At 50.1% G+C, this 135770-nt stretch overlaps 10 protein-coding genes across 20 annotated transcripts; 5 read left to right on the top strand and 5 right to left on the bottom strand.

Annotated features, from left to right (window-relative positions):
* Positions 1-7027: 7027 nt before the first annotated feature.
* On the bottom strand, positions 7028-17986 carry FUS (FUS RNA binding protein). Of its 2 annotated transcripts, none has more exons than XM_029947690.1 (15): positions 17900-17986; positions 16128-16152; positions 15884-16035; positions 14844-14988; positions 14454-14641; positions 14049-14253; positions 12410-12444; positions 10904-10936; positions 10022-10125; positions 9492-9621; positions 8462-8563; positions 8203-8326; positions 7770-7870; positions 7501-7648; positions 7028-7230 (listed from the first exon to the last, which is right to left on the bottom strand). In XM_029947690.1, the coding sequence occupies exons 1-15, from the start codon at positions 17910-17912 to the stop codon at positions 7191-7193; spliced, it is 1545 nt and encodes a 514-aa protein (XP_029803550.1). In that variant the 5' UTR covers positions 17913-17986; the 3' UTR covers positions 7028-7190. The 2 variants fall into 2 exon arrangements, with proteins under 2 accessions (XP_029803550.1, XP_029803551.1); XM_029947691.1 differs by having other exon boundaries at positions 14844-14985.
* A 24028-nt stretch (positions 17987-42014) lies between these two features.
* On the top strand, positions 42015-50916 carry PRSS36 (serine protease 36). Of its 3 annotated transcripts, none has more exons than XM_029947833.1 (15): positions 42015-42066; positions 42361-42396; positions 42615-42650; positions 42874-43036; positions 43387-43667; positions 45181-45347; positions 47210-47459; positions 47567-47696; positions 48033-48289; positions 48372-48520; positions 48912-49149; positions 49259-49400; positions 49668-49933; positions 50011-50132; positions 50397-50916. In XM_029947833.1, the coding sequence occupies exons 1-15, from the start codon at positions 42030-42032 to the stop codon at positions 50673-50675; spliced, it is 2553 nt and encodes an 850-aa protein (XP_029803693.1). In that variant the 5' UTR covers positions 42015-42029; the 3' UTR covers positions 50676-50916. The 3 variants fall into 3 exon arrangements, with proteins under 3 accessions (XP_029803693.1, XP_029803692.1, XP_029803694.1); XM_029947832.1 differs by having other exon boundaries at positions 48372-48535; XM_029947834.1 differs by lacking the exon at positions 50011-50132 and having other exon boundaries at positions 48372-48535; positions 49668-49746.
* Positions 50917-53129: 2213 nt separating this feature from the next.
* Positions 53130-57173, top strand: PRSS8 (serine protease 8). The gene is made up of 5 exons (XM_029947662.1): positions 53130-53458; positions 55176-55338; positions 55611-55882; positions 55969-56135; positions 56259-57173. The coding sequence occupies exons 1-5, from the start codon at positions 53374-53376 to the stop codon at positions 56565-56567; spliced, it is 996 nt and encodes a 331-aa protein (XP_029803522.1). The 5' UTR covers positions 53130-53373; the 3' UTR covers positions 56568-57173.
* Positions 57174-57245: 72 nt separating this feature from the next.
* KAT8 (lysine acetyltransferase 8) lies at positions 57246-68565 on the bottom strand. The gene is made up of 11 exons (XM_029947661.1): positions 68326-68565; positions 66664-66738; positions 66410-66585; positions 61970-62023; positions 61705-61869; positions 60791-60880; positions 58414-58554; positions 58220-58313; positions 57974-58124; positions 57678-57832; positions 57246-57417 (listed from the first exon to the last, which is right to left on the bottom strand). Exons 1-11 carry the CDS (start codon positions 68534-68536, stop codon positions 57353-57355), a joined length of 1377 nt encoding a protein of 458 aa, XP_029803521.1. The 5' UTR covers positions 68537-68565; the 3' UTR covers positions 57246-57352.
* Positions 68566-71146: 2581 nt separating this feature from the next.
* BCKDK (branched chain keto acid dehydrogenase kinase) lies at positions 71147-75396 on the bottom strand. 2 transcript variants are annotated; one of them, XM_029947435.1, is made up of 12 exons: positions 75270-75396; positions 74343-74703; positions 74189-74257; positions 73987-74097; positions 73622-73669; positions 73422-73541; positions 73241-73339; positions 72971-73044; positions 72523-72651; positions 72342-72431; positions 71714-71872; positions 71147-71603 (listed from the first exon to the last, which is right to left on the bottom strand). In XM_029947435.1, the coding sequence occupies exons 2-12, from the start codon at positions 74535-74537 to the stop codon at positions 71459-71461; spliced, it is 1239 nt and encodes a 412-aa protein (XP_029803295.1). In that variant the 5' UTR covers positions 74538-74703; positions 75270-75396; the 3' UTR covers positions 71147-71458. The 2 variants fall into 2 exon arrangements, with proteins under 2 accessions (XP_029803295.1, XP_029803296.1); XM_029947436.1 differs by lacking the exon at positions 73622-73669.
* Positions 75397-83651: 8255 nt separating this feature from the next.
* VKORC1 (vitamin K epoxide reductase complex subunit 1) lies at positions 83652-85808 on the top strand. Of its 2 annotated transcripts, XM_029947973.1 has the most exons (3): positions 83703-84001; positions 84759-84868; positions 85346-85808. In XM_029947973.1, the coding sequence occupies exons 1-3, from the start codon at positions 83829-83831 to the stop codon at positions 85552-85554; spliced, it is 492 nt and encodes a 163-aa protein (XP_029803833.1). In that variant the 5' UTR covers positions 83703-83828; the 3' UTR covers positions 85555-85808. The 2 variants fall into 2 exon arrangements, with proteins under 2 accessions (XP_029803834.1, XP_029803833.1); XM_029947974.1 differs by lacking the exon at positions 84759-84868 and having other exon boundaries at positions 83652-84001; positions 85346-85451.
* A 2450-nt stretch (positions 85809-88258) lies between these two features.
* Positions 88259-93639, top strand: PRSS53 (serine protease 53). Of its 5 annotated transcripts, XM_029948968.1 has the most exons (11): positions 88259-88653; positions 89560-89580; positions 89678-89840; positions 90177-90442; positions 90584-90738; positions 90897-91116; positions 91878-92028; positions 92114-92358; positions 92440-92585; positions 92812-93028; positions 93289-93408. In XM_029948968.1, exons 1-11 carry the CDS (start codon positions 88596-88598, stop codon positions 93306-93308), a joined length of 1662 nt encoding a protein of 553 aa, XP_029804828.1. In that variant the 5' UTR covers positions 88259-88595; the 3' UTR covers positions 93309-93408. The 5 variants fall into 5 exon arrangements, with proteins under 5 accessions (XP_029804828.1, XP_029804826.1, XP_029804825.1 ...); XM_029948966.1 differs by having other exon boundaries at positions 90177-90738; XM_029948965.1 differs by lacking the exon at positions 92812-93028 and having other exon boundaries at positions 90177-90738; positions 93289-93639.
* Positions 93640-94046: 407 nt separating this feature from the next.
* On the bottom strand, positions 94047-102413 carry ZNF646 (zinc finger protein 646). Its single transcript, XM_029948963.1, has 3 exons — positions 102116-102413; positions 95503-100937; positions 94047-94215 (listed from the first exon to the last, which is right to left on the bottom strand). Exons 2-3 carry the CDS (start codon positions 100853-100855, stop codon positions 94094-94096), a joined length of 5475 nt encoding a protein of 1824 aa, XP_029804823.1. The 5' UTR covers positions 100856-100937; positions 102116-102413; the 3' UTR covers positions 94047-94093.
* A 667-nt stretch (positions 102414-103080) lies between these two features.
* Positions 103081-113221, top strand: ZNF668 (zinc finger protein 668). Of its 2 annotated transcripts, none has more exons than XM_029948970.1 (3): positions 103081-103168; positions 109305-109980; positions 110447-113221. In XM_029948970.1, the coding sequence occupies exons 2-3, from the start codon at positions 109331-109333 to the stop codon at positions 111654-111656; spliced, it is 1860 nt and encodes a 619-aa protein (XP_029804830.1). In that variant the 5' UTR covers positions 103081-103168; positions 109305-109330; the 3' UTR covers positions 111657-113221. The 2 variants fall into 2 exon arrangements, with proteins under 2 accessions (XP_029804830.1, XP_029804829.1); XM_029948969.1 differs by lacking the exon at positions 103081-103168 and adding an exon at positions 104347-105063.
* A 12954-nt stretch (positions 113222-126175) lies between these two features.
* STX4 (syntaxin 4) lies at positions 126176-131701 on the bottom strand. The gene is made up of 11 exons (XM_029948971.1): positions 131397-131701; positions 131108-131209; positions 130896-130995; positions 130698-130772; positions 130118-130188; positions 128503-128611; positions 128354-128430; positions 127978-128115; positions 126726-126836; positions 126533-126631; positions 126176-126437 (listed from the first exon to the last, which is right to left on the bottom strand). The coding sequence occupies exons 1-10, from the start codon at positions 131424-131426 to the stop codon at positions 126551-126553; spliced, it is 894 nt and encodes a 297-aa protein (XP_029804831.1). The 5' UTR covers positions 131427-131701; the 3' UTR covers positions 126176-126437; positions 126533-126550.
* Between the last annotated feature and the right edge of the window lie 4069 nt (positions 131702-135770).

The following is a 135770-nucleotide window of genomic DNA, read 5'->3' as shown; positions in this document are numbered from 1 at the left end:
ACATCCAAGGGCCGCCTTTTTCTTTTTTTTTTAAATGGCCGCCTTTTTCAAGCTCACTGCTGCCACCTGGCTTATGCCTAAAATCTCACCTGCAACAGGCTCCATTTCTAGTCTATCTTCAAAGGGGCTGAAATGATTAAAATTGATCATGGAGATGATGGTCTCACTTCTAACACTAGGACACCTAACTCTTCCAGCGTGGCCCTCAAAGACTCCATTCAACCTCAATCTTCCTTTCACATCCCATAATCTCAACATTTGCTCATACTCCAATCCCTAGAACATGCTGGTCCCTTAACTCTGGATACCTTGAAACCTCTATCTGTCGTAGTGTGCCCACAGGCAGGACTGTTCCAGTGGCACTTCCCACTGTCACGTGGTAAAACAAACCATGTTGGTTTGTTTGTTCTTACATAGGATTCTTGCATCAGACTGACCCCCATAAAAGACAGCTTGTCAGCCTCCGTACAAGTGCCCTGCATACAGGGAGTAATAAACAGTAGCTTTACAGGGTTTTTCCTAAAACTACACTTGAGCCTAATAACTCTCAGTGGGAGCATAGCTAACACTTTCTTTCTTGTACAACAGAGATCCTTAAAGAGAACAATTACAAAAACCAGCACAGTAGTGCTTAGGTGGTTCAGTTAAGTGACCAACTTTTGGTTTTGGCTTAGGTCATGATCACAGGGTTTTTTGAGTTTGAGCCCTATGTGGGGTTCTGTGTGGACCTGGAGCCTGCTTGGGATTCTCTCCTCTCCCCTCCCCCACACTTGCTCTCTCAAAAAAAAAAATTATATATATATATATATATATATATAAAGCATTAACAGTATAGGCATGAGGCAAAAATAAATGGTTCTAAGCAACTGCTTCTTAAGTTAAAATTTCCTTGGGGCTTTTTTTTCCCCTTGGGGTGCGCCAAGGAGGGATAACTGAATCCTGCCTGAAGTCTCTTTTTTAAAAATGCCTTTACTATTTATTTGAGGGGGTGAGGAGCAGAGAGGGAGAATCCCAAGCAGGTTCCGTGCTCAGTGTAGAGCCCAACTCAGAGCTTGAACTTACAAACCACGAGGTCATGAACCAGCCAAAATCAAGAGTTGGGCACCTAACCAACCAAGCCACCCAGGCACCCCCATTACCTGAAGTCTTTAAGCACAGTAAAATACAGTAAAGACAAGTTCAGAGGCAAAGGACATAAAGTCAAACCCCTGTTCCACTTCATATGTTATGAGACTTAAGGCATCTGTGCCTCTGCATCCCCATCTATAAAGTGGAGCTAACAGGAACTGAACAGCAACTGGCCCATAGCTAGTACAGATTAGCGTCCACGACTATCTCCACAACTATCTCCACTAGAATGTTTTTGTCCCTTGAGCGCCTGGGTGGCTCGATCAGTTAAGCATCTGACTTCAGGCCAGGTCATGCCCCAATCTTGCAGTTTGTGGGTTGGAGCCTTGTGTCGGGTTCTGTGCTCACAGCTTGGAGCCTGGAGCCTGCTTCATATTCTGTCTCCCCCTCTTTCTTTGCCCCTCCCCAGCTTGCTCTCCGTCCCTCTCAAAAAATAAATTAAAACTCCTTTTAATTTTAATACAAATTATATTAATATTGACACACTTACAGATCTGAATATACCCGTACCCAGTACCATGCTGGATAGTCTATCCCTAGAAGAATTTTTTTCCTTTAATAACAAAAACAAAAGCTAGTGGTCACTGGATCTGTGCTAAATATGGGGCACCCGGGTGGCCCAGTTGGGTAAGCATCCGACTTCGGCTCAGGTCATAACCTCACAGCCCACATCGCAGGAGCTCAAGCCCCACTCGGGGCTGCATGCTCCCTCCTTCTGCTCCTTGTGATTGTCCCTGCTCCTCGCTCACTCATGCTCTCAAAAATAAATAGCTAAAGTCTAAAATTTTTCAAAATAAAATTGAAATTGAAATAACTATGAAATTCTGTAAGCAGAATCCAACCTTCCATGAATGACATTTAGCTTAGCTCCTAGCTAGCCCCACTTATGTAGAAAGTTTTACACACAAAGTCAAGTTCCTCTTCACAGGGGGAAGGTGCAGTGAACAAGCACAAAAGGAATCTCTTTTAAGTTTTTATAGGGTATGGATCTAAGTGCACTTGAACAAGCAACATCAACATTCACCGAGAGCTCACACCCCACTTGCATCTACACAGTGAGTCAGAATCCACATGTTAACCAAATTCCCAAATGATTCAATGGGTTCAACTTAAGACATATTGCTGTAGAGGAAATGGCTCCGCCATCTCAGCCTGAAGTTTGCAAAGGCTTCCCGCTGAATGTGCTTTTTCACTCAGGGAGACAGTAAACAGGGTTCACCAGTTTTCTCTCAAACTCTGGGGGGAAAAAATAGTCCCAAAAGCCCGATCAGTCTAGATCTAAGGCAGGTCCTCACTCCACACAGAGGCTGCAGAACACTGATGAAGCTACAGGGACTGGGCACAATTGTGCAACGCTGCCCCCCTGAGGTGTGTGCAGAACGCTACCTGGAATGCTCCGCTCCTGCTCCCTCCGTGTTTGTTCTTTCCAGACCCGGCCCACTCACCCTCCTGGGGGAGTTCTCGACTCAGCCATCTGATCTGGTTCCCACTGCAGCACAGGAAACCCCAAATCCTACACCCGACAGTCCCAGGTCCTCTCCTGTCTGCACTCCTCACGCTAGTGGCTCAATGGTTCTGTTAACTATTGGGCACTACGGACCCAAGGTTTAGGACTAAAGCCACTGTCCAAAGAGCCAGGAGACCATCAGCAGGGTGCACAATTTCCGGACTCAAACTCCTGCTCATGAGATACTTTCCTCACCTATTCATGCCTCAATACCAGGAAACTTTGGAAAGAACAGCATATCCAAAGCATTTCGTACTAACACCATGGGATTAAGGGCCCACTACAAGCCAAGCCATAAAGTCAAATGTGCTGTCAAGATCCGTTTGACATTACTTCTTCAGCTCTCATGTGCCAGTACCATGAAGATTGTTATTTCATGGAAAGGTAAAGCAGACAATTTTAATAAACTTAATCATTCTTCTAAAAGTATTTCAAAAGAAAAGAGGTGCCTCAGTGGCTCAGTTGGTTAAGTGTCCAACTTCGGCTGGGTCATGTTCTCACTTTGTGGGTTCCAGCCCTGCATCAGGGTCTGTGTGGACAGCTTGCAGCCTGGAGCCTACTTTGGATTCTGTCTCCCTCTCTTTCTGCCCCTCCCCCTGCCTCCCAAAAATGGATAAACATTAAAATATTTTTTTAATATTTCAAAAAAACTAAAGATGAGAGAGGGGCACCTGGCTGACTCAGTTAAGCATCTGACTTGATTTCGGCTGAGGTCGATCGAGCCCTGCCATCAGGCTCTGCACTGACACCAGATTCTCTCCCCCTCTCTCAAATATTAAAAAAAATTTTTTTTTAATAATAAAGATGAAGGGAAAGAGGCTTAAGTGCCGAGGGCTCAAAAGTAGGAAACAGAATCGGAGTTCTGGAAAATGTGGGCAGGAATGGTTACAGATGGGACCCCACAGCCTCTCTTGCAGACAAGTGTGGAAGTGAGATCTGGTGATAAAACCCACGGTGGGTCATCAAGGGACAACAGAATGGAGCGGAGTGGGAAGACACATGCATAAAGAGGTGCCGTCTCACAGGGCTGCACCCTAGACCTTAATTCCTGGTCAGTCTACCCGATACCAAAGGTACTCAAACCGGGCAGATGCAGCACATAAGCGCAAAAACACCGGAGAACACAAACAAAGAACTCAAAGGAGGCAGCAAACCCAGATCGGCAGCACACCTTTCTCCACCTACCCTTCTTCCTAGTTAGCCTGCCCCAATCTCGATCCAAAAACTGCCAAACACCTAGCGCTTCCAGACGGCAGACTGTTTTCCACACTTCAGTGTGTGTTCTTCAAGAGAAAAATAGAGAACTAGTCTAAAATCCTCACCAATCAGAGAAACATGACTAGCTATTGCTGGCCACGCAATTACAAGGAAATACAGGAAAGAACAGAGGGTCCAATTCCAAAACCCCATGGGCCTGTTTCTCACCAATGTGCCTGCAATCAGAACAAGCTGCCAGGGGGCACCCAGGTGGCTCAGTCAGTTTAGCATCAGACCCTTGATTTCAGCTCAGGTCATGATCTCAGGGTTCATGGGTTTGAGCCCCATGGGACACTACTGAGCCTGCTTGGAGTCCTCTCTCCTCTCTGCCCTCGCCCCAACTCCCACACACTACCTCTCAAAATAAGCGTACGTTAAAAAAAAAAAAAATACAAGCTGCTCAAAACCAATATTCCCTCTGCTAGTTCCATCTTCATCCACTGCCCTGGAAAAGCCTCCAAACGGGATCTCCCCCAGTACTCAGACATCTAAGACACCTGGGACCCTATTTCCTTTAAGAGCAATGGCAATCGGGGGCACCTGGGTGAATCAGTCAGTTAAGTGTCCAGACTTCGGCTCAGTTCATGACCTCACAGTTCGTGGGTTCGAGCCCCGCATCAGGCTCTGTGCTGACAGCTAGCCCAGAGCCTGTAGTCTGCTTCGGATTCTGTATCTCCCTCTCCCTCTGATCTTCCCCTGCTCACACTGTCTCTCTCTCTCTCTCAAAAACAAAAAACATTAAAAAAAAATTTTTTTTAAAGCAATGCCAATCACTTCACCTTTTAATGGATGGAAGACTGGGACTCCTGGGTGGCTCTGTAGGTTTAGCTTCCCACTTCCACTCAGGTCATGATCTCTCAGCTCATAAGCTCCAGCCCCGCATCAGACCCTGTCTCCCTATCTATGCCCCTCCCCCAACCTCTCTCACAAAAGTAAATTAAACATTAAAAAAAATTTTTTTATGTTGGGGCACCTAGGTGTTTCTCAAAAATAAACAAAAAATTTTAAAAAGAAAGTTTTTTTTGACAGAGCATGAACAGGGGAGGGGCAGAGAGACAAGGAGACATAGAATCCAAAGCAGGCTCTAGGGTCTGAGCTGTCAGCACAGAGCCAGATGCGGGGCTTGAACTCATGAACTGTGAGATCATGCATGACCTGAGTTCAAGTTGGACAGTTAGCTTAATCAACTGAGCCACCCATATGCCCATGAAGCATTTTTTAAAAATAATAATAAAAATAAAGGAGGTAAGATTGTAATACTAGCAGACCCAGTTAATAATCAAGTTCACGAAAGCTCCAATCTCCTTGACCCCTTGTAGCAGGGATCAAGGAACCATAACTGAACCCGAACACCAGAACCCTAGTAGCTGAAGTAGAAACAAACTTCTTACAAACATGGATCAGGTTTTGGTTTTTTTTTTTTTTTTTTTTTTTAAGAATCAGGCTATTCAAACCAGTCACTTAAGCAAACAGATCAAAAAACAGCAGATCCAATAGTTAAAGGCAGCCCGATAACGCGAGAACTACCCACATCCTTGGCTCTCAACAAAGGCTTTTCACATGTACCAAGTTCAACAGACAAGCCAAACGATTGCCTCGGAGAACTTCAGCCAATCTCCACCTTCTCTTGGTTACTGAACACCCTCACTCAGTAGGGAGAGTAAAGAAATTTATTTTGACATGGCCACCACTTCCCTGTCTCACCACCAGAAATTTGGGGAAGCAACCTTCTCTAGAGAACACCTTCAGCATACTTGACAACTTTCAAGAGTCCAAACTAAGAGTCCCTGCAACTCCACAAGCTACGCTTCTGACAGCAACAGACCTTTTTCTACTGGCTGTAAAACTCCCATTTGAGAGCTTACAAAAAAAAAAAAAAAAAAATGGAGAAGCGCCGGGATGGCTCAGGCAGTTAAATGTCCCACTTTGATTCACATTCATGATCTTGCATTCTGTGAGTTCAAGCCCTGCACTGGGCTCTGTACTGACACCTCAGAGCCTGTGTCTCGTTCTCTCTGCCCTGACCCCTCTCACACTCTCTCAAAAATAAACATTAAAAAAATTTGGGGGAGAAAAAGGAGAACAGGGTTTGGGGGTGGGGGATGTCAGGAAACGCATACAGTAAAGTTGAGAACTGTCTTAAGTTTCGACTCACTGGCCCTACCTTGATCCCTATCCCCAACACCTTCCCTTGAAAAGGGAGGGCTTTCCACCAGCAGTGATTAAGGCTCAAGCCTAAAATCTCAGAATACCCATGACCTCAACCCTGAATGTGGTCAGGATAGGAAAGGGACACCAGGTCTCCTATCTACCCAAGCTCCACCTTCAGGAAAACTGGGCCACTCACCCTGAAAATACAAGACGCTACCTCTACCTTCCTTTCCCAGCTAACCTTCCCTCTTACCGTCAACTCATTCCCTTTCCTCTTCCCTCAAATTCAGCATCCTCCTAAGACCTAAGCAAACAGAAGCTTTGTGACAGCTTATCCCCTTGAGAATAAGGATTTCAGAATGAAAATCGTTAAGAAATGAAGTTCTAAGAATTAGGCCTCAATCTTGGCTCTACCATTTTGTTTCTGAGAGCCACATAACCCCATGCACTTCATCTGCCTGTAAAGCGACCTAAGGCCACAAAACCTCTGCCCTAAGCAGGCACACACACACTCCTTCCTACAAAAGACCCAATTTGGCTGGCTATGTGCTCTTCATCATGGTTGCTTTGAATACTGCCCCCAAAACCAATCTAATGTGTTTGAGCACCACCTTAGAAAAATGTCAGCAGAGCCAAGAGTCCTTAAAAAGGGTTAAAACCGATACAACAGTAAACCAAGACCAGCACGTAAATAAATGGGGTAAAAGGTGGTAAGAGAAACTCTCACATAGTGGGACAGACTTGGGGCCACAGTCACGACATTACAAGTTTCACTTACCCCATTCATACATCCAATTTTTGTCATGACAGAAAAGTTTTAATCTCTACTTTCAAGGATTCCACTTAACTTTTTCTCCCCTGGACTAAGTATCACACTTTATTCCAGTTCCTGCTACGCAGGATGAGCTGAAAGAGAAAAAACTCCCCACATTCTTCACCCAGGTATCAATCCTCCAGTAGACTGATGAGGAGGAAGGAAAAAAATTTAACTAAAACGATGGTTTTTAATGGGAACCAGAGTTATGGTTACAATTACATAGTCCGACACAAAAAAACCCGTGGGTGATCAGGAGTTGGAAGGTTACAAAATAATGAGGGTAACACTGGGTACAAGAAGAAAAGCTGTTGCAGAGCCTCCGAAGCCACGCTAATACGGCCTCTCCCTGCGATCCTGTCTGTGCTCACCCCTGCAAGAAAAAGTATCCATCAGGTCTGAATTCCCAACCTCTCCACCCATCCACCCCCCAAAGTCCAATCTGCCCCTGCCACCTAACACCAAGAAAGGTCTCCTCTCCATGAGTGTAAGTGTGGGGCTATAGGTTAGTTTCCCAAGAGAGTTCTGCTTCCCTTCCATACGCCACACTATGGTTATAATCTCAGCTTTCCAATCTAACCCTCAAAATGAAACCTATCATATGACCTCCCCTCAATTGCTTATTTCAATTTAAGAGTCTTACCTGGAGTCCATCTTGCCAGGGCCAAAGCCACCTCTGTCCCCACCACCCCGGCCCCCTCGGAAGCCCCCACGGTCCCCGCCTCGGCCTCGGTAGCCGCCCCGATCATAGCCTCCTCTGCCACCGCGACGATCATCTCCATAGTTACCCCCTAGGACAAAAGAAATAGGATAGATCATACACCCCCAAATCCCCACCTTCCCTCCAACCTCCCTACTTAAAATTAAGGGCTTTGTGATCCCGACTCATTCCCAGTTCTATCCCCTTCTTACCCATATGAGAGCCTCCTGGTCCCCCTCCTGGGCCATCTGGTTTAGGGGCCTTACACTGGTTGCATTCATTCCTCCAAGAAAAGTTCATGTTCTCACATATACTGCGAAAAAGACAATCAGTTTGGAAAAGCGAGAATAAACAAGACCCAAGAAATAGGGAAAGATTCTAGTGACCTTAGAGATTCAGTGAGGAAACAGAGGACTCAGAAAAGCAAATAGTCTTCTCTGGAGCAGAACCACGTACAAAAACTACAGACTACTAAAAACCCAGTGTAAAGTGATCCTTCCTACTACAACAACCTTAATTAGGTAAGCTGTCGGCGAGATCTGTGCCCATCAGTGTAGCCTTGACATTTGTCTAGAAAATATTCAACTATGCTGTAGTATCAAAGAACGCACATTTAAGAGAACTAAGAAAAAAAGTTTCACTCACGGATTAGGACACTTCCAGTCACCAGCTCGCTGCTGTCCACCGCCGCCACCACCTCCACTGGGGAATCCTCCCCGGCCACCTCCACCACTACCACCACCTCCATAGCCTCCACGGCCCATGGGTCCTAGTGTAGATACAAGTATTGAGTCTGCTCGCCTTCCAAGCTGGGTTAACCTAACCTTTTCCTATGCAAGCCCTTACCATCCTCTCCACTCTACTCATCTCCTCTTTATACCACCAGCAAGAAGGAGCTCCTCACCTCCTCGCCCTCGGCCTCCACGACCATTGCCACCACCCCGATTGAAGTCTGCTCGCCGAGTAGCAAATGATACTTTGATGGGATTCCCAGAGAATTCTTTACCTAAAGAAATAAAGATATAAAAAGAGACTTTTTATTAAGACCTGTGGATCCAAAAGCAAGCTTGGTACAAGAGAAAACTCTACACCTTCTTAAAAAAAACTTATCATCAGATGAGATATAAGCCAAAGACTACAGTTTACCCTTGAACATTGGTCAGAGCTGCACAGATTCACACAGGATTTTTTAAAAAAATACAGTACAGTACACTGAATGTATTTTCTCTTTATATCTGTCCTAGTAACATACAATGTAATAGGTGTTTATTGACTTCTCAGTAAGGCTTCCAGTCAACAGGAGGCAACTGATAATTAAGTTTTGGGGGAAGTAGTTATATGCAGATTTGTAATTGCACAGGAGTCAGCAGTCCTAAGTCCCCACAATGTTCCAAGAGTCAGCTGTATGTATACCAAAGAGGCAGGTAAAAAGCCTTGAAGATGTGGGGCACCTGGGTGGCTCAGTTGGTTGAGCATCCAACTTCAGCTCAGGTCATGATCTCAGTTGGTGAGTTCGAGTCCCACACTGTGCTCCTTGCTATCAGCACAGAACCAGCTTCAGATCTTCCGTCCCCCTCTCTCTAGCCCTCCCCCTGGCTCATTCTCTCAAAAACAAATACACATTAAAAAAAAAAAAGCATTGAAGATGTAAAAGGAAACGTTAAAATGGGGGCGCCTGGGTAGCTCAGTTAGTTAAGCGTCTGACTTCGGCTCAGGTTATGATCTCACAGTCCGTGGGCTCGAACCCCATGTCGGGTTCTGTGCTGACAGCTCAGAGCCTGGAGCCTGCTTCAGATTCTGTATCTCCCTCTCTCTCTGCCCCTCCCCTGCTCTCGGTCTCTCACAATAAAGACATTAAAAAAAATTTTTTTTAACTTTAAAATGTAACCTATTTCCCAAGGCTAGGTGCCCTTTGCCACCTATGCCACACATACCATCAAACCAGTCAATAGCTGCTTTAGCAGAAGGTGGATCATCAAATGATACCGTGGCCTCTCCCTTCAGCTTGCCCGTTTCTCTGTCTGTGTACAGATTAATCATGGGCTGTCCTGTTTTCTTATTTGTCTGAAAAAAGCAACATGAATTAACATCTTACAAGGTTGCACTCCCTACCTTTCACCATTCTTCAAGAATGTGAGCTTCATCACAACCTTATTCCAGCTCCTCTCTTCCTGATTACTTTCCTATCTCAGAATATAACTTGAATTAAAGTCACGGACTACAATTATCTCTCACTTCAATACTGCAAGATTTATAAACTACAAATTCAAATGTTTAGTAGGACAATCCCCCTCTTTTTTCTATTGTTTTTCTGTGAAGATGTGCTCTTTCAGAAAATGGCAACAGCTAATGTTCTTTCCTTAAAAAATTAAGCTGGCAACCATTGAGAGTTTTATTTTTACTAATGTGTGAAATCCAAAACTTGTAACACCGACAGGATACAAAGCACTAAGCTCCACAGTACCTTAATAATACCAATCTGCTTGAAGTAATCAGCCACAGACTCAATTGTAACATTTTCGCCCAAGCCTTGCACGAAGATGGTGTTGTTGTCTGAATTATCCTGTTCTGCTTGAACAAAAAAAGAAATGTGAATATAGAGAAAACTAGCAAAGGTTAAAAAAAAAGTGACAGTGACCCTTAACTCCACTTTAATACTGGTTATTAAGCTTCCAAAGAAAATAAATCCTAAAGAAACCAATCTAAGCTCAAATGACAGAAGTCCACCTCGCTTCCAGTATTTGAGTGCCTGTATGCTAGCCATTTCACAAATTCAGTTTTACAACAATCCTTTGTAACATGTTAGTAGCCATTAAAGAAACCAGAGCTCAGGACTTTACTGCCCGAGATGACACGATGAGTATACAGCGTTTGTCCGTCTTCAAGGTAAGAAACCTTTATACTACAAACCAACACGCAACCAAGAGACTAAATCCATCCCTTTAGAAGTCTTTTCACATCGCTCCTCAGCCTTTTCGCTAAGATCAAGTGTAGAAGTCTTTTCACTTACTAATTTAGTCATGATCCACATTGTTAAAAACCACTGCTTTAAATCAGCAGTACCAGAGTATTATCTTCACACAGATGGATCAACAACTCCTCAAACTTGTTAGAAATGCGATTATCAGGCTCCTCCTTGACCTACTAAATTGCTGGAGAATTAAACCACTCATGAAGGTATTTCTGATATATGCTCATTTATTTACAGATCACTAACTGTAACTACACCTAAATTCTCTTCCCTTCATCTCTACCCGACTTTTCAGATTCCTTTAAGTGACAAAGAACAGCCAAGAAAAGTTCTGATACCACATTAGCCACTCTTTCATGCCAACTGTGGACTCACCAGAGTCATGACGTGATCCTTGGTCCCGAGGGCCTTAAGTGACATGAAAAAAAAAAAAAAAAACAAGGAAAGAGAGGCTGTTAGTCAACAGGGAGAGACAGACAAGGAAAAAAATTAACACCAATCCAAACTCTTGCAAAATTATCAAGTTAAGTGCTCACAGCCTCATCCAAACCCTGTCCTGGGTTGCCTACCCAGACAAAACCCTAGACAGGGCTGGGGAAGACACAGGCCCCTTAAGATCTGTATGCAACTTGAGTCCCCACAGGGACAACTCCACACTTCAGAAAATTCTGCCTCCTCCAGCTCAGGCTGGGAAATGTCCTCAGCACAGACTGGGGGGGGCCAGGAATGAGACCCCTTGCAGTTAACAAAACCAACTCATAGCTTGGCCCTGTTCTCTCACGCCAGAGAGAAATGGGCTCACCACCAGCAATGTGATATGCATTCATCCAGTTTCTCCAAACACCAAAGACACTTCTCCCTTGTGGAACAAGGTTTAATTTCATCTTTAGAACCATTCTTAAAACCATGTTGTTTCCCCAACCACATGAAGATAAAAAACGTACATAAGAGCTATTGTATTTTTAAAGCATGTCCCAGGGAACAGACCAGAAATCTTATTTCCATAATGCAGCCTCTTATTTTTTCCCAGAGACCATCTTTGACCACAGTTTATCTGAATTCACCATATATAAATATTGTACCCACACTCAATGACACCTAAATCATGAACCCAAGCCTTTGGCTTTAAATGTTGAGCAAATCAAGAAACCTTTTGTTAGTTAACCAAACCAGAAAAGTTCCAGCTTACTGGGAGACTTCTCAAATTTGCCATTTTTCCATGAATTCAGTTTGTGCTGTTTAAGACCTGGTTATTTCCCGTGAGCCACACATGCTCCCAACCTTTCTTGTAGTAGTCCACACCTTCCTTCCCAGAGCTAGTTTCTATTTGCCCATCTGAATTGAGTTTAAGTACGTATATGTAGAAATGCATTGACACCATTCAGTATTTAATATATATGTGTATATATATATATATATACCAACTTCACCATCCTCAGGGTAGGGCAATATTTCACAATCCCCCTTCCAGAATTAAAACATTTGGAGGCTGTTTGTTACACACACACAAGCCTTGGACACACTGATCAAAAGGATCCGAAAGCCAAGTTGGCACCACGTGTTCCAGCACACTCTCCAGTTTCACAGAACGGTGGGCACTAAGTGCCAGGTGTGGCAACAATCCTGTCAGAGGCCTACTAAACACCTCTCATTAACCTGGGTCAAACCAATTTGGTGCCAGATCACTCCTGAGTCTTCCCCTGCCTGCCTCCAGGTTAGCACCCATCTGGCAGCAGGGGACATTCTATCCCACCCCTTTCTGGAGGTGGTTCTGGACACTTCAATACCTTTGACACTTAAAACACGTTAAGACATCTGCAAATGAACAATCAGACAAAGCATTGCTGGGAGTTGGGAATTTTGGAAACTCTGTTCACTTACCACCAAATTTATTGAAGCCACCACGGTCACTTCCGCTGGAGAAGACAAGTTAGAAGAAAGGACATGAAGCTTCCAACGGCTACAAAAGGGCGTTTTTTTGATTTTGTTTAACATTCCCCAAACGTGAGTAGGTGTTTTGGGAAAAAGATACAAGTGGCTACTAAAATACATTCCCCTTCCTGACCACCCCTTGTCTGACCTTTGAGCATGTCACACACTCGTGTGCAATTTCTCAGACACAGTTTTTAAGGATTTTGCTTTAAAAGGTTATAAATCTATTTCCTCTGGGGGAAAAAATGACCCATTTTCCTTGGTCGTTCTTCCGATGTAGCAGATGCTTTTTTCCTCTTGTCGCGAGTGGTTGAAAACCCAGTAGTTCGTTTAAAAACCCAACCCCCCAATTCACCCAGAAGACATTTCACACCAGGCTGGGGTAGCCCTGAACACATTTTTGTGGTTTTTGCTTTGAAAGCAGCAAGCAGACCCAACCCCATTCCATAAAAAGTCAAAACCAAAGGCAATTTCCCCTTAAAGCAAGACAAACTTAGCTAAGCCCTATCCTAACTACTGAGCTGTTTTGATCTCCCCCCACCCCCAGGGTCACCCCTTCTACACTGCGAGAAGAGCGGAGTATTTTGCAATGTCACCTTTCATACCTGTGGCACATAAAATGCAGAGCAAGTTAACAGTCACATAACAGTTGTTTTTCTTTTTAAAGTTTTGCATTTAACACACGCACACAACAGAGGTTTCCTTATTTTTGTTAAGGTTTTTGAGATTGCCCCCACCCACCTCTGAATACTTACCATAGGCAAACTCTCATTCAAAAAAACCTACTTTTCCAAAAAAGGAGTTAACACACTGACATCCCTCCCCTTTTCAAAGGGAGACAGAGGAAGGTCCTTCAAACATATTTACCAACAGATTTGACCAATGCTTTAACATCAAATCTAAGGTTTTATACTTCAACTACAGCGGGTGGGGAAGAAAGAGAAGGTCCAGCTGGACAAGGAGGAGGAGGAGGGGGACAGTGGAGCAAATAGATGGGATACCACTGTCAAGCGTGTTTTGTCCAAAAGGTCTGCACACTTCAGACAGCCCCATAAACCAAGTCACACACAAAATCATTACTGCCAGTCAAATTACTGCAATCAAGCTCATGGATTCAAATCACTACAAAATACGGGAAGAGTAGCCAATTCCTGGAAGCTGAAGTCATCAGGTTAAGCATGAACAACTCCTTTAGAGGACACATGGGAATACACGTAACGAGTTTCCCTACTACCAGGAGTGGGATGATGGGTTTCCCTTGCAGACAAAGAAGACTTTACTTCCATGCTTCTTGCCCAGGATATCAATGACTCCAATCCATATACACCCACATATTTTTTTCTTTTTCTTTGGAAATAAAATGTCAGTACTCAAATCTCTATTCAGAGGTGTGGGTGAGAGTTCAGGCTCCCAAATTCTCACCAAAAAAATGGGGATATACAAAGAAACCATCAATGCCCCCAACCCAAGCCCTCACAAATCCCTAGAATAAAACTTAACCATGCACTAAGGAACTGGGCTTCAAGGGCTATTCATGCAACCCTCCACACTCCCCAGATGTTCCTCCCTGGCTCACAAGAACACCTACCCCATGCCGCCTCTGCCTCCACGGCCACCTCCGCGACCTCTGGGTTCATAGCCGCCACTGCTGCGGTTGTAACCACCGCCACCGCCCCGGCCGCGGCCCCCACGGTCCTGCTGGCCTCCCCCGTAGCCACCGCCGCCACTCTGGTCCTGACTGCCATAACCGCCACCACCTCCACTCATGGAGGACTGATCTTGGCCATAGTTACCTGTCAGAAGAGAAAGAGTTCTTTAAAGGAAAAACTGAAGTAGCATAAAAAGCACTGCCAACATGTAGAAGACCACAGAAATAAAGACAGCTAAAGAACAGGAAAACAAAATATTAAGAACCTTTTAGGATAAGGGGCCAAACAGCAGAATATAAGTCTCTACAGAAAACAGGCATGAGACAAAGCTAAATACACCTCACCTCCACCACCCCCTCCACCACCTCCACTGCTACTGTTGTACTGGTTCTGCTGTCCATAGCCTTGAGGGGGATTATAGGAGCTTTGCTGCTGTCCGTAGCCTTGCTGCTGTCCGCCATAGCCAGACTGCTGGCCATAGCCCCCGCTTTGGGGCTGCCCATAGCCGCTGCTCTGAGAACTACCACCGTAACTGAGGAGAAAGAAAAGAAAAAAACAGAATCATAATGCCAGCACGTCCAAAACTTCATTTTTAGCACATTCCATTCTCTGTACCCACCCCCATTACAAAGACTCCTCCCTCCTGACATTACTCCTGGTCGATTCCAGAAGTAATGAATTCTTATCAATTCACACCTAACCATTTTCCAGGCCTCCTCCCTCAAACACCTTACCTTCCAGAAGTGCTGCTAGGAGCTGGCTGCTGGCCATAGCCAGGATAAGAGGACTGTTGCCCATAAGATGACTGAGAACCCTGGCTACCGCCATAGCCACCAGTTGAGCCGTATCCCTGGGGAGCTGACTGAGTGCCATAGCCTGCTACAAGGAAAAGAACGGAAGTCAGAAATTCCATGAGAAAAAAGGCAAGCAACAGGTTGAAAACCTGTACTGCTTAATGCTACCCATACTTGAAAAGCAGCCTCTTAGAAGGTGCTTGCAAATCTTTTTGTGTGTGTGTGCTTTTTTATTTATTTTTGAGAGACAGAGAGAGACAGCATGAGCAGGGAAGGGCCAGAGAGAGAGGGAGATACAGAATCTAAAGCAGGCTCCAGGCTCTGAGCTAGCCGTCAGCACAGAGACCAACGCGGGGCTCGAACCCACGAATCGTGAGATCATGACCTGAGCCGAAGCCAGACACTTAAACCGACTGAGCCACCCAGGCGCCCCTTTGCAAATCTTTTAAATCTTGGAGAAGATGCCCTTCCCCTTCTACCTTAAGACTTAGACTCTAACTTCTACCACCTTCAGAGTTCCAACCTCATCCCACCTATCCCAAAGCCAGTTTCCAGGATCACTACTAATCACAACCCACAACATCGCTATTCATTAACAGCATTACCATTTCCTCCCTATATGAAAAGTCTAAAACTTACTCCCTTTAAGAAATACCCGCCCCCACATTTCATTGTTGTATTGAGGGAAAATAGGGGAAAGTAGACTATGAACAGAAGAGTAAGTCAAACAAAAGAAACCAGAATTACAAACCAATAAGTATTTGTCTGAAAAGATTCAGATTCTGAATGAATAAAGATCCAGGCTCCAAGAAAAAAAGAAAAGAAAAAAGATTCGGATTCCAAAAATGTTTTAAGGGTTACTGACAAGTTAAGGGAAAAGAAACATAGAACAATTTCAACATTAGAGCACTGCTTAAATTTAAGAAAAGCAACATTCAGAAAGCAGGAAGAGGCGGGGTAACCCACTCAAAGAGACTCACTGTTCTGGGTCTGTCCGTAAGAACCACCATAGCTGCTCTGGCCATAGCCTGAAGTGTCTGACTGGCCGTAACCACTGTAACTCTGCTGTCCATAGGGCTGACTGCTCTGCTGGGAATAGCCCTGCCCAGGCTGGGTGGGGTAGGCCCCATAGCTGGAGAAAAAGGAAAACACTGCCATCAGGAAAAGATACCTTAGCCACACCTCCCCTCTACAGACTCCTGGAAGCCCTGAAATGACACTTACCTTTGGGTTGCTTGTTGGGAATAGTCTGGAAAAAAAAAAAAAAGTATATAATTACATTCCCTCAGCCATCCCTGAGTAGAAAAGAATTCAATCTCTTAATTTTTTTTTAATGTTTTTTTATTTACTTTTGAGAGAGAGACAGCCTAAGCAGGAGAGGGTCAGAGAGAGGAGACAGAATCTGAAGACAGGCTCCAGGCTCTGAGCTATCTGTCAACAGAGCCAGATGCGGGGCTCGAATCCATAAACCGTGAGATCATGACCTGAGCGGAAGTCAGATGCTGGACCGACTGAGCCACCCAGGTGCCCCAGAATTCAATCTCTTAACTCAAGCCCTAAGGCCTCCAGATAGTATCAACTATGTTGCAAGAAAGGCAGAAATTCCCTCCTGAAACACTAGCTGAGAGGAAGAAAAAGGTGGCAGGTCATAATCACGTTTACTGACAATAAAGAAAAAAAAAGCAAATTTTTAGACACCACTAAGTCTTGACTGTTGGAATAGCTTGATGGAAAACTACCATTTTCTGCAAATTCAACTGATGCCAGGAACCGCACAAACAACACATGTTGTTTTTTCATACCCACTCTAAGGCGAAGGGATCACCAGTAGTCAAGCTAAAATCACAGATCTACCTAAGTGGGACAGGTTTTGCTGCAAGCGGGAGACCGCAGTGATCAGGATGCGCCGCCCCACTCGACTAGGGCCAAGTTTCACCCTTTGCCCAATCTCGGAGAATGGCAAAGTGGGCTTTTGGTGGAAAAACAGGTAATCGAGAGAACGCTTTGACCCCAAACGGCAGAGATCAAAGAGTTCTCCTTGGGAGCCCAATCAACTGGTACTCGAGTCCCCACTCCCCTGGCTCCGATTGTTTTCTCTTGCTTTCCTCAGCGCTGTGAGGAGACTCGAAAACCAAACGCAGCGACAGCGCTTTAAAATCGCCACGTTGATCGAACGCGCACCAGCCAGATCAACTCGTCTCCCCAGTACAGGAAACGAGGCGCTTCCCCCGCAGGAATAGGGCAAAGGACCTGGAGAGGGTGTGGCCTCGAGCCGCCGTCCCTTTCGGTTCCCACCACAAATAGCGGAAATTTAGGCGGGAAAACCCTCGGGCCCGGTCCCAAGTCCATTACAAGACCCCCCAAGCCCTCCCCCAAACCGTTAAGCGGGCGCTTTGCCCCGATCCCCAGCCTCCGCCCCCGGCCGCGTGGCAACCGAGGCGGGAACCAGGCGGTCCCGCCCCTTCCCAAGGGACCTCGGGGGCGAGGCCCACACCGGACGCGCGCCGCGGAGGCTCCAGCGGAGGGTATCGCGACAAAAAGCAGGGCTAACACGAGGCGGGAGGGGGTTCGCGCCGCAAAAATGGGGGGAGGGGCCAGCAGAGCGCGTGCGCGCACAGAGTGCCCGGATGCAGCACTGCGACAAAGCGGGCCCGAGCTCGAGGCTGGGAATGAGAGGGAAAAAAAACCTTCGAGAACCAAGCATTTCCATCCGTGTCTCACGTTTCAATTTGCCAAGAAACGTCACTCTCGAATCTCACCTCAAGTAAATGGCCTACGAAGAGAAGATCCCCTACCCCGCGCAAGGCGCCAGAGGAGCGAAACAAAATGGCGACATCGGCCTCCCCCTTCCTTCCCTCTCGCTGCTTCCCGCCACAGTGGGGCGAGAAGACCCTACACGCGATCGCCGCCCGGGTCCCACCGAAAAATAAAAGCCCAACTGGAAGGGAACGAAGCCCCAGGCTGGCGCGCCACCGCCGCCTCGCGCCCTTACATACCGTTTGAGGCCATGTCCGCGCACGCGCGCACAGGCCGACAAGCAACAAGATTCCAACACCGCAGAGCACCGCCGCCTCGAGGACTGAACAGCCCCGCCTCCTGCGTCGAGGTTTATGTACGCCTCCTGCCTACGTACCGCGGTGGAATGTACCAAATGCTGAAAAGAAAGGGGGGAGTATGGCTGGACTCCTACCACTTTTCAGGGAATATAGAGAACTCGAACAGGAAGAGGAGAAATATATTAACTAAGAAATTCGCAAACAACATACATAATCCTATTTTTTCTGGCAAAGCACTTCGAATCGCCCTGCGGGACTAGCCCAGGATCCACCTCCACCCCTATAAAGGTATAATGATACGGTCTGATTACCCTCTGGGGGCGGGGCACGCGGCCCAGGGCGTCTGCGGACGCAACTGTAGTCAAAGCCGGGAGCCGTGGGGCGGGAATCGAAATGCTTTTGGCTGACCAGTTTCACTGGGCCCCACTTTCACTCAGGATGGCAAGCTCTTGCGCTTCATTGCCCATCCACTGCACCAGGAGCTTGGTAACTGCGGCGCTAACCTTCCTCTCTGGCTCAAACGTTCCTCCCCCACTACACAAACCGACCCTCTCTTTCTGTGTCTCGATTTCCACTCCATCGTCTTTCGGGGTCTCATTTCCTTAGTACTTGGCAGGATTTGTGGATTGTGACGGCTGACCTGAAAGAAGGCATAGAGTTGTCTGAATCTGGTCCAGCACTGGTACCCCACCAAACCCTCAGGGTTTTGCCCTTAACTAGCGGTAGTGCCAGAAAGCCCAGGCCCTCTGGACCTCAGAGAGCATTGAAATTAGATTCCAGTCTCCCAGCTGATATGGAGCTTTTTATTTTGAAGACCTAGCAAGGAACCAATGTGCATATCCAGTAATAACTGATATTTACATAGAGCTTAAGTGGTTTAAAAATGTACAATCACGGGTGCCTGGCTCAATTGGTGGAGCCTGTGACTCTTGATCTCGGGGTTGTGAGTTTCAGCCCCATGTTGGTGTGCAGATTAAGAATAAAATCTTAGGGGGGGAAAAAGTAAAATCAATTGCTTTTCCATCACAATCTTATGAAGAAAGTAAAGGTGTCTCCATTTTATAGATCAGAAAGGAGACTAAGACTAAGTGCAATCCAGATTATAGAGTAGCCTACCTGATTCGAGTAAAGGTCTGGGTAGCCACAAAATACTGCTTTCGTTGGTTAAATGAACACTTTGCTGTGCTCTGAAGCCTGTTCAGTCCCTGTGAGAACAAGGACAAAAAGTGAAATTGGAATTAACTTAACTTGCAACTTGAATTTTAAGCAGCCTTGCCTAGAGAGCCAATTTTAAAGTATTAAAACGACAGGGCCACCAGGTGGCTCAGTCTGTTAAGCATCCAACTCTTGATTTCAGCTCAAGTCGTGATCTCATGGTGGGATTCAGCCGGTGTGGGACTCTGAGCTGACCAGGAGGAGCCTGCTTGAGATTCTCTCTCCTTCTGCACTCCAACCCCCTCCTCCCCATGCTCTATAAATAAATAAAAAGATAGAGGGGCACCAGGTGGCTCAGTTAGTTAAGCAACTCAGGATTTTGGCTCAGGTCATGAGCTTACAGTTTGTGAGTTTGAGCCCTGGGTGCTTGGGATTCTCTCTCTCCCCTGCTCTCTCCCCCACTTCCCTTCTCTCTCTGGCATGCGCATGCTCCGTCACACGTGCGCACACTCTTTCTCTCTCTCAAATATATAAATAAACTGTTAAAAAAGAAGAAGAAAAAAGTAAAACACTTTAAAAATATGGGTAGAGACCAGGAATGCTGCTAAATACCCCTACAATATGCAGAATAGTCCTGCCACAAGGCCCAAGATGCCAATAGTGCTGAAACTGAGAAACCTTGCCTTATAATAAAGTTGACCAGGTTCCCTATGGATAGGTACTTAGATGACTTACCATATTTTGATATACAGACCATGCTGCAATGACAGTGGTATAAATTGGGAGTTCTTTGTTGCAGATGATCTAATCTACTTTGAGCCGAAAAAGATTGTGATAGGCGGTTACCACATTTCTGATAGAGTCAAAGTCAAGCCTGGATGCTTCCCAGCCAGTAACACATACCAGTCCAAAGGTCCAATGACACCACACAGACCTTTTCTAGTAGAAATAAATTCCAGTGCTGTCGCCTCATGCTATTGACGTAAATTATACTAAGGATGTTGTAACCTCCATAAGAGGTACTTATGAAGGACCCAAGGCTTGAGCTACTGTGCTGGCCAGAATATCTGAACTTCCCACAAATGGTTGCTGTCTCCAATCTTGAGTGATGCATCTGCTGGAAAAAATTGGACTGGAGATGAATAAGAGGCAGGCACGGAACTTGAGAGGGTCATGGCTGGACATACACATCCAGGAGCTGAAGGCATAATGTGGATAAGATTGTCTGGACCTAGTTTTTAACCTAGAGTCCCCACCAGGGGTCTGAAAATAGCATCCAGTTAATCACAAATGTGGACAGGAAAATATTACTTTTTTTTTTTAACTAACCTCCAATTGGCATTTAAGCTTTTTTTTTTTCAATACCGTGTCTATAGATAACAAATCATAGCAGCTCAACAGATTGGGCCATCCAGGTGCCCCCACAAAGATGTTTTTAAGAAATATGTTGATCAGAGGGCGCTTGGATGGCTCAGTTGGTTGGGCATCCGACTTTAGTTCAAAGCATGATCTCACAGCTCATGGGTTCAAGACCCACGTTGGGCTTTATGCAGATAGCGCGAAGCCTGCTTTGGATTCTCTGTCTCCCTCTCTCTGCCCCTTCCCTGCTCATGCTCTCTCTCTCTCTCAAAATAAGTAAACGTTAAAAATTAAATAAATACACAAATAAATTGACTGGAGTTCTGTAGTTCAGGGACCGGATCTTCATCTTCCTCCCTCAAGTCTGCCACATGCTCAGTGCATATTATGCAGTGCTTGAAGCATGTTTGCTGAAGCATATAGTTAAGATCAGCAACTATGACCAGGTGGCCTGGCTTTCTGGCTTTGCTACCTGCTGTATAGCCCTGGGCATGGCTTTGGACCTAACTTTTCCTATTCATCTGCAAAATGTAATCCTCACACCAACTTTTTATTGTGAAGAATAAGATAAATAAAATTATCATCATTAAATACTAGTTTTATTACTAAATTGCTTCATGTTTTGCACAGTAATGTATAATGTGCCCAGAACAGTGCCTGAAACACAGTAGATGCTTAGTAAATAGTTGTAAAATGAATGAATGAATGAATGAATGAATGATGGATTTCTCTTACTCCAGAGTCACACTGACCTTCCAATGCAGTGGATGACAGAGTGTTCAACCAACAAGGCCTAAATTAGGAGGAGTTTGTGGGCAGGCCTAGGGCATAGCCCTCAATTTTTCTCTAGGAAAAAGCATCAGACCTACAAAGGAACTTCTGGAACCCAGGTCAAAGGTAATTTGAGAAGGAAAATCTGCATGGCATGTGTACCAGGAAAAACTTCATTTGTCTTTATTTTTAATTTTTTAATTAAAAAAAATTTAATGTTTATTTTTGAGAAAGAAAGAGAGACAGAGTGGGAGCATGGGAGGGGCAGAGGGAGAGGGAGATACAGAATCTGAAGCAGGCTCCAGGTTCTGAGCTGTTAGCACAAACCCCAATGCGGGTGTTGGGACTCGAACCCATGAACCATGAGATCATGACCTGAGCCGAAGTTGGACGCTTAACCAACTGAGCCACCCAGGCACCTCTATTTTTTAAATTTATTTAATGTTTATTTATTTTTGAGACAGAGAGAGAGAGATACAGCATGAACGGGGGAGAGGCAGAGAGAGAGGGAGACGCAGAATCTCACAATCTGAAACAGGCTCCGGGCTCTGTCAGCACAGAGCCTGACATGGGGCTCGAACTCACAAACCATGGGATCGTTTTTTTTTTTTTTTTTTTGAGAGACGGAGAGAGACAGTGCGAGCAGGGGAGGGTCAGAGAGAGAGGGAGACACAGAATCCGAAGCAGGCTCCAGGCTCTGAGCTAGCTGTCAGCACAGAGCCCAACGCAGGGCTCAAACCCACCAACCGTGAGATCATGACCTCAACCGACTAAGCCACCCAGGCACCCCCAAACCACAAGATCATGACCTGAGCCAGAAGTCAGATGCTTACCTGACTGAGCCGCCCAGGCGCCCCATTTCTTTATTTTCTCGTGTAAGAAGTGTTTGAAGGAAACTCACTTTTTCCTGGATCCTCTTTGATATTTTAATTTCTTACTATGAATGTATATTGACCAATTCAAAAAAATTGAAAAAAAAAGAAAGAAATTGACTCTTACAGAGCAGCACAGCAAAGATGATAAAAAGATTTTACAGGGTGTGACCATTGGAGTGAGAGAAGTGATTAGTTTTGCAGTGAGTAGAATATAACGGGTCATCCTTCCCTGAGGGGATGACATTTCAGGTAGGAGCTCACCAGCCTAAAACCAGCAAGAACAGAGGAAGGAGGGAGGAGACAACCTGACTGAGTTCTTGCCCTAGCCTTGCATTTTGGCTGCAACATCCACAAGCTTGTCTACAACATCCACAAGGAAGGATGAAGATGCCCCTCAGGAGTGTTCACTGAGCCTGAGGAACAGTGTGGAAGGGTGGCCTTAGGGCTGTAGGCCAGACCTGGGCCACGCCCAGTCTGCAGTGCTAAGTAGAGAAAGGCATCCCTTCCTTGAGGCCAATGCAACAAATGCAGGGCTGAAGGATTGGGAAACAGAGCAGGAGCTGAATTTCTTTCCTTTTTTTTTTTTTTTAATTAAAAATTTTTTTCCTTCTTGTTTTGTAATTAATTTCTATTCCCAACATGGGGCTCAAACTCATAACACTGATGTCAAGAGTTGCACGCTCTATTGACTGAGCCATCCAGCACCCCAGCCAGGAGCTGAATTTCACTCTGTCCAAATTAGCTTTTCTGTAGGACAAAATCCATACCGTCCTAAGCAGAGGCCTTAAGGCATAGAAAAATAAATAAATAAATAAAAACCCTGCTACTTCATAGCACTCAAAATAGAAGAAAGTGACACTGCCCTAGTGAATAGCAAATGATTATTTCCATTTGCAAATCACCTGTAACTTGGCCGGGAACATAATAGGCATGAATAAATGTCCTTTTCTCTCTCACCCTCCTTCAAGATGTATGGCTTCAAGAAAGGAACAGCTATTTTATTATTTCCTAGGGCAGGACAGGAAGTGCCCCTATGGGGTCCACTCAGGTCTTAAGTCTCTAGAAGAGGTTGTCATGGTAAACAGACCTGGGAAAGTAAACACGAGGCAGATAATTGAACTGCACTAAGAGAAGAGCTGCTGGCACCTGCTGGAAAAGGGCCACACAGGTGTGTGAACACAAAGGGCAAGGCCTCCCAGGAGGCAGGGCAAGGAAACTGAACAGGCACAGGATGAGGAGCCTGGGGACAGTGGGAAATTGTCCCACCTCTGTGTCACAGTCACTTCCAAAAGGGGTAGATGTCCCAAGGGAACAAATTCTGGTGGCCGGCCCGTAAAAGGCTCTGGTGGCATTCCTACATCATTGCCTCTCCTGAGGGTCCAGAGCCCAAGGGTCTTCAGCTCTAAAGACAAAGGAAAAGGGAGAAGGGCCAAGAAAGGGTAGCAGCTGGCGCTGCCTGACAAATATGCAAAAGAATCTGACAAAACTTGTTTATGCTTGACTTGTTCCTGCAAGGAAGATTTAAACCCTTACATGCCAAAAATATGTACGTATTTCAGATTCATTTGCATAGTTTGACAGGAAGGTGTAAGTAAGAGTTCTGACTTTCTGTGGGGCAACTAAAAGAAAATTGACACACATGAAACTTATTTTGTTTCTTTAAATGGATGTCTCAAGGAAATTATCTAGAGCCGTATGATATACTTATGTACTTTAAATATTCTAGGAGTAACATTTTAAGAAGTAAAATGAGGAGTACCTGAGTGGCTCAGTCAGTTAAGCCTTCGATTTCAACTCAGGTCATGATCCCACGGTTCATGATTTGAGCCCCACATCGGGCTCTGTGCTGACAGCTCAGAGCCTGGAGCCTGCTTCGGATTCTGTCCCTCTCTCTGCCCCTCCCTGACTCGTTCTCTCTCTCTCTCTCTCTCTCTCTCTGTCAAAAATAAATAAAAATAAACAAAAATAAAAAGCAAAACGAATTACAAAGATAGTTTACATTATTATTTTCCTCTACTAAATCTTTGAAATCCGGTGGGCCACAAAGATGAGCCTGAAAAGTCTGCACACACCAAGAAGGCACAGACAGACACACGCACATACCTAGAAGGACCTCCCTGGTCATTTCCATGACTGCTTTTCGTGTTCCCAACTAAACAGTTGTTTTTCTGTTGTTATTTCTTTGTTGTTGAATTTTTGTACTAGGGGTGCCTGGGTGGCTCAGTCAGTTAAGTGTTCAACACTTGCTTTGGCTCAGGTCATGATCTCACGGTTCAAGAGTTCAAGCCCTGCATCAGATTCTGTTGCTGACAGTGCACAACCTGCTTGGGGTTGGGATTCTTTCCCACTCTCTGCTCCTCCCCTGCTCGTGTGCTCGCTCTCTCACTCTCTCTCTCTCAAAATAAATGAATAAACTTTTTAAAAAAGTAATTAGTTAATTTAAAAAAGAAGGAGTCCAGGGCACCTAGGTGACTCAGTTGGTTGAGCACCCAACTCTTGATTTTCGCTCAGATCATGTTCCCAGGGTTGGGGGATTGACCCCGTGTAGAACTCTGTGCTGAGCATAGAGCCTGCTTAGAATTCTCTTATTCCCTCCTTCTGCTCCTCTCCTTTGCTCACGCTCTCCCTGTCTCTCTCAAATTAAAAAAAAAAAATGAGGGTTGTCTCTGGGTGGCTAAATTGAGCGTCTGACTCTTGATTTTTGCTCAGGTCATGATCTCATAGATTCTGGAGACTGAGCCCTGCATTGCCCTCTGCACTGACAGCATGGAACCTGCTTGAGATTCTCTCTCTCCCTCTTTCTCTGCTTCTCTCTCTCTCTCTCTCTCTCTCTCTCTCTCTCAAAGAAATAAACTTTAAGAAAAGAAAAAAAGTTGAAAAGCATAGCATAATAAAACTGGAAGATTTGCTTCTCATTTCGGGCATTTTCTTACCTGATGATCCTTACTGAAATAAGACAATTTTATGAGTTCATTTGGCCTTAGTAATTTCTAGCGAAGATGTGTTTCTACTCTGTGATAGAAGAAGAAAGACATCATCCCAAAAGCCTAACCACCACTGAGTGTAAAATTGGAGATGCACGCATGGTTTGTTTTCATCTCCAGGGAAAAATAATATAGTCCTGGTGATTGTTATTTAATACTTTTCTATGACAATAGGCAAAACCCTCTGGACCAGTACCAAAATTTTGTAGAAATTTGCTGATAATCATATCAAAATGTATCTAAATGTAGGGTAATTATGGATTTGTAATTTACCAAGGTTTTCATATTTTAGAACTTCCTTTTGCTGGTCTAAGATAACAAGTAGTATTTACATTGAAATGGTTCAAGTAGAGTTACACAGGTGGCTCAGTGGGTTAAGCATCTGACTTCAGCTCAGGTCATGATTTCATGGTTCGTGAGTTCAAGCCCCACTTTGGGCTCTCTGCTGCTAGTGCAGAGCCCACTTTGCATTCTCTGTCTCCCTCTTTCTGTGTCCCTCCCCTGCTAGCTCTCTCTGAAAAACAAATAAACATGGAAGGAAGGGAGGAAGGAAGGAAGAAAAGGTTCAAGTAAACTCCCTGGTGAGAGTCTTCTTGCTAAAATTTTGAATTTGTTTCTAGAACTCTTATTCAGTGGTGTTACCTAAGGATTGTAATAAGCATTTGAATACACACAAGTACCACACAGTCATTGGAATTTATCAGGAAAACCTCAGGAAGATCTAGAATACCTATACCCAATGTGGGGCTCAAATTCATGACCCCAAGATTGAGAGTCACATGCTCTACCAACTGAGCCAGCCAAGAGCCCCAAAGATATCTTTGTTTCAGCTTTGGGCTAAGCTATTTAATATTACCAAAAGCAAATAGATGTGCAGGACCTGCTTTCCCTAGTAATTCTCAATAATTCAGACCTTTACTTTACCCTCTAAAATGTCTGAATAATAAAACATTTAATCTTTAATCTCTGTACCCTGGAAACACTGTCTCTTCCAAAAAGAGTCCAGAGGGCAAATGGGCACAGACCGAAAGACCAAACATGTTTTGATGTTGAAAAGTGGGTGAAACCTGGAGAATCTTTACACAGAGATGGTAAAATAAAACACAAGGATGTAAGCTTTTCTCTCTTAACGTTGGGAAAGGAACAACAAGGAAACTTCCTGTAACATGGAGAGCCTATGATTTTAAAAATTGGAGAATATAGGGGCACCTGGGTGGCTCAGTCAGTTAAGCCTCTGACTGTGGCTCAGGTCAGATCTCACGTTCGTGGGTTCAAGCCCCGCATCAGGCTCTGTGCTGACAGCTAGCTCAGAGCCTGGAGCTTGTTTCCGGTTCTGTGTCTCCTTCTCTCTCTGCCCCTCCCCCTCTCATGCTCTGTCTCTCTCTGTATCAAAAATAAATAAAACATTTTAAAAAATGTAAAAATCGGAGAATATAAAAATAGGTTCCAACAGTGTAGATTCCAGTTGGCATGCTGGGGACCTTATGGCTGTAAGTGTTAGATGTGCCAGCTGGGAGCACCGCTGGGACCCATGCCACCGAAGATGTTCCAGAATGTGCTAATTCCAGGGACCGTTGCACTGCTTCAACAGAAACACTGGCCATCCACTCTGTATGTAAACTATATAATACTTCAGAAGCTCAAAGTGTGATGGGCAATTTTGCTCCCCTATGGATAAAGTACAAAGGTCTGGATAGCACCGTAATTTAAACATATCCTTTTGCGTGACAATACATGTCATTAAAGAAATATTTGGGAAATGTACATGTGCATGGAAGGAAAGTAGGGAAAGGAAGGGGCACCTGGATGGCTCAGTCTGTTGACCATCTGACTCTTTTTTTTTTTAATTTTTTTAATGTTTATTTTTGAGAGAGAGAGAGACAGACTGTGAGTGATGGAAGGGCAAAGAGAGGGAGAGACAGAATCTAGAGCAGGCTCCAGGCTCTGAGCTGTCAGCACAGAGCCCAACATGGGGCTCGAACTCACAAACCATGAGGTCATGACCTGAGCCAAAGTTGAATGCTCAACCGACTGAGCCACCCAGGCGCCTCAGCCATCTGACTCTTGACTTCAGCTCAGGTTTTGTGAGACTGTGTCTGGTTCTGTGGTGACAGTGTGGAGGCTGCCTGCGATTCTCTAAATCTCTTTCTACCCCTCCCCCACTCATGACACGTGCCAGTGCTTATATGCACACTCTCTCTCTCTCTCTCTCTCTCTCTCTCTCGAAAATAAACATTTTTCAAGAAGGAAAAGGAAGGAAAAAGAAAGGAAATCCAAAAAGCTTTTCTTTCTTTTTCTTAATCTTTTAATGTTTATTTACTTTTAAGAGTGACAGAGAAAGACAGAATGCAAGTGGAAGAAGGACAGAGAGAGATAGAGGCACAGAATCGGAAGCAGGCTTCAGGCTCTGAGCTGTCAGCACAGAGCTCAATTCGGGGCTTGAACCCACGAACCATGGGATCATGACCTAGCTGAAGTTGGACGCTCAACCAACTGAGCCACCCGGGCACCCTAGAAATTGATACATTTTAAATTATCATTGCATGTTATGTAGTCTCTGGAAAACTCCAGAAAGTGAAAAAGGCAAATGACCTCTTAGTATTATTATGAAACTAGTTTTGGTCTTACAGACCCTCTAAAAGGATTTAGGAACCCACAAAGGTCCCAGACCTCACTTTGAGAACTGCTGAGCTAGATTATTATGCTATAGTAATAACAACCCCAGAACAACCCCAGAATCTCAGTAGTTTCACACACATAAGTTTACTTTTTGCTTATGCGCATGTCCCCTGAGCACTCTGCTCTTTATCATCCTCATTTGGGGACCAAAGTGGAACACTGCTGATTATTGGAACAATGGTGAAAAAGCTAGCACCAAAAGGCCTCAGAATTAAAGCTTTGGCCTGGTAGTTATACATTCATTTCTATTCACAGCTCATTGGCCAGAAGTAGTTACGTGTCTCTCCTTAACTACAAGGAGGGTTTGGAAGTACAATCCCGCCATGTGAAAATGATCCATTCTCCCTGAAAATATTTTTCTTTTTTTTTAAAAAAATTCTTTAACATTTATTTACTTTTGAGAGAGAGAGACACAGAGGTGAGCAAGGGGAGGGTCAGAGAGAGGGGGAGACACAGAATCAGAAGCAGGCTCTAGGCTCAAATCCACAAACTATGAGATCATGACCTGAGCCAAAGTCGGCCGCTTACCTGATTGAGCCACCCAGGCACCCCAATATTTTTCTTTTCAATAAGGAAAGAAAGTCTTTCTCAGAAGACCCAACAGACTTTCCTTGAGTCAGAATTTAACCAATTGCTGGTAAAGAGAAGCAGTGTTAATTAACCCAAACAGGCTCGGAACCATTATCACGCACTCCTGGGCAGAGGGTGGGGGACCTACATCCATGAACGTATTGCTGCCCACCCAATGGCAGAATAAAATTGGAGTCTGGTTGGCAAGAAAGGAGAGGAATGGCGATCGCTGTCTTCCCCCTTCTTTTTTGTTTTGGTCTGGCCTCACGCTGGCAAACACAAATAGTATATTGAGATAGGTAGGAAACATACCGAGGTACCGAAGGTCGCTCTTTTTTTTAAGAGACTTTTTCGAGAGAGAGAGTGAGAGTGGGGCACCTGGGTGGCTCAGTCGGTTAAGCATCCAACTTCGGCTCAGGTCATGAGCTCACAGTTCATGGGTTCCAGCCCTGCGTCAGGCTCTGTGCTGACGGCTCAGAGCCCGGAGCCTGCTTCGGATTCTGTATTTCCTTCGCTCTCTTTCCCTCTCCCACTCATGTTCTCTCTCTCTCTCTCTCTCTCTCTCTCTCTCTCTCTCTCTCTCTCCCACTCTCTCAAAAATAAATAAACATTGAGAGAGAGAGAGAGAGAGAGAGAGTACATGAACCAGTGGGGGAGGGGCAGAGAGAGAGAGAGAGAGAGAATCTTAATCTTAAGCAGGCTCCACAGTCAGTGTGGAGCCTGACTTGAGGCTTGATGTTATGACTGGAAGATCATGACCTGAGCCGAAATCAAGAGTCAGATACTCAACCAGCTGAGCCACCCAGGCACCCCTCTTTTTTTTTTTTTTTAAGTAAACTCTATTCTCCATGTGAGGCTTGAACTCATAACCCAAGATAGAGTCGCAAGCTCTACCCACTGATCCAGGCCAGGCATCACTACTACCAGAGGTGTATCTCTTAAAAGGAAAGATTTTCATTTAGAGCAACACTCGTCTAAGAGATAACAAATCTGAATATTGTAGCTCATCACAACTGGTTCTAACCAGCTGAAGCAAATAAACAGGTGTGGACTTTGAGTGACTCCTGGATGCCAGACCCTTATGGGAACAAACCTAAGACTCCTTCCTAACCAATGACAATGGGGCTTGTTTTAACCAATTGGGTCAGACCTCTGGATTCATTCCATTCTATCCAAAGTTTTCATTGTTTAAAAATTTTTTTAACATTTTACTTTATTTTTTGAGAGAGAGAGAGAGAAACAGAACTTGAGCAGGGGAGGGACAGAGATTGACACAGACTCTGAAGCAGCTCCAAGCTCTGAGCTGTCAGCACAGAGCCTGACGCAGGGCTCAAACCCACAAACTTGAGATCAAGACCTGAGCTGAAGTCAGATACTCAACCAACTGAGCCAGCCAGGCGCCCCTTGATTTTTAACACTTAATTAGCATATTACCATTAAAACCCCTTCCTGTTACTCAAAACTCCTGACCTCCCGGTCTCAGCAAAATTCCCAGTGAATTTCTTGTTCTGTCAAGCACATTCAGATTTTTTCTTTTTCAAGCTTTGGAGATCTTTGTTTTATTTATTGATAATCTTCTTTTAGGTGTTTTTTTTTTTTTTGAGAGGAGGAGGGACAGAGAGAGAAGGAGAGAATCCCAAGAAGGCTCCATGCTATCAGCTCAGAGCCTAACACATGAGATCTAGACCTGAGCTGAAATCAATAATGGGACATCGGGGGCACCTGCGTGGCTCAGTCGGTTAAGCATCCGACTTCGGCTCAGGCCATGATCTCATGGTTCATGGGTTCGAGCCCCACACCAGGCTCTGTGCTGACAGCTCAGAGCCTGGAGCCTGTCTTCACATTCTTTGTCTCCCTCTCTCTCTGGCCCTCCCCTGCTGACTCTTTCTTTCTCTCTCTCTCACTCAAAAATAAATAAAAACATTAAAAAAAAAGAATGGGAAATCCACTTAACTGACTGAGCCCCCCAGGCACCCCTATTCAGTGATAATGACCAAGATCTTGGTCACAAGTATTCAACCCTACCTTTATAGCACAAAAGCAGCCATAGACAATAGGTAAATGAATGGGAGTAGCTGTACTCCAATAAAACTTTACTTACAAAAACAAGTCGATGGCTAGATGTGGCTGGAGGACCTGTTTGCCAACTCCTGCACTAGAATAAATGCACTAAACTATGGCCTATTATAAAAATCAGTCTGAAAGCAGAGTAAAAAATCAAGTTGGAGGGGCACCTGGGTAGCTCAGTCAATTAAGTGTTGGGCTACTGGTATCGGCTCAAGTCTGTGACAACACAGAGCCTGCTTCAGAGTCTCTCTCTATCTCTCTCAAAATAAGAAAAAAAAGTCTCTCTCTTCCTCTCCCTCTGCCCCTCCCCTGTAGCCCATGCCCTCTGTCTAAAGAAAAAAATTTAATTAGTTAATTAAATAAATTCTAGGGGCGCCTAGGTGGCTCAGTCGGTTAAGCCTCTGACTTCAGCGCAGGTCGTGATCTCATGGTCATGGGTTCAAGCCCCGCGTTGGGCTCTGTGCTGACAGCTCAGAACCTGGAACCTGCTTCCGATTCTGTGCCTCCATCTCTCTCTGCCCCTCCCCTCTCATGCTCTGAATCTCTCTGTCTCAAAAATAAATAAAACTGAATAAATAAATAAATAATTTCTTTAAAAAAAATGTAACATTGGAGAATCCTGGCAGTAGCCAAGGAATAAATAAAGTAGCTCCACTTAATTTTTTTTTAAGTTTATTTATTTATTTTGAGAGAGAGAAAGAGAAAGAGAAACAGAGAGAGACAGCACATGCCAGTTCGGAAGAGGCAGAGAAAGAGAGGGAGAAAGACAATTCCAACCAGGCTCTGCACTGTCAGCACAGAACCTGATGAGGGGCTTGAACTCATGAACCTTGAGATCATGGCCTGAGCTAAGGTCAGACACTTAACTGACTGAGCCACCCAGGAGCCCCAAGGGCAAAGAGTTGTAAAATTTGATTTAATAGCTGCCAAGGTCCCCCTCCTGTGGACCATGGGGTAGACAGGAGCAATGGTTATTGTAAGCTGGACAAATAGTCTAGAACAGACTGGCCGTCCAATACGACTTTCTGCAATAAAGAAATTCCACATCTTTGCTCTCCAGTGTGGTAACCTTTTGAATATTTGAAGGGTGGTTAGTGTAACTAAGCAAATGAAATTTAATTTACATTTAAGCAATTTTAATTTTTTTTAATGTTTTTTATTTATTTTTGAGAGACAGAGAGAGACAGCAAGTGCAGGGGAAGGTCAGAGAGAGAGGGAGACACAGAATGTGAAGACAGGCTCCAGGCTCTGAGCTGTCAGCACAGAGCCTGACATGAGGCTCGACCACAAACTGTGAGATCATGACCTGAGCTGAAGTCCGACACTTAACTGACTGAGCCACCCAGGAACCCCGCAATTTTAATTTTCATTTCTGGGGTGGAAGGAGAGAGAGAAAGAGAGATGGAAGGCGAGGGAGAGAGAATCTCCAGCAGGCCCCACACACACCCAGCACAGAGCTGAACTTGAGGCTCCATCCCGCAACCATGAGATCATGACCCAAGCTGAAGTCAAGAGTCCGATGATCAACTGATTGAGCCACCCAGGCACCCCTTTTAATTTTAATTTTAGTGGTCACATGTGGCTAGTGACCTCTGTAGTGGAAGTACAGGTGCAGAAGTCCAGCACATGCAGCTCTAGCCCCTTGGGAGCTGTTGGAATTCAGTAAGAAACCCACAATAGTCTGAATGGAGGGGTGCCCTGAGTCGGGGGCTCCGAGATTACAGCACGGAACCTGCTGGGGATTCCTCTCTTCCTCTCTCTCTGCCGCTCTACCATTAGTGCACACATTTTTTTTCTCTCTCTCCTAAAATAAATACACTTAAAAAAGAGTCTGAATGGGCTCTGTTTACTACAGTTTTCTTCTTCATACACTCATTTTATGTATGTATGTATGCATGTATGTATGTAAGCTCTTTGCACAATATGGGGCTCAAACTCACAACCCTGACATGAAGAGTCCCTCGCTCTACCGACTGAGCCAGCCAGGCACCCCCTCATATACTCATGTTATGTTTTTTTGATGTTTATTTATTTATTTTGAGAGAGAGAGAGCTACAGAGAGAGAGCAGGGGAGGGGCAGAGAGAGGAGAGAGAGAATCCTAAGCAGGCTCCAGAGCTGGACTTGGGGCTCTATTCCATGAACCGCGAGATCATGACCTGAGCTGAAATCAAGACTTAGACACTCAACTGACTGAACCACCCAGGCACCCCTAATATACTCATTTTAGATGTTTAGAATTCAGAACAGGCCTCCAAGTCAGGCCTCCTGTTACTCTAGCCACTTCTCAAAAATCTTGCCCTCAGGTCACCTGGGTGGCTCAGTCAGTTAAGTGTCTGACTCTTGATTTCAGGTGCCACCTTGGGCTCTGCACTGACGGCTGAGCCTGCTGGGGCGTCTTTCTCTCTCTGTCCCTCCCCTGCTCGCCTCAAAATAAATAAGTAAACTTAAAAGAAAAAAATCTTATAGTGCCTGGGTTCCTCAGTGGGTTAAGTGTCCGACTTCGGCTCAGCTCCCTATCTCATGATTCGTGAGTTGAAGCCCCAGGTCAGACTCTCTGCTGTCCGCACACAGCCCACTTCAGATCCTCCGACTCCCTCCCTCTCTGCCCTTCCCCAGCTCTTGTACATGTGTGCATTCTCTCTCTCTGTCTCTCTCTTTTTCAAAAATAAATAAACACTTTAAAAAAATCTTGCCCTCACCTCCATCCTCTCCTGGCCTCCCCTCTTCACCCCCAGGAACTACACTGGCTTAGCCAGACTCATCCATTTTACACAGAACCCCACAACGGCTCTCCTCCAACACAGACTTTTCCCAGAAACGAAGCAGGTCATTTCCTGTTTCTCAGGAACCACCCTCCAAATGGCATACAATGCATCTCACTAATGGGAGGTACTCTTGAAGTAGGGCTGCTCATTTGATTTTTTTTTGTTTTTTTTTTTAATGTTTTTTATTTATCTTTGAGAGACACAGAGAGAGAGAGAGCACGAACAGGGGAGGGTCAGAGAGAGAGGGAGACACAGAATCGGAAGCAGGCTCCAGGCTCTGAGCTAGCTGTCAGTACAGAGCCCAAAGCGGGGCTCGAACCCACGAACCCTGAGATCATGACCTGAGTGGACTTGGAAGCTGGACACTTAACGGACTGAGCCACCCAGGCGCCCCAGGGCTGCTCATTTGAAACCAAAGTGCTGAGTCCTGGGACAGTGTCTGGCTCCAGTAGGCCTCACTTGCTCCAGGGCTACATTGGGATAAAGGTTAGAAGTTGAGTCAAGTGGTGGCCTGGTAACAGCTTGGTCCCTGGAGCCCAGGGGATGGAGGCAGGGGGTGCCGGGATCTGGCAGAGAGAAATGGAAGGAGGAGCGGTTACTCTTCTTGTCGCAAGGGGGAGCACCAGGAGGCACGACTCGATCCTACCAGTTGACTAGGCTTCCTCATACAGAGTGGAACCGGGGGTATAGCTCAGTGGTAGAGCACTTGACTGCAGAGTGGAGCCAGTGTGTCCTCAGCTTTCATCAGTAATTTCCCAGTGGAGCCCAGGTAGCTCAGTTAATCAACTAACTCTATAAAAAAATTTTTAATGTTTTTTTTTAATTTATTTTTTGAGAGACAGAGAGAAACAGCGTGAGCAGGGGAGGGTCAGAGAGAGAGGGAGATACAGAATCCGAAGCAGGCTCCAGGCTCTGAGCTAGCTGTTAGCTGTCAGCACAGAGCCCGATGCAGGGCTCGAACCCACGAACCATGAGATCATGCACCTGAGCCAAAGCCAGACGCTCAACCGACTGAGCCACCCAGGCTCCCCAATCAACTAACTCTTGATTTCAGCTCAGGTCATAATCTCACAGTTAATGAGATCACACCTCTCATCAAGCTTGGGATTTTCTATCTCTCTTTCTCTGCCCCTCCCTGGCTCGCTTGCTCGCTCTCTCTCTCTCTCGCTCTCTCTCTCTCTCTCTCTCTCTCTCTCTCTCTGTGTCTCTCTCTCTCTCAAAATAAATAAATATTAAAAAAATGATAGTTTCTCAAATATCCCCATTCAGAGGATCACTCCATCAAGTAACATGGTCTGTGCATTTTTTTAAAGCATATTTATTTATTTTAGAGAGAGAGAGAAAGCACAAGTGGGGAAGGGGAAGAGAGAAGGAGAGAGAGAGAGAATCCTAAGCAGGCTCTGCACTGCCAGCTCAGAGCCCCATGCAGGTCTCGAACTCCCAAACTGTGAGATCATGACCTGAGCCAAAATCAAAGAGTCAGACACTTAATCAACTGAGCCTCCCATCCGAGTCCAGGTGCCCCTGGACTGTGCATTTTATTTTTTTTAATTTTTTAAAATGTTTTATTTATTTTTGATACAGAGAGAGACAGAGCATGAGAGGAGGAGGGGCAGAGAGAGAGGGAGACACAGAACCAGAAGCAGGCTCCAGGCTCTGAGCTAGCTGTCAGCACAGAGCCTGACTCAAGGCTCGAACCCACAAACGTGAGATCTGACCTGAGCCGAAGTTGGAGGCTTAACCGACTGAGCCACCCAGGTGCTCCTGGACTGTGCATTTTAGACTCTCCATCAGGTTATTTGGGAGCTCATTCCAGAAAGTCTCATTCCTCCAAGCAGAGGAGACAACACAGTAACTTAACAAGACAATATTATGGCCAAGGTAACAGGGTAGCCAGAGTTAGCAAATAAAAATATAGAACACCCAATTAAATCTAAATTTCAGACAAACACAAATGATGTTTTAGTATGAGCATATCCCGAATATTGTATGGGACATAGTTAAACCCAAAAAAATTATTCATCGAGAATGGGTCAAGATGTGGTATATACACACAATGGAGTACTACATGACAATGAGAAAGAATGAAATCTGGCTATTTGTAGCAAAGTGGATGGACCTCGAGGGTGTCATGCTAAGCGAAATAAGTCAGGCAGAGAAGGACAGATACCATACGTTTGCATTCACAGGTCTAACAGGAGAAACCTAACAGAGGACCATAGGGAGAGGAAGGGGGAAAGAGAGTTGGGGAGAAAGAGGGACACAAATCATGAGAGACTACTGAATACTGAAAACGAACCAAGGGCTGAAGGGGGAGGGGGGAGGGGGCGATGGTCATGGAGGGGGGCACTTGTGGGGAAAAGCACTGGGTGTTATATGGAAACCAATTTGACAATAAACTATTATAAAGATTTTAAAAAATTGTTCATCGATTATCTGAGATTTAACGGAACATCCTCTATTTGATCTAGCAACCTTGCAAGGCATTACATCTGCTTTAACAGTTTTCCAAACTGAAATATTTACAGTCCTGCTCTGTAGAGGTACTCATTCTGGGGTGCACTAGAGAAGACACCCCAGATTCTTTTCTGAGGAGACAGAGAGTCTTGCCTGCAAGATATTCACAGAGCAGCTCTGACCGGAAGCGGGGTAACTTCGAATTTGGCACATCCTCTTATTGCAGGGGGATGTGGTGCTGCTGCCCCCAGCGTCGGGGAGGTGTATGTGGCCGTGAAGCGGTCACCTGCTCCCCCCATTCAGCACTTTGCAAAAGCTGAGAGAAACAACATTTTTCTTCCAGTTTTATTGAGAAATAATTGACATACAAGTGAAATAATATTTTTATTAAATTAATGTTTATTTTTGAGAAAGAGAGAGAGAGCCAGCAACTGGGGGAGAGGCAGAGAGAGAGGGAGACCCTGAATCCGAAGCAGGCTTCAAGCTCTGAGCTGATAGCAGAGAGCCCAGCAGGGACCTTGAACTCATAAACTGCGAGGTCATGACCTGAGCTGAGTCAGACGCTGAACCCAACTAGGCCACCCAGGCGTATTGCAAAATAGTGTTTTTAAAGGATTATCTGAAGAATGTCTTTTTTTCTAGGTCAGTGATAATCAACCTTTTTAGTGAGAAGCCCAGTTCAGAAAATAAATAACCTGTTACCAAATTTAAAAAAAAAAAAGAGAGAGAGATTATCATTTTTATCCGGAATGTAATAGCAACAACTTTGCTTGAGCACGCTTTTATTGTTTCTCCAATTGCTAAAGGGTTTCATTATTTTGGTTAAACTTTCAGAAACTACATAACGTACTCCATGGTGTATCTGATGTAACGCTCCACCTTTTACCAAAGTCCGCGGTCTAGGAAAGCATTTTTGGATTTCGTTCAGTTCATTTATCCTTAACTAACCCTGAAATCCACTTACCTGTAAAATGTGTTTTGTCTCGTTTCCTTCTGGTATGCTGACCATACAGTAAAGTGATAAAGTGTCCTAATCTTAAAGGTTCAGCTTAGTGAAATTTTGCATTTGTGTACCGTGTGTAGCTACTACTCAGATCAAGATAGAGAAGTTTCCTGCGGTCCAGCAAGTTCCTCTGTGTTCCTTCCTGGTCAATAATTCCACCAGAGGTAACCATTGTTCTGACTTCCATCAATAGCAATTAGTTGTTGTGGGTTTTTTTCATGTTTATTTATTTTTTGAGAGAGAGAGAGCATGCACAAGTTGGGGGGGGGGGCAGAGAGCAAGGGTAACAGAAGTTCTGAAGCAGGCTCTGTGCTGACAGCAGAGAGCCCAGTTCAGGGACCAAACCCATGAACCATGAGATCAGCATGGAGCCTGATATGGGACTTGAACTCATGACCCTGGGATCATGACCTGAGCTAAAATCAAGAGTCTGCACGTTCAATTGGCTAAGCTACCCAGGCACCACCTTAGTGCTTCTTGATTAAGGATTCTTTAAAATAAGAATTTTCCGGGACGCCTGGGTGGCTCAGTCGGTTAAGCGTCCGGCTTTGGCTCAGCTCTTGATCTCACAGTTCGTGGATTCGAGCCCCATGTTGGGCTCTGTGTTGACAGTTCAGAGCCTGGAGCCTGCTTCAGAATCTGTATTTCCCTCTCTCTCTGCCTCCCCCCTGCTCGCGCTGTCTCTCTCTGTCTCTCAAAAAAAATATATATATATATATATATATAAATGTTTAAAAAAATAAAATATTAAAATAAATAAATAAATAAAATAATTTTCCCATCGCAAATAAATAAGACTCAAAGGCTTATCATTCCAGTCATTTTCAAGCACAGGATTCTCTATTTTTTATTTTTTGGTTAACTGTGTTAACTTTTAATCATAAAACTCAATACAGCTTCCCACATATGAACCTTAGCTATTCCATAAACTACTCTTCAGCTCTTCACAATGCCTAAATTGAATCAATATGTATTCACAGCCAGCATGGCCAAGAAACGCCAGCGCAGGGGTGCCTAGGTGGCTCAGTCAGTTAATAGTCCAAATCTTGGGGTGCCTGGGGGGCTTAGTCTGTTAAGCCTTGGACTCCACCTCAGGTAATGATCTCATGGTTTGTGGGTTCGAGCCCTGTATCCGGCTCTGTGCTGACAGCTCAGAGCCTGGAGCCTGCTTCAGATTCTGTGTCTCCCTCTCTCTCTGATACTCTCTGCTTGCGCACTGTCTCTCAAAAACGAATAAATGTAAAAAAAAATTTTAAAGAGAGTATGGACCTTTGGATAGAGAGAATAATCTCTGGATTCTCCAGGTGGGCCCATTAATCATGAATCCTTAGATTCAGAACCTTTCCCAGTTTGGTCAGAGAGAAAAATGTGAAGACAGAAGGGACAGAGAGCTGTAACCTTGCTGGCTCTGAGTATGGAGGAAGGGAGCCAGGAGCCAACAAGTGACAGCGGCCTCTAGAAGCTGAAAAGGCAAGGGAACGGATTCTTCCTTAGTGCCTCCGGGAGGGACTCAGCCCTTTGATACCCAGGGTGATGTTAGCGCAGCAAGACCCATGTCAGACTTCTTTTAAGTTTATTTCTTTATTTTGAGAGAGAGAGAGCACATGGGGGAGAATCAGAAAAAAAGGGAGAGAGAGAATCCCAAGCAGGCTCCACATTGTCAGTGCAGAGCCTGACATGGGGTTTGATCTCATAACTCTGATATTACGACCCTGAGATCATGACCTGAGCCGAAATCAAGAGTTGGATGCTAAATCTACTGAGCCACCCAGGAGCCCTGGCCCACGTCAGATGTTTAGTCCTCAGAATTAGAAGATAACAAGTTTCGGGGTGCCTGGGTGGCTCAGTCGGTTAAGCGTCTGACTCTTGGTTTCTGCTCTGGTCATGATCTCATGGTTTCATGAGTTCAAGTCCCATGTCAGGCTCTGCACTGTCAGTGTGAAGTCTGCTTGGGATTCTCTCTCACCCTTTCTCTCTGCCCCTCCCCCATTGGCACTGTCTCTCTCTCAAAATAAATAAATAAAAACTTTAAAAAAAAAATGGGGCCCCTGGGTGGCTCAGTCGGTTAAGCATCCAACTTCGGCTCAGGTCATGATCTCATAGTCCGTGGGTTCGAGCCCCACATCGGGCTCTGTGCTGACAGCTCAGAGCCTGGAGCCTGCTTCAGATTCTGTCTCCCTCTCTCTCTGCCCCTCCACCTCTCATGCTCTGTTTCTGTCTCAATAATAAATAAACATAAAAAATGTTTTCAATAAAAATTTAAAAAATAAGGTAACAAGTTTGTGTAGTTTTAAGCCACTAAGTGTATGGTAATTTGTTACATCAACCAGAGAAAACAAACACATTAGCTGATCTGTAATTTCCCCTTCCACTAATCAGACCAGCAGAGAACTCTGTGCCTACATGCTGCGTCTCTTACCTGGAGGCAACCATCATATAATTATTTTATTGACTTGTGGTTTGATTATGGTGTTATTGGCTGACATTAAGCAGCACTATAAAAATCAACCTTATGAAACTCTTTGTTGGTTTTGCCATAACGGTGTAGCTGAGGAAGATTTCACTACACCAAAGTTTCCTCTCCATTAGAACCTGCAGAAAACTATTTTCCGTCCTAGTACTTGGAAGAGAGACTCGTGGTCTTTGTTGTCTGTTGGGAAGCTTAGAGCAGGGGCGCCTGGGTGGCTCCGTTGGTTAAGAGTCTGGCTTTGGCTCAGGTCGTGATCTAACGGTTTGTGGGTTTGAGCCCCGCGTCAGGCTCTGTGCTGACAGCTCAAAACCTGGAGCCTGCTTTGGATTCTGTGTCTCCCTCTCTCTCTGCCTCTCTCTCTCTCAAACATAAATACCATTTAAAAATAAAAAAAAAAAAAAGAAGAAGAAGAAGAAGCTTAGCGCAGTGATTCTCAAGCAAGCTCACCCTGGGCTGGAAGAACTACCAGAATCACCTGGGCAGTTTTTGCAAACTGTAGTTGCACCCCCCAGAAATTTCAATCTGTCTCCTTAGAGGAAAGTGTTCCCCCTTCCTCCCACAAGATCCATCGCTTTGCCGAGCCACCGCGCTATCTGATGAGAGACAAAACCCTCTAAAGGCCTGATACATAAGTGAAGTCATTTTAGATTTCTAAGTCGGATAACTGCGTAAACTTTGTTTAAACCAAAACCCAGGGTAAAAAGGTGACCCTTGGCTAGCTCAGTCCATGGAGCATGTGACACTTAATGTCAGGGTTGTGAGTTCGAGTCCCATGTTGCGTGTAGAGATTACTTAAAAAACAAAATCTTTAAACAACAAAACAAAGGGTGCCTGGGGGCCAGTCAGTTAAGCATCCAACTTCGGCTCGGGTCGTGATCTCAAGGTTTGTGAGTTTGAGACCCGTGTTGGGCTCCATGCTGACAGCTCAGAGTCTAGAGCCTCCTTTGAATTCCTTGTCTCCCCCTCTCACTGCCCCTCCCTCTCCTACTCAAGATCTGTCTCTGTCTCTCAAAAATAAATTAACATTTTTAAAAAATTAAAAAATAAAACAAAAGCCTGATTTATTGCCCACCCAGCAAACATTGTACACTTGCTTTGTAAATGAGTAGCCTAAAAGAAAGCCATTGTATGCTTAAGATATGGTCAATGCACCTACACCCTGAATTCCTTGACATTAAAACTTGTGATTCCTGCCTATATGTTAATCTATACTCTCTTGACTTTTATAAGAGGTAAAAAAGCATATAATCCTTGGGGTGCCTTAGTGGCTCAGTCAGTTAAGCGTCCAACTCTTGATTTTGGCTCAGGTCATGATCTCTCAGTTCATGGGACTGAGCCCCACATCGGGCTCTGGGCTGACAGCGTGGAGCCTGCTTGGGATTCTCTCTCCCTCTCTGCTTCTCCCTTGCTTGTGCGCTCGCTCTCTCTCTCTCTCTCTCTCTCTCTCTCTCAAAAATAAATAAATAAGCATTAAGAAAAAGTGTATAGCCCTCTAAGAACTATTTCTCCTCTGGAGCACCTTCTTTTTTGTGAAGACTGTTTCCCAAGCAACTGTCCTAACTTGAGCTCAAACAAAACTCCCTTACTTTGAGGGATTCTGAAAGGTTTGTTCATTTTGCGTTGACCTATCTAAGGGAGCAAGTCCTATTTCTCAGGTCTGTTGATTGGAGAAAGGGATAAGAATTATTGTCTTAGGGACACCTGACTGGCTCAGTCGATAGCGCCTGCCTCTCTTGATCTCACAGTCACGAGTTTGAGCCCCACATTGGATGTAGTTTACTTTGAGAGAGAGAGAGAATTATTGTGTTAGAACAGCAGTTCTCAAATATGATCTGGGAAGTCCTGGAGGGGTTCCCAAGACTCTTTCAAGGGGTGGCCAAGGGTAAAACTATTTTCATGATGTCAAATGTACAATACAAGTTTCCAAAGACTACTTGACAAGTGATATTGCCAAAGAATGGATGCAAAAGCAGATATGAGAATCCATCTGTAGCCTATTAATCCAGACACTAGTGAGGTTTGCAAAAATGTCACTCTTTTCACTTTTAAAATGATATCACTCTTTTCACTATTTTTATTGGATTAAAAAAATTTAAGTTTATTTATCTATCTTGAGAAAGAGAGAGAGAGCTGGTGTGCAGGGGAGGGGCAAAGAGAGAGAAAATCCCAAGCAGGCTCTGTGCTGTCAGTGCAGAGTCCTCATGAACCATGACATGGTGACCTGAGCTGAAATGACCTTGAGAGCACTCTAACACAGAAAAGGGTGGAGTCTTTTTGGCTTTGCTAGCCTGCCCAGCCTCCTCCCAGAATCCTTAGCCCTGCAAACCGACGGAATCTGTGATCCTTTTGTTGGGATGGGATTGAATTCCCTAGGGCTCCCTTCCCAGACCTGGCCAGCAACTCCAGTAACCAGAGCTGTGTGAGAAGAAAAGGCCAAGCCACTGGGGTAAGCCGCACCCCGAATAGAGGTGAGGTCTCCGGTGAGTCACGCCACTGAGGGGCCACCTGCTCTGTCCCAAGAGCCCAGGCTCACCTACAGTCTGCCTAACCAAGGACCCAGAACATCAGCCTCACAGCACCTAGCTGTCCTCATCTTCGACCTTTGCCCACAGGGTTCTCCGCTCCGCCACCCACCACCCAACAGTGTCCTGGAGCTAGGACATCTACCTCCCACCCCCACCCAGGGCCTCCAGAGATATGAGATGCTCACAGGGCTCTGGGTGTGGCCTCTAGGCTCCCTACTTCCCCCTTCCAGCCCCAGATCCTCTCAGATTGCCAGAGATGGGCTCCAGCCAGGGAGGGTGGGGCTGCTCCTGGGACCATTAGGAGTCACAGGCTGCCTGGGCAGTGACAGAGCTGTGGCTGGGAGCAGACTGTCACCCATCTCCGTGCCTCCAGCTGACTCAAATGTGCCATGTCCCAGCACCTGCTCCTTCCGTTTGTGATCCTCGGTAACTTCAGGGCACAAGAGATGGCTGCAACGGGCCTGGGCCCTAGTATCTGGAAAGCTGGAAAGCAGAATTCCTGGGTTCTGCGTGGTGGTAGGATGTCAGAGGAGGAAACGGAGGAAGACATCAGGAGGAATGAGGGAGTGAGGTGTCAGAAGGGACCGAAGGGAGAGGACTAGCCCAGCAGAGGGGAAAGGGGCCTGGGAGATGGAGTAGCTCTAGAGCTTGGGGGAGTAGAGGCAGGGAGGGTTCGTTAAATTATAGGTCTCCAGCCTCTTCCTGCTACCCTCTTTCTAGCCATCAGCCCCCTTCCAGAAGCTTTCCAGGACTCAGGTAAGGCAGCTGCACTGGGGTGGGGGCGGGGAATCATGTGGGAGACAGAAAAGATGGGATGGGTAGCATGGGTGTTCTCGAAGGGGTTGCTGGAAGAGCAGAGAACTGGGGAAGGGGAAGGGAGGGGGTAGGCGAAGGAGACTAGGAAGATGGGAGCTGGGCAGTGTCAGGGACTGGAAATCACCAGCACCTTCCTCTCTTTACCCTCCAACTCCCAGCTCTCGGTCCTACCCAAGAAGAACCTGAAGATCTAGGTAAGGAAGAGTGGGGGGTTCCTAGATCTTAAAGAAGGTTAACCCTGGCCAGGCATTGAGGAAGGTGGAAGTCACCAGAACATCAGAAGTGCCTGAGTCCTCTTTGTTCTTTGTTCAGAGGGGCGAACTGAAGCCGGGTGGGAGACAAGGCTTTGTCTTGAGTTACCTGGGCCTCCTGCCCCGGGACCAGGCAGGCTATGAGTTCCGTGGTACCCCATTGCAGACTGCGGTCGCCCTGAGCCCTCCACCCGAATCGTGGGGGGCTCCGACGCGCAGCCAGGCAGCTGGCCGTGGCAGGTGAGCCTGCATCAGAGGAGGGGCCACATCTGCGGGGGCTCCCTCATCGCCCCTTCCTGGGTGCTGTCCGCTGCTCACTGCTTCGTGACGTGAGTATTCACCCGGGTGCAACCCCTCTTCAAAAGCCAAGTCAGCCTCGCAGCTTGACCCCGAGTCCTCACCGCCAACTTGGAACCGAGCGGCGCCTCTTCCTGAATATGGTTGACGCCGCCTGCAGACTCGCCCCACCACTCCACCGAATATCCGAGTCTGAGTCCCGTCTTTCCAAAGGTCCTCAATCAACCATGCCCAAATCGCGTCCACTCCTCCCCTTTTTGGGAATCTATCTCAACCCGGATCGCCCTAGCCCCAAATCTGGATCCCTCGCTCTGAGCCCCCACCCCCACGAGAGTCTGCCTCGGGGTCAACCTAACTCCCTTCTGCCTGGGTCTCCGCACAGGAATGGGACCTTGGAGGCCGCCGCCGAGTGGTCGGTACTGCTGGGCGTGCACTCCCAGGAAGGGCCCCCGGACGGCGCGCACGTCCGCGCGGTGGCCGCCATCCTCGTGCCGGACAACTACAGCAGCGTGGAACTGGGCTCAGACCTGGCCCTCCTGCGCCTGGCCTCGCCCGCCCGGCTGGGCCCCGCCGTGCGGCCGGTCTGCCTGCCGCGCGCCTCGCACCGCTTCGCCCAAGGCACGGCCTGCTGGGCCACTGGCTGGGGGGACATCCAGGAAGCGGGTGAGTGAGGGGAGGGGGTCCCGGGAAGAAGGTCCACCGGAGAGGTGGAGCCTACTGAGCGGTCCTGGGGAAGGGCGTCCGGGCGAGTCCTAAAAGCTGGGGCCCCGGGTTCATGGCCCCTTGGGGCGGGGCCGGTGGGGGCCTGGAGCGCGGATTCCTGCCAAGCCGCGGGTAAATGCTGTATGTCCATCGATCCTCTTCCCCAAGGGCTCGCAAACTAAGATTACCGACGCATCCAACCCGATTTCTTCCTCACTTTTCCTTGCCTTTTTTTTTTTCTTTTCTTTTCTGGCTATAGGATCTGAATTCCCATCCTAGCTCTGCTATTTTAGACAAACTCCTTCATCCAATCCGTTTCCTCCGCTGAAAATGGAAGGGAAAATATTGCCCAGATCGTGGGGTTGTTGGGTTAATAACAATGCATGTAGGGGCGCCTGGGTGGCTGAGTCAGTTGAGCGTTCGATATCAGCTCAGGTCATGATCTCAAGGTTCGTGGGTTCAAGCCCCACTCCGGCTCTGTACTGACAGGTCAGCCTGGAGCCTGCTTCGGATTCTGTGTTTCCCTTTCTTCTCTGCCCCTCCCCAACTCATGCTCTGTTCCTCTCTCTCTCTCTCTCTCTCTTTCAAAAATAAATAAACACCAAAAAAGCTTTTTAAAAAAGAGAGAGAATCTATGTAAAGTTTATAGCACGATGCCCAACAGCAGTAATTAATGCCCTTTGGACATTTTTGCCCTAGGTAATGGCGTGCTAAGCCACCGCACCTGGCATATCTAAGCATTCAGCAAACACCAGCCTCTGCCCTCCTTTCCCCTGTCCCTCTTCCTCGCATCCTCCCCTCCCCTCACTCATTTCTCTACTTACCCACCTCCTATCTTCTCCTTACTTGCCCTCATTCATTCCGTTCATCTTTCAGTCATTCAACAGATTATTTCTTGAGCACCTTCCTGTGCCAGGCACCAGTGAGGAGCCTGGGCCAATCATCCAGGCCCAAAGCTGTACCTCCCGAACTAGGGCAGTTGCAGTGAAAATCCCGAGAAGTCACACATGAGAGGTTTTCAGGACTTGGGAACTGATTGGGGAGAGGAAGCTGGGAGGGGGTCACAGCTGACACCTAGCTTCCGTGCTTGGCAACTTGGGGCAGGACCACACCTTAGTCGACATGCACCTTGTTGAAAAGGGTGCCCTCTCAAGATTGGCCCATGTCAGGGCTCGGATCTTAGTGATTTCAGCCCCTACAGGCATTTTTTATGGTCCGGGCACCTTTCCCACTGCACAACCACCCGTGGAAACTCTTGCTAGGTACTTGATGGGGCCATGGCCAAGATGAGAACATAGGAAGAACAGAGAGGAGCAGGAGGTGACAATGACTGGTTTTGAGGGTAGGAGGCTGGGGTGCCATGAGGAACCTAGCTAGAGATGTCCAGGAGGCAGCTGTAGGGCACTAAGCCGAGCTGGGGAACAGGGACTTCCTTATCTGCCTCACAGCATTTGCTCTCTGGTTCTGCCTGCAGACCCCCTGCCTCTCCCTTGGGCGCTACAAGAGGTGGAGCTAAGGCTGCTGGGAGAGGCCGCCTGTCAGTGTCTCTACAGCCGGCCGGGCCCGTTCAACCTCACTTTCCAGCTCTTGCCAGGGATGCTGTGTGCTGGCTACCCGGAGGGCCGCAGGGACACTTGCCAGGTGAGGAGAGCCCCTGCATCTGCCTCGCAGGGCCAGCAGAGCCCTACCAATAGGAAGCATGAGGAATAGACAAATCTCATCCCTCTCACTGTCTCTGAATCTCATCTGCAAAAAGAGGGCAAGACTGCCAATGCATAGATTGATGAGAAGGTTATAAATGGACAGAACCTGGGGCTCAACAAGAGAGCACTGTTACTAATGGCAGTACAGTGGCAGAGGTTACATGTCAGACTCTAGAGTGAGTCAGGCTAGGGGAGCCCGGGTGGCTCAGTCGGTTGAGCGCCTGACTTCGGCTTGGGTCGTGATCTCACGGTTCATGGGTTCGAGCCACATGTCAGGCTCTGTGCTGACCGCTAGTTCAGAGCCTGGAGCCTGCTTTGGATTCTGTGTCTCCCTCTCTTTACCCCTCCCCTGCCCATGCTCTGTCTCTCTCTCAAGAATAAATGAACATTAAACATTAAAAAAATGAATTAATTCTTCACAGATGAGAATTTTCCAGGTATCTTGCTGAAAAGCAAAATTTAGCATATTTTAACTGTTTCCCCCAGAAACTTTCCTCCAATGGCACACATTTTTTGAGGGCATTCAAGCATGCATGGTGATAATGGGGATTCAAGCCAAATAGCCTTCAGTGTCCCTCCCAAGTATGAAGTTCCAGGACCTCGGGACATAATGCCCTGCCTTCTTTTTTTATTACTATTAATTAATTAATTATTTTTTTACATTTATTTATTTTTGAGAGACAGAAAGAGACACAGCATGAGCAGGGAAGGGGCAGAGAGAGAAAGAGACACAGAATCTGAAGCAGGCTCCAGGCTCTGAGCTGTCAGCACAGAGCCCAATGCAGGGCTTGAACCCACAAACCATAAGACTGTGACCTGAGTTGAAGTCAGACACTCAACCGACTAAGCCATTCAGGCGCCCCATCCCCTGCCTTCTTGAACAAAATTGCAAACAATTCAGATTCCTCTATACCAAGCACTGTCCATTGGAACTTCCTACAATGATGAGAATGTTCTACACCTGTGATGGCCAGTATGGTAGTCACTAGCCACATTGGCTATTGAACATTTGAGATCTGGCTAGTGTAACTGGAACATTGAATATGTAACATTATTTTGTTTATTTTTTAATAAATGTTATGTTTATTATTCATACAGAGAGAAACAGAGCATGAGTAGGGGAGGGGCAAAGAGAGAGGGAGACACAGAATCCAAAGCAGGCTCCAGGCTCTGAGCTGTCAGCACAGAGCCCGACACAGGGCTCAAACCCACAAACCGTGAGAGCATGACCTGAGCTGAAGTCCGACACTTAACTGACTGAGCCACCCAGGACCCCCTTGTTTTATTGTTGTTGTTGTTGTTGTTGTTGTTGTTTAATTTTTAAAAGTTTATTTGGAGAGACAGAGAGAGTGAGCAGAGGAGGGGCAGAGAGAGAGAGGGAGACAGAGCTGGCCACACTGCCAGCAGGGAGCCAGATGCAGGGCTCAAACTCATGAACCATGAGATCATGACCTGAGGCAAAACCAAGAGTGGGACACTTAACCGACTGAGCCAACCAGGCACCTCTATTTGAGCCATTTATTGAACAAGAATCAGTCGGCTCTGAATGAAACCTGCAGGTCTCTCTACCAAGGCCTTTAATACATTAGCTTGGTGCCCTTGGCTTTGGCTGCTCATCAGCCTTTCTGCCTTAGAAAGCTTTCTTCTGTTTAGAGTTGCAGGGAATGCGGAGGATGAGCTACAGCCAGGGCAGGTTTCCAGAGGGTGGTTCTATGTTTGGCAACAAGAAGAGGTTTAGAATCTAGTATAAGCCGGTTGGTCCGTGGGCTGATCCCCTGACACTGAGTTATCTATCGTCAGGGAGACTCTGGGGGGCCCCTGGTCTGTGAGGAAGGTGGCCGATGGTTCCAGGCAGGAATCACGAGCTTTGGGTTTGGCTGTGGACGAAGGAACCGCCCTGGAGTCTTCACTGCTGTGGCTCCGTATGAGGCATGGATACGGGAACAGGTGATGGGCTCAGAACCTGGGCCTGTCTTTCCCACCCAGTCCCGAGAGCCCCAGGCAAGTGTCTGGGAGCCCACGGATGAGAACTGCACCATTGCCCTGCCAGGTGAGGGAGAAGGACCCCTAGGTGCCACCTGGACATGGGAGATTTTAGTTGGGGTGGAAACCGCGGGAGCCTGGGAGGTCCCCTGACCCAGGTCTCTCACCCCTCAGAGTGCGGGAAGGCACCAAGGCCAGGGGCCTGGCCCTGGGAGGCCCAGGTGATGGTGCCAGGATCCAGACCCTGCCATGGGGCGCTGGTGTCTGAAAGCTGGGTCTTGGCACCTGCCAGCTGCTTTCTGGAGTGAGTGAAAACCTAGTCCCATATTCTTGTCCCTCCTTCCCCATCTGCCTGAGACATATCAACCTGTCCCCAGCCCTTCCCCTGGGTCGGGTAGGAATAGGGGTGGAGGGGCATATAGGTTGGAGTGCAGGGTTTCATGAGCAGGTGTAGGACCCAGCTTGCAAAGCTAGGGGTCCTAGTCTACTGGGGGTGAGTACCGGGTAGTAGAAGTTCTATCCAAGATGCCGGGGTCTGAGCGCACAGTTCTCTTGGAAATCGAGTCCAAGCCAGACGTGTGCGGTTTTTGGCCGAGTGTGCAGGATCTGGACCACGTCCCCAGTTTCCCCCATCCCGCAGCCCCATCAACTCAGACCTCCTGCCCCGAGACCTAGCCAACTGGCGCGTGCTCCTGCCCTCGCGTCCGCACGCAGAGCTGGTGGCACGCTTCGTGCCGCACGAGAATGCCTCATGGGATGACACCTCGGATCTGGTGCTGCTGCAGCTGCAAACGCCGGTGAACCTGAGCACGGCCCCGCGGCCAGTGTGCCTACCTCACCCAGAACACTATTTCCTGCCCAGGAGCCGCTGCCACCTGGCTCGCTGGGGCCACGGGGGTGAGCAGGGGCCCCGCGCAGGGCTGGGAGGAGCCGGGCGGGACTCTCCTGCAGCGCAGTCTCCCTTTTTTTTCCCTTCCAGAACCTGCGCCTGGACCCAGCACCCTGCTTGAGGCGGAGCTGTTGGGCAGCTGGTGGTGTCACTGCCTGTACGGCCGCCAGGGGGCGTCGGTGCCGCCGCCAGGAGATCCTCCGCAGGCGCTCTGCCCCGCCTACCTGGAGGAGGAGGAGGCGGGCCGCTGCTGGGTGCGCGACGGGGGTGGAGCCCGCAGGTCTGAAGCGGGGTGGTCGCCGGGGCAGGGTCTGAAGGAAGCTGGGAATGAGGGTGAGAGCTCTGCCGGCAGGGACGGGATTAAGGCGGGGCCTCTCGCTGGGGGTGGGGCTCAGCCCTGGAAGACTTTGGGGAGGGGCCTGAGACGGGCCCCGGGCGATGTCTGACCTTTCTGCTACTCCTAGATTTAAAGAAAATCTTAAAGTGAGGGCTGATTTACACAGATAACTATTGGAGCCTGGCTCGGAGGAGGTGGGACTTGTTTTGTCTGAGTACGTGAGAGAGTGGAGGACAGGAAGCCCCCAGGACCTTTGATAGCTGCTCACCCAATTGCACGTGCTCTTGCTGCAGAACTACTCTCATTGGAGCCTTCTGTGCCAGGAGGAGGGGACCTGGTTCCTGGCTGGAATCAGCGACTTCTCCAGCGGCTGCCTACGTCCCAGAGCCTTCTACCCCCTGCAGACCCATGGCCCATGGATCAGCCATGTGACTCGGGGAGCCTACCTGGAAGACCAGCTGACTTGGGACTGGGGCCCTGAGGGGGAGGAGACTGAGACACAGACTTGTCCCCCCTCCACAGAACATGGTGGTGAGGGCTTAGAGGGCTTTGGGGCTCCTGCGTGTGCTAAGATCCATGGCAGAGTCTGCAGGGGTCAGCTGTGGAGCCCCCTCTTAGGTGGTGACCTCCTCTCCCGTAGCCTGTGGCCTGCGGCCAGAGCCAGCCTTGGCAGGTGTCCTGTGGCCCTGGCTGGCAGAGGTGCATGTGGCTGGAAATCAAGTCTGCACTGGGATCCTAGTGGCCCCAGGCTGGGTCGTGGCAGCCACTCACTGTATCCTCAGGTGGGTCTCCCCCATCTCTTGAGCAAGAGGGAAAATTGGAGAGATGGGCAAAAGGACTTTTAAAATAGTGGGATAGTCTCCCTTTAGGGCTCTTACAGTACAGGGAACCGCTACAAGTGTTCTGAGATAGAAGAGAGATTTGGAAAGAGGAATAATGAAGGAGCTAGTGGAATGACTTTGGGATTCGTTCTGCCCTGTCCCCTGCACTGGGCAGGACTTTACAGCAATTGGGGGAACAGAAGGTCACACTGGGCTTTGTTCCAACAGGCTGGGCTCTACAACAGTGCCTTTTATTGAAGTGTACCTGGGCCGGGCAGGGGCTAGCCCCCTCCCACAGGGCCACCAGGTATCCCGGTTGGTCATCAGCATCCGCCTGCCCCGACATCTGGGACTTCGGCCACCCCTGGCCCTCCTGGAGCTGAGCTCCCGGGTGGAACCTTCACCATCAACCTTGCCCATCTGCCTTCATCCAGGGGGTATCCCCCTGGGGGCCAGCTGTTGGGTGCTGGGCTGGAAGGACCCCCGGGACCGAGGTGAGAGCCCAGGGTTCTGGGGTTGAGAGGTGACTGAAGACCAGAATCCCTGCGACATCCCTCTCTCCTTTCTCTAGTCCCTGTGGCTGCACCTGTCTCCATCTTGACCCCACGACTCTGTCAGTGTCTCTATCAAGGCATTCTGCCTCCTGGGACTCTCTGTGTTCTGTATTCGGAGGGTCAGGAGGACAGATGTGAGGTAAAGGGGTCTGGGCGTCCTGGTCCAGGGAAGGGGGAGGCAGTGCTAGGCAGCTGGACCCTAGAGAGGGAGCAGGGTTGGAATTCTTGAGTACTGGGCCCCAAATGGGAAGAACCATGCTTCCTAGCTGAACCTCAGAGACCAGGGGCCAGAATGCCTAGGGATGTAGACAAGCAGTGCTTTGTGGTTGGACTCTAAGGAGCAGGTGCGGGGAATAAGAAGGAAGGGTAAGAAACCCTTTTGGGCTTGGCCCTGACACTGCAGGTGACCTCAGCACCTCCGCTCCTGTGCCAGACTGAGGGAGGTTCCTGGGTCCTCATGGGCATGGCTGTTCGAGGGAGCCGGGAGCTATTTGCTGCCATTGGCCCTGAAGAGGCCTGGATCTCCCAGACAGTGGGGGAGGCCCATTTCCTGCCTGCCAATGGCTACCCCTATTGGCCCCCTGAAGGCAGTGACCTCTGTTCCCCTGACATGGCCAGAGCCTCAGGCTCCCCTCAGGTTGCTCTGTTCTTGCTGCTACTGATCCCCCTGATCCAGGGCTGAGGAGGGCCTAGGTCCCTGGGCCACCTCTCCTCCTCCTCCTCCACCCCCTCAGCCCTCCACTTCCCGCCCAGTGAGGCTGGAATGTGGCCTAACCGGCTTTGTTCCCTTCACGGAACCTCCAGATCGCCCCACCCACCTGGACTGCAGCGGCTTCTGATCATTGGGCCTCTGTGCCTGGCTATTTTGGGCACCGGAATCCTTGGGGGCAGTGGGAAGCGGACAATAAAGGCGTAAACACAGACACGTGGCCTTATGGCATTGCTGGGGGCTGGCTGAGGGGCTGGGGGAAGCCCAAGGGACAGGGCCCATCCCTCCTGGGCCTCTGTGAGTCAGGCTTTGGGCTCCCAGGAAATGTGTCCCTGATAACGTGGCAGCTGTCCCTCATTCCTGCCCCAGGGCGGGGGAGGTTTGGTGGCAGCTGGGTGTGTGTCACCTCCTCCATGGAATCAGCAGCCCTAGCACCTGCTAGACACTTCAGCCCTAGCTCAGACCCCATTTCCCTTCTCTCTCTGCCCCCCCCACCCCCCAGAGCAGGGACTGAGGGTGAGCACTAGAGGAAGAGTCCAGGAGGTCTGGGAGTACAGAGAGTCTGTCTGCCTTATCCTGTATCCACAGACAGCTGCCCTTCATATATACACCCTGATGAATGCCCCAGGGTGTACACCTCCAGTGTCCCTAGTACACACACAGGACACTTATGTGTGACCCTTGAAGAGTCCCGCACTTTTTTTTTTTTTTTTAGTCCTGCACTTTCATATCCAGTGCCCCCAGAGTTTGGGCACCATCACGTGTGTACATCCCTCTACCTCACCCACCGTTGACTAGTGCACGTCCCTGCATGAATTCAACCACATACCCTGCTCACTACTAAGTCATGGGGTCTGGGGTCTGATAGATAAACCCATGTTGTAGGGAAGGCGTATGGACACCCCTGGCTGAGCATCAGGAACAGGTCATGGAAGAGGTTGATGTTTGAGTACAGAAAGAGGGCAAATGGAGACCTGGGGAAGGGGAACTCCTCAGAGCGGAAGCCAGTCCCTCCTGATAAAGGTGGCTGAGGGGTCACCTCTGGGACTGGAGTCACCATCCCTAGGTAGAGCCGGCAGAGGGGAGGGGAGGGGCAGTAGGGAGTTCCTGGGAGATTGAGGAGAGAGGCAGAGGTTCTTAAAGGGACAGGCTTATCATTAGCTGCCAGATCCCAAAGAGAATATTCCCCTGAATCTGCACAAGGACATACATCCCCACCCATGTTCCAGGCCCAGTCAGTCACCCATATGCCATCCCCCATAAACATTTAATACACCCAGCCTCTCCCCAAACCCACCGCAGCATCCAATAGTGCTCCCTCTTCCCCGGCTTCACCCCTTCTGAGTTAGCGGGTTAGCCTCTAGCCCCTCACCCACTCCAGGAGTTCCTTGCCCTCCACCCCTTCTGAGTTAGCGGGTTAGCCTCTAGCCCCTCACCCACTCCAGGAGTTCCTTGCCCTCCCGGAGGGGCCCTGAAGTTTTGGCTGGCGGGTCCCCAGTCTTATGGAAATTGGGTGGGGAAATGAGGCGCTGTTTTTCTGAGGCTTGAAGCCAACACACATGCCCAACTGTCCACAGACTTATACACTGATTTAGGATGAACCTGACCCCAACCTCGTCACGTGGGCTTTCTTCCCCTGGACCTGTGCCACCTGCACCCTCCACCCGAGAACACTTTCCCCAGATCACCCCCCTCCCCTATTGGCCTTAACACTCTTCCATAGCCCTTCTGGCCTCAGTTCTAACAGCACCTTCTTGAGGAGCCCTTCTTTACGCCAGCCTACGTCAAGCTCCTGCGAGCACGCCCCCAGAGTCCCCATTCTTTATCAGAGTGCCTAGCTTGAAATTATTCTATAATTGCTATGTGATTATTTGATTCAAAGCTGTCACCCTTACTTCGCTGTGAGCTCAGCGAAGGCAGAGATGGTGTCTGTGTTGTCTTCTGTGCCTGGAACATAGCAGGCACTCAGGAAATATTTGTGAGATGCTTGGCACTGCCAGTCACACTCACCACACCTCACCACACACAGATGATGCTGCAGGCTCTATGGAAGGTCCTGAAACGGCAGGCCCAGGGCAGACCCAGGTGTCCTGAGCTCAGATACCAAGCCGAAGGGGGAAGAAAGGAGGAGCACAGTGGCCCCAGGACAACAAAGACTGGGCCAGGCCCTAGGGGACATAACTGGTCCGTGAGACGTGAAAGACCTGGGGCAAATGGCAGTTGGATCACACTCTAGGGAGTCCAGCTGTCAGGGGTTTCCAGTCCCTCCTAGCACGCGCCCCCCCCCCCCACACACACAAGGCCTGGGGGTCTGGGAGGATTTAGGACTGTGTTGGCAAGAAAAGCCGCTGGAGCTAAGGGAGGAGGGCGGGGCTAGGGGAGGGGCAGGCAGGTAGGTGCCTTTCTCCACGGTCCACCACCCTGGAAGGTCTCAACGTAGCCAGACCGATTGGGAGACGAGTTCTCACTGGCGGCTGCCTAAACCCCAGCGTCTCTCTTTGTGCCTTATTCTTGCCTTCGAAGCTAGCCTCGGATATCTCTTCCTCCTTCCCAGCGAGCATTCTAGGATCCCTTCCCTCTGGGCCCGATACCTGGATCTTGCCTCCGAAACCAGCCCCAGGTCCCTCCCCTTGGGCGCCTGGTGTCTCCCGAGGGGCCCTGGTCCTGGGCCATGGCCCACAGGGTGGGCCTGGGGCTTGGGCAGCTGGAGGCTGTGGCCATTCTGCTTTTACTTGGATTATTCCCATCCGGGCTTGGTGAGTATGTGCGGGTCAGAGAGTGCGGGGCTCAGGGAAGGGGTGGTGCACACAACTGAGGCCATAATCTTCTGGGCACATCCCTTATCCTGGGCTCAAGAACCCCCAAAGCATCTGTCTCCCTAGCTCTTGGCCTCTGCCTCTCCCTTCAGCTTTGGCCTCCTGGGAATCAAGGGGGTGGAGAGGACCTTCCTCTGGAGAAGCGGTAGGTGCTAAGGGGCCTGGGAACTCTGGTCTTTCCTGTTTACCCTTTCCTCTTTCTCCCTCCAGGAGCTGACGGGGAGGAAGGTGAGGCTTGCATGGGGGAGGGGAAAGGAAGGGAACAGGGATTCAGATTCCAATGGAGTGTCGTGAGTGCCTGGCCCTCTCTCTGTAGGGCCAGCTCACCCACTCTTATTACTGTATGTAAATCCCCCCATTAGTTCTGTGAGCTGGGGATTAGGACCCTCAGTCTATGGAGAAAGAAACCGAGATCGAGAGGGAAGTGACTTAGTCAAGGGCTCACAGCCAATAAGAGGTGTAGCTGGGATTTTACACCCAGGTCTGACTCCAGAGGTGGGTCCTCTGAGGAAGATAAACCAGAGGTTTCCTTTCTTCTAAGGCACACCACTCGACTCTGAGTCTGGTTCTTGGCCCCCACTTCACCAGATCCTACTGGCTATGTATCCTTGGCCAGTCCCTTCACCACAAAAAAATGGAAGTTGATTTTATGTTTGGCTCCTGGGGCCCAGTGAGGAATCACGGAGACAGAGGAAGTGAAAGCCCTCTCCCAGCCTGGCATTGCTTGAACAGTCACTAAATAGTAGCTATTGTCATTGTTAGGGAGAGGAGGAGCTTGGCTGGGCAGTTTTCTCTGCTCCGGGGAAGGTGACTCTGTGAAGGGCGGTCGGGTCCTGCTCCAGATGGTAGCCCCAGTGGGGGTGAGGCTGTTCTAGAAACCAGATGTTCAGTGTGGGAGTCCTGTTTTTGTTCAACACACATCCACCACTCTGTGTGTCCAGCCCTGTTCTGGGCACTGGGGACAAGGAGATCTGCTCCAGTCCCTGTTACTAGGGAATGCCCAGACTGGTGCAGTTGAAACAGTCACAGGCCATCACGACTGTGTGATGGCACAGTGTTGGGGGGAGTACGGGGCCCCTGGGAGCTCCCAGTGTTGTCTAACTCAGCCAGCAGGCTCGGGGCAGGTTAAGGAGTCCCTGACATTTGAATGGTCTCCATAGGCAAATGGGTTTGGTGAGCAGAGAAGGGGTGAAGAAAGGTATTCTAGGCAGAGTGACCTGGATAAGCAAAGGTCTAGAGGCAAACAAGTGTGCAGCCCAATGTGCGTGACAGGAATTGTCCGGAGGGAGGGTGGCTGGAGTAAACGGTAGTGCCCTGGGAGGTCTAGAATGTATCTTAAAAGCAGTGTGGAGCCAGGGGAGGATCCCAGCTGAGGTATGACCAGATCAGGTTTGTGGTTTATGAAGAACTTCTGCCTTGTAAGGAGTGGGCTGAGATAAAGGAAGGTGGACGAAGCCCAGGTTAGGTGAGGACGGTAAGGGGCCAGAACTAACCACGCCCGGGGAGCAGTGCAGTGAGAACAAGGGGTGGCTGGCTCCTGTGAACCCACTTCCCAAGCTCCAGCCAGACAGTCTGGGCTATACGGGGAACAGCAGGGCTGAGGACTTCGTGTGGGGCCCCAGAAGGCCCTGACGCCCTCCCCTTCCTCCCTGGACAGCCTTCTGCGGCGTGGCCTCCCAGGCACGCATCACAGGTGGCAGCAGAGCAGCCGCTGGCCAGTGGCCCTGGCAGGTCAGCATCACCTACGATGGCACCCACGCGTGTGGTGGTTCTCTCGTGTCTGAGCAGTGGGTGCTCTCGGCTGCTCACTGCTTCCCAAGGTACTGGCTGGGGGGCGGGCAGGGTAGGGAAGTCAAAAGTGGATCCGTCTGGGCCAGAGGCTGGGGCTTTGGGGTTGGGTCTAGGGGTATCAATCAAGTCTGAAAGGATCAGTCCGGAGTGAAGGCCAGAGGTCACAGGCCACAGGATAAAACATGCAGTTTGGGATCATGTGCAGTTTGGGCTCACGACCTGGGGTGGGATCTAACAAGGCAACAGGGACGGGAGCCAGGAGGGGTCTCCTGGGTCCCAGCCTTGGCCCCTCTGCCTGCAGGGAGCACGCCAAGGAAGACTATGAGGTAAAGCTCGGGGCCCACCAGCTGGACTCCTACACGCCTGAAGCTGAGGTCCGCACCGTGGCACAGGTCATTTCCCACTCCAGCTACCACGAGGAGGGCTCCCAGGGGGACATTGCACTCCTCCGTCTCAATAGGCCTGTGACCTTCTCCCGCTACATCCGGCCCATCTGCCTCCCTGCAGCCAATGCCTCCTTCCCCAATGGCCTCCAATGCACTGTCACTGGATGGGGCCATGTAGCGCCCTCAGGTGAGGTGGGCGCTGATGCCTAGAGGCATGGAGGGGTGGCCGACTCAGGGCAGGAGGCCCCAGCTAAGCATCTTTTGCTCCTACAGTGAGCCTCCTGGCCCCCCGGCCACTTCAGCAACTTGAGGTGCCGCTGATCAGCCGAGAGACATGTAACTGTCTATACAATATCGACGCCAAGCCCGAGGAGCCCCACTTCATCCAGCAGGACATGCTGTGTGCCGGCTACGTGCAGGGGGGCAAGGACGCCTGCCAGGTAAATGCAGGGGGTCCAGCGAGACAAGTGCATCTCGGGAGATGTGGGCCAGATGGGGCTGACAGGGACGACTGGAGGCCTGGGGCCTAGTCCTGACAGTTACTGTATGGCTTTTCTCTCTAGGGTGACTCTGGAGGCCCACTCTCCTGCCTTGTGGGGGGCCTCTGGTACCTGGCAGGCATTGTGAGCTGGGGCGATGCCTGTGGGGCCCCCAACAGGCCTGGCGTGTACACTCTGACCTCCAGTTATGCCTCCTGGATCCATTATCATGTGACAGAACTCCAGCCTCGTGTGGTGCCCCAAATCCAGGAGTCTCAGCCCGACAGCCATCTTTGTGTCAACCATCAGGCCTTCAACACTGCCCCAACCCAGGGCTTCTTGGGGCTCCTCCTTCTGCTGCCACTAGGCCTGACCCTGGGCCTCCTCTGCTGAGCTGGTCATTCTGGGAACTGAGCCCACTTCCAGGACTTCACACTGCCCCCAAGGACAGATGGACCCGGCCCTCCTTCTTCCCAGAACCCTGTGGGCGTCCAGGGCACCACCCTGACCTTTGAGCCCATTCTTCTGGGTTTGTTCTTTGGGACTACGGTCCACAGTCAGGAGTTTCACTACCTGTGGTATTGGCTAGAACCTCTAGCCACCTCCACCAACTGTCCACAACCCTACGGACTGGGCTCCTGTGGAGCCCCTAAGGACCCTCAGTGATGAAAATGAGCCCAGGCTCCCCACCCTGTTTCTAGAAAACTGGGTACCTGCCCAGCTAATTGCTGCTAAAGAACTGGCTCCAGCACCCCACCAGTTCTGCCTGATGAGCCCCCTTGCTTCAACTTCTTCCTGTATTCTGAGCTGGAGCTGCCTCTGGGCAGCATGTTTTGAAGAACTGAAAAGGCCCCAATCTTGCCCCATCAGCTGCCATGCCCTCCTCGAACCTCGACTCCTAGACTCCGGAGGACTGAGCCCCCACCGGAACTGGGCTTGGGCTTGGATCTGGGGTGAGGGGTAGAAAGAACAAGAAGGAGTAAAATGTTTTGAGCACAACTGGCTCTGTGTGTGGCGTGCAACAAAGAACATCAGCTCTTAGCCTCCCCTCCCACCTCCAAAGTCCAGAACCACTGGCAGAACTTACTTTATTTAAAAGAATGACGAAAACAGGTCTGTACATATTTACAGGCTGGGGGACAAGGAGGCAAAAGTCCAGCAGCGGGGGCACAGGCCACTCACTTCTTGGAGAGTTTGACTTGCTTGTGCTTGGGGGGGGCCCACTTGAGACAGACAGAGTCCACTGTGGGGAGAGAGAGACATGAGCGGTGAGGCTGGGCCTCTGGGCCCAGGCCAGGTGTCACCTCTAGGTGAGAACAAGGGCAGGCTGAGCCCTGGGAAGGGGGCAGGGAAGCCTGGGAATGAGTAGCCTGCCCCAGGCCTCAGTCCTGGGAGCTGGTCAGACTAGTTTGGGATCATGTGACAGCAAAAGGTAGGCTTGGCTCCCAGCAGACCTCAACACCTGCCCCTTCCCGCACATAACCTGGGCAGCCCCCCATCTACCTGTTATGGGTGGTTTCTTGTACTGAGCACTTTTGAGGTGTTCTTCTACCAGCTTGGGTGTGACACAGATCACATGCTGGCCCTTCCAGTACTTGACCATATTGAGGGACTGCAGGGTGCTGATGATGTCATTCTGGGTGATGCTGGTCATCTGACTGCAGAAAGGGATTGGAGTTGATGCAGGGGAGAGTTCCCTTGTGGGGTCTGACTGGGACAGCAAGGGGACAAGGAGATAGACAAGATCGTGGCCAACCTGAGAAGAACCCTCCCCTCTTTAAGGGTTCCAGGGCCCTCACCTAAGGTCCTTGATGGACAGTGTGCCCCGGAAGTCTCGCAGGATCTCCAGCAGGACCCAAGACCAGTAGCTGCGGTAGCTGAGCTTGCCCAGGTCAGACAGCGGCTTCTCGGGGGAGCCTACTGTGCTCTCTAGCTTGGAGAGCTCATAACCTGGAAGTGGTGGAAAGAAGGATTCTGAGGACCCAGCCCTGCTCTGGCACCCCCACCACAGTTGCCCCTTCCTGGACAGGCCAGGAACCACTCACTGAAAGCAATGAGGAATTTTCCATAGCCACGGCGCTGGTAGGGGGGCAGAGTCAGGATGCAGGCCACGTTGTTCCCATCTGGAGACTCCTTCTCCTACAGGGGTGTGTGGTCAGGACCCCTGGGGAGGCTCAGCCTGCCCCTCTCCGGTTCATCGCCCCCACCCTCCCTCAACCTGGGCTTCCCAACCCAGCACCTTAGAGAAGTAGCCAACGATGTGGGCCCCCTGCCTGTCCACTTCAGTCAAGATGTAAAAGACGAAGGGCTCCACGTCGAAGTACAGCGTCTTGTGGTCCAGGAAGAGCTTGGCCAGCAGACACAGGTTCTGACAGTAAATCTGAGGGGCGGGGGGGGGGGGGGCGGAAGCTGGCTCAGGGAGCAGGTACAACCCCCCCCACCTAGCTCCACTGAGGCTGGGGCTGTGGCTGCCACTCTGCTCTGCACATGCCAGGCATCAGAGAGCAGCCGGAGCCAGGCCAGTGAGAAGTGGGCTCCTCACAGAACAGTAGTATTTAGAATTGGAGGCAGTCTTACCATCATTTTTTGATGGACAGGGAAACTGAAAACCAGAGAGCTGGATTAATCTGTTACCACTTCTTTTTTTGTTTTTCCCTTTTTTCCAAAGATTTTACTTTTAAGTAATCTCTACAGCCAATGTGGGGCTCAAACTCACGACCCTGAGATCAAGAGTGGCATGCTCCACCAACAGCCAGCCAGGTGCCCTGCTCAGTTACCACTTTTCTTTTGAAAAATAGGCTCCATGCCCAGCTTTGGAGGGCAAATCGGGGCTTGAACTCATAACCCTGAGATCAGAGCTGAAAACTTATCCAACTGAGCCACCCAGGCACCCCTCAATTACCACATCTCAGTGCTAAATAGGAGTTCAATCTCCAGGGACATTAATTCTTATGTTTTAGACTGGGAAACTGAGGCTCAGAGGAGATATGGCTGGCATGAGGTTCCCCGGCTGGTGAGTGCTATGGCAGGATTCAAACGGGGCTGAGTTCTGTCCTGTTCATAGCAAGCGCCAGGCTTCATGCTTAGCCTCGTGCTTGGTAAATGTTTGCTGATGGATAAGCTTTGAGCCTGACTCCAAAGCCTGAGCTGTCTGGCCACTTGGCCGCACTCCTCTGCTGGGCTCAGCAGCCTCCTTGCGGCAGGCCCAGACGCCCACCCACTCAGGCTAGAGACCAACATCAGGAGGGACAATGAGACCGCGAGGCCGGCTTCATGGCACAGATCAAGAGGTCCGCTGGCTTAGGACACCTTTGATATCCACTCTTACTTGATCCAACAATTGTGACGTCCACCATTGCTAGTGCACTCTACTTAGGAAGACACTGAGGCTCTGGGAGGGGGCGGTGTTAGCTTGAAGCTTCAGAGGGTAGAGCTAGAAAGAACACCCCACCTCCTGCCGGAGCCCTTTCTGCTACTTCCCCTATTTATTCATGCAAAGCAGGGGACTCGGGCCAGGCTAAGGGCTAATACTCCCCAAACTATTTATTACAAGGCTGACTGAGCCCAAGAGGTCACCAGTAATAACGAAGGCCCATGTTTACTAAGCACCCACTTGATGCCAGGCACGGTGTTAAGTACTTGACGTAGCTGTCTCATTTGTTCCACCAACAACCCCATTAGGTAAACATTATCATGACTCTTATCTTATAGATGAGGAAACAGGAACAAACAACGTTAGTTAAGTAACTAGTCCAAGGTCAGCTACTGAGTGACAGGACAATTTGAAGCAGGAGCCGCTCAGAAGCCTGCCCTCTTTTCCTCACACTCTACGGCCCTTCCATGGGAAACAGGGACACTCGGCGAGGCCTTCCCGGACGGACCAGGCAAAGGGCAGATTCTCAACGGCAGCAAAGCAGGCCCTAAAGGCCCCAGCCTCCCCCACTGAAGTCTTTCTGCCAGCACCAAGGAACTCAACTGTCAGAGCCAGATGCTCTCAGGCAAAAAGTCAAGCCAAAGCAGTCCCCTCCCAGGAAAGAAACCCTTCCTTCAGGCAGAAAGAGAAAGCGCTTCTAAAAGCAGCCTCCCATGGGGCGCCTGAGTGGCTCAGTTGGTTAAGTGTCTGGCTTTGGCTCAGGTCACGATCTCACGGTTCGTAGGTTTGAGCCCCAAATTGGGCTCTGCTGAGAGCTAGCTCAGAGCCTGGAGCCTGCTTCAGATTCTGTATCTCCCTCTCTCTCTGCCCCTCCCCTGCTCGCTCTGTCTCTCTCTGTCTCTCAAAAATAAATAAAAAAACATAATAAATAAATAAATAAATAAATAAAAAGCAGCCTCCCGCATGGAAATCTCTATGCTGGGTGTCAAAACTGCTCAAAACTAAGCTCCTCATCAGGAGAAAAGTCTTCAGAAACCCAGTCCCTAAGAGTGACACCACCCGGCCATGTGTCTACGGTGCCCCAACCCTAGGCCAAGTGCCAGGCTAAGTGCGATCCCACAGGCCTTTTCCTGGTGGGGGCTTGTTCCAAGACTGGCTTCTACCCTTTTGGTGACACTGAGGATTCTCCAGAGGTGCCAGTGCTCCCCGCACCGCCCCACACCACCTTGGCCATCGAACTCACCTTGTGGTCTTTGCCGTCTACCTCGTACACAGAGATGTTGCTCTTGCGATAGATCTCCTTCCCTGGGGGCTGCCGCCACTGGCACTGGCCCTGGGGGTGGGGATGGGGAGACAAAAGCTTGGGACCCTGAGGTTCTCTGGTAGGTACACCCATCCCCGCTATGTGGCTCCCGCCAGGTCTCTGACTCTGTTTCCCCATCTATAGACCCTGGGCTCCGTCCTGCATCACCCATATCCAGTAATCCTCCCAACTACCTGAGGAGACAGAGCCTATTCTACAGATGAAGGGACAGAGGCACAGAGAGGCTAAATAACTGGCTTGAATAGAATACACTAGGTGGTTTCAAGTTCAGATCAGCCTGGCTTTGGAGGATCCTACTGGGCTCTCATCCATGAGCACGGCGGTTCCTAAACCGTGTGCATCTACCTCAGGTTACGCCCTCTGAGAGGTACCCTAGCGTTTCCTGCACTAGTGATGCGAGCCCCCAGCAACACCCCCGCACACACCAGCCCCCCCCCCCGCAGTGCCCCCACCCCCATGCTCCCCATCTGTCCACACCTTATAGTCCCATTGCTCAAGGGCTATGCTCGCTTCCTCTTTTGCACTGAGGAACCTGGCACTGTGCTGGCCTTGATCAACATGTGGTGCTTGGGTTGACCTGAGGAAGTGGTCAGGGCAGGTATTACTGTCCCCAGTCCACAGAAGAGGAAACTGAGGTCTGGGAAAAGGCAGCAAGTTGGCCAAGGTCGCTCGAGCAAAGGTGAAGCCAGGCCTAGAACCCAAGTCTCTCTCTGACCCGCGGGCAGCTCCTCCTTGTACTCGACTCCTCCGGACCTGTCTCCCTTCCCTATCGCTCAGCCTGGGCAGCCCTCACCTCCACGCCTGCCTCTCACGGGCCAGCGGGCCCGGCTCACCAAGTGGAAGCGGTAGCTCTTCTCGAACTTCATGTACTTAAGGCAGTACTCGCAGAGCCACAGCTTGGGCTGCTTCCCGTAGTCCTCGGGGAACGGAGAGAAGTACCAGGCATCGATCTCGTAGTTCCCGATGTGGATCTTGTCCACATACTTCACCTTGGTGATCTGTGGGTAACGTGGGAGTGGAGGGCAGTGGACGGCTCAGGCAGAGCGAGAAAAGCTGGGAGAAGGGGTGCCCGCAGGCAGGAGCCCTGCCCCCGCTTACCGCCTCATGCTCCTTCTCCAGGGCTGCTGTCGTGGGGTCCATCTCTGCATAGGTCTGGGCAAGGACAGAGCAGCGGATACAAGTGAACAGAAGAGGAGGTCAAGCTGTCCCTCCCCTGAACCAGAACCCAGTGCTTCCCCTCCCATCCTCCAGACCTCCTCCTCGGAATGACAGTAACCGCATGAACAGCTAACTTGTTTTATCTGGTTTTGAAGGCAGCGGGGCCAAGCTTCTCTCTTACTTTCCCGCCCACCCACACATCCCTGGTGCCCGGGTTGGACCTTTTGCCAGATGAACAGGGCTAGGCTCAGGCCTGGTTCCAGTCTCCTTGGGCTAAGAGCTTCGGCTATACAACAGGATCAATCAGCTCTGCCAAAACTGTCCTGAGGCAGATGAATAATGGATCTTCTCTTCTGTGCAAACAGGAGGAACTGGTGCTAGACCCCCTGGCGTGACTGGACCTCTTTCCTGAGCACCAGGTCCAGGGAGCTGCCTGCCCTGCGGGTCACTCCCATAGGTACGTCAGACTCTAGGTGTCTAGAAAGGAACTCAACCTGTGCTCCCTGCAAACCTCCTGGGGTCCCCATCTCACTGGGGACATCACCCTCAGTCCAACTGCCCAAGACCGTAGCAGGTCTGCTTTTATTTTTTAAGGGCTTTAATTTACTTTAGAGAGAAAGAGACAATCAGGGGAGGAGCAGAGAGAGAGAGAGAGAGAGAGAGAGAGAGAAAGAATCCCAAGCAGGTGCCATACTGCCAGCTCAGAGTCTGACATGGGGCTCGAACCCACAAGCCGTGAGATCATGACCTGAGCTGAAATCAAGAGTCGGATGCGTAACCAACTGAGCCACCCAGGTGCCCCTGGTCTGCTCATAAGACTCCTTCTCTCAGGAGGCTGGCATTCAATTTATGGCCGAGTCCTGTGAATTCTACCCCCTTGACATTTGTGGAATTGATCCCTCTCTGGAGTTCTCCTGTCCGACTCCCAATACCCATTGCCACCATCTCGGTTCTGGACAATCCCCTAAGTCTCTGCAGATTCCCAGCCTCCAGTCCCAGCCCCTTCAAATTTACACTATCAATACTTCTCTTTTTGAGGCCTCCGTGCCTTTGCACATGCAGTTCCCTCTCCTCTTGCCACCAAAAACTGCTTACTCAACCTCAAACAGAGCATAAACCCGGGGAGTGTGAGATGAGGCAGTTCATGAGCCTTCATGGGTAATTGTTCTTACTGTCCTCTTTCCTGTCTCTCAAGGCCTCGCACCCTTCCTGCCCCCTCCAGGAGACTGGACTGGACTCTTCTGACAGAATACACCCTCTCCTTCTCAAGTTGGGAATACAGTGGCTAACAACAATACCCTCTATCTGCCCCCCAATTGGCATCCCCTATGTTCCAAGGCCTTAGAACGCAGGGATTAAAGTCTTGCTACACTCACAACACATCCAACCCTTAAGCCAGACTGTAGAAGCAAGGCAAAATGATGAAGGGCGGGATCCAAGCAGGCCCATGACCTACACGAGGAGACAGCAACCTTGCCCTGTAGTTGAGACGGGAGAAAGGAGCCAGCATTTATCCGGCCCCCGTCCACAAAGCACTTTGCCTGTGTGGCCTCACTGAACCTTTTCAGCCACCCTGAGACAGAGCATTCTTATTTCTATTTTACAGAGACGTAAACAGGCAGGGAGAGGTGAGGTCATTTGCCCTTGGGGACTAGCTAGCTGCCATTAATTCCAAGTGCCAAGCACTCCACAGGCATTATTTCATTTAGTTCTCACAAAGAAGCAGGGACAAGAGTGCTCATTACCCATGCTACCTAGAAAGGAAACTGAGGCACAGAGAGGAGAGATTTCAGAACTGGTACTCAGCACTTGTCAGGTGCAGGCCCCCGGTTTGTCCAACCCTGAGCCTGACCCCTGCAAAGATGAAGGAAGAAAGATTTTCCTCAGATGCCTCTTTTAAAGCCCACTTCCAAACTCTCACAAAACACAATCCTCTTCTGCAAACACGTTAAAGAACTACAGAACACTACTTTTTTTAATGCTGCAATTTATTTAGAATCAAGCTTTAATTAGGCTGTGAAGAACCTGGCGGATTAACTCACCTTATCCGTCCTTTGATTTTATCACCACTGGCCCGCTGTCATCCACCCTGCTAACTACCAGCTTTGGGGTACATCTGTGAGACTTAATTTGCTAATGCCACCTGGTCGAGGAACTAAGAGATACTCAGACCTATGCTGTTTAACAGAGGGGCCGCTGGCCACAAGAGGCTATTTAAACTCATTGTTTAAATTTTTTTTAACGTTTACTTATTTTTGAGAGAGAGACAGACAGAGCATGAGCAGGGGATGGGCAGAGAGAGATGGAGACATAGAATCCGAAGCAGGCTCCAGGCTCTGAGCTGTCAGCACAGAGGCCAACGCAGGAATGGAACTCACAAACTGTGAGATTATGACCTGAGCCAAAGTCAGATGCTTAACTGACTGAGCCACCCAGGCGTTCCTAAATTCGTTAAGTTTAAATAAAATAGAATTCTTAGCCTCACTAAACACATGTCAAGTGCTCAATTGCCATATGAGGCCAGTGGCTATCAGACCGTACAACTATTAAACATTTCCACTTCTCAGAGGAAGGTCAATTGGACAGTGCTGTCTTAGACCTTATCAAAAATTTTTTTCACAACCCCCAGTAAGAAGTGCAGTTAGCACTGTAAGCGAGCCGACCTGTTTGTGTACACACACGTGTACTTGTATGTAAAATAAAAGCTTCTCAAAAATAGTACCTTTGATAAAGTACAACGTACTCTGATATTTCCTATCTTATCCTATTTCTTCTTTTCATTTAAAAAAAATTTTTAAGCAATCTCTCTGCTCAACATGGGACATGAACTCATGGGCCCCAAGATTAAGAGTTGCATGTCCTACTGGGGTAGCCAAGTGCCCCACCTTCTTTCATTTTTAAATGTAAATGGTGGTCACAGTCCACTGAACTAATCTGATGAGCTACTGAAAGTTGCGCCCCATGGTTGGAAAACCATTGCCCCAAAGCACACAGCAAACATGCAGAAGGATGAAATCTCACAGGCTGAAACTAATGAATGTCTTAAGTGCCTTGAAACCTCAGAAAGCCCTGGTCTCATCTGTACTCCCTGTTTTACAAATCAAGACTCTGCAGCTCGGGGGCGCTGGAGTGGTTCAGTCGGTTAAGCGGCTGACTTTCCCTTGGGTCATGATCTCGTGGTTCGTAGGTTCCGAGCCCCATGTTGGTCTCTGATAGCCTGGAGCCTGCTTTGGATTCTGTCTCTCTCTGTCCTTCCCCTGCTTGGGCTGTCTGACTCTCTCTCAAAAATAAACAAACATTATATTAAAAAAAAAAAAAAAAGAGTTTTAAAAAGACACTGAGGCTCGGAGTGGGGGAAGGTATCCCCCAGGGGCAGGATGGATTGGTGAAAAGAACCCAGATTTGGGAACAAGTGGCCCAAGTTTCTAGGATGTGTCAAAGTCACGATTCAGGGCTGGTGCGCCAAAGGAGGACAATCTAGTTGGCAAGTCTAATTCCTGACTGGGTTCTTAAACCTATCTGTTCCTCCCCTGTAAACTGGAGATAATAATGACACTTACCGCACAGGACTGCTGGGAAACTTCAGTGAGACCATGTATTAAAACACTTAGCCTATAACTTTGGCTCACAAGCCAATAAATGTTTACCATTATTGTTGTAATTCCAGTCCACTCTTTTACTAGCTGTGTGACCTTGGGCATGTTCCCTACCTCTCTGATCCTGCTTCCTCATCCACAGAAAGAAACCATTGTTCCTGTGGCATTGAACTGTTAGGAAGGATGTAATACGCTTATGTACACACAGGACTCAGCACGGTGCTTGGCAAGAGCAAGCGCCTAATGTCACTCATTCTCTTCCTTCCCTGCGGACTTCAATTCTTTGTCCAAAGTGGCACAGCAAATAGGAGACAAAGCAGGCTACTGGTGCAGGAGGCCTGAATTCCAGTCCCAGCCGTGCCATTTCCTTGCTGTGAAACTGGAGCCAAGTGCTTGCCCTCCCTGAGCCTCAGTTTTCTTATCTGTGAAGAGTATCTCACACAACGTAGGTAAAGTCCCTTACACATGGAGCTTCAGAAAGGGGTGCTGCTGGAGCACCTGGGTGGCTCAGTCGATTAAGCAGCTGACTTCAGCTCAGGTCATGATCTCACAGCTCGTGGGTTCGAGCCCGCATCGGGTTCTCTGCTGTCAATGCAGAGCCCGCTTTGGATCCTGTCTCCCTCTCTTTCTGCCCCTCCCCCCACCAAAATACATACACATTAAAAAAAAGAAGAAGAAAGAAAGAAAGAAATGGGAACTGCTGTGGTTTTGGCACTGGGACCCAAGGAAGTTGGCAGAGGCAGCTGAGCCTCCTGGGGCCTTGGAAAAGGGGAGGGGCCCGGACCTTCTGCACATGGTTGATCTCATCATGCTTGCGTTTTTGGTTGCGAGTGATCTTGCGCTCAGGCTGCTCAGCCAACTCGCTCAGGTACTTCTCTGAGTTCTTCTGCACGGCATCTTTTACTGTTTTGGTCAGCGCCAGCCGGTTCTTGTCTACCCATTCGTCCAGTCGCCGGTTAACTGTGAGGACAGGCCATGAGGGTGTTATTCCTCCACCCCCAGCCCCCACCCAGACCCAGAAAGCCCCAAGTCACTCACAGCCCACGTAGTGTACATAGAATTCCTCTCGGCCCTCCTGATCGTTCACTCGAGACTGAATCACTTCAGCAGAATCTGTGAAAGAAAAAGGATAGGATTATCAGGAAGGCAGGGGGCCAGAACAAGAAGAATCCTTCACACCGAGGAGCAGTTTCCAGATTCCAGGGACATACACAAGCTAACATCACCTGTCTATGTCTGCCATTCCATCAATCGCTGCCTGTGAAGTGGGCTAGGTTGGAGCTGTTACTCTTACTTTACAGATGAAAAACTGAAGCTTGCCCAGGCTCACGTGTTTGAAAAATGGTAAGAAGCTAACACGTCTTTTTTTTTTTTTAAAGAGGCTAACACTTAACTGAGTTTAAGTCTGGCTCCAGGGGCGCCTGGGTGGCTCAGTCAGTTAAGCCTCCGACTTCGGCTCAGGTCATGATCTCATGTTCGTGGGTTCAAGCCCCGCGTCGGGCTCTGTGCTGACAGCTCAGAGCCTGAAGCCTGCTTCGGATTCTGTCTCTCCCTCTCTCTCTGCCCCTCCCCGCTCATGCTCTGAATCTATCTCAAAAAATAAATAAAACATTAAAAAAAAAAGTCTGGCTCCAAATTCAATGCTTGTTTTACTAAGTTGTTCATTTGTTCAGGAGTCATGAGGGCTGCCTCTGGGTTTATATACAATTCTAGCGCCTCAGTTCCTATGTTTAAGTGCAAATTATTTTGGTTGAGCCTCAGTTTCTTCAGCTACAAAACAGAGATGATAGTGCCCACCTCAGAGGGTGAGTTAATGCCTCTAAAGCATGTAGCACAGTTCCTGACAACTAGCCGACCATTCAACAAATGAGTAATGCAACCACTGCGTGTCTGGCCTTATGCTGTATTATTGGTGGGTAGAGAGGGCACAGCAGTGAATCACAAGAGGTCCTGCCCTCCAGAAGTTCCCACTTTGATAGTGGAAGACGCAGACAGTGACTAAATGTCACACATACTACAGCTAGCTGAGGTATGAAGAAAATGTTGTAGGCACATTCATAAAAGAAGGACTCACTTTGCCTGAAGGGAGTCAGTAATAGCATCACAAGGAATATGGTATGTTAAAAGGATGAGCAGGAGCTAGCCTGAACAAGGAGAAAGACACGGGCATTCAAGCAGCCGACACACGTGGTAAAAGGCATAGGGCCTTCAGAGTACAGTGTGGCCTAGTCTGGCAATGGCCTTTGCTAGGGGCGTTTAGAAACCACAGGTCACAAAGACGTACGTCCTTCTAAGGAATTTGGGGGTTATTCTGAAGATGAAGCAAGGCAAGGGAAGGAAAAAGGGGGCTCATTTTTGTGTTTTGGTAGGTCCTCTCTGCGGACCTACCAAAGAAGAGGTTGTAGAAGAGGTATGGAAAAGTTTAGTCGCAGAGACCAGAGAGACCAGCAAGGAACCACGGTTTTGTTTGAAAAGGGAATGAAGCCTAAGATTGGATAAGCAAGTGGAATGGGAGCTCTACATAGCATTAAGAAATGGGACCTGCTGTAGTCTGGGAGAGCCAGACTGGTGGAATTTGTAGGCGGCGCCCGGGAGGGCCGGAAACTCCGCGCTCTTCCCTCAAGCCCCGCCCCCACGACGCCAGCCCCTCAGAGAACCCGCCCTCGGGCCCCGCCCCCTGCCCCTGGGCCCCGCCCTCACGCCAGGTGCTATCCGGCCGTCTGCACAGGTATGTTTCTCCGATCTCCACGGTGACTTCCGGCTCGCCGCGCGCTGGGGTCGGGGGAGAGACGCGGCCCGGGGACGGGGCGGTCCCCTCGACCGCCGCATTCTCCCCGGGCCCGGGATCGCCCTCCCCCGCGACCCCTGAAGTAGCCGCCGCAACCGCCGCAGCTGCTCCCGGTGCCGCCATCGTTGTAGTGGAAATGACGCCAGAATCCAGCGCCGCGCAGCGCTTTTAGTTCCGGGTCAGGGACGCGTGGCGGAGGCAGCTGCCGGCTTGAAGGTGGAGGGGTCTGTGACGTGGCAAGAGCTCATTGGTTAGTGCGGCCTTCTGGCAGTCCCGGGCAAGTTCGACCTTTCTTGTGCCAATCGCGCTGGAATTTTTTTTCCCCCCGGTATGGAGATATGGCTGAACCCTGAGTTGAAAGAGACCTTCGTGATGTGATGACTCAGCCGGATCTGTTTAAAGGGCCTGGTGCCTGAGGAAGCCGGGAGGTGTTTTACCCGGTACCGGGGCGGAGCCAGAACTTACCTCCCTGGCTGCCTGGCTGTAGGGCTTTGAACCTGGAATTAACATCCACCTTTGCGCCGCCCACTTCGTCAATCTAAAGCTCGATCAACCCTTGTACCAAGACTGAAGGAACTGCCGTACTTGTTCACGGTGAAGGAAATTGGATGGCTGTGTCGGGGATAGCTAGTAAATTGCTCTCATAGAATTAAGCCTTTCTGAAGAAAATACCAGGCTACCCACAACAGATGTCCCCTAAACAAACTAGTCATACGCATTGGAAATTAAATTAGAGAGCGTCTTGGGCTTAGTGTGGAATCCCGGGTTCTGATCCTACCCTGGGTAAATTGTACAAAGGTGTCCATTCTCAGAGGGTCGGTAATGATTAAACTATACGTAATTGTATAATCCATATAACTATATAAAGGGTATGGCTTATATATATAAAATAAGTGTATTGCACAGTACCAAGCAGGGTAGGTACTCAATAAACGTGTTTTTTTTGCCATTCTCTGAATTTTCTTTGACTTTTAAATTGGCTACAGCTCAGATTGGTTATTGGGCTGAAATACTCAAGGCCTGAGGATAAGGCTTCAGATCGCAGATCAGTAGGAGTTCTTCAGGTGCCTGTGTGGCTAAATTGGTTAATCTTTGGACTTCAACTCAGGTCATGATCTCATCATGGCTGTTGAGTTCCAGCCCCAAACTGGGCTCTTTGAGGTCAGTGTGGAGCCCACTTCGGAGCACTGTCCCTCTCTCTTTACCCTTCTGGGACTCTCTCAAAATAAACTTTAAAAAGGAAGAAAGAAATAGGAGTTCCCTATGGGGTTGAGGGAGGTGATGGCAGTTGGCACTTGGCTTTGGGCAAATTAAAGAATTGGAGGGGGGGCAATGAATGGCAGGTGTCTGGCTGCATAAGAATATGGAGAAATAAGTCAGGCAAGACCAAGTTAAAATTGTAATGCCTTCTCCCATGCCCCATCCCACCCCCCACCTTCAAGATTGTTATTCTATCCACCCAGGGTTCTCCTGTGTCACTTTTGACTTCACCCAACATCTTGTTACAGGGATGCTGTCCTTTCTAGTTCAGGATTAACCTAAGCTTTATAAATCCCTGATCCTGGTTACTACACCAACCTCCTCACTATTCTCCCTCTAATCATCCTTCTACTGTGCACATCTGTTATTTCTAGAAGTGTATAGATGCTTCACCCAGCTCCTCTGGAATCTCTTCGTTGCCTCTTCGGATCCAAACCTACCCGCCCCTACTCCCAATGCAGACTTGAACCGATGATTGTCAAGGAAAATAATCCATCAATGACTATGGAACTTAGCTCTCTTGCCTCCAATTCTAAAGCAAAACTTACTAGCCCTGGACTTTTGCCTGAGGTAACATCCTTATTTGGTTTCCTGCCCTTCCCTTTCCTGCTTTCCCCTCCTCCCCAACTGGAGCACTATCTCAACAAATCACTTGGACACAAACCCTCCTTTCAGCGTCTGCTTCAAGGAAATACAACTGGAAACAGCCCCTTTCTAGCCTAAAGCTGTCCATGGATCACTGCTGCCTGCAGGATAAAGCCCACGCTTCTTGGCTGTATTCCAGCCTCATCCCCTGCACTGCAGCCAGCTGGATTTTCAGTCTTATAAGTCACTGTGGTTTCCACCACCTGGCATTTGACCTCTAGATACAATTCCTGCCCCCGCACCCCCCCACCTCCATCACCAGCCCCACCGAAGCAGGCTTTCAGGCCTGTCTTCCCCTCCCCTGGGTCCCACTCGCTCTCTGGAGCCCTTTCCGTTAGCCCTCCCTACTAGTGCCCCACTGTCCCTTGGCGCCTGCCAGGGTATAATCTTGTGTGTTCCTTTTCCTTGGCAGAAGTAGGCACAGCTGGCAGGCAGGCAGTATTTTTGACCTGACTCAGGCTCAGGAATCAGGTGGCTCAGGTTGCCCAGTTTGATGACCTTCACTTCTAGAACCTGTGCCTGGCAGGAAGGGAGGAGTCAGAACTGAGGCCTGAAGCTGGGCCAAGTTGGACCTTCAGAATCACCTGGGACCCAGAAACATCTGTTAAGTGAAATGAGCGAGAGATCTGTGCACAAACTGCCAGAGTCATCCCAACTCCCGCCAAACCGAATGTGTAAGAGATTTGGGGGCAATTCTGTTATGTAGCCTGCCAGGCTGTCAGGACAGTTAGAGGCTAGGACATGAGCTAATTAAACCCAAGGGCCCAGGGAACCAGAACAGGGTGGAAACAAAAGCTCACCTGCCCTCCCCACACACGGGGCCCAAGAGGGCATTCAAAATGTGAACTTTAATAACAAACAGCAGTCAAGGTGGGGGTTCCCCAGGAACGAGAATAACGGAGCTGGTGCCGGAGGCCTCGAGGGTCCCCACTTCTTCTCCTCCAAGGCCTGGAGGTAGGGAGGCAGTGGCCCTCTGTAGAGGAGGGGCAGCACCGGGCACCATGTAATTCCATATATTTGGGGCCCTAAGACCCCAGATGCAGCAGCATGTGGAGCAGGGTGGCACCCTGCCGCACCCAGAAGGTCCTGGCAGGGTGTGCAGCCCAGGCCAGGCAGGCAAGCAGGCCACGGGCTGGGGGGTCAGATGCGGAAGCTTTCCTCTCGGCCATCGATGTGACGGAGCCGCAAGTAGACGTCTGTGCCAATGCCCTGCAAGGACTGCAGCCGAAGGGAACCCCCGAGGTACTCCGCGTAGGCCCGTGAGGTGGGCAGCCCGAAGCCGAAGCTAGGATGGGATGGGGGGGTGCGGGGGGAAGAACAGGACAGAAGCTTCAGAGCCTTGAGTCTCCTGGCCCCCCCCACCCCACTCCCCACTGTGGCCAGGTGGGGCCTCACCCGTGCATGGGCCCCGACTGGCCACCACTGTGCATGTCCAGGTGACCGAAAAGGGGGCTGATCCGGGGGTCCTGGGTGCTGGCCTCGGCCGTAGTGAAGTGGTAGTCCATAACCCGATCCAGGTCTTTGTGAGCAATTCCCCCGCCCCGGTCTGAAATCCTGGCAGGACGATGATAACATGAGCTTAGCTCAGTTTCGGTGGGGGCCTCACTACCTCCCAAGCAAAGAGTGCTAAGTCAGCCTTCCTGCCCCCTCCACCCAAAGACGGAATACGGTCCACCTGGACCCTTGGGCCTTGTTTTTTATAAGTGACATCCTTCCATCCTTACTTCTGCTGGGCCACTGGCTGCTTACACCTTCTCACAGGATTTTATGTTTATTCTCAAGCCAGCATCGTGGACTGGGTGGTCCTGATTCCACACTCCAGGCCTTTCAGTTGCTGACAAGCACAGAGCCCTGGAACCTGCAGCTGGCCCCAGATCCATTCATATCCAGCTCATGGCATTCTCAGAAACAAAGAGTATCTTGTCTCAGAGAGGGGCAGGTGCTGGCTCAAGGTCATACAGCAAGTCAGAAACAGTGCCTAGAACCCCTATATATCCCAGCCCAACTCCCACTCAGGGCAAACCTGATGACGAGATCAATATCATTGTTGGCGATGGTGATGACCACATCTGGGACATTGTAGGGAGTATCTAGGTGACTCTCCATTGTGGCTCTACGCAGGGAGGAAAGACCAGTAGGCAGTGGTATCCCAGCTTCACCCCTGTTCCTGTCTTGCCCCCTCCCAACATATCCAGCCAGCCCACCTCATGGCATTCTTGAGGAGCTCAGGCAGGATGTAGTCCAGTGGCATAGGGATGAAGGGGAAACGGGCAGCCACATGTCCATTGATGCGGACGCGGGGGGCATTGCCATACTTGTGCTCACACAGGCGTCTGTGGATAGGAGCAAGGGTTCAAACCTAGACCAGTGATTCTCAATGGAGGTGATTCTGCCCCACCACCCCTAGAGAAATTTTGAAATTTCTAGAGACATTTTTCCTGGCCATAGCCACTAGGAGTTGTATTTAGTAAAAGCCAGGCACCCTTCTAAAGATCCTAACAAGCACAAGACAGCTCCTAAGAATTATCTGACCCAAAATGTTAATTGTGCCACATGTGAGAAAGCCTGCCCTAGACCATGCCCTTGGCAAGGGCTCAGACCCAAGCCTTCTGGGCTGGAAGACCACCACCCCCTTAGCTGTTCTAGCCTCACCTGGCAAAGTCCACCCACTTTTCAATAATCTTCTTTGGTGACAGACGAGTGCAGATGATGCCAACAAAGTCGGGCTAGCAGGAGAAAGAAGGTCAAGACTAAGCAGCACCTTGACCCACACCTTAGCCACCACCAAATGTTTGCAATCTTTGGACCTCTGAGGCAGCCCCAAACCTCTCCCCAGGCCCTTGGCCCAGTCCCCAGCCCAAGGAGGTCCCTGGCTCAGTGCCCTCTGCCCCACCTGATAGGTTTCAGATCTCAGCACCCCACCTTGTCCTCATGCAGCGCCAGATGATGCGTGGCCAACATGCGGATCCCAAGCCTTGAAGTCAGTGTTTTGTCCAAGAAGTAGCGGACGAGCTTCTCATCCTGTAAAGAGTGGGGTCTCAAAAACTCTGTGCCTTTCCCAGGCCCCCCAGAAGGCATGGCCGCCCACTGTGCTACCCCTAACCTCTATGTGCTTCCGGCTCTCACGTAGGCCCTCAGCTAAGAGGGTCACCACATCCTTGTGGTCATCCAGCAGCTGTCGCACCAGCTGGCAGTACTGGGCCTCATCCGCCTGGTCCTTGATCTATAGGTCACAGAGTCATAAGCATGGATGTTCCAGCCCTGATCTCTCAGCCCCTCACCCTGCCCTGGCCCAGCCCTCACCGGAGGGAAGTCTGTCAGCTTCTGGAAGGCACGGATGTACAACTCGTGCTGCAAGGAAGAGGCGTGGGAATTCACAGGAGTGTTTTGGGCACTAGGTAGAGAACAGCCACCCATGCTTACGCATGGGGATTGCCATCCACCCCAATTCACTTGGTTTAAACCCCCATCATGGCCTTTTAAGCCTCCATGAATATTCAACTTTGGCCTCTGAAGGCTGGGATCTGAGTCTTATGTGGCTCTGAAACCTTTTGGCAGACAAGTCTCTGCCACTCTAGGCCCATCTCCCAATATATCCCGTGGGCAGTGGGCACATTTATCTAATAAGTTCCCCCTAGAGACACCCATGCCCCCTGAGACCACCTTACCACATGCAATATGGTGGGGTTGCAGCCAATGATAAAAGGAAGGCTACGGAAGCCCTTGATGCGGTGAGCGATCCTCACTGGCAACTCTTGCTGCAAATACCGGGCACTTTTCTAGAAAAGAAGAGGGAAGTCAGGGCCAGGACATGAGTGGTCGGGCCAGAGCTCCAGGGACCAAGAGAGAAATAGGGTGCAGAAATCTTACCAGAAGGTGGCTACCATCCTGAGAGCGGCCTGAATAGAGCATCATGGTCGGAGTGAGGCGGACTGAGGGCTGGAGGGGGCAGATGGGCTTTGAGCACTGGGTCTGCAACACCCCACCCCCACCTCATCCACCCCTTCCCTGGACAGCTGCGCACCTTCTCTGCTGCCACATCAATGGCCGACTGGTTGTAAAAGGAGGTGACAGTCTTGGAGCGTTCCCGCGCCATCTCCACGTGGTGTGTATCCGTGGCTGATGTGGAGCGGACCCGGAGCGACAGTGCAGGCCCCAGTAAGGGCCAGAGTGGAGGCCCGCTCCGGGAACCACTTCCCAACACAGATGCCAGCATCATCGTTCTGCTCTGCTCCTTTGTTTCTTTGTCAGACTAGGTGGCTGCTAGGGACGCAACCCCAAAACGGGGCAGAGGGGTGTGGGTCCGCAGGGTCTCTTCTCTGACTTCAGGGGCAACAGCAGGTCAAGGATGCTGACAAGCTCAGCCCCCAGGGAACAGTTCCCATCTGTCAGGGAAAGGGAAGGGGGAGTTGTAAGGATCCAATTCCAGACAACCAGCACCATCTCTCCACGTGGGCACTGGTATCATCAGACCTGGGTAATCTCTGCCCACCCATTCAACCACATCCCAAACATATACAGGCCAAGCCTGTACAACGTTGTTTCCCGGGGCAATTCTTCACCTTGAGGCTCTATCTGATGTTTGAAGGGTTGGGGATCCTCAGACTCATCCAGATCGAAAACAACGACCCCGCTCCCTAGGGTCCTAGGCACCCCCGTTCAGGGGGCGGGGTTGACCCCCCACTTAGCGCCTTTACACCTGGGCCCCTCGAGTGTTGCCTGCGTATGTGTGGCACACAGTATTGTGCCCCCGGCTGCCTCAAAGTAGCGGCCCGGGAGTCGCCGTCTGGGCTCCCCCTCCGCAGGGTCACTTGGTTCGGCCCGGATCCCCCCCATATGGTAGATGCCACCCCTGTCCACGCGCACGCCACAGTCCAGCGCAATGGCGGAGGCTACGGGCACGCGCCGCCAAGCCTCTGCAGGCAGGGTCGGCGCGGGTTGCTCCACTTACCGCGGTGCCAGGGCCAGGGCCAGGACCAGGGCCAGGGCCAGGGCCAGGGCCGAGGTCCGAGCGGAACGGCCAGCAGTCGACCGGCCACGGTAGACAAGCCGTCTGCGCCCTCTGCCGCTGTGACGTCGCGGGGGCTTTGGGGGCCCGGTGCCTCCTGGGAGTTGTAGTTTGGAGCCAGCCCATCCTGGCTACACCCGTGCGCCTGGACCCCCAAATAAATTCCACGGCTCCCTCCACAGGTCTCTTGGAGTTATTTGTGGTCGCCCTGGGTCCCTCTCTCCTGCCTTATGAAATGGGCTTCCTGGGAGCAAAATGGGAGAGGGCGGGAAGACCCATAGATGCAAAGCACACAGACTAAACCCTACCTGGGTTCCTTCCCTGCTGTCCCAACCTTCCCTTCCATCTCTTGACTCATTTATGGAAAATCAAACTGCTGGTTCAAACCACAGCTTGGCACTTACTAGCTGGGGCAATTTACTTAAACTGCTCAATCATTTAATTTCTATGTTGGAATAATAAGGATGTATCAACCTTGGTGGTGGTGTGTGGCTACGAGCGTTTATATATGTAAATTGCCTAGAACAGTGCCAAGCATGATTTAGCACTATGTGTTGGGTATGTTACTATTATTCACTCATACCTGCCACACTGATTGGGTAACTTCTCTGTGCCAGAAGAGGGGCTTGGGTATTGAATCAATTAAGTAGATCCTGCCCTACCCCAAAGAGAAAGACAGTTTCAGTGTCATTAATCCTGATGAGGGCTGCACAGGATGGAAGCACTCAATAGGGTCTGGTACAGGTGCAACATGAGTAGGACTCAGTCAGGAGCCTAAGCTGGAGTGGGAAGGGCATAGCAGGACAGAGAATAGCCTGGATAATCTGCTGATATACCTGCAGCCACGTGGAGGCTAGGAAGGATAAGGGCCCAATGGGGTGACCAGAACCCAACCATGAAAGGCAAGGAGCTTGCATTTGTCCTGAGGTACTAAGAAGTCACTGAATGGTTTTAATTCATCTGTTCATTAGACAGAACCCTCTGGCAATAGTGATTGGGAGGGTGGGAGTCGGTGAAACTAAATGCCGAGAGACCAGTGAAAAAGTAATTACCTTTTTTCAAGCAGGAGATGGTTGGGGCGAGACTTTTCAGTGTGTGTGTATGTACTTGTATTTGTACTGATTAGATTTTTCTTGACCGTGGTTATGTATTTTCTAAATATTTTTTAATTTTTTTTTAATATTTATTTTTGAGAGAGAGAGAGGTGCAGAGAGAGAGGGAGACTGAGGATCTGAGGTGGGCTCTGTGCTGACAGCAGAGAGAGCCCAATGTGGGGCTGGAACTCATGAACTGTGAGATCATGACCTGAGCCAAAATCTGATATTCAATCGACTAAGCCACTCAGGTGCCCCCCTTTTTTAAATTTTTAAATCAATACCTGGTTAAGTGAGGCAGGCAACATCTTTGGAGCCCTAAGTCTGTCTTTAAACTTCAGCAGAGGTGGTACCTTTCACTGTGGCTGACCTGCCTGAGGAATTGGGAGAAGGTGGGCGTACGGCTGAAGGCTCCCCGAGTCTCTGGATTTCCTCTGTTCCCCCCATCTCCACACCATTCCCTCCCTTTCTTTCTCACCACCGTGGCAACATCCCAGAATGGGGCCAGAAGGCCACTCAGCTCTGGAGGAAGGCACGGCTTGAGCTGGTGGAAGAAGGGAGAAGGAAGGGTGGTTCGGGTGAGGGGGACGGCACGCGCAGAGAAGCAAAGGACTCCGAGTGTTTCCAGTGTGCCAGAACTCGGCGCTCACGCGGCCGCGGCGTGGACCAAAGCACAGATGCGGGAGGCGTCTGGGCAGGGCTTCACCCCTTTTAACCCCGCGCGATAGACCAGGGCTAGGCCTTAGCTCGTTGCTGCCACCGAGCGGCGGACATTGGAAATACACCCCAGAGTTTCAATAATACAGAGCTCACCGTTGGCCAGGCACTCTTCTAAGAGCCTTATGTGTATTAATTTCATCTTCATAACAGCCCTCTGAGGCAGGTACTATTGTTATTCTCACTTTAAATAAAGATTAAAAGACTTATTCCCTCTTTCCTCTCTGTCCTTTCCTCCCACACGCACTGGCTCCAGCCACTCTGGCCTCCCTGTTGCTCCCTAAATATACCAGTAACATTCCACCTCAGAGCCTCTCACTGGCTTTCTCTCTGCCTGGAACACCCTTCCTCCAGATGTCCACATAGCTTACCACCTCACCTTGGTCAAGCTTCTGCTGAAATGTCAACTGAATGAAGCCCACCCTGACCATCCTCTTTAAAATTCCGGTCACCTGGGGCGCCGGTTAAGCCTCCAACTTCGGCTCAGGTCAGATCTCACGTTCGTGGGTTCGAGCCCCGTGTCAGGCTTTGTGCTGACAGCTAGCTCAGAGCCTGGAGCCTGCTTCCGGTTCTGTGTCTCCATCTCTCTCTGCCCCTCCCCCTCTCATGATCTGTCTCTCTGTATATCAAAAATAAATAAAACATTAAAAGAATTTAAAATAAAATTCTAGTCACCTCCATTCTCCTTGCTCTGCTCTACCTTTTATTTGTAGCACTTATCACTAACAACATACTGTACATTTTATGTATTTATTATATTAACTGCTCACTTTTTTCTCCTCTACTAAAATGTGAGACCAGAGCATGAATGTTTGTCTGTTTCCTAATTCATCCCAAGCTCCTAACATAATCCCCTGGCATATAACATGTGCTCAATAAACATTTTTTTAACATTTATTTATTTTTTGAGAGAGAGAGAGAGACAGCACAAGTTGGGGAGGGGCAGAGAGAGAGGGAGACACAGAATCCGAAGCAGGCTCCAGGTTCCGAGCTGTCAGCACAGACACAGAGCCGGATGCAGGGCTTGAACCCACAAACTGTGAGATCATGACCTAGGCCGTAGTTGGTGGCTTAACCAACTGAGCCACCCAGGTGCCCCTCAATAAACATTTGTTAAACAAACGAAGGAAATTGGTGGCTTTATTTTCTGAGCTATTGAAATGAGACACTACTGAAAGGCAGAAAGTGACAGAACTACATCTTCATTTTTTTTAAAGTAAGCTCCAGGACAGACGCTGGGTTTGAACTCACAACCTGGATCAAGAGTCTCATACTTTACCAACTGAGCCAGCCAGGCGCCCTACATCATTCTTTTTTGAAGGATCATTTTGATTGCAGTGTGGAGAATTAATCTGTGGATGAGGGACAAATATACCCGGGGACCAGTGAGGAGACAACTGCATTTATCTAGGTGGGAGGTGATGGTAGCTTGGACTGGAGTAGTGGGATTTCACAGGGATTGAGAAAGTAGTCCAAGAGGAGTAGCTTAGGCGGATGGAGGGGCCCTGTTTAAAATGGGAAACCAGGGGCGCCTGGGTGGCTCAGTCGGTTAAGCGGCCAGCTTCAGCTCAGGTCATGATCTCACGGTTCATGGGTTCGAGCCCCATGTTGGGCTCTGTGCTGACAGCTAGCTCAGAGCCTGAGGGCTGCTTCTCATTATGTATCTCCCCCTCTCTCTGACCCTCCCCTATTCCCACTCTCTCTCTGTCTCTCAAAAATAAATAAAGAACATAAAAAGATTAAAATAAAATAAAATGGGAAACCAAATCATGAGAGACTATTGAATACTGAACACGAACCAAGGGCTGAAGGGGGGGGAGGGGGTGATGGTCATGGAGGGGGGCACTTGTGGGGAGAAGCACTCGGTGTTATATGGAAACCAATTTGACAATAAACTATTATAAAAAATAAATAAATAAAAGAAAAAAAGAAAAAGAAATTAAAAAAAAATGGGAAACCCAGAAAAGGAACAGGTTTGGGGAAATGTCAGGGGTTTACTTTTGGGTGCATTGCATTGCATCTGATTGGCCTATGAGGCATCCAGACGGTGACATCCAAGAGGTGCTTCTATGGGGTTTGGAGCCCAGGAGAGAGATCTAAGCTCAGGTCAGAGGTTGGAAGTTGTGACCTATAGGGAGTAAGAGAAGAAACAGGGGAGAAAATAATGTTGCCCCACGTGGAAGTTTGTATTTCCAAAACTGGCCCACCCCACATGAACTTCTTAGAATATGACTTTGACATTTCTCAGATGAAGAGACGGAGTTCTGTGCACCTGAGTTGCCCCACTCAGTTGAGTGTCAGACTCTTGCTTTTGGTTCAGGTAGTGATCCCTGGGTCATGGGATCAAGCCCCGTGTTGAGCTCTGCACTGAGCGTGGAGTCTGCTTGGGATTCTCTCTCTCACTCTCTCTCTCTCTCTCTTTCCCTTCCTGTGCCCCTCCTCTCTCCCCTGCTTGTGTTCTCTCTCTCCAAAAAGAGAGAGAGAGAGAGAGAGAGAGAGAGAGAGAGAGATGGAGCTCCATGTTCCTCCCCTTGGAACTGAGGAGGCTTGTATAAGGGATTCTATGTGACTTGAAGTGTGGGTGGGCGGCTCAGTCTGTTAAGCTTCCAACTTCAGCTCAGGTCATGATCTCACAGTCTGTGAGTTCGAGCCCTGTATCAGGCTCTGTGCTGACAGCACAACTTGCTTCTGATTCTGTGTCTCCCTCTCTCTTTGCCCCTCCCCCACTCGTGTTTTGTCTCTGAAAAATGAATAAACCTTAAAAAATTTTTAAATAAAAGCCAATTCATAAAAAATGATGCAGCTTCCACTTGGCTCCCTGAAGCACTTGTACTAGAATCTTGAGCTGCCGTGGCAGCAGACTGACTGCCCCGGATGAATCCTCTATCACTGGGTAGCAAACTTTCACCACATAGCAGCTCAAAATACTAAACATTTAGTATCTCACACAGTTTCTTTGGAAGCAGGACTCTGGAAGCAGCTAAGCTAGACAGTTCTGGCTCATGGTCTCTCATGAGGTTGCAATCAGGATGTTGGTTAAAAGTACAGTCATCTGAAGGCTTGACTGGCGCTGGAGAATCCGTTTCCAGGGCGAATGTCTCACATGCTTGGCAAGTTAATGCTGGTTGTTGGTAAAAGGCTTCAGTTCCTTACTAGGCGGGCTGTTCCCTAGGGCCACACGGGGCTTGATCCCATCACCTAGGGATCGCTACCTGAACCAAAATGTGCCCGTAGAGCCGGTGATCTAAGAGCGAGCAAGATGGACGCTGTCATATCCTGGCTTAGCTGTGAAAGTGACACACTATAATTTCTGTCTTATCCTATGGGTTCAGGTCAGCCCTGCCTAGCATGGGAAGAGACTATACCATGGTGTGAATACTAGAAAATGGAAATCATCCAGAGCAATTTGAAAGCTGACTATTGTCGCCTGGGGGCTGCTATGCTGGGAGAAAGCCCAAACTAGTCCCTAGAGAGAGACTTGGGTCTTGAGACTACGAGAGAGAGAGAGAGAGAGAGAGAGAGAGAGAGAGAGAGAGGCTGCCTGGGTGGCTCAGTCAGTTAAGCATCTGATTTCAGCTCAGGTCATGATTTCATGGTTTCTGGGTTTGAGCCCCACACCCGGCTCTGGGTGGACAGCTCAGAGCCTGGAGCCCACTTTGGATTTTGTACCTCCCTCTCTCTCTGCCCTCTCCCACTCCCGTTCTTCTTCTTCTTCTTTTTTTTTTTTTTAACATTTATTTATTATTGAGAAACAGGGAGAGATAGAGCATGAGAGGGGCAGAGAGACAGGGAAACACAGAATCTGAAGCAGGCTCCAGGCTCTGAGCTGTCAGCACAGCCCGATGTGGGCTCAAACCCAAGAGCGGTGAGATCATGACATAAGTTGAAGTTGGACACTCAACTGACTGAGCCACCCAGGTGCCCCCCCACTCCCATTCTTTTTCTTTTTTTTAATGTTTTTATTTATTTTTGAGAGAGAGACAGCATGAGGGGAGGGTCAGAGAGAGAGGGAGACACAGAATCTGAAGCAGGCTCCAAGCTCTGAGCTAGCTGTCAGCACAGAGCCCAATGCGGGGCTTGAACCCATGAACCGTGAGATGATGACCTAAGCTGAAGTCGGACGCTTAACCGACTGAGCCACCCAGGCGCCCCCCCCACTCCCATTCTATCTTTCTCTCTCTCTCTCTCTCAAAAATAAATAAACATCAAAAAAAATTTTTTAAAGAAAGACAGAACTGTTAGGCTATGCCTCAAATACTTCAATCTCTCATTGTTCTAGCATTATCCATCATCTGACTACAACTATGGGAGCCAGACTTCTCAGCCAAAATTTTCTTTCCAAATTCCTAACCGATAAAATATGTAAGAGCAAATAAAATGACTGTTATCCTTTTAAGCTGTTCTTTTTTTGTGGTGATTTGCTGAACAGCAGTGTGTGCTCAATAATCCTCATCTTCTCGTATTGATACCATTCAGTCTCTTCCCACACTGAACAAGGCTGACCTGACCCCACAGGATAATGGAAAGAGACGAGAAACAGGCCTAAGTCCTAGCCCTCTGTATTGGTTTCCTATTACTGCTATAACAAATTATCACAAACTTAGTGGCTTAAAACAACATGAATCTATTATCTTATAGTTTATTTTTTCATTTAAAAAATATTTTATTTATTTTTGAGAGAGAGAGAGAGAGACAGTGTGAGCAGGGGAGGGTCAGAGAAAGAGGGAGACACAGAATCTGAAGACAGGTTCCAGGCTCTGAGCTAGCCATCAGCACAGAGTCTGATGCGGGGCTCAAACCCAAGAACCATGAGATCATGTGGCGTGGCCACATCCTGCTCCACCCCTGCTCAACTGACTGAGCCACCCAGGTGCCCTTGCCCTTTTTTACGTTTAAAAAATGTTTATTTTTTTTTTGTAATCCCTACACCTAAGGTGGGGCTCAAACTCACAACCCTGAGATTAAGAGTCTTGTGCTCTTCTGACTGAGCCAGCCAGGTGCCCCCCACCCCAGCCCTTTTTCACTTTTAAAGACTCGTGTGATTATATTGGACCCATAGGACAATCTTTTAAAACCACCAGATTAGGGGTGCCTGGGTGGCTCAGTCAGTTAAGCGTCCAACTCTTGATTTCAGCTCAGGTCATGATCTCACAGTTCAGGCTCTCGAACTCAATTTCATGAATCGGGCTCTGCGCTGAAAGCATGGAGCCCGCTTGGGGTTCTGTCTCCTCTTTGCCCCTCCTCTGTTCACTTTCTCTCTCTCAACATAAATAAACTTTAAAAAACGTTTATTAAAACCAGAAGATTAATAACCTTAATTCCATCTGCAACCTTAACTCTTGTTTGCCATGGAACCTGACATATCCACAGGTCCCAGGGATTAGAACATGGGCATCTTTGGAAGCTGTTATTCTACTAGGATGTTGCCTAGAAGAAGAGGAGTGCCTCTGAGAAGGAGCAGCCAGAGAGAGTGGCGAGCCATCAGGAGAGTGAAATATCGCAGAATCCAGAGAAAGAAAGTCCTGGGAAGGAGTGCTCAACAAGACTAATACTGTTAAGAGGTCAAGAATGATAAGAACTCAAAAATATTCATTGGAGGGGCACCTGGCAGGCTCAATAGGAAGAGCATGTGACTCTTGATCTCGAGGTGGTGAGTTTGAGTTCCGCACTCTGGGTTTAGAGATTACTAAAAAGTATATAGATATATACAGATATATCCATTGGATTTAGCATCCTGGTGATATCAGCCATTAGTTGTCAGGGGACCGTTTTGAGGCACGAGCTGGTTTATGATGTGCTGGACAGCAAGGAAGATGTGAGGAAGTACCGACTGGAAGCGTAAAATCTTCCCAAAAACTTGATTGTGAAGGGAGATTTGTCACTATTTTTAAAACGGGTAAAGAGAAGGGAGTTTCAATGCAGAGGAGAAGGAAGAAGAGGTATAGGAGAAATGGGTCATCAGTAGATGCCATTTCTTCAAGGGAAAGAGCACAGCTAGCCTATAGAACGAAGACTTGGAAAACAGGGACTGTTGGGTTGATCCAGATTCAGGTTTTGCCAGGTTGGCCCCACTATATAACAGAGGTTAGGATAATGTCAAGGGGTGGCGGTGGTGATGGAGCTGGGAATTTGAGGAAGAGAGAGACTGGTCGGCAGGAGGTGCTGGTGAGGCAGGAGGGAATGGCTGAGCTAGCACTGAGGATTGGAATTATAGTGCTAATAGTATCTGAAATAATAATTTTAGGGAAAATGCTGGTTCTTGATCGAACCACAGTATTCGCTGGATTCCCAGATCTAGGTCCTGGATGCTCCGATGCTTTGAACAGAGTTTGGCACAGCCTAAGCGCTATACTGTGAGCCACACTAATGTAATTTTTTTAACTCAGAGACTCCATTTCCCTTGAGGCGCTGCGGCCGCTCGGACTACAACTCCCATCATGCCTGACAGGCCTTGGCTCTGAAATTACCCCTAATTCCTAATCTAGTTTTTCAGTCCCAGCATTCCCCCCTGTTTTCCTACCCTGCCAGCACGACCATCAAGTACTACGAACAACCAGTGGATCAGGGAGCGCGAGACCAGGCAGGCCAATCGCCCAGTCAGAGAGGCGGGAGAGGGCGTGGCCACATCCTGCCCCGCCCCTGCTCCGTGGCTCTTTCCCTACTGCAGGCGACTCGAGAGATACCGTAGATCATGGGTGCTACCTGGGGGAACCCCGGCTGGGTGCGGCTCGCGCTCTGCCTCGCGGGTTTAGTGCTTTCGCTCTACGCACTGCACGTGAAGGCGGCGCGCGCCCGGGACCAGGATTACCGCGCGCTCTGCGACGTGGGCACCGCCATCAGCTGTTCGCGCGTCTTCTCCTCCAGGTGCGAGCGGGAGTAAAAGGCTTGGAGGACTGGGCTGCTTGTGCTGGTGGCCAGGTTGCCAGATGATTCTGGAGCCTGGGATCGAGATCCCTGAGAGCGGATGCACGGGGGCGGGGCTGCTCGAAGGGGCGTTGCCTGGCGAAACTGAGACAGGAGTGTGGGGCCTGGGGCAGATAGTGCTGGGCTCTGGGGTTATTATAGGGAGTAGCACATGGATCCTGATCCCAGGGAATAACGGTAACCGGGCAGGAGGGGGAATGGGATAGTGTATAGGGACTGATGATGGTCTTGAGGTCTTGGGGATGGCCATAACTGGGGATAAGGTGGTTAGGTCTGGCTATGCTTGAGGGCCTGGGGTTGACCGAATACAAAGGAGGGGAGTGGGTGGCCGGGGAGCTGGAGATATAGAGATCCAGGGCAGTAGGATTCTGCAGTGGATTCCCAGTCTCTGGTAACTCTATAAAGCCAGGTCAACTGTTCTATGTACCTTGCCATCTTAAGAATTATTGAAGGTCTAGGATGAAAAGAGGAGTGTATGGTGGAGCCACGGCCATGCCTGGCCTAGGGACAGAGGAAGATAGGGACAGTGACGTGGAATCCTGAGCTAGCCAGGAGATCCTCGACCCTTGGACTCACAAGGGCATGGGGGCGGGGGAGAGGGAAAGCACAGCCTGAGTGGCTTTTTGGAAATCACCCCTCTAGGACAGGGCCAAAGCACTGGGTTGGCACCCCTAACCTGAGCCCTCCCCTCCACCAGGTGGGGCCGGGGGTTCGGACTGGTGGAACATGTGCTCGGCCGGGACAGCATCCTCAATCAATCCAATAGCATATTTGGTTGCATATTCTACACATTACAGCTGTTGTTAGGTGAGTGGTCCCGCCCATTCCTTGCAGGCCCCACCTCTTCCTAACAGACCCCTTCCCCCTTGGCCAGTCCAGCCCCTTCCTTTATAATCTGGTGACCCAGACACTTGACAGCAAGCTGCTAATCACTGAACACCCTGGGATAGGAACTAAAAAAGTCTTTCACTTGGTTTACTTACTATCAGAGCCAAAAGCCCCCTTAAAGACTTCCTGAGGACTCCAGTTTTATGGAAAAGACTCAGAAGTTACTTTCTGGGAGGAATCCAAGGGCTACTTCTTTTTCATCTCATGTAGAACTCAGCAGGAAAATTCACTATTTGGGTTCCAGGGATTATTGAACAGATAGGAGGGCCAAGGCCTCTCATTTTAGAGACTCTTCCCCAGCAGCCCCAGATGTCTGGGTGGTATCATGAAGTCAAGGCAGTATTCTAGAAGTGGCCAGTCCCTGAAGCCCATACGTGAGCCTTGTCTGCCTTGCAGGTTGCCTCCGGGCCCGCTGGGCATCTATCCTGCTGGTGCTGAGTTCCCTGGTGTCTCTTGCCGGTTCTGTCTACCTGGCCTGGATCCTATTCTTCGTACTCTATGATTTCTGCATCGTTTGCATCACCACCTATGCCATCAATGTGGGCCTGATGGTGCTCAGCTTCCAGGCGGTCCAGAAACCCCAGGGCAAGGTCAAGGGGCACTGAGCCCTCACCCAAGCCAGCTGACCTCATGCTCTGCTTTGGCATGTGAGCCTTGCCCAAAGGGGCCGTGTCTGGGTCCTTATAAGAGTCTGCAACCTGACCCCACCATACTCCCACACAGGACAATGGACCAAATGTGCCACGCTCTTTCCTCAACCCTAGTGCCTTTGTCTCTGTCCCCAAGGACTGGTTTCCAAAGTTCTTGCCATTGCCCAAGCAGGGAAGGTTCTGAGCAATAAAATTTCTTACATAAATTAGCTAAGTCTGAGCCATCTGTCTGCAAGGGACCCTAGTGTTGAGCCTCCCCCAGTCTTCCTCCTCTGGACTGGAAGGATATGAGTCAGAGGGAGAGTGGAGGGCCTGCCTTGGAAGGGTGATTAGTCCCCTCTCCAGTGTGTGGAGTCAGCAAGACCTGGGGCGCCATCAGCTCCCACCCCGAGGAGGCAGGCTGGCGGCTTATCCCGGCTGCCCAGTGAGAGCCAGACTTTCTTTCCTGAGAAAGCCAAGCACACACTTGCAAGGGCAACATTCTGTGCATGCTTGCTGGGAAGTTCTTCCTCTGGTCTGACCTTAAGCTCTCCAGCTGCCTTATCTACCACCCAAAGCCAGTCCTGGAAGCCCTGGAGGATCAGGAACATGTTTTGAAAATGTTGTTTTATTTTTTCTGATATATACTAAGCATTTACATGCCAAGCACTGCTTAAGAATATGACATGTGTTGAGGTGTCTGGGTGGCTCAGTTGGTTAAGTGTCTGACTTCAGCTCGGGTCATGATCTCACGATTCGTGAGTTTGAGCCCCGTGTGGGGCTCTATGCTGACAGCTCAGAGCCTGGAGCCTGCGTTGGATTTTGCTTTTCCTTCTCTCTCTGCCCCTGCCCCTCTCACGTTCTGTCTCTCTCTTTCTCAAAAATAAATGAACATTATGGGGCACCTGGGTGGCTCAGTCAGTTAAGCGGCTGACTTCAGCCCAGGTCATGATCTCATGGATCGTGGGTTTGAGCCCCGTGTTGGGCTCTGTGCTCACAGCTAACTCAGAGCCTGGAGCCTGCTTCACATTATGTATCTCCCTCTCTCTCTGACCCTCCTCCACTCATGCTCTGTCTCTCTGTCTCTCTCTCTCTCTCAAAAATAAATGAACATTAAAAAAATTAAGAATATGACATGTGTTAACTCATGTAATCTTTATATATCCAGCTACATGAGCCATTATTATCCCTAGCCTGATGAGGAAACTGAGGTAGAGAGGGTAAGTAGTTTGCCTAAGATCACACAGCTAGTGCCGGGGAGGGGGTTAGGGAGCCCTCAGGATTTGACCTCACCTGGGCCATATGGCTCCAGTGTTTAGTATTTAATGTTTTTTAATGTTTTATTTATTTTTCAGAGACAGAGACAGAGTACAAGTGGGGTGGGGGGGGGGGGGAGCAGAGAGAGGAGACACAGAATTGGAAGAAGGTTCCAGGCTCTGAGCTGTCAGCACAGAGCCCAGCGCAGGGCTTGAACCCATGAACTGTGAGATCATGACCTGAGCCAAAGTTGGACACCTAACCGACTGAGCCACCCAGAAGCTGCACCACTGTCTATGCTCTTAACACAGCTGCCTCTGTGTTGGGGTCAGGGTTCCTGACCAGTTTGGGCTGGCCTGAGTTAGAAGTCAGAAAGAGAAAAAGGATGCAGCTTGAGTGTTCTCCCCTCCGGACTGAGTCTTCCACCACCTGCAAGAAACGTGGGCACCACTGTAACACTGTTTCCTGGGAAGGCAGCAGAGAGGTGTTGAGATTTGCTAGTCTCATTGCCAGGAAGTAGCAGAGAGCCCTGGCCCTCAGTACTCAGCCCTACACATACTGCCGCTAAAGCAAGACGGGAGAAGGTATGTGAAACCCACCTGCGTGTGGGCCTGGGAGAGAGGTGGGGGAGCTGAAGTAGAGGGAGACCTGGGCCGGTCTGCCCACAGTGTCCTTCCCAGTTCCCAGAGGACGACTTCCATGCCGGGCGCAAGTTTATTCTTTTTTTTTTTTTTTAATGTTTTGTATTTATTTTTGAGAGACAGAGAGAGACAGCACGAGCAGGGGAGGGCCAGAGAGAGAGAGGGAGATACAGACTCTGAAGCAGGCTCCAGGCTCTGAGCTAGCTGTCAGCACAGAGCCCGACGCAGGGCTCGAACCCATGAACCGTGAGATCATGACCTGAGCTGAAGCCGGATGCTTAAACGACTGAGCCACCCAGGCACACCCCCCCCTATTTTTATGTCTTTATTTTTTTTATTTTTTAAAACTTCTTTTTATGTCTTTATTTTATTCTGAGAGACAGAGAGTGAGTGGGGGAGAGGCAGAGAGAGAGGAAGACACAGAATCCGAAGCAGGCTCCAGGCTCTGAGCTAGCTGCTAGCACAGAGCCCAACGCGGGGCTCGAACCCATGGACTGTGAGATCATGACCTGAGCCAAAGTCCGACACTCAACTGACTGAGCCACCCAGGCGCCCCGGTCTTTATTTTATTTTTGAGAAAGAGAGAGAGAGAGAGGCAGAGAGCCAGCGGGGTAGGGGCAGAGAGAGAGGGAGACACAGAATCCAAAGCAGGCTCCAGGCTCTGAGCTAGCTGCCAGCACAGAGCCCGACGTAGGGCTCGAACCCACAGACTGTGAGATCATGACCTGAGCTGAAATCGGACACCCAACCGACTGAGCCACCCAGGCGCCCCTATGCTGGACTTTTAAATATTTTTATATATTAAATATATATATATATATTCAATTCTGAGTTTTTCATACAAAACACATAGGGGTTAACTGTCCAAGGTCAAGATCACTCATGTAGTAAGTGGGGGAACTGGGAGTTGAACCAAGGCAGTCTGGCCATGGCTGAGGCCCAGAGAGGGGTGGTGAATGGCCCAGGGTAACACAGTCACAACCCCAGAGCTAGGAGCTGCTGGCTCCCTTCTGGCACCTGACTCAAGCCAACTGGGGGCGGAGCAGAGGTGGAGCTAGGGAGACCCAGCTTGGCCTCTCTGAAAACCAGAGTACAGGCGGCAGAGTGGCCTGGAGCAGCATGAAGCAGAGCTGGGGACCAGAGCTGCTCATCCTGGGAGCGGTGGTCCTCCTGGAGGGTGAGCCACCCATGTTTGGGTAGGGGAGTGGTACGGTAGGTGTTCAGGGGCTGCCCTCTGCCCAGCAGCCTGGCAGCCTGGTGTATGTGAGAGGGGGCATGCCTATGGGAGCGACAGTCTGCCTGTGGCGATGTAACCGTGTCCGGCCGTGTATCAGATGAGGTGTATGTGGCCACGTATATCAAGATGGGTGTGATTTTCTTAGGCTAGATTATAATCTATGTCTGCAGTCATTATGTCTGTGTGTGTACCTTGTGCCCATCTGCCTCTCTGCTTCCAGAATGACCTTCGGCAATTTCTGGGGGCCCTTTGGCCTCAGTCTCCCCATCCCTCCTGGCCCAGGAGGGATGGGGAAGAGGCAGCGCAGAGGATCCTTTGGTAAAGTCTCTGGTGGTTTGTGGGAAGGGGGGAGGAGGGGGTCTGAGTCGTCAGAACAAGGGTGGGGTGAGTCTCCATCTCTTGGAGCCCTCCCCCACTCGGACATGACGTCACTGGCCTCTAATCCTCCCTCTTAAGCATTCACGGCTGAGGGCACAATTAAGCTAATGCTCTCCACATATACAGGCCGCCTCCATGACTCAGTGGCGGGGGCTGGAGTGAGGGGATCTGAAGCCCGCAGGAAGGTTGGACTCGTCCCAAAATGAACCCTGGCCCTGCTTCTCAGGCCCAGGAGTGCTGAGCAAAGCTGAAGGAGGAGAATTAATTACTGAGTGTACGCTCTGAATTGGTTCCAATAAAAGCTGTTTCTTCACCTCATATATTTTCTTTCTGGGAGGGGCTGGTAAGGTAGCCACATAGTCATAGGCAAGGACCCTGGGCCCATCCCCCAAAACCTATCCCTTTCGCCAAGGCTGGACCAGGCAGGTAAGGCTCCCCCAAGTCTCACTTGTGTCTCTCTCTTCCCAGGTCTTCAAGCAGCTCAGCACGGTAAGCTTTGGGGCCAGGCCTTCCTTGGGTCTGGCTTGGGCCTGTGGTGAGGACAGGACAGGGACCTTCTGTCAGTCTGATCCACCCCTCTCCGCAGTATGTGGGCAGCGCGGCCCTGGCCCCCCCGAGCCTCAGGAGGGCAACACGGTACGTGGGGAGTGGCCGTGGCAAGCCAGTGTGAGGAGGCTCGGGGTCCACATCTGCAGCGGATCCCTGGTGGCGGACACCTGGGTCCTCACTGCTGCCCACTGCTTTGAAAAGTGAGTCATGGCTGGGGTCAGAGTTCCTGACTTTTGGGGGTGGGGTGGGGTGGGGTGATTAGGTCCCCAAACTCTATAAAACTGATCCCTGCCCGTAGAATCACAAAGTACCATTTACTGAACGTATGCCATGTGCCAGGGATACATTATCAAGTTAATCGTAACCTTTCGTGGTAGAAGACTTACAAATGAGAAAACGGAGGTTGGGAGAGGGAAGGACCTTGCGTAAAGCTCTGGGCTGATTTTTGTCCATCTTTCACCTACCTGGTGGTGTCCCCCATGGAGTCACTGTCTCCCTTTGCATTCAATGCCTCGGCCTCATCCCTCCCCTTCCAGGGCAGCACTGACAGAACTGAACTCCTGGTCAGTTGTCCTGGGTTCTCTGCACCGTGAAGGGCTGAGCCCAGGGGCCGAGGAGGTGGGGGTGACTGCTCTGCAGCTGCCGAGGGCCTATAACCACTACAGCCAGGGCTCAGACCTGGCCCTGCTCCGGCTCGCCCACCCCGTGGCCCACATGCCCCTCTGCTTGCCCCAATCTACTCATCGCTTTCCTTTCGGGACCTACTGCTGGGCTACTGGTTGGGATCAGGACACCAATGATGGTAAGTGCTGTCCCAGACTGAAGCTCAGAGAGGCACTATGCTTGCCCAAGGTCACACAGCCTCAGCTGCCAATTGTCCTTGTGCTCGGTCTCCCTTGTACCCCCCCCCCTCCGCCCCCGCCAATTCCCTTTCTTTTGCCAGCTCCCAGGTCACTACGGAATCTGCGCCTGCGTCTAATCAGCCGCCCCACGTGTAATTGTCTCTACAACCGGCTGCACCAGCGGCTGCTGGCCAGCCCAGCTCGGCCTGGGATGCTGTGTGGGGGCGCCCAGCCTGGGGTGCAGGGGCCCTGTCAGGTCTGATGGGAAAGATGAGAAGGGAGCAGAAAAGGAGGAGGTCTAGCCCTGGGCTGGGTGTTTGAACTTTAGGGCTGGATGGACATGCCGCTGTTAAAGGGTGTCTGTCCATGGCTGGGGCTGAAGTATCAATACTTGACTCCTTTTCCCGACTCCAGGGAGATTCTGGGGGCCCCGTGCTGTGCCGTGAGGCTGACGGACATTGGGTTCAGGCTGGGATCATCAGCTTTGCGTCAAGCTGTGCCCAAGAAGACACGCCTGTGCTTCTGACCAACACGGCGGCTCATAGCTCCTGGCTGCAGGCTCGAGCTCAGGGAGCAGCCTTCCTGTCCCAGAACCCAGAGATCCCGGAGATCAGTGATGAGGACAGCTGTGTAGGTATGAGCAGGGGATGTTAGGAGTGGGACGTGTTCTGGGAAGCAGACAGAAGCACAGTGACGTCAGTTTCAGCTCAGAACAGAGAACTGGTACGGGGCATTCACACGTTGCCAGGGGCCTACTAACGGGGCATTTAAGGCCCCTTTCAGCCTCTAAAAGGGGAACCATCCCATTTCAGGGCTGAGGGGCACAAATACTGCAGAACTTTGTGCATTTAGAGTATAGGTATGAAGAGGGACCTCAGACCTGACTGAAGGTTGTGGGGGTAAGCTGCCAGTTTCCAAGCAGGGGCCCAGGGGGATTGGACAGGGCAGGGTTCCCACTCAGGATTCTGGCATTAAGTGACTAACATGTAAATTGCATGCAAAATTATTCCTGGGAGGGAAACTGTTTCTTGATGGTTAAGAGTAGTACCAGTGAGCCAGGAATTCTGGGGCCAGTCCAAGCCCGTAGGGGCAGACTGTTGGGATGGGAGAATGATGAGCAGGGCCACTCCCATAAGGCCAGACCATCAGGGTTTAAAAGTTTAGGGCCTTCCTGGCTTTTGAGTCTCAAGTCGGTTACCTGCCTGTGGTTGGTTACTGAGCTAGAAAATCACTTAGCCTCTCTGGAACTTTGGTTACTTCGGGAATGAGGGTAACAAAATCCAACTTAAGAGGATATTGTGAGGATTTGATGGTACGTGGGAAGCGCTTAGCACAGGGCCAGGCATGCAGTGAGCACTTAGCAAGAAGGCAGATGATGTAATCTGTCTGTTCCAGCCTGTGGATCCTTGAGAGGAGGAGGTCCCCAGGCAGGAGCTCCCTCCCCATGGCCCTGGGATGCCAGGCTGAAGCACCAGGGGAAGCTAGCCTGTGGTGGAGCCCTGGTGTCAGAGGAGGTAGTGCTGACTGCTGCCCACTGCTTCATTGGGTGAGCCACGTCTCTCCTGCCTCATGCCTCCGCCCTCGCCGGCAGCCCTGCCACTCGATGCTGTCAATGATGCCTCTCTGCACAGGCGCCAGACCCCAGAGGAATGGAGCATAGGGCTGGGGGCCGGGCCAGAGGAACGGGGCCTGAAGCAGATCATCCTGCATGGGGCTTATACCCACCCAGAAGGGGGCTACGATGTGGCACTCCTGCTGCTGGCCCAACCTGTGACACTGGGCCCCAGCCTTCGGCCCCTCTGCCTGCCATATGCCGACCACTACCTGCCTGATGGGGAACGTGGCTGGGTCCTGGGGCTGCCCCGCCAAGAAGCAGGTGTGTAGGACAGGCCCACCCCAGCTGTCCGTCCATCCTAGAGGCTGTTGGGGCAGCTGGGTCTTCTCCCTTGCCCTATAGGTGCCAGCTCCCCTCAGACAGTGCCTGTGACCCTCCTGGGACCCAGGGCCTGCAGCCGGCTGCACTCAACTCTTGGGAGCAACAATATCCCCATTCTGCCAGGGATGGTGTGTACCAGTGTTGTGGGTGAGCCGCCCCACTGTGAGGTGAGCCTGTCCCCCAAACCTTATTCCACAGACCCCCTGGCATCTTTATCCTGGAACTCACAGACAGACCTTCTGTCAGGCTTGGCCTCTGGACCTGCCTCTCACTTGAAATTGGGCCATCCTGCCAACTGGCTCCCAAATAGCCAGAGCCTCATCCCAGCCCCTAGCCCCTTCTGCCCCCACGGCTGCCTAGGGAAGTCACCCAGTGTCACCCGACTCCTGACAGGGCCTGTCTGGGGCACCGCTGGTGCACGAGGTGAGGGGCACATGGTTCCTGGCGGGGCTACACAGCTTTGGAGATGCCTGCCAAGGGCCTGCAAGGCCTGCGGTCTTCGCGGCACTTCCCGCCTATGAGAACTGGGTCAGCAGTTTGGACTGGCAGGTCTATTTTGCTGAGGAGCCGGAGCCCGAGGCAGAGACTGGAAGCTGCTTGGCCAACATGAGTACGTGGCCCTCTCCAGACCCATTCTCTCTCAATCCGGGCAGAGAGCTGTTCCGAGCCCCCTCTAGCTGCCCTGGGTGGGGCGGTGGACAAAATTCTGGCTCCTCATCATTGTGACTTGGAGCAGGGCTCACAACCTCTTCCATCCTCAGTTTTCTCATCTCTTACGGGGATTAAGTAGCACCTTTTTCCTCTTCCTTCCAGGGAGGGAGGGAAGTTTTGAGATGAGGCCAACCCCACCCTCCTTCCTCTTCCTGACAGGCAAACCAGCTGGCTGTTGACAGGTGGCGCTGGGATGCTGCAGGCGCAGAGAGACAACTCCTGCGTCACTGCCCCTGTCCCTCTCCCATTCCCCCCACGCACGCGTGGTTCCGGGCACTGGGGCAGGCCCAACAGCCCAGTGGGGCTCTGGGAAGGAGCGCCTGGACCAGCGACTGCCCCTACTCCCCACCCTGCCGGCCAGGGACATGTCACCGGTGGCTGCCTCCCCGCGCCCAGCTCTGCAGCACCCAGCTCTGCAGTCCGACGCAGGCGTCCCCAGCCCTCCCTAGTCTCCGTCCCCTCAGATAGGATCACACCAGTCACTTACTCTGAAAATTTCTTTTTTTTGGGCGGAGCAATTTTCCTTTTTTTTTTAACTTAAATAAATTGTTACAAAATAGACTTTAGAAAATAAGTTACAAATTATAGCAAAAGGCTCCCCTTCCACAGGCAACATTCCCACCTGTGGCTCTCTGAATCCACCTCTCCCTGGCGTTGGAATCTGGCTGGTGACAGTGGACCCACATTGTGGCAGCATCTGGCACCGGGTTTCTTGCAGGGCTGGTCATAGGGAAGAGCATAATGACAAAGGCTGGGGAAAAGACAGCCTGCAAGGACAGGGACATGAGGAACGCCTTACCCCCTCCATGGGCAAGAAGCCAGATGTGGGTCCTCTTCACAGCAGGAGAGGAGAATAAGAGATGGGGATGCCTAACTACTCCTGAGCAAAACATGGAGAGCAAGCCTTTCCCTACACCCCGCCCCTCCCGCCCCGCCCGTATTCTGATCTTTGGAGACTTGAAGTTCAGAGGGAGAAGCTGAGGTCTGCAGGCCACTGGGGTGAAGGATCCAGAAGTGGGGTCGTGGGGGTAGGTGGAGGGGGCAGTGACAGGTCCCGTCTGCCCGCCGCTGGTGCCTTTGGGGCTCCTGGGGAGAAAGAGATGTGGTCATTGACTGAGGCTTGCACCCCCTCCCTAGCCTGCAGGCCATCCTGCTGCTACCCCCCTGACCCCAGAGGCCTGCATGAAAACTCCCAATGATTTTTCCAGGCCTGATTAACTGGCTCCTTACTCATTCCCTTGAGGCCACAAGAAATCTTTTATCTCGAAAGCCATCTCGTCCGCTCTCTCAGGATACTCCCACCCGCCATCTCCTCCTTCCCTGACAGTCTCTCGCCAAGGGCCCGCCATCTTGGGGATACCCCTCTTGGTGGCCACTAAATAGAACAGATCCTGGGAGAAGGCCTACAGATCTTTAGAGGAGGCAGAGGACATGAGCCCAGGGCTCAAGAACAGACCGAGGAAACAGGCTGCCTCACTCCCACACAGCCTCATCCTGCAGTAGGGCTGGGTGGAGTGACTTTCCATGGAAATTCTCCCTGATAGAGGATGGGAGATAGGGGCTAATGACTCTTCTTGCCTCAGCTGGGCCTGGCTTCAAAGAAACAATTATCTGTGACTCAAGCCTCCAGTTAAAGGTGTGCGGGCAGGAATGGGGGGTATGCAGGTGGGGAAAATGGTTTGGTTGGCTCCTAAAAAAGGAGATGCGCAGCAGAGAGAAGAAAAAAATCAATATAGGGAAGAGACATGAGGCAATATCGGTAACAAAGGACCAAAGGTCGAGATTCCAAGAAGCGAGGAAGGGGACCAGAGACAAAATTCGGGGAAAGAGGGACAGGGAGCTGGGGGCCAACCAGTGCCCAGTTTCCCTGGCCGAGTCAGCAAAAATCACACAAAGCAGGCCCATCTGCCTCCCACCCCCATCCTTCACCCTCTCGCTCCCTGCCTACTGAAGGAAAGAGCACCACCTAGGCCATTTTTCTCCGGAAATCATTCCTTTACTGGCCGGATCAGGAGTTTCCAGATGTAGTAGCCAGATGCCTGCCTCCCCTCCTGGAACAAAAAGCCCATTCTTCTTTGGCTCCTGCACAGCAGCTGCCTCTCTGCCTCTCCCCCTGCCCACAACCACCCCCTGCCCCCACCGCACTGTCCAACGCACCATGCTATTTATCTGACCCAGGGGTTCGGATCTCTGCCCTCACCAGGCAGCATCCTCAGACCATTTTCCTCCACATCCAAGTCCCCACCCTCCACCTCTGCCCAACCTCTCGGAAGCCATGTGATCCTCTCTCACTCCTTGTCCCTCCAACCCCCACTCTGCCCACTTCCTCTGGAACCCTTCTGTCCTCTGCCCAAGTCATTCATGTCCCCGTACCAGAGCTGGCCACTGTCCATTCCTCCTGGTGCTGCTGCTGGTGCTGCTGGAAGCTGATTCGGCGGCGGAAATGGCGAGGACAATGAGGGCAGGTGAAGGGCCCCTCCCGAGGTGCATGGACCCTCCCATGACCCTCCAGCCGGGCAGCTGTCCGGAAGGCCTTGCCACAGATGCTACAGCGGTGGCGCTTGGGGTCTGTGTGGGTCCTGCCATGGTTCTTTAGGGACAGCAGGTTGGGTAGGAGTTTGGGGCAGAGGGAACAGGGGTAGAGTCCAGTGGTGTGGGCCTTCTGATGGTTCAGCAGGCTACCGGCATGGCGGTAGGAACGTCCACACTGGGCACAACGGAAGGGCCGTTCCTCATCTTCAGCCACTGTAGACTTTACTCCTTGTCCCCCATTAGCACTCCCAGCATTCTCTCCTGGGGCCCTGGGGGGTTCTGATGGGGCCTTCTGTATTTCCCCATGGCCAGGGAGATGCACCTCATCATTCACAGCCCCACCTTCAGGACCTCTGGCCTCCTCTATCTGGGGTGGCATCTGACTGAGGCCACTGGCATGAGTGTGCAGGTGGCTGGCTAGTTCATGATGGGACTGAAAGGCCTTACCACAGTCAGGGCAGGCAAAGGTCTGGGCAGCTATGTGATTGTGGCTGTGGCTGTTAGTGGCCACAGGATTCAAGAACTCCTTGGAGCAGAGCAGGCAATAGTGACAGTCTGTCTTGGAGGTGCTGTGGCAGTTCAAAGGGCCTTCTGATTGGCAGTACGTCTTGCCACAGCAGCTGCAGGAAAAGGTGTGACTCTCTTGCTGGAGCTGAGGTCGGCTGTCTCCATTGTCCCAGCTATCCAGAGGACTCAAACTAGGTCCATTGGGCTGGCTGTTGCCATGGCGGCAAGGACTCTTGGGGATGCTGTTCCCGGACTCATCTTCTGGCTTGGTCAGTACATGACCCTGAGGAACCCAGTCTCCACCATGATCCACTGGTCCCCCGTCTCCTTGCCTCACTTCGGCATTCCCCATGTCCCAGGATACCAGCTCTGTGGCTTCTGAACCTGCTGCCCTGATGGGGCTCGGACTCTGCTCCCCCAGCCTCCTGGCTCCATCCTCCAGCAGGACTCCAACTGACTCAGTACCACCAGATGTGTCCTCTAGTCCCTGGTCATTAGCCAGGATCCCCTCACTGCCCTCTGTGTCTTTTGGACCCGTTGGGCCCCTTTTGGTATCCTCCTCATGCTCTCGCAGGTGCTGCTCCAGAGATGCCCGGCCAGGGAAGCCTCGGCCACAGAGGGCACAGCGCACAGCTGCCCGCCGAGATAGCCCTGCGCGCCGCCGCCTGCTGTCTGAGTGCAGCCTCTGGTGGTCCTTTAGGGCCATGCTGTTGGAGTAGGTCTTGGGGCAGGTGGGACAGCTGTATTGGCCTGTGTCGTGGCTTCGCCGGTGGTTCAGGAGGCTGCCAGCATGGCGGTAGGTCCTCCCACACTGCCCACACCGGAAAGGCCGATCTTCCCGAGTCAGCTTCCGGGTGCCCCCACTCCCACCCCGCTCCACATGGACCCGCTGGTGGCTGGCCAGCTGTTTCCGCAGGCGGAAGGCCTTCCCACATTCACCACAGCGGAAACGCCGGGGATCTGCATGGATGCGCCGGTGGTTCTTGAGAGACATGAGGTTTGAGAAGCCTTTGGAGCAGGCCTGGCAGCCAAAGTGGCCAGTCTGGTGGCTCTGCCGGTGATTGATGAGGCTGCCCGCATGCTTGTACGACCGGCCACACACCTCACAGCTGAAGGGCCGCTCAGAGCTGGCCTCAGTCTGGCAGCTCTTCTCAGCGGTCTCCAACCTTGGCTCCACTTCCTCCCCCTTCACAGTGGCCTCCTCCCACTCCTCCTCTTTCACGCTTGCCACCTCCTCCAAGGGTTCCACTTTAAGTTCCTCCTGGAACTTTCCCACACCTGCCTGCCCCAGCCCTTCTTCTGCCATGTTCTGGGGCTCGCTGCTGCTGCCTCCTGCTTCTGGGACAGGCCCCACTTGGGGCTCAGAGCCTTTGCAGCGCGGGTGGTTTCGCAGATGATTACGGTAGGCAGCCAGGTTGGGGTAGCAGCGGGAGCAGACGGGGCAGATGAAGTCTCCAGTCTGGTGGATCTTGCGATGGTTCACCAGGCTGCCCCCGTGGCGGTAGGTCTTCCCACACTGGTTGCAGCGGAAGGGGCGGGGTTGGGCCTCCTGTGAACTTTCCCCACCTTGCATGGAAAGCTTGTCTACAATCATAGCACTTACTCCCTCTCCAGACGTTTTGTCCCCACCGTCCCCAGACAGGCAGGCCACTGTGTCCTCAAAGACATGGTCATGGTCTACAACCCTTCCCGTGGCATCACCTGACTCTCCTAAGTGGCTGGGAGACTTGTCTATGGTGTTCCCAGAACTCTGACTTTGGTGGTGACGCTCCAAACTCCCCAGGTCATCATAGGTCTGACCACAGCAACCACAGATGTGCCCATAGCCAGCTCCGTCCAGTGCCTCCACCTCCCGCTGCAGCTGATTCAAGAGCTCTGCTTCTGAGAGCTGCAGTGGAGGGGTATGAGTGGAGGCTGCCCCTGCGGCTCCTTCCTCTTCCCCCTCCTCCTCTGATCCCTCAGTCATGCCAGAGGAGTCATGAGCTTGGCGCCGGTGAAGCCTGTAGCCAGCCCGTCCTGGGAAGATCATGCCACAGAGGCAGCAGAGGAAAGGCTGTGCGGGGGCTGCCTCCCCGGGCCCATGGTTCTGGAAGTGGCTGCGCAGGGCAGGCAGTGAGTCAAACTCCTTAGGGCAGAGAGAGCACTGATAGATGCCTGGTGGGTGGCAGGGCCTATGGCTCAGCAGGGCAGTGACATGAGGGAAAGAATGCCCACAGTCAGAACACGTATGGGAGACCTCAGCCTGCCAGCCCGTGACAGCTTCAGGAGAGTGGCAAGAGGAGCTGGGCAGGCCAGTGGCTGGTTTCTGGTCTTCACCCACCCCAGTGAGACCATCACAGAAGCGAGTCCCATTGCTTTCTTCATCGCCTGGGACATCCATATTGCCAAGGAAACAAGCCTCCTTCTTTTTCAGTCCTTCCTCAGTACCCCTGCTCTCTTTATCCCCCTGGAAACAGGCCTCATCCCTCTCAATCCCACATCTATCCCTTTCAGTGTCAGCTTGCAAACAGCCCCCATCACTTTCCAAGTTGCCCTGGGCTCCATTAGGACTTCCCCCTGAAGGGTCTTGAGGACAGTCCAGGCCTTCACTGTTTTCCACCAACTCCTGGGCCCAGCTCCTGCCTGACGGGAGTTTGGCTTCTCCCCCACTGCCGGCACTGCTAGCTTGCCTCCCGTGCTGCTTGCTCCATCGTCCAGTATGGCGTCGCAAATGGTTCTTCATGGCGGCCATGGTGTGGAAGTGCTTGGCACAGGCCCCACAACTGAAGTCCCCTGTCTGGTGGGTCTGCCTGTGGTTGATAAGGCTGCCTGAGTGGCGATAGCTCTTTCCACAATCTTGGCATGCAAATGCCCGAGGAGGGGACACCCTAGTCTCTGTCTTGCTGTCTTCCCTTTCCCCATGGGTCCGGCTATGATGTTCAAGGCTCTCAGGGTCTTCAAAGACCATCCCACACGTGGTACATATTTGTGGTGCTGTCCTATCTGCTGCTGGGGGGACATTGGTGGTCTCTTCATGTTTGCACCCATGCCCCTGATCTGTGGGTAGGGCTGCCTCTGCTTCCACTGGGTCAGGTGGGAGCACTACCCTGAGGTGGCTGGGGGGACCCTCAGCACCTGGGTCTGCACTGCGGCGAGCAGCTTTGCAATGTACCCGCACATGGTTCCGCAGGGCCATAAGGTTAGGATACTTTCGGGGACAGAGTGAGCACTGGTACTCTCCTGTCCGATGGCTGTGGCGGTGGTTCACCAGGCTCCCCCGGTGGCGGTAAGCCCGACCACACTCATCACACTTATAGGGGCGGTGGTCCAGGGTGGTGGTGGGGACCGCTTCATCTTTGTAGGTCGTATCGGTCAGAGGCAGGTGAGCTAGTGGTACTGATGGCTGCCCACCCTCCCTAGCCCCTTGCCGGGGTCTGTGATGAGCCCGCACATGGTTTTTGAGGGCAGCTGCATTGAACAGCTGTTTGGAACAGATGGAGCAGGGGTAGACACCGGTCTGGTGGCTCTTGCGATGGTTGATGAGGCTCCCGGCGTGGCGGTAAGTACGGCCACAGTCTCCACAACGGAAAGGCCGGTACTCCTCTAGGCCACTGTCCTCCAGCTCCCCAGAGGTGCTCAGCTCCCCAGAGCAGTTCAGTATCTGTGTACTAGGAAGCTGGTCCTGGCTGCTTTCATCTCTGTGCCCATTGGTGGTGGGCATCTCTTTCTCTTCCCATAGCCGCTCTTGCCTTTCACCCTCGTGGGACTGTTGGTGTTCCAGCAGCTCTCGGGGGAGCCGGAAGGCACGAGGACAATGGGGACACTGGTAAGGCTGATACTGGGCATGGAGTCGGGAGTGGTTCTTCAGAGCCATGAGGTTAGAGAACTCTTTGAAGCAGATGGCACAAGGGTAGATGCCCAAGGTGTGGCTCTGGCGGTGGTTTGTGAGGCTCCCAGCATGCTTGTATGTTTTGCCACATTGACTGCACTTGTACCGCCGTTCTTCCTCAGCAGGAGGGCACTGAGTGGGCTCCTGGCCCCCTGTGAAATCCACTACTGATTCAGCCAAATACTGTTCCAAATTGCTAAGGAGGCTGCTGGCTGGGGTGGGGAGCGGGGTGGCTCTGGTAGAATTGGTAGTGGGCCCCCAGCACTCTGCACCCTCCTCTGAATCTGGCTGGCCTTCCCAGCCTTCTCTTGGTCTGGTGGGTGGATCTTCCCAAGTGCTCAGAGCTGCCCTGGGGTCAGGCCCAGACTCACAGCCAGAGGTCTCTTCAGCATGTCTTTTCTGGCTTGTCCAGCTTTCCCCAGGGCTGGGCCTCTGGTCTCTGGAGTCAGAGGATGCTGTCTCCCCTTGAAGAGGTGGAATGACTTCCTTGGAGCGGGGAGGCCGGCGCCTGCGGCGGCCCTCTGGAGCATGCGTCCTCATGTGGCTCTTGAGGGCCACGGGATTAGTGAAGTCCTTGCCACAAGTGGTACAGGGGAAAAGGCCAGTCTCGTGGGTCCGACGGTGGTTGACCAAGCTCCCTGGGTGACGGTAGCCCCGGCCACACTGCTGACAGCGGTAGGGCCGAGGAATGCTATCTGCCTCCTCACTGTCCTGCTTAGAAGATGGATGGAGCAGCTCACGGTGCCGGGACAGTTCCGGAAGACTAGGAAAGTGGCGCTGACAGTCAGAGCAGCTGAGTGAGGTGGGCACGTCCTCCATGGGGCAGTGTGGCAGAAACCTGGAGATTCAGGAAGAGCAGGCAGGTGGCAGCAGCATCTTCCTCTGGTGGAGGGGCCAAGGCCTAGGAAGAGGGGGTGGTGGTCAGAAGGCAGGCCTGAATTAACTCTGCCTCTTGGCTCTATAAGCAGCAAGCTCATCAGAGGTCACAGAAACGTTCCCCAAGCAGTAATGCCCAGGGACTTGCTTTCTCTTGGATTTAAGGCCTCCTGCACAAAAGCTCCCTAAATATGGGAACTCCCCCAGGCCTAACTCATCCTAGAGGTATAGATAAGGAAACTAAAGTCTAGAGGGATGCAACCTACCTCTGATCACAGACCTACCAATCTACTTCTGTTCATCAGACCAAATTAAAAAAAATCTTACTGTCCCGAACTTCTCTTCTCTATAATCCTGAAACAATCAACCAACCTATCTCCTGTGACATACTAAAAGGAAACCTGAAACTTTCCTAGAACCTTCAATATGAGAAGTCTAATTCTCTCTTCTTGCCCCCTCAGCTAAACGGAGTAGCCTAGACACTGAAAGCAGCCTTTTTCTCCAGTTGACAGCCAAGGATGTGAGAGGTGGGGTGAAAGCCCTCTTCAGAGAAAGGGCTGGCTTGCCTCATCTCCCCTATTCCTTTCAGGGTCACAAGGTCTCTTTTCTAAAAGACTCTCTTGGCCACTTCCTTCACTTACTTCCTCTGAATCCAAATCATCTTCTATCTTGGAAATTCCAACCCATTTCTGGTTGTTCTTCACCCCCTACCTTTTCTCCCTCCTACATCTCTTCACTATACCCTCCCCATGCCTTCTTATTTTTTCTATCTTATCTCAAAATACTTATGACATCAACACATGCTAACTGAGCATTACCATGTGCGGAGCACTGTGCTAAGTAAAGTATATTCGTTGTGTCACTTTAATCCGCACAATACGTTGCAGTGCCTCCTTAGCCCAGTTTACACAGAACCAAACCCACTGACTCAGGCAATTTTCTTTCCAAAGCCCTTGCTCTCTCCATAGCAGGCCCCCATGCCTCCTATATCACAGTGACCTTTGCTGACTCTGATTCTCATTCACTGCCATGGGATCCCTATACATACAACTCCTATCTCCAGATCTAAAGCCCCTTTAAACCTGCTCCTCGACTTCTCAACTCACAAAGCCCCTTCGCTTAAGCCCCTACTCCTGATCAACTACCAACCAGGTCTTCTCGCCTCACTCATCTCCTCGGCCAATTTCCTCTCAGGACCCCTACCTCACTCGGTTGGCCCCTTTTCGTTCCCGCCGCGGGTGAGTCCGTTGGGGACCGCGAACGGGAGCGCGCCTGCGCACTGGGACCCTCACCCTAACTGCAGCCGCGCGCCCCAAGGGGTGGCTGCAGGGAGCTCTCGCGCTCCCACACACGCACACTCCGCCAGGGCTCCTGGGAGGCGGGAAGGGAGGGGAAAAGGGAAAGGAGAAAAGGAGAAGGAAGAAGGTAGAGGTAAGAGGGAGCAGCTGGCTCGAGCCTGGAGTCTACCCCCAGCTCCGCGGACACTTCCTATTGTTACTAGGAAACAGGAAATGTCCTAGCCGCAAAAGGTTCCCCCCGAAACCTCTGCCTGGAGAACACTTCCTGTGCCGCCTCCAAGCCGCAGTTCTACTCAGACACACTTCCGGGGCTAAGGGAGAGGTATCCGAATCGCGACTCTGACCCCGCCCACGAAGGTCAAGATTCTGCGTTGCTTTGCACTAGCCTAGGCCACACTTCCGGCAAGAGCTGCTAAAATCATTCCGGCGCATATTGGCTGAAAGCAGAACAGGGGATAAAAGGGTTCTGCTGTTCTGGCCTCAGTACACTTTTGTCACTTTAGTGACACTTTTTGTGGGGCTCCCTGTAAAAAACTTCTCAAGACAGATGGAGGGAGCTTTATTCACTCCTCGCTACTGAGGGAGATGTGGTGGAATATAAGTGGATTTCGGTTCTAAAAAGCTTGCGCATGGCCCTCCTGTCTTCCTGCCTTCCAGTTCTGGATCTGGCCCCAAGATAGCAATAACCCGGTATATGCCGTAAGCCTGTTTGGCGTCCCCTGTCCTTAGCACCCACAGAAACCCCTTTCAAGATGTTTCTCCTCCGGCAGTGCTTGGGTAAACTTAGCCTTCCTCCCTAGCTGGGAAAGCTCCCTCCCACTTCCGCTTTCCGGCCCCGCCTCTCCTTCCCCCTCCCCCCCCGCTGGGTCCTAGCGCCTGCCCCTCCCAGGCAGCGTCCGGGGTCCGTCCGTCAGAGCAGCTGCCGCAGACGCCACGGAGCCGGCCTAAGTTCGTTGAGGTAGGAATCGCCGGCGGGAAGCCGCAGGGACCCCCGGCCCGCGCCAGCGCGGACGCAGTCTGAGAGGCCTCAGTTTCCCCGTGGGTGCAAAGGGCGGATGGGGTTGGCCTGGCGCGAGCAGCGCGGGCGGGGCGGGAGGAGTGCGGCCCCGGGAGGGCGCAGTCGGGCTCCGGCCCAGCGGGTCCTAGAACCCGCCGGCTGTCCCCGCGGGCCGGCGGCTGCGGACGCCTGGGCTCGGCTGGCACAGCTGCCCGCCGAGCGCGGTGCGGGCCTTGGGGGTCCTAGAGCCCGCCATGTTGCAGGCTTTTGTCCCAGGCGCGCGGCCCGCCTAACAAGGTCCCCGGCGCCTGCGACACCCCTCCCCGGCCGAGGTCCTGGCCGCCCCTCCCGCGGTCCTAGAGAACGCCATCTTGCAGGCCTTTGTCCAGCGTCCAGTCCTTGGCCCATTCATTTGTTCGTTCTCTCATTCTTCGTTCACTCCTTCCTGCCTCGGTCTCCGAGTCCACGTTTTCACAGCCTTCAGAGACGAGTCAGCCCAGGGTCCTGCCCTGCGGGGCTGGCTGTCTGTTTGGGGGCGCCGACAGATAGACTTGCAGAGAGCGAGAAACGCCGAGTTTCTGCAGCTCTCGGCCCCTTCTCAGCACGACTTCTAGGCCCTAATGCCCTTCAAACTCCCGCGTACCTCAGAGACCCCATCTTACTGATGAGAAAACTGAGGCCCAGAGCGCCATGGCGCCCTTACCTCTAGTGCCTTTTAAGTATTTCTGAGGGCACTGAGAAAGTGGGTATTTGAAGAATGCAAAAGAATTTTCCCATGGAGGAAGGGAAGCCAGGGTTCCCCAAGGAGAGGGAATTACAAGTGGAGATGGATTTAGTGAAGAAAGTTTGAGAATTGAGGCTGGAGCTTAGTTCACTGTTGAGAGGAGGGACATGGCCACTGGAGCTGAGGCTGAAAAAGTAGGTTAGGATTAGGTTGTGAACTGACCAGCGAGAAGGCCTAGGAGATGGTTAGCTTTCAGTTCAGCACAGTTCGCAGTTCCTGATTCACCATCTCACCAGGTCTCAATGAACTGGAAGGCATTAATGGTATCTACTTGTTTATACAAGATGCAGAGAAGAGGAAAAAGCATCTTCTTTAAAAAAAAAAAAAAAAAATTTTTTTTTTAACCTCATCCTTGCTCACAGGGTCGTAGCCTAAGCTGTCGGGGAGTTAAATCCCTGCATCTCTGGCATTTTACAGCCTGGTCAGGCAGCAGGCCCGCATCTCCCTCCTAAGCCAGTAGTGAAGCAAAGACAAATCTCCCTCACCAGAGCAGCAAACCCGCTGTGGGATAATGGGGCGATATTTGGAACTTGTGAACTTGGAAAGGCAGAGAAGTTCGGTTAATAAATAGTTGTTGACAGACTTTCTCACAAACCCCTACTATAGGGGAGGCAGAAGCAATAGACCTGGGTTTGAATTCTGTCTCAGAGGTTGATTCATTCACTTTGTTTTGGGGCATCAATCACAGTTTTCGGTGTAGAGGATATAAAATAATAAAGGTTCCTGGCTCTTTGCCAGCCTAGACTCTGGCGCTGGAGACAGAAAATTAACAATCAAGCTATAAAATGTGTATAAGTGCTACCAAACCAACAATCAGGACAGAGAGCAGAAATTTGGGAGGCCGACCACCGGCTTTGAATACTGGCTGTGACCATGACCAGTTATTTCATTTCTGTGTGTCTCGTTTTCTTTGTAAAATGGGGGAAGTAATACTGTTTAACTTACTGTGTTCAGGCTAACCATGACCAAAAAAACCCCCACAAGACTGAAGGACTTAGCAACAGAAATTTATTTCTCACAGTTCTGGAGGCTGGGAAGTCCAAGATCAAGATGGTGGCCAGTTCAGTTCCTGGTGAGGACTCTTTTCCTGGCTTGTAGTTGTCTACCTTCTTGTCATGTCCTCACATGGCTTCCTCCATGCATGTGTGCATTCATTCAGTCCATAAGAAACTTCTGGGCAGTTATGAGGCTTAGCTTGAGTAGTACACACAAAATGCATAGAATGATATTTGGCCCATGGTAACCTTTCAAGGAATGTTATCCAGATGAGTACCATAAGGGGAACTAAAGAATGTAGATAGCATTAAGAAAGGTGGTCAGGGGGCACCTGGGTGGCTCAGTCGGTTAAGCGTCCATCTTCGTCTCAGGTCATGATCTCACTGTTCATGGGTTTGAGTCCTGCGTCATGCTCTGTGCTGACAGCTCAGAGCCTGGAGCCTGCTTCCGATTCTGTGTCTCCCTCTCTTTTTGCCCCTCCCCCACTCACATTCTGTCTCTCTCTCTCTCAAAAATGAATAAATGTGAAAATAAAAATGGGGGGGTCACCCGGGTGGCTCAGTCGGTTGATTGGCTGACTCTTGGTTTGGGCTCAGGTCATGATCTCAGAGTTTCATGAGTTCGAGCCCCGAGTTGGGCTCCGCGCTGGCAGTGTGGCGTCTGTTTGGGATTCTCTCTCTCTCCTTCTCTCTCTGCCCACCTCCCCCTGCACTCACACTGTCTCTGTGTCTCTCAGAATAAATAAATAAACTTGAAAAAGAAAGGTGGTCAGGAAAGCCTTCTTTGAGGAGGTGACAGGGAGCTGAGGCCCAAATGAAATCAAAGAGCTAGCTGCACAATGACCCTTGGGGAGTAGCGGTTCTAGCAGAGAGAATGACTAGTACAGAGGCCCTGAGGTGGGAAGGAATTTGGCTATTTTTGGAAAAGAGACACAGCCTGTGTGGGTGGAGCCTAATGAGGAGGGGAAGGTGAGGTAGGCAGGAGTTAGATCATCCAGGCCCTTGCTATCCATGGAAAAGATAGTCTTTGTCCTAGGAGTAGTGGAAAGCTTCCCAATTTGTTTCAGAAACCTGACTGAATGAAGACTGGTAGAGAAAGAACCCAGGGGCCTGAAGACTTGGATTTGAGTCTGGGCCTCTTGACTAGTTAGGTGTGCTTGCAAAGCGTTTTCCCATATGGGGGCCTTAATCTCCATCTCTGAACAAGAGGCATCATAGAGCCTCTCCTAGAAGCTTTGTGAAGACCCAAGGTGCCTCTTTAGTTCTTTAATGTTTTTTTTTTGTTGTTGTTGTTTTTTGAAAGAGAGACAGCATGAGCAGGAGAGGGTCAGAGAGAGAGGGAGAGAGAGAGAGAGAGAGAGAGACAGAATCCAAAGCAGGTTCCAGGCTCTGAGCTGTCAGCACAGAGCCCAACACAGAGCTCAAACTCACGAACAGTGAGATCACGACCTGAGCAGAACCGGACACTCAACCAACTGAGCCACCCAGGCGCCTCAACGTCTTTGGTTCTTAAGTGTTGGTTGGCATGACCCTGAGAGGATATTTAAAGTACAGTTTTCTGAGTCCAACCTCATGCTCCCTGGATGATTATTCTCAGGCAGGGGATGGGGTTCACAGACCTGGCTTGGAGAAACATCGCTCTAGGGAGTGAAGGGTGGACAAGTCCTCAGTGAACAATGAAGGGAGTAGCTAATGGTGGGATTTAGACAGGGGCCTGGCCCACGTGGTCCTCTGCGCTTCATGGAGCTGGGCACCTGTTGGGACCAAGCTGGTGCTTCCCTACCTTTTCCCCAGGGAAGTGCTTTAGGGGGAGAGATGTATACCTCCAGCTAGCTGCTTTCTGGTTCACAGATGGGAACACTGAGGCCCAGAGCTCAGAACGCAGGGTCTGAGCCCTCTGAGAGTGGAACAAACATAAAGGGTGCTGGTTCTGGGGTCACGGCAGTTCTGCAGGGATGAGAGAGGATGAGGATGTGGCCTGGACTCAGGGTTCTGGTCACTGGAGGGTTGGCCCAGTAGCAGACAAGTCTGGGAGGGCCGAAACGACTGGTCAGGGGCCCAGCAACTCAAGGCGAGTTAAACACCTAATTCAAGTCCCAGCTGTTGAGTCTAGCTTTGTGACCATGGGCTAGTCACTAAATCCCTTGGAACCGCAGTTCATTTGTTTGTAAAATGAGGATAAGAATCTCTATCTCAGGAAGCTGTAAGAGAATTAAATAAAGTAGCACGCTCAGCACACGCTCTCAGAAGACTCTCAGTAATTGAGGGCATTTATTCACATCATATCACTTCCATTCAGTCTTCACCCAACGCTGTGAGTTAAGTACTATTATTACCTCCATTTTTCAGATGTGAAAATTAAGGTCCTGTGGCATAAAGTAAGTGTCACAGCTAGGAAGTGAGTGAAGCAAGATTCAAAGCCCGGCAGTCTGGTTTCAGAGCTGGGACACTTAACCACAAAGCTACATTGTTTCTCTGGGCCTCTGTTCCCTTATCTATAAAAAAGGTTCTATATAATAGAACCTTTCTTGTGGTGTTGACATAGAGTTTGAGTTAATACATGTAAAGAGCTTAGGAAATCGCCTTTTATTTAGCAAGTGCTCGGAAATGTGAGCTATCTTTTCTATTAAAGAGAAACTTTATCAGGCCGTCTGTCCAGAGATGGTCTGGAAAGGAGGTAGTGACTGCCTCATCCAGAGACAGGAAAGGATTCACTGGAAACTATAGGGGGGAATTCAAACCGCAGGCATGGTTGGTCCTCAAGCCCTTTAACTCCCCTCCAGCCCCAGCATTTATTTAGTGGGAAAAGTGGGAAAAGAAAACAAAAACCAAACTGAGGATGGAACAGAGTTGTGTGAGATTGGGGCCAGAAACCATAGGGGAGATGCCGGGAGAGCTTCCTGGGGGAAGTGGGGCTCAAAGGATTGGTGGGATTTATAACAGCCAGCAAGGACCTGGGAGTTTGCGTGGTGTGATGGGAGTCATGGAAGGTTATTGAGAAGGGGACAGAATATCACATGATACTTTATGAAGAAGCTGCCTGTGCGCACGGCAGATTATGTGTGTAGGGGTGGGAGACTGAGGCAGGGCCACTAGGCAGAAGGATGCTGGCTCTAAAGATGCAGCCCTTGCCGCTTACCCCAAAGGGCTCCTGTGTCCTCCCTGGGTCAGAACTTCGAAGCTACCGACCCTTGAGGTATACAGATGAGGAAACAGGCCTAGAAAGGAGCAGCAGAACTCTGGCCTCTTACCCCCCAGCCTGGATTCTGCACACACCTGGCCCCCCTGCCCTGTCTATAGCAGAGTCCTCCTCCCTCCCCCGGGCCACCCCCAGCAGCTGCTGCTGAGCACTCCCTAAGTGGATCTGCCCATAATCCTCTTCTTTTCATCCCCTAGGGAGGATGAGCTGGTGTTAAGACCAATGCAGCCATTAATCCTATTTCCTCCCAGCCTTGATCCCCAGGAGCAGCTGGGTGGAGGGTGTCTGGGCTCTGAATGAGAAAGAAGGGAGCTTAGCTAGAGCAGGTGTCCCAGGTGGCCAGGCTAAATCAGATATATTGATTGTACTGAGACACGTCTAACTGCCAGCAATGGCTTAAGCCGCCCTGAGAGGAACTGAGCTCCCCATTACCAGAGCTATGGGAGCAGAAGTTCAACAGCAATTTCGGAGCAGAGGGTGGACCAGGATTCCTGCCTGGGGTGGAGTCCCTTACAGCTGTGCAAGGCCAGAATTCTGTGCCAATAGTTGCTGCCTCTGAAAGCTAACCAGAGGGGAAAGACAAAACACATATGCTAGGGACCTGTCGCTGCCAGCCACATGGTGCCAGTCACCAGTTAACCCACTAGTTCTGCCTTCTGGACCTACCTCTGTCTTCCCTGGGCACTTGGGAACCTTCAGGTCTGACCCACATCTACGTAGCCTCTGTGTCTGCAGGCTTGCATAGGATTCTGTGTCCTGGCACAGGCCTTAGAAACAGGCGGAGAAGGAAGATGGTGAGATGGATGGAACCTGGGCCTTCTGGGACTGCTACTGGGTTTGGAAAAGTCCAGAAGCTGGGGAGAGAAGTGCGGGTGCACATTTTGATGACACCGGACTCCTCTCTTAGCCCCCCGGAGGTCACCTGGTCCAACTTCTTTCCTCGGTGAGCAGACCAGACAGGAAACCTGAGTACAGAGTGTTAGACCCAGGAGTGTTTGGAAAGAAGGATGTGGCCATTCCTGGTGGGAAAAGCTGATAAGACAGAACTCCCCTCTGAGGCCTCGGTAGGAATAGAGACCTTAGAGAATGGCTTGTGTCTTAACTTTGCTTCTTTCCTAGAGAAGCTAGCTGCGCCCTTTGTGGCCATGGAGGTGGAGTCTACGGAGGCCCGGTCCTCCTCCGCCCCTGGCTATAAGCGCTCCGGCCGCCGCTACAAGTGCCTGTCCTGTACCAAGACATTTCCAAATGCGCCCAGGGCTGCGCGTCACGCCGCCACACATGGTCCTGTAGACTGCGCCGAGGAGGTGGCGGAAACGAAGCTAAAGCCGGAGACAGAGGCCAAAGCAGAGGATGCCAGCGGAGACAAGGTGTCAGGTGCATCAGCAAAGCCTCGGCCTTACGCATGCCCGCTCTGCCCCAAGGCCTACAAAACAGCACCTGAGCTGCGCAGTCACGGGCGCAGCCACACTGGTGAAAAGCCTTTCCCTTGCCCCGAGTGTGGCCGCCGCTTCATGCAGCCAGTGTGCCTGCGTGTGCACTTGGCCTCACACGCTGGTGAGTTGCCGTTCCGCTGTGCTCACTGCCCCAAGGCCTATGGCGCGCTCTCCAAGCTCAAGATTCACCAGCGAGGTCACACGGGCGAGCGGCCCTACGCTTGCTCTGACTGTGGCAAGAGCTTCGCCGACCCCTCGGTGTTCCGCAAGCATCGGCGCACCCACGCGGGCCTGCGGCCCTATGGCTGCGAGCGCTGCGGCAAGGCCTACGCCGAACTCAAGGACCTCCGCAACCATGAGCGGTGAGGGTGCAGGGGGTTGGGACTAGCCGACCAGGGGCGGAGGTGGGATGTGGGGCAACAGTGGTTGCCCTGTGACCAATGGGGCCTGGGGTTGAGGCTCAAAGAGAGGAAAGAGGCCAATGGGAAGATGGGGCTGGGCCTTGGGGAGAAGCTGGTGCCCCTGGCTCGGTGGGGTGGGGGTGGGGCAGACTGTGTTGGGAGGGAGCCCTGGAGGATTCCACTGAGATCTGATTGGCCTGGCTCCAACTGGAAAGGGGACCCGACTTCCAGCCAGGCCACGCAGAGGGTCCCTGGTGGAGGTTTGTAGGTGGGAATGGGGCCTGGCGGATGGTGTGCAGAGTGGGGTCTTGAAGGTGTCCTACTCTGGGGTACAGCTCTATACACCCGTCCCTAAGTCACTGCAGACAGGCAGCAGTAATCAGATGAGAGGCCTGCCGCCTTCATGACCGCCCTCCTCACCCCGCAGGTCCCACACCGGTGAGCGCCCCTTCCTCTGCTCAGAGTGTGGGAAGAGCTTCTCGCGCTCCTCGTCGCTCACGTGCCACCAGCGGATCCACGCGGCCCAGAAGCCCTATCGCTGCCCAGCCTGTGGCAAGGGCTTCACGCAGCTCAGCTCCTACCAGAGCCACGAGCGCACCCACTCCGGTGAGAAGCCCTTTCTGTGCCCGCGCTGCGGCCGCATGTTCTCTGACCCGTCGAGCTTCCGGCGCCACCAGCGGGCGCACGAGGGGGTAAAGCCTTATCGCTGCGAGAAGTGCGGCAAAGACTTCCGGCAGCCCGCGGACCTGGCCATGCACAGGCGGGTGCACACGGGCGACCGGCCGTTCAAGTGCCTGCAGTGTGACAAGACGTTCGTGGCATCTTGGGACCTCAAGCGCCACGCGTTGGTGCACTCAGGCCAGCGGCCCTTTCGCTGTGAGGAGTGTGGACGAGCCTTCGCCGAGCGAGCCAGCCTTACTAAGCACAGCCGGGTACACTCAGGTGAGCGCCCCTTCCACTGTAACGCCTGTGGGAAGTCCTTCGTGGTGTCGTCAAGCCTGAGGAAGCATGAGCGGACCCATCGGAGCAGCGAGGCTGCTGGGGCTCCCCCACAGCAGGAGCTGGTGGTGGGGCTGGCACTGCCTGTCAGTGTGGCAGGCGAGGGCTCAGCGGCCCCCACAGCAGGTGCAGGGCTAGGGGAGCCTCCGACAGGGCTGCTAGGGCTGCCCCCCGAATCAGGTGGTGTGATGGCCACCCAGTGGCAAGTGGTGGGCATGACGGTGGAACACGTGGAGTGCCAAGACGGGGTTGGGGAGGTTCCCGGTCCCTTGGCAGGGGAAGGCGGCGTGGGAGGCGAGGAGGTTGATGAGAAGCCTCCGCAGTTTGTGTGCCGGGAGTGCAAGGAGACGTTCTCCACGCTGACGTTGCTACGACGGCATGAGCGCTCACACCCAGAGCTCCGGCCCTTTCCCTGCACCCAGTGTGGCAAGAGCTTCTCTGACCGGGCTGGGCTGCGCAAGCACAGCCGCACCCACAGCTCTGTGCGCCCCTACACCTGCCCTCACTGCCCCAAGGCCTTCTTGAGTGCCAGCGACCTGCGCAAGCATGAGCGTACCCACCCTGTGCCAGTCGGGACCCCCACGCCCCTTGAGCCCCTGGTAGCTTTGCTAGGAATGCCTGAAGAGGGACCAGCTTGAAGCCCATGCTCCCTTCACCTCACTCCCAGGAGCCCAGGCCTCACAGCGAGCCTCCTGAACCTCTCTGCCCCGGCTCACTCTTTTAGACTCCAGATCCCTGCCCCCCAGGCAGATCTCTCTCCTTGCCAACAAAGAGAGCTGGGGACAGTGGAGGTGGGCAGCAGCGTGTCTCTCTCTAAGGAACACTCATTCAAGCATTCACCTTGACACTGGGTTGTCTTCTGTGTTTTGGTTGGGGGAGAGGGGGTGGGAGTTTGGACATTAGATAAGATTCAGTGGAGACCCCTGGATTGGCAGATCAGAGACTAGAAGGGTCTTTGGATGCATTGTTTCCCAACATATGTTTTCAGAATGTCTTTTGACAAAGGGTTCCCTGGTCAAGGCAGTCCAGGGAATTCCCTGTGCCTCCTTAGGGATTGTGATCAAGAGTGTGTTAAAGTCATGGATAAATCCTCCAATGAACATCTGTTTAGCTTTGTTTAGCCCATAGTTATTTCATCATGGAAGCCTCTTACTGACTAGCTCTGTCCTTTTACAGATAATACACTGAGATCCTAAATTAGTATATTTCCTGTGTACCACAGTAACAAATTAGAAAAACGACTTGGGGAACAAAGAGGGACAAACAGAACCCTAAAACTACAAAAGAATAAACCTCTCAAGAAATATGCAAAACCTACGTGAAGAAAATGGTATTCCTGAAGGTCCTGAAGGTTTTGAGACCTAACTAAATGGAGACATACCATGTACTTGCATGGAAAGACATTCTCCGTAGTCGAATCCTCAGATTCATTGTCATCCCAAAAGATTTATTAACACAACTCTAAAACCCAAAACTGCTGTAATACATTTGTAAGAACCAACGGAGATGACGTATTTGACATACTAGATAAACACCAAAGCACTGAAGTTAAAACAGATTATTATTGGCACAAGAAAAATATCAGCCAATGAGGTTGGAATGCTTTAGAAACAGCCCTATTTTTGAGACTTTAGTTTATGATAAACATGAATATTCAGAGCAGTGGGGAAACGATAGGCTGTTAAATTACAGTTCTACCCATATTCTGGAAGACTATAAAATTTTTTAAAGTAGTTTTTTAAAGACAAAAAATGAAACCCACATTTAGTGTAAATTGGTATAATTTTCTGGGAAGATGATTTGGTCATGTTTATTAAAAAGTTAAAATGCGTATACCCTTGACTTGGCAAGCACATGTCAAAGAATTTACAACACCGAGTTCTTTTTCCACTTCTGTGACAAAGGTAAAGACAAGAATGTTTGGTGCAGCAAAATTTGTGATAACTGGGAATACCCTAAATGTCCATTAGCAAAGGATTAATTAAATACAGCTAGCCACTCTAAAATATATTATGCAGCTGTTTTTTAAAAAAGTGAGGCTTATTAATGTAGATTGTTGAAAGATATCTTGACAGTGTGTCAAGTGAAAAAAACGAAGGTACAAAGCAGTGTGGTTAGCATACTCCCATTAAGTTTGTTTATTTTTGAGACAGGGAGAACACAAACAGGGGAGGGGCAGAGAGAGAGGGAGACACAGAATCCAAAGAAGGCTCCAGGCTCTGAGCTGTCGGCACAGAACCAGATGTGAGGCTCGAATCCACGAGCCATCAGATCCTGATCTGAGCCAAAGTCAGAGGCTTAACTGACTGAGCCACCCAGGCACCTCTAGAATATTTTTAGAAGGACACTCAAGAACTGACTTTGGATTTTAAAGTCCAGCCACTAGGGCCTTCCCAATTTATAAGCCAAAATGAAGCCAAAGGTCAGTGTGAGCCAGTTTCTCTTTTCCATGATCTTATCATCTCTAGACTTGCTCTTATCAACACTACACCAAGTTGGCAGCCTCAGGAAGTGACCCATGGGCAGCCCCTCTCCAGGCCCACATGCCAGTCACAAGGGACTTTGCAGCAGCTGGTAAAGTCAGGACTGTTACACCAGGGAGCTCCAGGAACAGAAATAGCAAGTATCCCCTTGATGTCCGGGACTTCACTCAAAAATTGTCATGCCTGGGTCCTCAGACACTAGCTTTAGAAGAGGTCTTATTCCTGTTCTCCACAGCAGCACAAGGGGGCCACAAGGTAACAGCAGGGGCCAGGATGTCATGGCTGCAGGAAGAGATACCAGTTTGGCCAAAGATACTCAACTGCCTGTCACCATTCCCAAAGTAGAACAAGCACTGACCCCAGGACTTCTGCTTGTACGGGCTGGGATCAAAGTCTGACAGAGTCCAGGAAAGAAACAAACTGGACTAGCGTATTGGAAGTGATTTTTGTTACTACTGACTTCTTTTGTGAACTTGAGCAAGATGATTTATCTTGGGGATGACTAGGCACCTTTTGAAAATCGGTACAAAGATACCATAGACCCTAATCAACAGATACCCATGGGTATCTATCTACAATGAAGGCTGAAGTGGGTCCCATGGATATTTAGAAGAAATCCACAACCTCTGCTCCCTTTCTGTGACCAGACGGCACACTCATCCCCTGGTCCCCCTTCTCTGACACCCTAGGCATCCCACATCCCAGTTCCTGCTCCCTGAGAACTCGGATGGTCAGATTTAAAAAAAAAATTTTTAACAGCTTAATTAAGAAATAATTTACATGCCATACAATTAACCCATTTCAAGTATCCAATTCAGTGGTTTTTAGTATATTCACAGGGTTATGCAACCATCTCAATCTAATTTTAGAATAGTTTCATCCTCTCCCCCAAAAAGAATAGTTTCATCCCCTTAAAAGAAACTCCATACCCATTAGCTGTCACTCCCTATTGCTCCCAGCCCCAATTCCCAATTCCTTTCCCTTAGCCCTAGTCAACCACAAATCTTTCTATCAAGTTGCCTTTTGTGGATGTTTCATGTAAATGGAATCATACAATATATGGGCTTTTGTAACTGGTGTCTTTCACTTGGCACACTGTTCTCAAGGTTCATCCATGCTGTAGCATTTGTCAGTACTTCATTCCTTTTTATTGTCGAATAATATTCCATTGTATGGAGATACTTTTTTTTAATCCATTCACAGTTGATGGACATTTGGGTTTCTGTTGTTTGTCTGTTGTGAATAATGCAGCTATGAACATTCATATGAGCATTCTATGGACAAGTTTTTAAGTGGACATGTTTTTTAATTCTCTTGTCTGCTTATCTACCACCTGAGGAACTGTCGGCATGTTTTCCACTCTCTGCACCATTTTACATTCCCACCAACAGGAGATGAATGTTCTAATTTCTCCACACCTTTACCAACAGCTGTTATTATCTATCTTTTCATTATAGCCATATTTGTGGGTGTGAATTTGTGGTTATGATTTGCATTTCCCTAATGACAAATGATGTTGGGCATCTTTTTGTATCCGTATCGGCCATTTGTATATCATCTTTGGATAAATGTCTGTTCAATTTCATTGCCCAGTTTTTAATTGGGCTGTTTGACTTTTTGCTGTTGAGTGGTAATAAAAACTTTTTATGTATTCTAGATAGAAGTTTCCTGATTTGCAAAATTTCTCATTGTGTGGATCGTCCTTTTACTTTCTTGGTGCCCTTTGAAGCACAAAAGTCTTTAATTTTGGTGATATCTCATTTATCTATTTTTTTTCTTTTGTTGCTTGTGCTTTGCAGAGCCATATGTAAGAAACCATTTCCTAATTCAGGGTCATGAAGATTTATGTCTGTGTTTTTATCTAAGAGTGTTACCAGTATTTAAAAAGTTTACAACCTAGTTCTAAATTTACAAGCTTAAACTTTATAAAAGTTTTTTTTCTGTAAACTATAAAAGCTTTATAGCTAAAAGCTCTCACATTTGGGTCTTTGATCCATATTGAGTTAATTTTTTGTGTATGTTTGAGATAGGGGTCCGATTTCATTCATTTGCACACAGATATCCAATTGTCCCAGAACTAAGACACCTGGGTGGCTCAGTCAGTTAATCATCCAACTTCAGTTCAGATCCAGGTGGTGATCTCACAGTTTGTGGGTTCGAGCCCCATGTCGGGCTTTGTGCCAACAGCTCAGAGCCTGGAGCCTGCTTTGGACTCTGGGTCTCCTTCTTTCTCTGCCCCTGCCTTGCTTGTGCTCTGTCTTTCTCTCTAAAAAATAAACATTAAAAATAAAATCATAAAACAATAAAAAGACTGTACTTTTTCCATTGAATCGGCTTGATAGCCTTGTTGAAAATTAACTGTACACAGGGCTTATTTCTGTAATCTTCATTGTAGTCCATGAAATATACATATCTATCTACTATCTTTACTTTCTTCATGCTAGTATCACACTATTTTGCTTCCTGTAGCTTTGTAGTAAGTTTTATCAAGACCTGCAGTTCCTCCAACTTATATTTCAAGATTAATTTTTCTGGATTCCTTGCATTTCCATATGAATTTTAGAATCAGCTTGCCAGTTTTGCAAAAAAAAAAAAAAAAAGCTGGGATTTTGATAGGGATTGCATTGAATCTGTAGATCAATTTGAAGAGTAGTGCCATCTTTACAATATTAAATCTGACATGAACTTCGTACTGTAAAAATCCATTTAGGCTTTAAATTTCTTTCCACGGTATTTTATAGTTTTCAGTATATAAATCTTACTCTTCTTTTGTTAAATTTATATGTAAGTATTTTATTCCCTTTGTTTCTATTATAAATGAATTTGTTTTTATTTCATTTTTGGATTGTTTCAGTGCTAGTGATGAGAAATACAATAGATTTTTGTACATAATTCTTATATTCTGCAGCCTGGCTAAACTAGTTTATTAACTCTAATAGTTTTTGTGTGTGTGTGTTCCTTAGGATTTTCTAGATACAAGATCATGTCACCTGGAAATAGAGATAGTTTACTCCTTTTCCAATCTGGATGCCTTTTATTTCTTTTTCTTGCCTAATTGCCCCCAGCTAGAACGTTCAGTACAGGGTTAAAGGGAGCAGATGTCCTGACCCCAGGAGGAAAACATCCAGTCTTTTGCCATTTAAGTATGATGCTGACTGTGATTTTTTTAATAGATGCCCTTTGATACTTAACAAGTTAAGGAAGATTCATTTCATTCCTAGTTTTTAAGCTTTTTTATTATTGTAATTAAAGGGTGTTGGATTTTGTCAAATATATTTTCTATTGAGATGATTGTATGGTTTTTGTTCTTTATTAATATTCAGAATTACATTAATTGACTTTTGGATGTGAAACCAAACCTTGCGTGCCTGAGATAAATCTCACTTGGTCATGCTGATGATAATCTTTATATATTGCTAGATTTGATTTGTTAGTATTTTGTTGAGGGTTTTTATAGGAAATGTTGATCTGTAGTTTTCTTGGGATGTCTTTCTCCAGTTTTATTATCTGGATAATGCCCAGTGACTTCTGGCCTTCACTTTTCTTCTCCCTAAGTTCCTTTACCTCCCTGCCTCTCTACCAGGACTGCCCAAGGTAATGAGTACATCTTGGGAATGCAAAATCATATGCCCTGCTGCTGGGGCAGGAGCGGGTACCACTGCTCACTCTGTACTGTAGACTGCAGTCGCCATGCCCTTCCCAGACAAAGGGCTGGAGAAATTAGGGGCTCCTCACAGGAGGTTCTCCGGGAACAGGGCTGAGGAGATGGGGGAAGGCAGCAAACTTTGTAGCTGGGGCAAGCCTTCTGGATTCAACAAGGAGCTTTGGAGGCCAGTTCTCAACTGTCTACACACAGTCCACTCTCAACACACATCCCTCCACCTGGAGCCTACCTTCCTTTCTGTCCCTATCCCTGCTCTGACCTCATGTACCTACTCCTGGTCAGCAGGCTTCAGTCAGGAGGACCTTCCGTTGATTTGTCTCTTCCTTTTCCCAGTCTTGGGGCTTTTGCACTCGCTCTTCCCTGGGGATGGGACACACATTCTTCCCCAGATTTGCCCATCCATGATGTTCTTTCTCTTTATTCAAGTCTCAGCTCCAATCACGGTTTCTATTCCTGCATATGAAATAACCACCAACTTAGCATCTTAAAATAACACCTATTTCTTATTTCATAGTTCTGTGGGCCAGAAGTCCAGGCTGACCCAGCTGGGTCCTCTACTAAGGATCTCACAAGGCTGAAGTCAAGGTTTGGGCCAGTTTGGGCTCTTATCTGGAGGCTCTGGCATAGAGTCCATTTCCAGACTCATCCAGGGTATTAACAGACTTCAGTTCCATTTGGCTGTAGGACTGAGGTCTCTGTTTCTTTGCTGCCTGTCAGTCAGAGGTTGTGCTCAGCTTCTTGAGACCATCCATATTCCTTGGCTAGGGGCCCTTCAAAACTGGCAATGGCACACCCAGTCCTCCTGTTTCAAATTTTCTGACTTTCCCCCCTCTTCTACTGCTAGCTGGAGAAGCTTCTCTGCTTTTAAGAGTTAATGTTACTACTTTGGGTCCACCTGAATAATTCAAGATACTCTCCTTATCTTAAAGTCAGCCAATTAGTAAACATGGGGTGCCTGGGTGGTGCAGTTGGTGAAGCGTTTGACTCTTGATCTCGGCTCAGGTCATGATCTCATGGTTCATGGGTTCGAGCCCTGTATTGGGTTCTGTGCAGAGGGTGCAGAGCCTGCTTGGGATTCTGTCTCTCCTCTCTATTCCAACCCCCACCCCACCCCACTGCTGGTACACGTGTGTGATGCACACACACCCTCCCTCTCACTCTCTCAAAATAAATAAACTTAAAAAAAACAAACACTTCAACCAATTACTAAACTTAACTGCACCTGCGAAATCCTTTTTGCCATGTAAGGGAACATATTTATAGAGATTAGGACATGGAATCTTTGGAGGCCATTATTCTCTTTACTACAGTTCACCCTCTAGCCCTAAAGATTTAGGTCTGTTCCACATGCAAAATACATTCACTTCCTCCCAAGGTCCTAAAAGTCTCACCACCGCCCAAAAAGTCTCATCCCATTACAGCATCAATTCAGAATTAAAAAAACCTCATTCAAATCTTATCAAACCCAAAGTCCTAAATCCCATTATCTAAAACCAGATGCAGATGAAGCTCTGGGTATAATCCTTCCAGAAGCACAATTCCTGCCATCTGTGCCTATGAAACTAAAGAAACAAAGGGCTCCTGGGGGACTCAGTTAGTTGGCAATCAAAGTCTTGATTTCACCTCATGTCATGATCTTTTTTTTTTTATGTCTGTATTTTGAGAGAGAGAGAGAGACAGAGAGCGAGCGGGGGAGGGGCAGAGAGAGAGGGAGACACAGAATCCAAGGCAGGCTCCAGGCTCTGAGCTGTCAGCACAGCTGACAGCTGTGAATGCGGGGCTCGAACCCATGGACTGTGAGTGAGATCATGACCTAAGCCGAAGTCAGCTACTTAACTGACTGAGCCACCCAGGCGCCCCATCTCATATCATGATCTTAAGGTCATGGTATCTAGCCCCATGTTGGACTCTTTGTTCTGGGCATGGAGCGTGCTTTAGATTCTCTCTCTCCCTCTTCCTCGGCCCCTCCCCTGTTTGTGCGCAGATGTGCACCGGTTCATGCACTCACGCTCTCTCTCTACGAAAAAGAAAAAGGAAGAAAGAAACAAGTCATGAACTCCCAACGTGCAATAGTGGGATTTGCATCTGATAATAGTTACAAACATTCTGGTTCAAATGGGGAGAAATGAAGGTTAAAAGGAATCACTAACCCAAAGCAATTCCAAAATCCAGCTAAGCAAATTCCCTTAGGTTCCCAGGCCAAGAAAGATTCCTTCGTGGCTGTTCTGCCTTGAGCGCTCAGGTCTGCCCTTTGGATTAGTCACCTTCCCTAAGAAGCCATTCATTCTTGACTACCTGTTAGCATAGCCATCTCCAACCCCTTGTCATTTTTTGTCATAGCATGCTGCTGAATTTTTAATAATGTATGTCATGGTTTTGGAATATGTTAACTATTTCTTCTCTTTTTTAATGTTTTATTTATTTTTGATACAGAGAGAGATAGAGCATGAGAGGGGGAGGGGCAGAGAGAGAAGGAGACACAGAACCGGAAGCAGGCTCCAGGCTCTGAGCTGTCAGCACAGAGCCTGACGTGGGGCTCGAACCCACGAACGTGAGATCTGACCTGAGCTGAAGTTGGAGGCTTAACCGACTGAGCCACCCAGCCGCCCCAGCTATTTCTTTTCTTGCCCTCTCTACTAAAGTATAAACTCCATGAAAGGCAGAGACCTTGTCTGTATTTTCACCTCTATTTCTCCACCGTCTTTCATAGTATGAGGTACATAATGCTTGCTCAATAAATACTCTATGAATAAATGAATGAATGACTTGAATGTGGAACAAGATGGTGTGGTAGGCTAAACAATGGCCCTCTAACCATGTCCACATCCTCATCCCTGGAACCTGAGAATGTTACGTTATTTGCCAAAGGGACTTTGCAGATGTAATTTAAAATTGTAAAATGGAAGATTATCCTGGAGTACCTGGATGGGCTCAAAATAATCATACGTATCCTTATAAGAGGGAGACAGGAAGGTCGGAATCAGAGCAGAAGGTGATGTGACAATGGAGGCCATTCTTTGAGATGGAAGATGAGGCCACAAGTCAAGGGATACAGGCATCCAAGAGAAGCTGAAAAAGGCAAGCAAAAGGTTCCTCCAGAAGGAGCCAGCCCTGCCAACTCCTTGACTTTAGCCCAGTGAAACTAATTTTGGATTTCTGAGCTCTGGAACTGTAAAACAATAAATGTGTGTTGTGGTAAGCCACTGTGTTTCCGGTACTTTGTAACAGGAGTAATAGGAGACTAATCTAGTTGGGATGGGTTAACACTCAGTGTGTGGCTCTAACTGCTGATGCCGTCCTCCCCCCCCATGTATTCATCCTTCCAAAGTTAGCCTGTTTCCTGGCAATGGTTCCCTAGTTCCTCTAGAACTTTAATCTGGACAAAAAGCTTGCCCAGGGTGAGGATTATATTTCTCAGCCATGTGACTACATTCTCCCCAAGAGGATTAGAGCAGAAATTATTGGTACAGCTTCTGCAATGGAGGGTAAAGGATAAACCGCCCCCTCCACTTTTCTCTCTCACAGGGGCTAAACTGTGGAAGTGGTGGTGGGCCATCTTAGACCACGTGGGTGAGGGCAGTATCCCAGGGAAGGAACGACAAGATGAATAAAATGATTTACTATTTTGTTGTTGTTGTTGTTGTTGTTGATGGGTACTGAGGACTTCACACCGTGGTTAGTTTGAGTCTCGGTTTCATGCAGCTGTACGCATTCACAAACAAATACAGAATTTCCACTTACTACCCATTATGTTGGGGCCTTGTGGGAGGGCAGACATCCATGCACTTAAGGCAAGTTTGGGTTTTCCTTTTGAACAAGTCCTTTGTCATAGTGCCATTGTGGCATCAGGCTCAAGAGCAGGACCTCCAATGATCTCTGTATCAGGTCCAGAGGTGGTTTCTCCAGGTTGATCCAGATACCTAATAACCCCCAAATCCTCACCTCCCTCCTCCTCCCCCGTCTCCTCACAAGTTATCTCTGCCCCCACCCTCTCACACACATTCAACATTTGAAGTGGGACAGAGACAGGATAATGGCAGTAAACACTCCCATTTAGAAAGAAGAATGAGAAGCGGCACCTGGGGTAGCTCAGTTGGTTGGCGTCTAACTCTTGATTTTGGCTCAGGTCAGGATCCCAGAGTCATAGTATTGAGCCTCGTGTTGGGCTCCACGCTGGTGTGGCACATGCTTGCATTCTCTCTTGGTCTCCCTCTGCCCCTCCCTCCACCCCCTGCACGCAGGCACTCTTTTTCTCTCAAATTAAAAGAAAAAAAATAATTAGAAGGAAGAATGAGAGGCACACAGCACTTACTGGCCCATAGTAACTCTAATTCCTGGCTGAGCAGATGTTCCAAACGCCCCCCACCTTTTCCTGAGAGTGGGATTGCTTTCTGGGACTAGTTCCCTAGTTCCCACTAAGTAGCTCATCTGCTCCCATTTACTCTCCTTGGCCACATTTGAGAAAACGTTGGAAGTTGTGCCCTTCTGAGGCAAAGCAGCTTTCTGTCTCCTTCAGGCCCAGAGAAATTTGGGAGCCTCAAGGTCTTGAACACAAATCTATGCTAGTGGCTTTTTGTGAGGAGGGAAAGAGGCTTCTTATCTATTTGATTCCAGTCAGTTGTGGGCTAACTGCCAAACCTACCAATTCTTTTCAGGCATGCCTCTCTCTTTAGACTTAATTGTAAGCAAACGGAGCCTACTAACTCCTTTGGGAGAATTACACTCTTAAACTCTCTTCTCTGAACCATCTTGACTAACCGAAAGGCTTTATTGGGAACCACTTCGACAAATTCAGAGGTTTTCACAAAAGGCACGAGAGCCATACACCTGATATGATCCTTGCCACAAAGATGAGTTTTAGTCAAACTTTGTGGCTTAATTAAGGGCCTTGTCAGTTGTATCTTTCACTGGTTAAAAATGCAGATCACCTGCCCAGGAGTTTCTATATTCTCTTCCATTTCTGCTTAAACGCTGGCCAATTATTTTCTGGGTCATCTCTTTCGTACAATAACTTGTCAAATGCATACAAAAGCAATCAAGCTTTGCTACTAATATTCTTTTTTTTAATTAAATAGATTATTACCAAGTTGTTTCCATATAACACCCAGTGCTCCTCCCTGCAAGTGCCCTCCTCCATGACCATCACCGCCTTCCCCTTTCCCCCTCCCTCTTCAGCCCTCAGTTGGTTTTCAGTATTCCAGAGTCTCTCATGATTTGCCTCACTCCCTCTCCCTAACTATCCCCCCCTTTCCCCTTCCCATGATCCCCTGTTAGGTTTCTCCTGTTAGACCTATGAGTGAAAACATATAGGATCTGTCCTTCTCTGCCTGACTTATTTTGCTTAGCATGACTCCCTCTAGGTGCTATTAATATTCTTTCTCAAATTTCCCCCCCAAAGCCCCAAGCTCATTTGGATATAATTTATATTCTTAGTTATTTCCAGCTTACAGTTTAACCAAATGCTTCGCCACTGCCTAACATATGTCACCAACTTTCCAACTTTCACTGATGGTTTCCTCGTCAGCCACCGCCCAGTTCCAAAGCCAATGCCACATAATTCAGGTTCATTTTTAAGTGGTAGTACCCCACTTCTGGGTACTAGTTCTGTGACAGTTGGTCTATTCTTTTTTTGTTGTTTTAGACTCATTCTGATGTGACCACAACTAGCTTCCAAATATCAGTGGTTCACAGCAAGCGGGAAAAGAAAAGGTAAGCTGCAGGGCGCCTGGGTGGCTCAGTCAATTAAGCCTCTGACTTCAGCTCAGGTCAGATCTCACATTCTTGTGTTCAAGCCCTGCGTCAGGCTCTGTGCTGACAGCTAGCTCAGAGCCTGGAGCCTGCTTCCGGTTATGTGTCTCCTTCTCTCTCTGCCCCTCCCCCTTTCATGCTCTGTCTTTCTCTGTATCAAAAATAAATAAAACATTAAAAAATTTAAAAGAAAAGAAAAGGCAAGCTGCCAGACTACTTGCTGGTACTTAAAGCTTCTATCTGGCAGTGATACTTTACATTTCTACTCACATCCCATTGGCCAAAGCAAGTCATATACCCAAGCCTGTTGTAGGTGGGGCATGAATGTCTGTGGTCCTACAGTGAGTGGTCTGGCAGGAAAGACAGTGTCTGTTCAGAAGAATGATGCAGTCTATCAGAAGGCCACACCAGAAATGTCAATCACTGAGCTCGTCCACTCCTCCTTCATACACACTCTGCTGCACTGTTCTGTATTAGGTCACACTTCACATACATCGTGGCAAGGGTAAAGTCTGGATTCAAGGTAGATGATTTATAAGGCTGGCCAAAGTAGCCTGACCTAGACCATTCAGGTTTCTTTTCCTAGTAATTTGAACCATGAAATCTTGAGTGATGGATGAATGAGGCATTAAGTGGGGAGGGCTATATAGCTGAAAAGTTGTGCTGCAAGATGGATTTGGAAAAGCCCCACTCAACCAAGACCCTGTGCTCTGAACAGCAGGCAAGACAGGCTTTCAGTGCAAAACCTGCTCTTACTTCCTCATTCAGCTGTTTTCCCCAGGAGAGGGTATCCACAAGAGAGCCACCTTGTGGGTTTTCACTGGAGTGAAATCGCCAGTGCATGGGTCCTCCTGATCTGCCCCAAACTTACCGCTCTCGGGTTCAAAACCCTTCCATGTGTCCCCTAGCCCACAGGAAAAGTTCAAACTACCGGGCCCAGCATCCAAGGCTTCATTCGGCCATCTAACTACCTCTTTCGGGAGGTTCTGCACAGCTTCCTGGGTGAGACAGAGACGTAAACAGGCTTTCAGGGTGGCGCCGTCCAGCAAAACCAATGAAAAGTCACATACCGCACACGGATACCCAGCTCCATAGGTATGACAGTCCCTGCATTGGCCTGATAGTCTCCTACCAGACCCCAGTAGGTGCCACAGGTCGTGCAGTTTTCCTCTGAAGGCAGAAAGGCGAGTGGATGGACAAAGGCGAACAACAGGACAGGGTTCCACTGAAGATGCAGGCCGCAGGGGAAGAGATGGAGAATTAGGGAAACCCAGAGGCCCCGTATTCCAATCAGTCTTCCACTGGGGCAGGATTCATCCTGCCTCGCAGTTTTTCCATTGAGTGGATATCCAGATTGTGTCTGCACGCCGTTCCTGTAGATGTCTGGGGCTTCATCTGTACACAGGACGCATGATCTTAGGCAGGATGAAGGCATGGGTACCCTCCCAGACTCGCTCAGCTGCCCAGTTCTGCGACTAGGAAGGATCCAGCCACGCCTTCTTGGATGAAGTCCCGGACTCACTCACAGCCCCTGCCAGACTCTCAAACCCGTGCCCCTCCGCCCCTTTCAGAGGTTTGATCATGCCCCCTACACCCTGTGATCCAATCACTTTTGAGTGCAATTGAGGACTGGCTGAGGCCCCTCCCATAACACTATTTGGTTAATAGTGGCTTAATACCCAGTGTTCACTCCCCCGGGACGTCCTACAGACCAATCCGGATGCGCTTTAGGAACAACATTTAGTTCCACGGGCCAATCGTTTTCCAATTCCCACAAGGCGACGCCCCCTACACTCCGAGCAAAGCTTACGCTCGGACCTGGACCTGGAGCTAGCGCCTTGCAACAGCTACGCCAGGGTCGCCTTAGGTCCACCGGGAGGCGCTGCAGGCGGACGCCCAGGTGGATGGAGGCAGAGCAGCCAGGGGTCACCAGCGCCTAATCCCGCCCTTTGGCTCCTCCCCGAGGCCGGGTCCAGGGGCAGAGATCGAGACTGCACCAAGGGACACACGTCCAGCCCTTCCATGACTCGTATCACCCCAGCAACTATACGTGTGCAGCTGAAACAAGCGGTACTGTGGCCAGATGGGCTGGGCAAGAGCAGCTTGGAGCAGCAGCGACGTCAGCAGCAGGGACCTGTTGGGATCAAAAATGGGATGGGACAGGGCGGCTGGAACCCAGCCCCTAGACCTTGGTTGGGGTTAGGCGCCGCCCCATTCCAAGCAGGCTTCAGAGCCAGAAGCCAGCTTACCCCCGAAGCTAGGTGTCTGGGGACGGGTGCCATGCCCAGCTCCGGAAACTAGGCTGGGACTCAGTACTCTTAGAAATTTAGAGTTGGGGGAACGCCTGGGTGGCTCAGTCAGTTGAGCGTTTGACTTCAGCTCAGGTCACGATCTCACATTCGTGAGTTCTTCGTGAGTTCGAGCCCCGCGTCAAGTTCTACGCTGACGGCTCTTCATGAGTTCGAGCCCTGCGTTAAGTTCTATGCTGACGGCTAGCTCAGAGCCTGGAGCCTGCTTCGAATTCTGTGTCTCCCTCTCTTTCTGTCCCTCCCCTGTTCATACTCTGTCTCTCAAAGTAAGTAAGTAAGTAAGTAAATAAATAAATAAATAAATAAATGTAAAAAAAAATTTTAGAGTTGGGGTCTGGAGTTTAGGTGCTTCACAGAAACCAGGTGTCTGTCTCTGCTGCCGCTTCACCACATAACCACGTATAAACCAAGTGTGCTGATCTAGAGTCACCAGCTCTCTAAGCTAAGCTCCTATGTCAAAGCCCATGCTTTTTGCTGGGCACAGGGCTGCTCCTTCTGCCTGGCAACTGCTTGCTTCTTCCTGTAATGGGTTCCTCCTCCTCCTCCTCCTCCTCCTCATTTAACGTTCTACTCAAATGCCGCCCTTTTTGAGACAGGCCGTTCCCTGTTCACTGTATCTGAAGCAACAGCTTCATTACGCATGGTGCTGCTTCTTAGCCTCCGGAATGCCCACCGGTGCCCCCCACGCATCTCACCTGTATCCCAGCTTCACAGCTTTGGCGTTAGGTTCTCACAGTAGTCTTTCCCCAGGAACAATACTGAGCCAGATGTGGGTGTTACCCCCCTCCCTGCCCCACCTGCTCCAGTGGGATAGTAGGAGGGCAGTACCAGCTTGCACAGCACCTGAACCGTCTGATCTGAGTCTGGTCCCAAGGATGGCCAGGAAAAGGGGAGGCTGGACACCTGGAGGTCCTGGGCGAGCCCTTCCGGGAACACGCATGCACAGGGGAGTCTCCAAGCTCTTTTTTTTTTTTTTTTAATTTCTTAACAAAACCATGTGTTCTAGCCAAACAGGACACTGCAGGCTCTCTCCCAGGCATTGTGGCCTGAGTGCGGAAGCCCCCATGAGTGAGCAGCTGCCGACCCCAGAAGAACTGTCTGCCCCTCTGCACAGGGCCAGTGTGAGGAAGGGGGTCCGGCTGGAGGCTCTGTCCTGCCCTCCCCCCTCAGCTGCTGGGAGAGAAGGCAGACCTGGGTCCCTGGTGTTCTTAGTGCCTGCAAGGGAAGGAGGGAGAACAGGGTCTGAGGGGAGGAGGACTGGCTGGGGCCCGGGACGAGGCAGGCCGGGGGGCAGGCCCACAACAGCTCACCAAGAACGTGCGATGTTCTCAAACCAACGTGGAGACACCAATGATCACTGCCACAATGAGGATAGTGACAGACACACAGATGGCGATCAAAACTTTTTTCTGTGGGAGAGGAGGAGTTCAACGAAACTCACTCGGGAGGGAAGGGAGGGCCACCCCAGGGCTGGGATGGGGCGAGAGGGGTGGGAAGGCTCACCTTCCGTGCCTTCTTCTGGTTTTCCAGGGCCATCTTGACATGTTCCTGCCCCCGTTCCACATAGTCTGCTGAGCTCAGGATATTCTTCTCAATCCGGTTGATCATCTCCCCCTGCTCGGAAGAGGGGACGGTTCAGGCGGGTAGGGGTAACGGGGCGGACTGGCTCCTGTTTGCTCACTCTAGCCTCAGGTGCCTGAAGGACATTTTCTGGCAGAAAGCACTGCACTAACAAAGATGTAGGGGCAGGACCCCATTGGACAAAAGTTCACACTCCTGAGGGTGGCTTCCAGCCCCCCCTTTTGTCATGTGGTCCCTTCTGCCCTGCTCCCTTCCCCCATACAGCCTTCACGTGCAGTGGGTGGCTTGGAGCCAAGTGCCTCAAGAGGCTCACACCTTTTCACAGAGGGTGAGCTTCTGTCCTATCATGAATCTGTCTGAATTTGCCCATTATTCTAAGGCCTGCCTCTCAACAGCTGTGAAGCCCTCCGCATCCCTGCCAGCCTTCAGGTCCCGGTGCTCCAACTGAATGAAATCCTTTCCCGATGACTCCCAGCTGCACAGGGGCACCAGCTGCAGCGCTAGTGAGTCAGCTCCTCCAGGGCAGCCCTGGAGGCTTACCTCACCCCTTACAATCAGGGGCAGGGGAAGAATGCCACTTCCCACCCCGACCTCACAGAGCTTTGAGGACAAAGGCCCTCTAAGGGACAACTTTGACTGGAGGTATAAAGGTGAATTCTATTGGTGGAGGAGGAGACAGGGTTGGGGCCCTACCTAGGGTGGGCTCAACTGGTGGATAGGGTGAGATGCTACATAGAAGAGTGGCCATCTGGGTAAGTGTAGACGTGGAATTCTGGGGCATGGCTAAGGATGGAAGGAAGGGGCCGGCCTGGGGGCGTGGCCCAGCCTAGAGGAAGATAAAAAACCTCAGGGAGGGAGACTCGAGGGAAGAGATGGGCTGAGAGTTCCAGCGGGGGTTCTTTTCTTTTTTTTTCTTTTAATGTTTATCCATTTATTTTTGAGAGAGAGAGAGAAAGAGAGAGACACACACAGAATCTGAAGCACAGGTTCTTAGCTGTCAGTGCAGAGCCTGACATGGGGCTTAAACTCCCAAACCATGAGATCATGATCTAAGGCAAAGTCAGACGCTTAACCGACTGAGCCAGCCAGGTGCCCCTACAGCTGGGGTTCTGACTGAACAGGGTCTCGTGTCCCGGGGCTAGGTCAAGCCCAGCCCGCTATCCGGGGTGCCCACCTGCATCTCCACTTCAGTAGCCAGAAAGGTGAAGATCTCATGAAGTTCACGGATACTGCGTTCAAGCTGCTGGATCTCACTGTGCCGGGCTGAGATCTCATTTAGGGCCTGTCGAGTCACTTGTGTGTCCTTCAGTATCTGGGGAGTGGACAGGAATGGGCGGACGGGTCACAGGAAGACCAGCAGCAGATGAGAAGTTCCTGTTGGCAGTTCCTCAGGCAGCCCTTGGGCTTAGAACTGGGGCTAGGGCCCTGATGAGTGACTCTAAGCATGCGAATTCATCCCCCGCTGGGCCTCAGTGTTCCCTCAATCAAAAAGGGCCAGGCCTCAGAGAAGATGGGAATCCCAGAGGGGGGAGTGCGCTGTGGCCACTCACATTGGACACAAACACCTCACTTTGCCCACTGTCCAGCATCTGCTCCAGCTCTTCGTCAGACACCATTCCAGCATTTGCTGCGAGGGAAAAGGCCAGGCTCAGAGCTGGGTCGGGTTACCGGACCCTGTGGGCCAGACACCACAACTCACTGATCTTCAGCTGCCTCCGAATCCGCTCCACATTCTTCTCCCGGTATTCCGACTGCATCAAGTTGCACTTGTTGATGAGCTCCACGAATTGCTGGGACAGGACCCCATGCTAAGGATGGAGAACACAGGCTGGGCACCCCAGGAGGACCTGGCCTCAGCATCCCCACGGGTATAGCGAGCACACAGCAGAAGTATAGGTGCCTGCAACCTTGACCACCCTTCTCTCAAAATAAAAGCCAAAACCCTTACCAGCCCCTATATGACCTTCCCTTCCCCCATTTCCCCTCTGACCTTCTCCCCCCAGCTCTTCCCTCACTCCCTCCCTCCAACCACAGTGGGCTCCTTACTCCACACCCCCCAAAGCCACTTCCACCTCAGGCCTTTGCACTCACTGCTCCTTGGTCCTAGAATGTTTGTGCCCCACAGAAGCCTTTATTTATCTTTCTTCCAGTATCACCTTACGAACAGTCTTTTTTCTGAACGAAGTTTTCTTACCTTACTAAAACTGCAAGCTGCCTTCTGCCGGCACTGTCAATCCCTTTTCTCCTCAATGTTTCCCTTAACTATGTTCTAAAATAGTGTACTTTGTTATGACGTTTGTCTCTCCCCGCCAGAATGTGAGCTCCATGGGGATAGGGATTTTTGGTTCACTGCTGTATCTCAAACAGCTAGAAAAGGCTCTCACACACAGTAGGAACTCAATAAGTACCTGTGAATGCTTGCTGAACGCCAGCCTCTCTGCTTAGACTAAAGGTGTGCCAGTAAACCTGGAAGTCAGCCTACTGGCCAGATTTTACAGGCCCAGCTGGGCCCTCGGGCTCTCACACCAACAACCCCCACAGCCTACTCCTGAAATGTCCTCCTCTCACCTTGTCCATTCCCCTGCTGCCTTCCACGTGCTCATTCCTTGGAGCTGCTTCCTCAGAAACATATCTGCTCTCCAGCCTTCAGCCTTACCCTTGCAAGAGGCCCAAACTGCACTATCTTCAATCTGGGGTCCTTGCTGAGCTCTGGGCCCACTGACTCCAACTCTGACCTCCAGGAACTCCAAACCACTCCTCACTGGGTACCCAGAGGAGGGCATCTAGATCACCTCAAATCTTAGGAGTTAATAAGATGTTGATTCAGGGACTTTCCTCTTCCAGGGAAGTTCCTCTTCCTGACTTCTTGAATTTTGCCCATGGGGTAGAGGATGTTCCTGTCACGTGGGCAAAAAGCTCCCACTCATTTATGACTGTACCCTCTTCTTCCCCGGGCAGGGATATTAGCTACCAAACCCTACCTGAGTAATGTCTTTGTCACCTATTCAAAATTGACTCCCTGTGGTTTCTAGAAAGCATGGCTTCCACAGCCAAGATATCCCCAGGCATGATCTGGGGACCCTGCAACTTCTCATTGAATGGAGAAGGCAGCAGGATATTAGGTGGATTGGGAGTCAGGAGACCTTGGGTCTTGACCTTGGGTGAGCCTTTTCTTTGTCTTAGCTTCAGTTTCCCCATTTGAAAGTCATCAGGTTGGACTTGATGATCTCTAAGGGCCCTTCCTTCTTACCTCTGCCACATAATGATCTAGAAATACTTACAAAATCTCCTAGTTCTGGGAATAACAAACCTACCTGGGTTTTTTTCATCCTTGTGTTGACTGAGTTATAATTCTCATCAGCTTCCTCCTTCTGGGGCTCTATGGCTGTGGAAACACACAGGTACTGATGGGGAAGGGGGTTTGACCTGTAGCTTTGGAAAATCATGCAGGGACCAAGACACAGGGCCAGGACAATACCCCAACCATACAAGAGAAAAGTGCTTATCTCCACAAGATTCTTATGGGAATTATAATTTATCATAAATGACTAATTCTGACCCTCTGATGGGAGAAAGTACATTTTTCTTCGCAATACATCAGAGAATTCCCACAAGTATGCAGAGGCCCCTTGGCAAACTCCTGTCCAAAGAATGCACATTGGGCAGCAAGAATTGTAGGAGTAAATGATTTCCTTATAAATAAAGGAGCTCAAGAGGCAGGCATGTGCTGTGGAAGGTACCATGGACTGGAAGCCAGGAGACAAAGTTTCTAGGCCTGGGCCTGTTGTGTGACCTGGATACATCACTGGCCTCTCTGGGCCACATACTCCTCACATATACCAGGATCTGGGCAGAATCACAGGGAAGGATCCGTCTGAGGTCCTAGGAGCTCACCCTTCAGCTGCGTTCGGATCTCCCTCCCCAGCTGTTTGATCTCATCACGCAGGTTCTGCAGGTTCTGCTTCATACCTGAACAAGAGAAAGCCATGACTCCCAAAGAGCAGCCCCCATCTCAACAAACCTCCCTGGCCACCACCTGCATGGTACTACAATCCCCACAATCCCTCTGATTGCGCTTGGGGTTTCACTCACTCTCCTCGGGAAGGGGCGTGGCCAGGATGGTGACCTGCTGCTTCTCTAACTCTCGGACTTTATTCTCCAGCTTGACAATAGTCTGTCGAATTGTCCGGACCTGAGGAAGGTGACCAAGAGGACTGAAGGAGATACGGGGGCACTCCGGGCCGCGCTGCTCCTCGGGTCATCGAGCCCCCTCGCGAAGACAGGCCGAGACCCCAGCCTCTTACCTTTTGGAAGAACTCCTCGTCCGGGCTCCCAAGCCGTGCGGTGCCCGGGTGTACCACCAGCGCGACCCGCTCCTTGTCCTCATCGTCCGAACTGTCATCTCCCTGCCAGGGCCCGGGTTACTGGCATCACTTGCGGGCTGTTGCTCTCCCCGCAAGACTCACAGACTTCCGGGTCTTTCCTTCCTAGCCCTCAGCCACCCCTCCCCTGCCCCGAAGACCAGGAGTCCTGGATTCCAGCCAGACCCCAACCCGTGCGCCAGTCCCCAACCCTGCAGCCCCTACTTCTCACCTGCCTCAGTTCGTGGGTCCTGTCGCGCATGGCGGCCCGAGCTCCCTTCCCGGCGCCGGAGACCCGAGGGCCTCAAGACTAAGTTTGGAAGTCCCGAATCCCACTCACACTCTGACACTGACACTCCCCTCCGCCCTCACCCTGCGGACCCCCAGTCTCCCCACGAGCCACCAGAGGCTCTTTGCCAGGTACCATCCACACTCAATGGCAAGAAGCCAACCTCGGGGACCCCCCAAGATTCCACAGGTTGGAATTCCCTTTTCTTTCCCCCCTCCCGCTCCCGTAGTCTCGGCCCCGCCCCTCTGGGATGATCGGGGCATGCGCTTGAGGTCGCGTCTCTTCCTCGCCCGAGGGAGAGGCGGAGGTCGGAAGCTATAGCGCCCCGAACGGAAGCAAAGCTGCCAGGACGTGAGAACCCGCCTCCTTTGCCGGAACTGTCCCATCTTCCAACGGAAATCTAGTTGCCAAACCGGGTGGGAATGCGTCATTGGTACGTAATCTGAGAGGCCCTGCATCTCACATCACCCCATGGTGCCCCTCCCCCCGCATCACATGACCGTCCCGGTCCCACCCTCGAAGACCACAGAACGTGACGCTTCGATCGTCACGTGTCGCGGCGCTGTCGACTCAGTCTCTGGACTATGCTTCCTCCCTACGAAGTCCTCGGCACCTCGGCGCCCAAGCTACGCCCCTCCAGCACCCACGAAACGGGGAGGGTGCTACAGACTGTCCTCAGAGACCCTTTGAGACAGTGGGTGGTAGGACCCTTGCTGAATTCTGCTTTCTTTTGCGCCCAGGGGCGTGGGCAGACAGAGAACTTAGGATTCGGGGCTGTCAGCGTCATGGGACCATGAAATTCAGGAAATAATAAGATCCAGCGTCAGAGAATTGCAGGGTTTTGTAGACAGAAAATCTGGGGGTGGAAAGTGACCTCACCCAAGACAGAAATCTCTTCTCCCGCATACTCCTGGCTCAGCCTCTGACAGGTGGGCGGCTGGCGCCCTGCTTGAACACTGCAGTTCCGCTGCACTCATCACCTTCCGAGCATGAGACCATTTCAGGGCAACTAAGGCTGCGGAAAGCGTCTCTATTATATTGAGCGGTCTGCCACTTACATCTCCCTACCTAGCATCAAGGTCTACCGTCTAAAGCCCACCAAAAATAAAATAAAATAAAATAAAGCACACATTCCACATTATAGTGGACTGTGAGCTGATGAGGTCAGGGCATGATGGTCTCTTACCTGAATCTCCAGTGCCTCGTTCAGTCCTAGCACATATGGGCCCCTCAATAAAGTATCTGTGGACAGACCTTCAGCCTTTCACGTATCTGCAGATAAAGCTGGTGGTTCTTGTGTTTCAGGCTTCGGCCTCTAATGGTGACACTTCCCTAACGCTCTAGACGGTATTCATTCAATGGATATTTATTGGGCACTTATTATGGGCCAGAGACTGTTCTAGGGATTGGAGATAAATCAGGGCCCAACAGACAAAAAAAACCTTTCACTTGTGAAACTTACATTATGTTAGGAGGAGTCCCCAAGGCCCTTCAGGGAGTCCCAGCATAGCCAGAATAAACATCAGGTCTCCTGGATTCCAGTGCTGTTTACAGGGAACTTACATGAAGTTTCAAACAAAGGAAAGAATGGTCCCTATCTAGTATGCCCTGGTAAGGAAATCTACATTCCTGTGACTGAGTTGCTGTGGACTTCTGGAAAGTCACCTCTTGTCTTGGTTTCAGTCTCCTGTTTGTACAATGCGATGCATAGAGGGATGGGGAGATAATCTCTGTGGTTATTACCGGGTCTAAAGTTCATTGATTGTGAGGTTGGAAACGTAAAATACTATCTGATTCTACTGGAAGGGCTTTGATCCCTCTCTTCCCTTCAGAACCCAGCTCACCTGAGGTTGGGAATGAAGGAGTGAAAATGGTGGTGCACTGATCAACCCTCAGGAGGAAGGAAGTGTTGGAGAGTTTTTCAGGAGGCCAAGCCCTGCCCCATGGGGTCCCCTGCAGATCATGAGGAAGGATTTCTTCATTCTTGGGTCTTCTATATCAGCCTCTGCTTCCCTGCCTCCCTCCCCTTCCCTTCTCTCTCTCTCTCTCTCTCTCTCTCTCCCTCTCTCTCTCTCTCTCTCTCTCTCTCTCTGTCTCTGTCTCTGTCTCTGTCTCTCTCTCGCTGAGTGGGGCAGTGGAAGGGCTTTTGGACATCTAACTCCTAGTCCTGTATGTGACCTTGGATAACCCAGTGCTCCCCTCTGATACTTAATTTCTCCATTTGACAACCTGGTCTGGTAATTTCTGCCTTACCTAAGGTAAGAATTGAACAGTATCAAGTGAGGTTATAAGAATTATGGAAGGGCCTCGTGAACCACTGAGAGTTGCCCCTTCTGTGGGTTTTTTCTTTAAGTTTATTTATGTATTTTGAGGGGGGGCACAGAGAGAAAAAGAATCCCAAGCAGGTTCTGCACTGTCAGCATGGAGCCTGATGTGGGGCTCAAACCTCATGAACTGTGAGATCATAACTTGACCTGAAATCAAGAATCAGATGCTTAAAAAAATTTTTTTAAGGCGAGGGGTGGCGCCTATGTCACTCAGTCGGTTGAGCATCCGACTTTAGCTCAGGTCATGATCTCACGGTTTGTGGGTTCGAGCCACACTGTTTACATTTATTTTATATATTGTCTGTCTTCACTACCCCTTTCCACCTACCAGAATGGAAGCTCCACGAGGACAGGGATTTTCACCCTCTGTGTTCGCTGCCTTGTGCCCAGCACCCCCAACAGTGCCTGGCGCAAGGTAGCTGGTCAATGAATATTCTTGAGTGAACGATGTTGTTCTTTTTTAATTTAATATTTATATAGCGTTTACTCTGTGCCAGGCAGCAATGTAAGCATTTTGTAAATATTAACTCACTTAATCTTCACAGCAGTTCTATGAGATGGGTACTGTTACTGTCCTCATTTTACAGAGGAGGAAACTGAGACAAAGAGGTATTAAGTAACTTGCCCAGGATTGCACACTAGTGTGTGAGACAGTCAGGATTTGCAGCCAGAGAGTGGAGCTCTGGGTTCTGGGCTCTTATCCACGCCACGATGATCCAAAGAAAATGCCGGCCAGGAGAGGCTCCTTGCGTTCCACCTACCTTTGGGAATTTGCTGCCACCTACCCTGTTTTAGATCATCTGTGGGGAGGAGGGGGCTGACTTTGCCGGCGAGACGGAGCCTTCTCCACTCCACTGTCACAGGGTCTCACTTCCACACCTGCTGCGTGGGGCTGAGTGCTGGAGACGTTGTTTGTCCTCCTCCGTCTCTGTTCGCTGTGTCCCCAGGAGCCAAAGATATCCATGCATGTTTCACATAAAGGGCCTCTGTTTATCCTACCAATGTCTCTGAAGCTGTTTTTGTGTTAAGCCCCAGGGCCCCCAGAGTTGAAGCCCCCACACCTCTCTCTTCATGAGTGTGTTTGTGGCCTGACCTTGACTACTCCCTAGAGTTCCATCGAGAACCTCTCTTCAGATGCTACACCCACTCTTGTGGCTTTAACTGGCATGCATATGCTGGCTCCCAAATCCGTGTCTCCAGTCCCAGATTTTCCTCTGAGCTCCAGATCTCTGAATCCACTTCTAGAGGTCCCCTCCAGAACATCCCCTCCTGGAAGTCCCATAGATACATACCTTAAATTCAACACGTTCCGAACAGGATGCATCGTCTCCCCTTGGGAATCTGCTAAACTAGCTTCTATTCCTCTTGTTTCTTCTCTGTGTGGGTTACATCTGGTCACGTGTGCCATAACCCTGGTCTTGAACTTTATTCTAAAAGTGATGGGTCACACAATTTGTCAGGATAAGCTCCCTAAAAATACTAGAAGAAATACGGGAAAAATCCTTTATAACTCTAGGAGTGAGGAAGGCCTTTCCAATTCTAACTCAAAATTCAGAAACTATAAAAGATTAATACATTTGTCTACATGGAGATAAACCTGCATGGCAAAAAAAACACCACATCAAAGCAAAATCAAAAGACAAACAATAAACTAGGAAAAATATTTGCAATTCTTATCATATGCAAAGAGTAATCTCTTTTTTCTCTCTACTGTTTAAAGAGCTTCCACATATTGATAAGAAAGACCAACAGTTCAATAAAAAAAAATGGGTAAAGAACATGACAGATCACAAAAAAGAAAATACATAAGGCATTACACACGTGCAGATGTGCAGCTTCACACCTAATGAGGGAAATGAAAAGACACACGGAAATACCACTTTTTCTTTTATTGCATAAGCAATAACCCATGTCTGACCAAAAAAAACCAACAACACAAAAACAAACAAACAAACAAAACCACTCTTTTGGCAAACCATGAGGAAATAGA

Source organism: Suricata suricatta, chromosome 8, assembly GCF_006229205.1.
Source record: "Suricata suricatta isolate VVHF042 chromosome 8, meerkat_22Aug2017_6uvM2_HiC, whole genome shotgun sequence".
Lineage (NCBI taxonomy): Eukaryota > Metazoa > Chordata > Mammalia > Carnivora > Herpestidae > Suricata > Suricata suricatta.
Note: the sequence above shows the minus strand (reverse complement) of the source record. Positions and strands in the feature narration are given on the sequence as shown.

Bases quoted from the DNA above. Each gene is read 5' to 3' on its own strand.
- PRSS53 (XM_029948964.1), top strand. From the start codon at position 88,596: ATGAAGCAGAGCTGGGGACCAGAGCTGCTCATCCTGGGAGCGGTGGTC. The intron at 91,117-91,877 runs GTATGAGCAGGG...TGTCTGTTCCAG, and splicing joins TGATGAGGACAGCTGTGTAG to CCTGTGGATCCTTGAGAGGA. The intron at 92,029-92,113 runs GTGAGCCACGTC...CTCTCTGCACAG, and splicing joins GCTGCCCACTGCTTCATTGG to GCGCCAGACCCCAGAGGAAT.
- KAT8 (XM_029947661.1), bottom strand. From the start codon at position 68,536: ATGGCGGCACCGGGAGCAGCTGCGGCGGTTGCGGCGGCTACTTCAGGG. The intron at 60,881-61,704 runs GTGAGCCGGGCC...CCCCACCCCCAG, and splicing joins AGAGCTACCGCTTCCACTTG to GGCCAGTGCCAGTGGCGGCA. The intron at 58,555-60,790 runs GTGAGTTCGATG...CCCGCCCCTCAG, and splicing joins TAGACGGCAAAGACCACAAG to ATTTACTGTCAGAACCTGTG.
- PRSS8 (XM_029947662.1), top strand. From the start codon at position 53,374: ATGGCCCACAGGGTGGGCCTGGGGCTTGGGCAGCTGGAGGCTGTGGCC. The intron at 53,459-55,175 runs GTGAGTATGTGC...CTCCCTGGACAG, and splicing joins ATTATTCCCATCCGGGCTTG to CCTTCTGCGGCGTGGCCTCC. The intron at 56,136-56,258 runs GTAAATGCAGGG...TTTTCTCTCTAG, and splicing joins GGGGCAAGGACGCCTGCCAG to GGTGACTCTGGAGGCCCACT.
- VKORC1 (XM_029947973.1), top strand. From the start codon at position 83,829: ATGGGTGCTACCTGGGGGAACCCCGGCTGGGTGCGGCTCGCGCTCTGC. The intron at 84,002-84,758 runs GTGCGAGCGGGA...CCCCTCCACCAG, and splicing joins TCGCGCGTCTTCTCCTCCAG to GTGGGGCCGGGGGTTCGGAC. The intron at 84,869-85,345 runs GTGAGTGGTCCC...TCTGCCTTGCAG, and splicing joins CACATTACAGCTGTTGTTAG to GTTGCCTCCGGGCCCGCTGG.
- BCKDK (XM_029947435.1), bottom strand. From the start codon at position 74,537: ATGATGCTGGCATCTGTGTTGGGAAGTGGTTCCCGGAGCGGGCCTCCA. The intron at 74,098-74,188 runs GTAAGATTTCTG...CTTCTTTTCTAG, and splicing joins AGGATGGTAGCCACCTTCTG to AAAAGTGCCCGGTATTTGCA. The intron at 73,340-73,421 runs GTTAGGGGTAGC...CACTCTTTACAG, and splicing joins AGAGCCGGAAGCACATAGAG to GATGAGAAGCTCGTCCGCTA.
- PRSS36 (XM_029947832.1), top strand. From the start codon at position 42,030: ATGTCCCAGCACCTGCTCCTTCCGTTTGTGATCCTCG. The intron at 42,397-42,614 runs GTAAGGCAGCTG...TCCAACTCCCAG, and splicing joins AGAAGCTTTCCAGGACTCAG to CTCTCGGTCCTACCCAAGAA. The intron at 43,037-43,386 runs GTGAGTATTCAC...GTCTCCGCACAG, and splicing joins GCTGCTCACTGCTTCGTGAC to GAATGGGACCTTGGAGGCCG.
- ZNF646 (XM_029948963.1), bottom strand. From the start codon at position 100,855: ATGGAGGACGTGCCCACCTCACTCAGCTGCTCTGACTGTCAGCGCCAC. The intron at 94,216-95,502 runs GTACGGGGACAT...CTTTCTCCCCAG, and splicing joins ATGGACAGTGGCCAGCTCTG to GAGCCCCAAAGGCACCAGCG.
- ZNF668 (XM_029948969.1), top strand. From the start codon at position 105,042: ATGGTGGCCAGTTCAGTTCCTG. The intron at 105,064-109,304 runs GTGAGGACTCTT...CTTCTTTCCTAG, and splicing joins GGTGGCCAGTTCAGTTCCTG to AGAAGCTAGCTGCGCCCTTT. The intron at 109,981-110,446 runs GTGAGGGTGCAG...CTCACCCCGCAG, and splicing joins GACCTCCGCAACCATGAGCG to GTCCCACACCGGTGAGCGCC.
- STX4 (XM_029948971.1), bottom strand. From the start codon at position 131,426: ATGCGCGACAGGACCCACGAACTGAGGCAG. The intron at 130,773-130,895 runs GTGAGTGAAACC...TCTCTTGTTCAG, and splicing joins CACGCCCCTTCCCGAGGAGA to GTATGAAGCAGAACCTGCAG. The intron at 126,837-127,977 runs GTGGGCACCCCG...TCTTCCGAGCAG, and splicing joins CTACTGAAGTGGAGATGCAG to GGGGAGATGATCAACCGGAT.
- FUS (XM_029947690.1), bottom strand. The intron at 14,254-14,453 runs GTGAGGTGTATT...CTCTTCTGACAG, and splicing joins TGGTGGAGGGGGTGGTGGAG to GTAACTATGGCCAAGATCAG. The intron at 7,871-8,202 runs GTGAGTGAAACT...TCTTTTTCGCAG, and splicing joins GACTGGAAGTGTCCTAATCC to TATATGTGAGAACATGAACT.